Genomic DNA, 121,896 nt, shown 5'->3' on the forward strand with positions numbered 1-121,896 from the left:
GTTATTTCTTCCCCACTCCTCTCACTCTTGTTGGCTAATGGAATTGTAGAACTTCAGAGTTGGAAGGGACCCCAAGGGACATCTAGCCCAACCCTCTGCAATGCGAAAATTGCAGCAAAAGAATCCCTGGCAGCTCTCCTACTCTACTTATAAGCCTCCAATGAAGGGAGCCCATCATCTTCTGAGGCAGTTCATTCCACTCTTGCCCTCAGGAAGTTCTTCCTAATATTTAGTTGGAATCTACTTTCTTCTCATTTGATCCACTGCCTTCCCCAAAGCCAAATTTAAAAGTCACTCTCCACCGCCTGTGATAGTGGGGATCCCCCTGCAACCCTCCCCCCAAAATGAGATGCAAAATAGACAAGACTGGGCTAGGTGGATTAAGACCAGGGATATGACCGTGACTCATAGCTCTGCAGAAGCCAACTCTGTATGTGTCAGCCCAGAACAGCAGCTCAGGCAGGCAGCCTCCTCTGAAGGAGGCTATTTCTGGTCTGTCCGTACGAGTCAGGAGTGATTGAACGATCCTAATGCCATCCGGTCAAGAGTCCGAGGCAGAAGGAGATCAGAAGAGCCCCCCTTGTCAGGAGGGGAGCACAGTGAGATGGGGGGCTTTGGGCCGACAGAGATGTTTGGATGGTTAAATTCATTTATTTCTAAACATGCAGAGTTGGGAGCTTACTGGTTTAGGAGTTCTAATAAATCTCTGAGCTCCTGAGCCTGATCAGATCCTGGCCTGAGCACACCACAGTGGTTGGTGGGTAAATTCCTGAGATTTGAGGTTTGCAATGGAAACTGTTACACAGACCGAAGAGCGCAGACTCAGGCATGCAGCCCTTGCTGATCCAGCTCAAGGTTTACTTCACCAGCTGTTGGATCTGTCAGTAGATCTAGACAGATGTTTAAATGCTGCTGTTTCTGTTCTGACTCTCCAGTGACACACACCCAGTTTTTAATGTGGAAAACAAAGAGGGCTTCCTCCCCCCCACTTTGCCTTCTTTGGAGCTCTGCCTTCTGCCCTCGGTGCTGCACCCCAAATCCCAAGTGCCAGCCTGGCAGTCAGGAGGTGCCACTCTGCACATGTTTGGAACTAACATGCTCCTCCAGAATTTGCTTCTCCTCTGCTCCTTTTTCTAAGCAACATATTCAGAGTCCAGATGTTCCTGATGAAAGGGGCTGTGCCTGATGCAAGCAGTTTCCCCTTGACTCAAATGCAACGTGCCCAGAACCTTTGCCAAGTTTGGAGACATTAACTTCCTGCAAAACTGCTAACTGAAACCCAGGGTGCAGCCTCAGCATCTGGAACAGCCAGAGGTCCCTGGATGAATCATCTGGTAATGTGTAGCCTCAAAAGAGCCCTGCAGCTGATCTGCCCAGAGCTCATCTAGTCCAATGGAGACCAGCCCAGATGTGTCCGAGAAGCTCACCAGCAGGGCATGAAGGTGGCAGGCACCCGCTGTTGTGTGTCCTCAGAATCTGGCCTTCCAAGCTGCCTTGCCTCTGAACAAGGAGTTTCCATCTGGCTCACAGCTGATGACCATTCTCTCCAAGGATGTTTCATCCAATGCAAATTACAAAGACTTTTGAAATCCGTATATGGAGATGTTTCCTTTGCAACATATATCTAGGCTTCTCACTTCCGCTGGAAAGGAACATTCCACCCAGATGATACTTCAAGAAAAGAACTTCTCCTTTATCATCTCTCCCTGACCCCTTCATCGGCTCTTCTCTCCTTAGGAGCAATTTAGCCCCGGATCCACAAAATCCAGGCAGGGCCCTGACACAAGGGCCCTCCTCGGCATTCAGAGGTAGACTGCCTTTGGGCATGGAAGCTCTGTGGATCTATCGAGGCTAAGCTGTCAATATCCTCCCCACCATGAAACCCAATTTGAGCTCCATCCTTGCAACACTTCAGCAGGAATCCAGAACTTTTGTTCTTGCCAGAAATACGGGGGAAAGGGGGTCCTCTAGCCCAATCCCCTGCAATGCAGGGGTCTCAGCAAAAGCATCCATGACAGATGACCATCCAACCTCTGCTTGGAAACCTCCACGGAAGGAGAGTTCTTGCACCCTCCCTTGAGAACCAGGGTCAGCAGGATCCCATCAAATGGATCAGCCATATCTGTGCAAGGCCTGCAGCCGCTCTCCAGATCCCAGTGACAGGCCAAATTCCATACCCTCCAACATTTCTGTGATGGAAATAGGAACGTCCCATTCCCCCATGGTTTCTTTACTATTTATACCCCACATATCAGACTGGGTTGCCCCAGCCACTCTGGAAAGCTTCCAACATACATAAAAACATAATAAAACATTAACGGAAAAACCCTTCCCTATACAGGATTGGCTTCAGACGGCTCAGGGGTTGGATAACTCCATACCCTCCAACATTTCTCCAATGAAAATAGGAATGTCCTAAGGAAAAGCGTGACATTCCGGGATGAAATCAGAAATGGGAATGGCTTCTGTAAATCTGGGGCCTTCCCTGGAAAACAGGGACATTTGGAGGGTCTGAAATTCTTCAAACTCTAAATGCACACAGTCTCCCCCATCCCTCTGCCTCCTTTCTTCCTCCTCCTCCCTGGATGCGTAAAATATCCCCTAAATCCCCTCTAGTTTTAAAAGCTGTGTAATCCGAGAACTGCCCCATCTCTTCTGAGCTGGAGCAAATCAACTGGCAATTAAATCAGCAGACAAGACTCTGGACGCTGAGCACAAACCTTCTCAGATAGCCAGCTGCATAATGCAAGCTTTTAATTCAATTTTGTTTTCATCAGGTTGTTATTCTTCAAAGGCATCCCACAATCTTAAAGCAGCTGATCTACCAAATAATAGTGTTGATTTGATTGCACCAAAGTCTGTGCTACTCCTTTAACAATTCAAACATATAAATTTAATAATAATAACAATAATAATAATTTAAAAGGCAGTAACATTAAAAAAGCAAACCACCCCACATTAACATCAATAGAATATATACTGCCTATGATTCTGAAATATTTATATACTGCCTTTGATTCAGAAATATTAAGATGGTGCAGAGTAAGTAATGCACAAGTTAATTAAAATGACACATTAAATAGCAATGAATAGCTAATTAACTGCTTTATTTGCTTCTGTTTTGTAGTTTCAGATTCTTCTGCTTTATATTTGTCTGTGGTGTGGTGGTTTTTTTCACCTTTATGTTCCTATTTGAAGCCACTGTGGATGGTGCCTTGTAGGCCTCCTTCTGGCAGCTCCTTTGGCCAAGCTGGTGCCAAATGTATTGCTCTGCTTTCCTTTGGACCCCATCAGCAAGTCCAAGAGGGGGGTCTTGACACGCTGCCCAGGCCTGCACCCTGGGGAAGTCACTTTGGTGCTGCTAACACAGCAAAAACAAGGACTACAGGTTGCTTCCAACGATGGGAGAGATCACTGTCTCTCACTGGTCAGCTGGGCCTGCCTTAAGCTGGGTCGCCCCAGTCAATAAGTGCTGACCCACCACGGTCTGCCTGCTTCAATGGGTGCTGGGCTCAGAGAGAGAAAACGCCCTGGTGCATCTGCAGCAGCACAACCGGATGCCTTCCTCTGCCCCAGCTGCAACGAAACATATCTCTCCCATATTGATCTCTACAGGCCACAGCAGGTGCTGCAGCCTTCCAGCGGTTTGACATCACCCCCAAAGGTGCCCTCCTCCCTTATCTTCTGAGACAGATGGATGCCAACAACAATGTGGTCTTTGTACAGATATCAAAACCTCTAAAGAAGCAAAACAAACCACCACAGGAGAAATCTGAGGTCACACGCTGCTCCATTGGCACCACTAACACTCCCGGGTTGCAATGGTGGCTGGGCCTGTCCTTCACCTGACTACAAATGAGACCAGTGCTAGATGACCCATAGGGTCCCTTCCAACTCTGTGATTCTATGAAATCAACATTATGTGAACGCTACAATCAGCACTCGCACGACACGGCTGGTGTTCCATGGCAAGCCCAAGGCTGTCGGTGGCCGGGGGTGGCAGTAGAAGGCCGCTTCCTGTGCTCCTGTCTCTCTCTAGATCTGCATTATGCCACACACCCCATGGCAGGCCACCTGGGACTGGGGCCCTCAGCACCCTCCCGATAGTCGGTTGGTAACAAAATGGTACCTAGAAGGTCAGGTGGATTTGGAGTGAGGCTTACGTGCAAAGCCTGTCTGATGACGCCCATGTTCTGATTTTGCCACAGACTCTGCAGGGCGGGGAAGGATTGGCAGAGCCATGCTGCACACATCTGAGCCTGAATGTAGCTTGCTGGCAACAGGGCAGGGGACCATGGCAGGAGCAGCTGTGGTTTTCCTCCATTCTTGTTGCATGGATGTTTTTGGTGTGGAGGCCAAAGAGGTAGCTAAGGAAGGTGGGCTTCAGCTCAGCCCCCCTCCCCCATTTTCAGTGCTGAGAGCAGACCCCAGGACATATGCAGAGACAGTGTGGCGTAGTGGTTAGAGGGCTGGATTACTAGGACCTGGGAGACTAGGGTTCAAATCCCCCACTCGGCCATGAAGCGCCCTGGGTGACCTTGGGTGCCAGCCACTGCCCCTCAACCCCGCCTACCTTAAAGGTAAAGGTACCCCTGCCCGTCTTGACAGACTCTGGGGTTTGTGCGCCCATCTCACTCAAGAGGCCGGGGGCCAGCGCTGTCCGGAGACACTTCCGGGTCACGTGGCCAGCGTGACAAAGCTGCATCTGGCGAGCCAGCGCAGCACACGAAACGCCGTTTACCTTCCCGCTGGTAAGCGGTACCTATTTATCTACTTGCACCCAGGGGTGCTTTTGAACTGCTAGGTTGGCAGGCGCTGGGACCGAGCAGCAGGAGCGCACCCCGCCGCGGGGATTCGAACTGCCGACCTTTCGATCGGCAAGCCCTAGGCGCTGAGGCTTTTACCCACAGCGCCACCCGCGTCCCCCCGCCTACCTTACAGGGGGATTAAACAAGGAGAGGGAGAACTATATATGCTACCTTGAGCTTCTTGGAGGAAAATGTGGGTTATAAATACAAGAAATAATAATAATGATTAACACCTCTGAGCATGTGCAGAATGCTCTGCGTGTTTCTTTCCCCTGCAGCCCCGCCACTGCATGACCACAAAGCCCCATGTGTGCCACAAATCCCATGACATGGCTCCAAGGGAAGCACAAACCCCGGATTGGGTTGAGGAATCTCTGCTTCATAGCCGGGGTCTTGGGGCACAGACCTCTGGGAAGTTCTCCTGCATAGGCACACACACAAAGTTCATTTCAACAGTGCAGGAGAATTTCCCAGGGAGCTGCCCCTAAAGTTTGAGCTTTCCTAGGGAATAGCAGCCTCATCGTCTTCAGTGCGCAAGGCAGAAGCAAACGGGTTCATCTAGGACAGAACTGATTACCGGGTCCTTCTGCCTCTTGGCAGGAACATCCGAAGAGCCCTGCTGCTGGATCAGGCCAAGTGGGGCCCATCTAGCCCAGCAACCAGATGCCTGACTGGGAAACCTGCAAGCAGGATCCAAGCCCAAGAGCCCCGTCTCCCCTTCTGGCATTCAGGAGCATTGCTGCTCCAATTGCGCAGGCAGAGCAGAGTTCTGTGGCCAGCAGCCAGCGTTGGCCTCTCCTCCCCGTGAACTTCTTCGGTCCTCTTTTAAAGACATCCCGGTTGGCGGACGCCCTGCCTCCTGTGGCAGCCAGTTCCATGGCTTAACTCTCAGCTGCACAGATTCCTTTTATCTGTCCTGAAGCTTCAGCTTCCTGGGCTCTCCCCAAATTCTGGTGTTCTGAGAGAGGGGGGAATTTTCCCGCTGTCTGCTTTGTCCAGGCCACATGTACTTCTATGAACTTCTATTGCATCTTCTTCGCCTTTTCTCCAAACTAAAAGCCCCCAAGACGGCACCCTTTTCTCACGGGGGGGGGGGTTGCTCCGTCCCCCTTGAGCCCCCCGTTCCCAAGCCGGCGAGGCTTTTGCGGGGCCCCATCCTGCCCGCCCCAAAACGCTGAGCAGCAATTGCAAGCCTGCCAGAAGTCAGCGGGAGTTGAGAAAAGGTGGGGTGGCGATGGGCCCCCAAGGTTTAGGGCGAGGGTGGGGAGATGCGGGCATTTACTCACGGGAGAGGAAACTTTGCCGTCTTCTGCTGGCCCCTGGCTGCCTGCTCTGCTGCCGAGCGCAGCCCCTTCCTTCTCCGAGCTTGGCCGCTTCTGTGCCTGGCCAGCTTTTTTGCATTAAGTCTGGTTTCATGTGGGGACAGGGAGGGAAGGAAGGAAGGAAGGGGAGGGCAGCCCCCCACATGCGGCTCTACTTTCCCTCCCCCTTTCTCCTGCAGGCAGCCGCCCTCCAAGCTGGGAGGGAAGGAGAGGAAAGGAGGCTGGATAAAGTTTTGCTCCCTCTGTGCATCCCTCCAAGGGGAAAGTTCCCAGCAAAGCCAGGGCCGGGGGGGGGTGTTTATCAAGGCAAGCAGCTGAGGAGTTAGGAAGGGGTGGTGGTTGGTGGGATTAGAATCATCTCCCCAGAGAACATTCTTCCCAGAGGTGACATGATAAAGTGATGCGTGCATGGAAAAAGACGGCAGAGAAAAGTCTTTCTTCCTCTCTCAGAACCCGGGGACATCCCATAAAGCTTGAATGCTGTCAGATTCAGGACAGAGAAGAGGAAGGGCTTTTTCGTGTAGCACATAGTTACACTGTGGAACTCACTGCCACAGGAGACAGTGATGGCCATCAACTGGGATGGCTCTTTTAGAGGGCGGGGCGGGGGGGGAATCACAGAGGATAAGGCTACTAGTCCAAATGGCTGTGCTCTCCTTCTACAGTCGAGGCAGCAAGGCTGCTGAGTCCCACTTGCTGGAGAGAGTTGCTCTCGTGCTCGGCTCCTGCGGGAGAGGGTCCCAGAGGACATCTGGCGCCCCCAGTGAGAAGATGGGGCTGGCCTGGATCTGCTGGCGCTTCTCATGTTCTTAACAGCTTCCTTTTCCAATCCTCCTTTCATTGGTCACACTTCTATAACAGGGATCAGATGCAATGTTAGGAACTGAGAAAGATGAATTACAATATATCCAGGGATTCAGTTCTATCACTTGTGGAATGAACAAAAACAAAGGATTTTAGCACATTTTGTATGCTACTTGACTTACCGATGCTGCGGATGTCCCTGTTATCAACAACTGTTTTGTGGGTTGCCTCTGTTAATTAGGTACTTAACATAACTGTGTCTGCACTTTCCCACATTAAATTTCCTTCTGACCTCACGTGTCTGATGAAGTGAGAGGGACTCCACAAAACTTTATGCTATAATAAATTTGTTAGACTTTAAGGTGCCATAAGACTCTTTGTTTATCCTGCAATGAACAGCTCCACTCGTGATGATTGCAATAAACTATTAAGGGTTCCTGAAAAAAGCATCACTTCATTTCCCCCCCCCCAAAAAAAATAATAATAATAATCCAGGAACCTGAAGTTTTTTTCTGAGTTCCTTAGAGAGAGGCAGAGATTGTGTGGAAGGAGCCAAGCAAGGATTAAGGGCTTCTTCTTTTTCTTCTTTTTTAAAAGGTCCAAAATTCCTTATCAGCCTCATAAATATATTGCTGTGTCATGTCACTTAAGATTCCCCAAATAATGCATTTCCCGTGAGAAACAGAAAGAAAATGAGGATGGGAAGAGGGAGGCAGAGGCGGAGCAGAGATGTTTAGTCATTTTGTTCTTCAGAAGGAAAATGGAGTGTGACCTTCCAGGGAAGCACAGGAGTGTGGGGACCAAGATGACTGGGGGGCCAGTTTGGGCTTAACTGGGGGAAAAGGAGGGCAGAAGCCAGGGAGGTGGGAGGGGAAACCTAAACCTAAATAGCCCCCTGCATATGGGAGGAGGGGGGAGATGGCAGCAGCTGGCTTTGGAGAATCCCAGACTTTGGAGAACTTCAAAAAACACTGTACTCTGGAGGGCCACATCTGGAGGGCATAAATGTGGGTCATTTGGAAATTCACAGATCAATTTCTAGAGAATCACGGAGCTGCAGAGCGGAAGGGGCCCTCCAAGGGTCCTCGAGTCCGTCCTCCTGCGATGCAGGCGTGACGGCTGAGGAATCCCTGACAGGTGGCTGCCTGGCCTCTGCTTCTCAAAACCCTCCAGGGAAGGAGGGTCTGCCACCTTCTGAGGGACCCCCCCACACCGAAAACCCCTGTTCTGCTGGGTCCTCCCCCCTCGCCCGCGTTTCTCCTGCGACCCTCAAAGCCCCCCTTGAGTGAGCCAGCCCCCCCCGTCCCCTACTTCTCCATCTTGTCTGCTGGGGAAGGACAGCAACACGGGAGGATGTTGCTATCAAGTGTGCCCTCTGTTCCTCCCCCTGAATGTGTCCAGCAGCAGAGGGAGACTGTGCCAGGTCCTCTGGTCCAACCCCCTGTTCCATGCAGGATTTGCAAGGCACTCCCTAGGCCTCATGGGGCCACCACACATCAGTCCCTGCGTCTCCGTCTTCCCATATGTTTGCTTCCATGAAGCTGAAAGCCTGGCAGGTTTGGGCCAGAAATCTCTGCTCCCCTCCTTGCATTACAGTGGCCTCAGCTCAAGGATCATGTGCAGTTGGAGAAGGTTTAGAAAAGGACAGCCAAAATGATAAAGGTGGTAGAGCAACTCCCCTGTCTCCCTGGGACTTTTTCATTTAGTCCACGCTTGCCTTTTTGCTCAGCGCTTTCCAGGCACACGTCTGTGCTTTAAAGCTCTGTGTCTGAGCGTTCTTTCCACCCCAGAGCTTTCCCTGAGAAAACTCACTCTTTAAAGCTGAAGTGCAACAAACAGCAATTCGAGTCTTCTGCAAATTGCTGTCTGTTCCAATTCAGCATTAAAGAGCAGGTTTTCCCAGGGAAAAAGGGGGGAAAGCCACTAAGAACCTTTAAGTTTTATGTTTCATTATGATCATTACTATGCCCCCCACATATTCTTTTTCTCTTTCCTTTCCTTTCTTTTCTTGTCTTCTGTCTCTCCTCTTTCTTGTCTTTTTGATTTTATTTGCTCTAGATACTATTTTATTGTATTGTGAAAACTTTAATAGAAATCTTTGGAGGAAAGAAAAAGAAAGCACGGTGCAAAAGGAAGTTTGAATGGGCCTTAAGAAGTGGCACAACTCCATAGCTGAGCATCTGCACTGGCTGCTGAGCCAGGTTCAAGGCCCTTGCACTACTTCACAAACCCTCAAACAACTCACCGTAGGTCCAGGATACATCAGGGAGTGCCTGAACCCTGACACCCCAGCGGGATCACTGGGATCATCTGCAGGAGCATCACCAGTCGTTCCCCAAGTTGGCGAGGCTCATTTGACAACAATAAGAAACTGAGCCTTTGGTGTCATTGGCACTGTCCTGGGGAACACTCTGCCACTAGAGATTCACAGGCAACATTGGTGCCAACATTTACACAACTCCTGAAAACTTTTCTATTCTGCCAGGCTTACGTAGGCCATATCTTTTCACAATAGTAAGCTGATTTCTGCTTTTAATTTTTTTATATTGTTTTTATTGCATGGTTTTACGTACTACTGCAATGTTTTTATATAGTGGTATATAAATATTTTTATCCTTAATTAATTTTTATAATCAATTACCTTTTTTAAAAAAATCAAAAATAGCCCAGTAGGCATAGTTGCGACTTGGAAGTTGGTGCACACTTCTCCACTGGAGATTTCTAAGCCCCAGCTGGGCAGCCGCCTTGTCAGGGCATCTTCAGCTGTGATTCCTGCAATGCAGGGGGTTGGATTAGATGACCCCAAGGGGTCCTTTGCAATGCTACAATTCCATGTATCTGCCAGGAGCTAGAATAAGGGCTGGTCTGTAAACAGAAGCTGGCAAGCCCCTTCTCTATCACACTTTCAGAGCTGTGCCTTATTTCCACTCCTCTAGCCTGAAAACAGCCGGCAGAGGTCCTGCCTTCCTTGGCCACGTTCCGCCGCTGCCCCCTAACCTTGCCCCCAGGTCTTCTTGCACAGCCTCCTTGGCCTGGCTGCCACTCTGTAATTTAGCTCTTGTGGGGTGTGCTGCAGCTTTGTGGGAACACTTCAAACCAACTTGCAATTTGACCAAAAAAAAAGCCCAGTCAAAACCTCTCGGCCGGGCGCTGCTTCTAATTTGGTTGGCCAAGGAGGTTTTTCGCTGGGTCAGCAAGTCTGCATCCAGACTCCTCGGCCAATTCCTGACTTGCTGCAGAGATTTATGGAGACTGTCTTTGCCTGCATGCAGGGGAAGGGACCTCTCAGGCCAAGCACTCTGATGCTCCCATGACATATAAGCCAGAAGCTTTACAGTGCTTAAAAGAAAAAGTGGATTTAGGAATCTATGTCCTTTCTCTCCTCCCAGTCCACCTTGACTCCACAGCATGTGCTTCAGCACACCCAACACAGCGTTAAAGCCAAGGGGGCTGCAAATGGTGGCCCTGCAGAGACGGCAGCGCCCAGCCTGGGGGGAGCCATGTGTGCTGGATGTGCTTTCAGCGCATAGTGCAGCTCTGCCCTTTGCCCTTTTAAACAACCCACAAGGAGAGGCCAATGGTTATGCCAGACTTTGCCAAGCTGGTGTGTTGGCAGGGGCCGATGAGAGCTGGAGGTCCCCAGGCTGGTGAAGGATGGGTTGGACATGGCACACACCCTCACCTAGACATTTTCAGACTTCTGGATCACCCAACCGGGAGGCTAAGGGCATTCTTAGAGCACCAGCAAAGCAGGGGCACACAACAAACACAAATATTTTTAACAATAATTTAACATTTCAAAAAAGGCACTGAAGTCATCATTCTGAGAAAAATCAGAACTGTGTTAGACTTCCTTGCACTGTGCCCACCACACTTTTTCCTAATTTTTCTGTTCTCTTTTTATTATCTCCCACTAAACCGGGGAGAGTGGAGCATCCCACTAACATAGATCGGAATAATGCAAAGGAATCAAATCCTGTCATGTGTTGCACATGGTATAAGTTTTGTGTCAGCTAAAAAAATATAATGTTACTTTGATTTGAACTGCATATAGGAGGAGCATCATCATCATCATCTTTCCTGGTGCCTGGAGTCTCTAAAGGTCTTCCTTGCTCCTGCCCTGCATGCACTCATTTCAAGCCTGGTCTTTTTTAACCATGAGGACCAGAAGCTTGCTCCTTAAAAACAAGCAAACTAAAATGCAAGTTTTGCAAGAAGCTGTGCTGAATGCACTGCACAGATCTCAGTAGGGAAACCTCATTCAAGGCCTGTGGTCAAAAGGAGGATAAGTGGAGATGCCAACAGGATTTCCTGGGGTGTAGCTGTACATGGATTGAGCACCTGCCTCCTGCCCTCACTCCTTGCAATCTGTTGGTGAGTTCTGGCTTATGTACCTCCACTAACTTAATATAGCGTACCTCACAGAGCCGTTATAAATATAAGAGAGTGGGGAGGAAGAGATACATAAGCTTGACCTCCTGAATGGGAAAGCAAGGTCCACATTTTGTTCCCTGTTGCCCCAGCCTCTGAGCCGTGCAAGATTCCAGGGGTTCCCAGGCACTGACTCAGGGCTCGTCCTTTTGGGAAGGAGGCACAGCGGAGACTGGGGTGTCTTTAGGATATATGGCTTATTTACATATATACAACCCGAGCCTACAATGGAGTTCATGGCATTAACACCTCAGAAAGGTCTTGTTTCTCCAAGAGCTACAGTCTCTCCTCAAAGAGGAAAAGAGCGAGAGAAGATGGGAAAAGAAGCCATGAGAAAACATCCCACCAGGCCACCCAGAGATGCGCACGCTACAATTAAATTACATCCAATGCACATTTAAAACACATGACACACACCCCCGCCCACAAAATCCTGGGTACAGAGCTACAATTCCTAGCCCCGTTAGCCCCCCCCCACTTTGGGGAAATCTTGTGCTTGCAATGTGCATTGAATGAACTTCAAACGTATGGATGCAAGTGACAGAGGCAGCATGTTGTGGACAGGAGTAGATGAGCCTTGGGTCGCTTCAAACTCTGCAATTCTGTGATAGGGAGCAAATGCTGGCAGGGGACTGGGAGCAGCCACACAGCTGTTGACAGTGGCTTTGAACTAGCAACCAGGCACAAGATGCCGGTCCACTTGTCAACCCTCTCAACCCTTTGACTCTTGAAAGTTGGGAAGTAAGGCTGATTTGTGCGGGTTCAAAAGTCTGGTCCCTGTCCCCCCCCCCCATATCCAAATTCAAGATTAGTATTTCGACAACAAATCTGTATAACTAATACCTAAGCCTGGGTCTAAATTTCACTAATATAATATACAATGTGTGGTTCCTCTGTCCCCCTCAAACAGGCATACCTGAAATTGCAGCACAGTTTAACAAATAACGGTCAGTTTAGGAAAGCCACACTTTGGCAGTCCAGTTTCTGACTTTGCACCACTTGCCTGAGCATTGTTTCTCCTGGGGGAGGGGGAATCTGGCGCGCAGCCCCTGGCCCCCACCCAAGTGCCAGAGAGAAACCTCTCTGTAATGCGCCAGAACTTCCCTAGGGAGCTGAGAAACCTCAGCCCCAGAAATTAAAGTAAGACACACACAACTCTTCAGGTGAGCCCCACCAAAATGTCTGAGATGCAAGATATGGGGCAGAGGCCAGAGATTATTGTGGGGCTGCAGACTTTGGTTCTTTTCTTTTAAAGTTACCTGGCAGAACTCTGTGTTGAGCTTTTGTGCAAATACACAACTGCGAAGTGGCAACCCATCCCATCCCCACTGGAAACCTCCCCAACCCCCAAAGACTGTTTCTGCAGGAAAGCTCCCCTGAACTCTAAGGGAAACAGCTGCTGCAGCTGCACAACATTGTTTATAGGAGGCCAAACCACAGATTTTTCTCCTCTGATTTTTAAACAACTGGGGGCCAGCAGGACAGACGGGGGGCTTGTAGGGTGAGAGAGGAAGGGGGAAAGGGGGAGGTTCATGTACAGAGGGTCTGCGTGGATGGGAGGGGCCACATTCCCCTCAGACACCCCCCCAGCAAGGGATGCAAGAAGAAGTCCTTTGTCTGCCAGCGTGTATTTAAAACAACGAAGTTCCCGGCCACAGGCCTGTTAAAACATGGCCATTTAAATCACAATGTGATAAAAAGGGTTTCTAAAACCGTGATATGACAATTGCAATTAAAATGAGACTGTGGAGCAGAGAAGAGGAACTTGGTCAGTAACTCTGTTATTAATAATAGAATCCTCGTTTTGCAGAGTTGGAAGGTACCCAAAGGGTCCTCTAGTCCACCCCCCCCCCACCCCCCCCGTGCCAGCCAAGAAGCATTTCCAAGTACTGTTCCAGTGTGCTTCCTCCTAATTGCACAAAGTAGTCTGTTACCAGGGGCGGAGGAAGGGGGTGCAGTGGGGGTGGGCCGCCCCGGGTGTCACCATTGAGGGGGGTGACAAATGCTGGGCAGCACTCACCGCTGGGAGAGACAGGGTGGCTTGGGCGCGCACAGGCTCCACGCTGCCCAAATGGTCCACCTGCTGCCTCCCCCCAGCTGTAGGGCGGCTGAGTGGGAGGAGGCAGGCAGACTCCAGAGGCCCCGCGGTGCGCCCCACCCTCGCCCTGTCCCAGGCGCCCAAGCGGCTTCCTCCGCCACTGCCTGTTACATCCCTTTCTGTGAAGACTACATTCAACAAAGAGGTGACACTCCGTTTTAGCTATTTCATCTCCACAGGGACACAGGTGATACCCCTTATGGGGTATTCTGGAGCCCAGATAGAGTCCTTAAGTGGGTTCCCTATCGGTAGGAGAAAATAACAGGCCAACCAGAGAATATTGAGGAGCAAAGCCTGATCTTTGTTAAAGCTGTTGCAACAGGGACCTCACTCACAACACGCAGGAGGCAGGAGGAACCCAGAACAATGGTGCCCAAGCCTTTATATAGACTTTTGAAATTGCCCACCCTGTAGCTCAAGACCCCCCCCCCAAAAAAAACCATACATACATCACAGAAGGAGGTGGTCTACACTAGAAATACATCACAGGAGGCGGTTTACAGCAGAAATCCTGTTTGCCAGGATACCTGACAATGGATACCTGACTACATTACCTGGACAGCCCGGCCTTTCTTTTGTGATGCTAAATACTTTAATTCCTGAATCCTGGTCACAGGCTCACCCTGTTCATACACTAATACGCCCTTAAGACAGGTAATCAAAAGACAATGGCGGGGCTTTCCCATTTCCTTCCTCCTTGCAGAGAAATATTTGAGGTCAATTTGGGAGAGTCAAAATGGCTTCAGGGTTGCTCTCCTGTACTATTTCAGACACGTGGTTTATATACTAATGTATGTGTTTGCCTTGTACATTTATGAACATTTATTTTATATTTGGGACCTTAGAATTCTCATAACACAGGGATCCTCATTCAGGATACTTCCAGTAAGTGGCCTGGTGATACTTGGGGATAGTCAAACTATTCAGGCATCTAGCATATCTAGGAAATTCAAAAGTTAACCTAAGATATAAACAAGACTGTTAGGTTGTAATAGGGGTTATGGCCACTAGTTTAAAAAGCTTTATAAAGCTTTAAAAAAATAATAATAGACAAATCAATTAAGATGCCTACTAGTGTAAGGTTACCAGATTTTTTTCAATGAACACTTTTCAACTTCCTACTAAATAGATGGATTTCTTCAGGGGGACTGATTTGTAAATCCAGGGACTGTCCCCAGGAAACGAGGTAACCTTATACTGGTAACCTTATACTAGTGATTTCTCTGGCACAGCCCCTAAATGGACTGTTTGGGGCCATAGTTCATCAGGTGTTGGGCCTGGCGGGGTGGCAGTGATGCCCACCCGTGCCCCTACTGTGGGTTTCCCAGAGGCCCCACAGCCACCGCTGTGAGCAGATGCACACCACAGATTTAAACACACATATCCAACACCCACTTGACTCCCCCCAAAGAATCCTGGCAAGTGTAGTTTGTTAAGGGTGCTGGGAAGTGGAGCCAGAGTCCCCAGAGTTCCTTGGGGAAAGGGATTGATGTTTAAACCACTGGAGAATTGAAGCTCTGTGCGGGGAACAGGGTCTCCCTTATCAAACTACATTTCCCAGGATTCTTGGGTTCAGTTTAAGTGGTAAGATCCTGCTCTAAATGCAGCCAGGCCCTCTTGCTCTTAATCGCTGTTGTACAAAAGGGACGAGGCATTTTAAAAACCCCACTTGCCCACACGAAGAGGACAAGCATGAGCTCCGCTCTTTCCGAAAGCCTTTCCAAGGCATTGCTGCCTGCCTGGTGGATCACATCTGCTCTCTTCATGTGTGACCAAGAGGCCACTGCTTTGAAAATTCAGACTGGCTGTTGGCGTTATTATGGGCACTGGGGAGGGATGAAAATATGGAGGCAGGCGAGGTGGGGTGGGGGATAGAGTGGCCAAGCCAAGTAGCAGAAAACTTTATGCAGCTATTTCCCCCAATACATGTTATCCTTTTAGAAAGCCTCGGGCAGGATGACATGCAGCGGGTGTTTGGGTGTGAATTCCATTTTATCCTCTTCACACGACACATTTAAAGCACTGAGATACCACTTGAAATTGCCATGGCTTCCTTCAAAGAATTATGGGAACTGTAGTTTGTTAAGGGTGCTAAGCAAAGACCCCCTTCCTCTCCAAGAGCTACATTTCCAAGGGTTCTCGGTGATGAGGATTGATTGTTAAACCACTCTGGGAATTCGACCCTTTATTAGTAATTTTATTATCTGTACCCGGCCCATCTGACTGCTGCTCCCAGAATCCTTTGGGGGAAGCCATGACTGTTCAGAGTAGTAGCATGGCCCTTTAAATGTATGGTATGAATGTGACCTTGGTGGGGGGCACATAGGAAAGCCTTCCAATCTCAAGGCCCAGGCAGGAACATATCAGAGGAGGCAGTCCATTCATCACTAGTCATTTCATCAAAACAATCGCCTGCAGGATCAGGCCAAGGGCCCATCTGGTCCACCATCCTGTTCTCACGGGAACCCCACACATTCCCCAAGCAGGATTCGAGCACGAGAGCAGCTCTCCTGTGGCTTCCAGCAACTGGGATTCAGAAGTGTCTGCTTCCTCCTCCTCCTCCTGTGTAGGCAGAGCCCGGCCATCCTGGCCAGGAGCCATCAAGGGTCCTCTCCTCCTCCATTCATTTGTCCCATCCTCTTTTAAAGACATCCAAGTCGGTAGCCATCACTGCCTCCTGTGGCAGGGAGTTCCAGAGTTAAACTGCAGAAAAGCTTTGGTCAAATATGCAGAATTTATACAGGCAACAGAATTTGAGCTGACGCTTTAAAATGAAAAAGTCAGTATGCCCAACCAGGGGATGAGAAAAGGTCGTTGTTTGGCTGTTCTGCCTTGTAAGCAGAGCACTACTCCAGCCAAGCACCCCACCCTCCACATTCACATGAAAAAAGAACCACAGTCTGTAAAAAGAAACTTTGTGGACATTTTTTTAAAAAAATCCAGTTTCCACAAAGCCACTTTCTGCTCCCTCCCTCTGCGTCTATCTATGGAAACAGAGTTTTTGCATCTTGTTGGATGGTGGAAAACTTAGAGCATCTGCTATTTCAGTTGGGAGTCTAAAAAGAGACGCAGAGAGCTAGAGACACAACCCTCTGGCTCCAAAGCAGCAAGAATGCCTGTGATGTGTGCGTTTTGGCGCTGGATGTTTTAATTGTGGAAACACGTAGGCCTTCAAAAAAAGCCTGGTTGGCGCTTGAGGGTGTATTTCTGTCCCCCAGAACAGCCGTCGCCAGCACGGGTGGTCATTATAGAGCCACAAACCTCTCATGTTTGCAGAAAGGGGAATGCAGATGCAAGAGCCTAAAGCCAGGCACTCCTTAAATAATGCATAATCTCAGCGGCAATATCTATACGTTAGATGGATCTAAGCAATCGATCAAGTGGGCAGAACGACTTTCCTATGACGAAAAGGAGTGTTTGAGATTTTTCAGTTTAGAGAAAAGGTAACTAAGAATCTTATACCAAAGGGAAATTGGCACAGAAAGAACAGTATATGAAGTTCAGAGGCTCCCCCCCCCCCCCGCAGATGCACCCAAACTCAAGGCTGGATTGCTCCCTTGCACTCTCTGTGGGGCTCCCCTTGGCTTGGGAGCTCCAGCTGCAGAATGCAGCAGGCACACTGCTGAAGGGGGCAGCTGGCCGACAATATTTGATACCATTATCCAAACATCTGCACTGGCTGCCCATCTGCTATTGAGCCAGGTTAAAGGTCCTTGTCTCAGTTTTCAAAGCCCCAAACAACTTTGGGCACTTCAGGGACCGCCTGATTCCTTACATCCCAACTCGACCACAGAAGTCATCTGCAGGAGCATTGCTGGTTGGGAGTTGGCGAGGCTTGTTTGACAACTACAAGAAACTGAGCCTGTAATGTTATCACCCCAGCAGTCCTGTGGAACTCTCTGGCAATAGAGATTCAGCAGGCACCTTCTGTTTTAACTTGTACATGCCTGCAAAAAACTTCTATTCTGCCAGGCTTATGCAGGCAATTAAGAATCCAAATTTCCACAATAGTTTGCTGATTCCTGATTTTTAAAATATTTTTACAGGTTTTTTGTTGTGTTGTGTTGTTGTGTTTCGTTTATAATTGTTGTAAACTGCTCTGATTTTTTTAAATGAATCGCAATAAAATATTCCCTCTGAGCATGTGCAAAGTGCTTTCACCATGGACCAAGCAGCTTGCTGCACCTCTGAGATCAAATAGTACTTTCTACATTGTGGCAGGTTTAAGTCTCTCTGCTGTTGCAACTGAGCACAAAAACAAATGGAGAGAAGTGGAGTGGCCTGCCACCCACAAACTATCAAGCCCACATGTGTGGACCAGGCCTCTTGGCTTTGAAGCTCCCACCCCCACCAGCTACCAGGAGGCAAAGCCACCACAGCTAACGTCTGAAGTTTCTCCACTTTGATTCTCAATTTGCAAAAAAAAAAAAAAAAAAAAAATGAGGCAAAGATGGGCAGATCCTGCAATCAGCAGAGTCGCTGTGCCCCAGAGCTCCCCACCTAATGAGCAGAATGCTTCTGGCCGCAGAAGCTGAGCAGATGCTGATTCATTTCTTTGCTTGACGTTTACATTCACCAGGGGGATGGCGAGAGAGAGCATGAACCTCAGGCGGAAAATATTCAAAACACAGGAAGAATGCACAAACACAGAACGGCTCCAAAGGCCACAGCAAAACCGAAGACCCTCTTCTCGCCCAGCCCCCTGCTCTGCCCACCTGCGATTTTCAGCAGCTGCCCTTCAGAAGCCCTCCTGCCTCCAGCAATGGCTCTGCTCTGCTCTGCTCTGGGGTCCAGAGTCTTACAGCCCCTGGATGAAAGCCAGCTAATATGAGTGCCTGATTTAAACCTTCCTCTCTCAAAAGCAAGGGGAGAGTCAACTATGTGCAAGATCAGAAGAGCCGGCAGGATCAGGCCAAGGGCCCCTCCCACCCTGCATCCTATTCTCCTACCGGCCAAGCAGATTCCTGTGCAAAACCAGCAAGCAGGATTCCAGCACCAGAGCCCTCTCTTCTGCGTGGCTTCCAGCAAGTGGGATTCAGAAGCATCTCCTGCCTCTGAGGGTGGAGGCAGGAGCCCCTGGTAGACTTCTCCACTAATCTGTCCAGTTGTCTTTTGCAGCCATCCCTGCTCCTCTGGGAGGCTATTTGGCTTCTGAGGGGCAATTGCTCTGGGGGCTAAAGCCACACCCCAAGACATATTTCAGAGGAACTCCTCCAGAGCCAACAGCACCTTCAAACTCTAAAACGGCAAGGCAACATTTAACACTGGCAGGAACTGGTTGACATGGCAACCTCTCTGCCCACCTAGGTTTGCAAAGTTTGGGGTGGGGATCTGGTGGGAGAGAGGGCGGCAGTCAGAAGCTGCAAAGGTCAGGGCAGGTTTCATGAAGCAGTAACTTTCACACAGCCAACTCAATAGGTCCAATCAAATGTTGGAATCCTGACTGGGGCTTATAAAATACAATGGGGCATCTCTCAACACAAGTAAAAGAGAACTGGTTTTGGAGGGGTCTTTTGCTAAGCGCGTGCAGAGTGCCTGCTTCACACACAGGTCTGAGGTTCAATTACTGGCCTCAAAGAGTGGCTGCCTGTCAGGGGAGACAATACCAGGTGAGATGGTCCGCTCCCTGTAAAGCAGGTTCCTAAATTGTTTTTATCACGCTCTTTAGCCCCAAACTGCTCCCAGAGTAGCTTACAAATGTCAATGATAAGGCAGTTCCTGACTTCCACCTTGCCATGTGAAAGACGTGACGCCAAAGGAAAGGGGCCTGGAGGGGGAAGCAAGCTCAGGTATTGCTGACGACAGAGTTATTGCAATGAGCCACAGGTACAGAAATATTCTGAGGCAAGGAGGAGCCAGACGTAGCTGGCCTTTCAGCAAGACAGATGCAGCAAGGCAAATGGGAGCCAGGCTGGGGGGTGGGAACACTCCCTTTGCAGGCAGAAGTCCTCCTGGTTCAGTCCCCACAGGCTTCTCTTTTCAAAGCGTCTTTGGCAGCAGAGGATGGGAACTGCCGGTCTCTGCCTGCCAGAGCCCTTGGAGACTCTCTCAGTCTCAGTCTCAGTCAACACTGAGGACCAGATGCACCAATGGCCTTGCCATGAGGTGTGCATTTGAACCTACAGGTGTGCTGAGCACTCCCACATATCTCTACACACATTCCCAAGCAGTCTAGGATCTGTTGTTGGAGTCAAACATGCTCCCGTTATGAAGACATTTTTACCCATAATCATGTCCCATACAGTAGTTACACACACCAGGAAAGAAAGAAAGCGGCTTATTACATGAAATCATAGAATCGTAGAGTTGGAAGGGACCCCCGAGGGTCATCTAGTCCAACCCCCTGCAATACAGGAATCTCAGCTAAAGTTTTTCTGAATGTTTAGTCGGAAACTCCTTTCTTGTAACTTGAAACCATTAGTTTAAGTCCTATTCTCGGGAGCAGGAGGAAAAAAAAACTTGTTCTATCTTCCATATAGCCCTTCAGACTTTTGAAGATGGCTGTCATATTCCTCTTAGTTTCATCTTTTCTAGGATAAACATCCCCAGCTCCTTCAACCGTTCCTCATAAGGCTTGGTTTCCAGATCCTTGATCATCTTAGTTGCCCTCTTCTGCACACTTTCTTAAACTGTGGTGCCCAGAATCAGACACCGTATTCCAAGTGTGGTCTGACAAAGGCAGAAGAGAGTGGGACTTTTACTTCCCTTGATCTGGGCACTAGACTTCTGTGGATGCCACTCCCCAAGATGGAAGAACAGAAGCCTCATACCTTCTTCTGGTGCTTTTTCAAAATCTTCACTCCATGTCTGCCCTGTTAATGGAAGCTTAGTTTGGTCTCCTCCTTAAACAGAGAACATCTGGTTTGAATTGCAGCACTTGGAATAAATCAACAACTGAAAGTGTAAAGAGATATCAGCTCCCAAAGCTAGGGCCAAGTGAATGTACAGAATATGCAGCTGGAGGAGATCTCTTGATAAGAGGCAGAGTCCGAGTCCTGAACTAAAATCTTAGTGCTGAAATCCACATCCCTCTCCGGGAAAAGGTCCTCAGAGCTTTCTCTTTCTCGCCAGGCAGCTGTAGGGAGAGGCTGCAGGGGCTGTGCTCCCCCAAGCACAGGCTCCATCTTTGAGCTAAACCACCTGTTTTGTAATCTAGAAGTATATTTGGCCTGAATATTTCACTGCTATTTTGTGCTTGAATCGATCCTGCAGCTTTATGTAAATAAACAATATATTTATTTTCTTGCATCACAGACTTCTGTGTTCTTACTTTGTTTAAAGGGTTAGATCCTGCGTTTTGAGTTTTTGGCCACCAGGCGGTGGTGTTGCACCACCTGGCAAGCACATGATGACGTCTCCAATTGTAAAGGGATCCCCACCCCCCACGCCACATCAATCCCACAGCAGAACAGTGGTTGGGCAGTGAAGATTTTCATTCTGAAGTTTAAGTTTGAAGTACATTTGAATTTGGCAGATTTTTCTCAATTTCCCAATTTTGAGAATTTTTCCAGCTTTGGATTTTTTGAGCTGGCTAGTGAGAATTTCATTTCTGAGGCAAACCTTAAACTGTCCATTCTTACAGAGGACGACAGGGTCCAGTGGAGAAGATTAGAAGCAAGATTATTTCAAATAAACACATTTTCCCATACATAAGAGGAAGGAGGTGAGAAGCCACAGCAGGAAAAGAGAAATGGAATGGACAGAATGATATGGCAGTATCAGTTGTCTTGGACAATATTTCAGATTTCAAATGATTCAAACAAAGAAAGGTGAAACTGCTGTTCATATTCTTAATAATCTGGAGACTGCAAGAGATTTCATAGATCATGGATGAAAAATCTATTCCCTCTCATTCTTTTTTTCTCTTCCTACTTCCTGGAACAAGGAAAGAAGGAGCCATGCAGTCATGGCTCCCTGCAAGTGAACAGAACCTTCTAGAATGAGGTTTTACAGCTTGCATCTTTGCTAACTTAAAGACAGCATGATCTTTTTTACAAGGAAACCAAGTTATTTCCTTGGGGTTTTTTATTGTTTTATTGCCAAGCATGGAGACTTGTTTCCTGAACTTCAGACACTCTGTGAGTAAAATTTAGACATTTGCAGAGCTACATGTCTGTGATTTATTCTAGCCTAAGCATTTCATGGGGAGCATTTGTTTAAAATTGGAGGAGGGCAGATGTAGATCTAAGTTTTAATGTGCTTGGTCGCGATTGCCATTGTGCTTAACTCTGCTACTGGAGAGTAGGCATCTGTCTTCCAAACCTAAAACCTCTCTCTCCAAAAAGAATGTGAAGTACTAGCTGAGAATTGCAAATTCACTGGTGTTATGATTCATTCAGATTGCAGAATGTATTCAGCACTGAGGTCTTGGGTGTGTGCATGCAAACCCTGTGTACCTTGGAGATGAAAGACGTTGCTTTTAAAAAAACATACTCTGAAAGTCCCTCTCCTAATGCAAGCATTGCCAGGGGGCAGGGGTGATATTGCTGATTGCTGAAGGGTTGGGGCTTTGGTAAATGCAGGATCAGGGCTGTGGTGGCTACTTAGCCACAAGCCTCTGAGGCTTTCCTGTGTCATTCTGAGAAACCTTTTCCCCCTCTCCAACGTCACATCAGATACAAGGGAGTCTTGGCTATGACTCATCTCACTTCTCTTGCAAACTACCAGGAAAAGACGCAAGACCCTCTTCGGCTGTTGCAGCCAAGATCCTCTTCTACAGAAAAGGAAGCAACCATGATAAAAATGTGCGCACACCTATCAGCAAGGATCTGTTTGAATAAAACCTGCCAATCCCAAGAAGCCAATGAGAGTTTTTAGCATCTTACTGAATGACTGCTTTGAAAGCCATTGATGCACACTAAGCCCTCCTTCATTTTCAGAGAGGATTATCAACACTGTTAATAATCACCATTGCTGAGTGAAACCTCCAGCTCCAGAGGAAGTCTACCTGTGAGTACCATTTGTGGGAGAGCAGCAGCAACAGAAGCCTTGGTGGCTTTCCTGTTCTGCTTGAGGGTTTAGCAGAGGTACCTGGCTAGCTGCAACAGGAAGTCAGGGGCCAAACCTATGTTCTGATCTGGAAGGGCTCTTTCCCCAAAAAACATTTCAAATCTTTGTTTTATATTCAGCAAGCACAGCAACATCAGAAATATGTCCCAAATACATGTATTGTTTGAATACACAAACTGAAAAAACTAAAGAATTATTACATTTAATGACATATGATTAAAGATGATTGAGTCTGCTTTAAATCAGTCATCGCCAGCCTAGTGCCCTCCCAGGAGCTGCAGCCAGCCTTCGGGGGGGGGGGACTGGAAGCTGGAGCCCAGCAAAATATGGCCTGGCAGACCCTCCCGGGCGATGTGTGCCAATGGGCCAGCTCAGGACACTTTCAATAGCCATGGCTTTTGGTAAAAGAAATCAAAGTCCCATAAAATAAATGCACATACATCAGTGCACTGATACACATCCACAAAAACACAAACCCATACATGAATTTGCAAACCCTCACCATCCCTTCAACAGTGGCGCTCTGAATTGGCACATTCTCCTGTGTAACTAACCAGGGGTGCCCACTTGAATAAAATATTGGGGAGGGGGCTTGTAAGCCCCCCTGCATAATTGATCACATGACATGGCCACACCATTTGAACGGCAATGCCCGTCAACTTTGGGGGTGACCCCCTCAATTGTTTTATTGGAGGGCTGAAGGGACCTTGGCCCCTAGGAGTTGGCTCCTAGACTCAGTACAAAGGACAGCTCCCAGAATCATTTGGGGGAGCCATGACTCTTCAGAGGAGTATCAGAGAGGGGGTGAGAGAGAGACCTGACCCCACCGTGACGCAGAAACAGCCTTGCTCCCACTTTGACGCCACCAACACACTTTCATTTCTGCTACACAGCTCCTGGTTCCCCTTCTGCTCTGTCTCCACTCTAGAAGGAAGAACAGAAAGCCCAGGCCTGGAAGAGATGTCTGTCGTCTCACTTGGCCCCAGACTAGCTTTGCTTTGTTTGGCCACCCTGAGCCATCCCTCCCCACAGGCCTCACAACTGATTGCCTTGGGACTTTGCCGCTGTCCCCAACAACCCCGTGACTTTTGATCTTGGCAGGAAGAGCCCAGAATCGATATGTGGGAGAGGGAGGAGGAGCTGATGGGTCTCAAACCCTCAGGGAGTTAGGGACTTCCCTGCATGTGAAGACGGGCTCTGGCGGATTGAGCAGAGGAGACCAAGAGTGGGTCCAATGGTCGAGAAAGCGGTTTCTGCCCATGCCATAGAGGGAAGTGAGGGGCAGATGGGGCTTGTCCGCCTGGGAAAGGAGCCCATCTAGCAGAAGGAAAACTCTTAAACCTTCACCGCCTGGCAGGATATCTTCAGGAGAAGAAAGGCTCAGGAGGAAACCCTCCACAAATCCAGGGTGGAGACTCTAAGGCAGAGGGTGCCTGGTTTGCCTCCTACTGGCAACTCGTGTGGCCAAGCTGGTGCCAAACGTCTGGCTCTGCTTTCCTTTGGTGAGGCCGGGGGGGGGGCGTATTGTAGTCTGGGCAGCCCCCCCCCAACACACTGCCCAGGTTTGCACCCAGGGATGTCACTTGGTTGTTCCTCACACAGACGAATGCAAACAACATTGCAGTAATATATAAAATATAAAGCTTTGTATAAAGTAGTATAAAGCTTTTGTGTCAGGATCAAGTAAACAGGTACCTTATTTTTGTTGGTTCATTGCCCCCCCCCCCTTCTCCTAAGGGTTCACAATGTAAAATTACAATATAAAAATACAAAACACATAAAAACCAAAACAACCCAATAATCCCCCCTTCCACACCACCTTTAAAAGTGCATCGGATGTCAATCACCCAAAGGTCTGGTTAAAGAGGAATGTTTTTGCTGGCTGCCTAAAGATGTATAATGAAGGCACCAGGTGAGCACCTCTGGGGCAAGCGTTCCAAATGGGGAGCCACCACAGAAAAGGCCCACTCTCGTGTTGCTGCCCTCCTGACCTCACAGGGAGTGAGCACAGATTATGATCTCATATGGAAACAGGCAGTCCTTGAGGTATTGTGGTCCTGAGCCGTTTAAGGCTTTATAGGTCAAAACCACCACTTTGAATTGGCCCGGAAACTAATTGGTAGCCAGTGCAGTTGGACCAGGATCGGTGTAAGGTGCTCAAACCGTCTTCCTCTGGTGAGCAACCTGACCACTGAATTCTGCACCAGCTGAAGTTTCCGAGCCGTCTTCAGAGGCAGCCCTACTTCAGTAATCTAACCTTGAGGACACCAGAGCATAGACAACAGGAGTTAGGCTATCCCTGTCCAGATAGGGGCGTAGCTGGGCCACCAGCCGAAGCCAAAGGAAGATATTCCGGGCCACTGAGGCCACCTGAGCCTCGAGGATCCAGGGGGACCCCCAGGAGATTTGTTAGGGAATCAGTCAAGAGAGCTGATTAAGTAGGGATGAACTCCCTGTGGGGGTTTTATTTTAAAAAGGAAACTAGCTTTTGACTGGCTTTATACTGAACTGAAAGCTGAAACTTGGACTGAAGCCTGTTGACTGTAATGCACAAACCACACTTAACAATGTTAAATGACGCCTACACCACCCTTGATCTGGGTTTTTTCCGTTACCTTCCATCTTAAATTGTAAGGTATACTCTAGTTTTTAAATACTAAAGTCCTCTTTCACTGGTTTTAAACAGAACTGAAAGTTGCTTTTTTCCATTGAGTCCTACCCTTAGGCTTTAAGCTTTCATGCCACTCCTTTCCACCTAAAATACCCAAACTTTTAAAACTGAAGAACCTGAACTGGGTTCAACCAGATAGCTAAGTCTACTTTTTCTAATTCTAAGCTGAATACCCCACTAGTTTTGTCTCTTCTGTGTGGAACTATATATTAATCTTTTTTTTCTTTTCTTTTTCTTCTTTTTTATTCCCTCCCCAAAATTGGGATTTAATCAAGGCTTCTGTGTTCCTGTGGCCCTTAAAAAGTCCCCTGCTAAGGTAGAGTGAAATCCCACTGTGGTGGAGCTAAAAACTAGGATTCTCTAGATTTGTATCTTTAACTCCTAAGCGATAGGGGGGGGGTCGTTTTTGGTTTTTTAAACAGGTTTTAGTTTCTAGCACAGAGGTCAGCAACCTTTTTCAGCCGTGGGCCGGTCCACCGTCCCTCAGACCATGTGGTGGGCTGGACTATATTTTTTGGGGGGAAATGAATGAATTCCTGTGCCCCACAAATAACCCAGAGATGCATTTTAAATAAAAGCACACATTCTACTCATGTAAAAACACGCTGATTCCCGGACCATCCGCGGGCTGGATTGAGAAGGGGATTGGGCTGGATCCGGCCCCCGGGCCTTAGGTTGCCTACCCCATTCTAGCACACTGCGGTCTTTGACACCCATGAACTCCAGAATAGGGTCCAGATTGTATATATATGTGGTATAGTTTTTTTTTGGGGGGGGGTACGCCAAACCCTAGAAATTAATGAATTCTAGGATTGTGATAATTAGGGATGGGAAGGGAGAAATATAAATTGCAGCAGAATTCCTGGGTAGCCTGCCCAAGCCAGGGCCATTAAGGGAACCATTAAGGGCCATTCCGTGCAAGAGAACATCTTTCTTCCTGCCCTGGGGTAGGGACAGAGGGCAAGGGGTTTCTTGGAAGAAGAAGGAGAGAGAAGAGCTGAGATCCATCTTTGGAGGGTGCTAGTTGCAGTTTGCCTACGTTGCTGCCTCTTGCAACGACCATGTCGTAAGATCTGGACTCTCTCCATGCAGACTGAAGGTGTAATCATATTTCTTATTAATCATATTTCATATGATTTAAGAAAATCATATTTCTTAAAGCCAGATAGTCACCGCCTTTTCTATTTTCCAAAGGGACACAGACCCTGTGGCGGTGCCTGGGACCCCTGGATTCTTGACACCGCTTGGCAGAGAGAGAGGCAAGCACCTGAGTTTTGTAACAATATATTTGGCCAGACAGACAGTGCATCCTGACTGCATTTTATTAAAGGATATATTTTCTAATTTTGGATCTCTCATCTGCAGGCATTTCTAAAGCATGCCTCAGGAAATGTGAACTTAGAAAGGAAAGGAACCCCCAATACTGTATTGAGAATGCCAAAAAACCAAGATGCCTTATGCATGAACTTAGAGCCACTTCTGTATTTCAATATATTTCATCATTTGAAATACACATTATCTTTAGGACCCACATCCAGACCCCAAACACATTCAAAATTCATTCAAGAAGTCCAAAGAAATACTAGGTTGTAAACACACCAAAAACACCACAGGAAATAAACTGACTTAGCTTTCTCTAGATTTCATTAATGTGACACTATCTTTGCCTTCCTGTATGTTTCACTCCCAGATTTACAGCTGAAACTTCACAAGATCAAAGTAGTCCATCTGTGGGGAGCCAAGGGGGCCGTGGCTCCTTCTCTCCAGTAAGGGCAAGAGGGAGAGCAAAATCCATAGTCTGGCATGGCTGGCAAATTCTCTCTGCTCGATCCCCTCTCTGCAAAATAGTGCTTCTTAGCACAATCCTTTGGCATGCCGCTGTTTATCGGCAGAGATAGAGCTCACTCACATTTCAGCCTGCGATGGGTGAATAACATGGAGGGAGCAGCCCTCCCCAGGGGGATAAACATCTGATTTCAGCTGTGCGTAATGGGTGCTTAGCTTGGGTGCCCCAGGATTAGACTGTCCCTAAGAATGCCATACAGCAGTCAGAGAGGTTTGCAGAAGACACACTTTTGTTAAATGAAAACTTACAGGATTGCTCCTGCGGGACATGCGCTGATTGGAAACTGATTCAGATCTTTTCCAAGTGCAAACAGTATTTGCACTGTTTATTTCCTTGTCTGCAATCCCACATTATTTGTGCTTGTTGATAATCCTAACATTTTTGGTTCAGTAAAAAACAAATTGTGTGTTTGTAGCAATATGGTTTAAAAAATGTGGACATGAAAGTTGGGGGTGGGGTAAATGTCTGCAGAAATCTTCCTAGATCAGATGGGTGACTGAATCAAATGGTCAGCCGTTGCAGTGGGAACCCAGCATCCTTTACCCCCCCCCCCGCCCTATGACTAGCAAACCTGAAACAAAAGAAAATAGTACTTGCTCATCAAAGTGCAGGACTTAGACAGGTGGCGGGTCAGAAGCCTTATCCTGCCTGGCACATCCTTTTCTTAGGTAAACTGCAAGTGATAGGTTGCCAGGGGAAGTCAATAATTCGTTCATGGCTTCTTTGGGCCAGGTGAAGCAGCAGCCTCAGGCAGTGAGAGATGTTGGTGGGGACACAGTGTGCCCCACAGCTTGCCCTCCTGCCCCAACTAGCTCCTTTCAGGTGTGGCAGAGGATGTGGCCTCCTTGCCCAGGTGAGACTAAGATTAAATTCTCTGCTCCCCTTACTGCTGTTTGGGGAATAAGGAGGTTGGCAGCGGCTCCTTTCTCTCAGGCAAGATAATGTCTGGGGCTGGCCCTGTTGTTTCTGGATATAGAATCATCTTCTGAAGAGAAAAATGTAACTTAGAGAAGGGGGACAGAACTTTCCTCGCCTGTTTAAATGTAGCTGGCAGTTTTGAGTCAGAGAAATAAAAAGTCACGTTTTGGGCTCTGCTAGGCGACTGGCAGTCTGCCTGGAGATCTGCTGTGAGGGGTCTTGGTTTTCTGTGTGAGTGCAAAATCCGTGCCACCACATCGTTGTAAATTAGGGCTGCCATGTTACAAAAGGTGAAAATGAGCATCTTCTTTTTATTGCCAACCCCACTTCCCAGTTGGGTTGCCAACCAATTTTTTAAAAATTCTGCTACTTTCTACGGACGAATCCCTGATGTGTCAGGGAAATTCCGGACAGTGGTCTCCTTCCAAGGAAACTAGACTTTGCTAAGTGCTTCGCCTGTTGAACTGCTCACCACTCAGAGATGTGTCATGAGTGTAGCAGAACATATATTTTAAAGATAGCTCTGGATGGAGTAGATCTGGCATGAAAGTGCTTCACATTGTAAAACACAACTCTGGTGAACGTGAGGAGTTTCTAGAAAGAACCAGAGAACCATATTAATGCTCCGGCAAGAAGCTGTTCAGAGTCAAGTTGTCCATATCCGCCTCTGATCCATTCTCCCCAAGCATCTTTACCCTTTTCACCCTGGGGTGCCTCCCTCCGGCCTCCTCTGCTTCTTCAGCAGCTAGCAGGGATGAGATGCACACCATCTCTGTGTGGTTGCGATCATTCATTTTGTAGGCCCGTTTCTGGCGCCAGAGCATGGTCGCGAGGACACCAGTGGCCACTATGAAAATGCCAGCAATGAGGGCCAGGATGAAGATCCACAGTAAACACTTCCCTACCAAGATGGTGGTGCCACTGAGAGGTGTCACTGAGCGGGGCTTCTCCTTGGTGGTGGTGATGGTGGCTGAGATAGTAACCTTTGCTATGAAGGAAGGCCTGGTTGTGCCAACGGCTTGCCTCAACTTCGCTGTAGAAACATCTGAACTGCCCACCATGGACTGAGAACTTTTCACATCATCCAACAATGGCCAATCGGTGGTGGGGCTTGGCTTCTCAGTCGAGTGAGGAAATTTCACCTTTCCCTTTGCTATGAAGGAAGGCCTGGTTGTGCCAACGGCTTGCCTCAACTTCGCTGTGGAAACATCTGAACTGGCCACCATGGACTGAGAACTTGTCACATCATCCAACAATGGCCAATCGGTGGTGGGGCTTGGCTTCTCAGTCGAGTGAGGAAATTTCACCTTTCCCTTTGCTATGAAGGAAGGCCTGGTTGTGCCAACGGCTTGCCTCAACTTCGCTGTGGAAACATCTGAACTGCCCACCATGGACTGAGAACTTGTCACATCATCCAACAATGGCCAATCGGTGGTGGGGCTCGGCTTCTCAGTCGAGTGAGGAAATTTCACCTTTCCCTTTGCTATGAAGGAAGGTCTGGTTGTGCCAACGGCTTGCCTCAACTTCGCTGTGGAAACATCTGAACTGACCACCATGGACTGAGAGCTTGTTCCTCCAACCAACAGTTTCTGAGGGACCCCTAAAACCATCATTGTTTCTTGGAGGGCAGTAACAACCTTTTCTGTCTCAGTAGGCATAGATTGTGATACAGTTTTGCCCACTGTGGGAGCAAGACGGCGGACACGGGGCACTGGAGCACGAGAGCTCTTTGTGGTACTTAAATGGATTACTTCTTTGGTGGTGCCAACTTCTGTGGATACTTTCCCAAAGGTATCTAGAGTTGTTGTGGCATTAGTAGGCACTTCAGCAGTGGCACCACTGTAATTTCCCCCAAGAGATGTATGACTCTCTGCTGCAGCCTCTGCGACTGTGAGACTTTTCCTGGCTTGTTCTGCAGTGGCCGCAGGAGGGTTCTTACAGCTACCATCCTTCTTTCCGCAAGGTAACTGAGGGGATTCCTGGCCATCATCTCCTGCTCTCTTCCACACCCCCTGTCCTGGGGAAGCGAACTGAGAGCCTGCATTGGCAGGGAGGTTGTATGACTCCACATCCTCAACAGCAGCGCCATCTTGCATAAGGAGTCTTAAGGTTGGGAGCCTGAAACTGCCAGCTGTGATGAGACTCCAGAGAACCATCCAGAGGGAGAGCCAGAAGGGAGCCATTTTACCTGGGGTGGGTGGAGAAAGGGAGCCAAATGCACATATTAATATTTGTCCACAAGTCTCAAACCCCCCACCTCCCTCCACCTTACACCTCAAAATGGCTGCCACAAGAGACTCTTGGTTAAGTATTGGGGGCAACAGGGGTGCCATTGGGGGCTGTTATTGAGGGGTCTTCGCCCCTCTTCTAAAGGCTCAGGCAGAGCATTGTCTGTCTTGGCTATTTTTTAATTTGTTTGTAACATTTAATAACCCACCCTTCTGCCCTATCCTGGGAGAAAGTAGAGGTGTGTGTGGGAAAGATCTGATATCAATGCATGGCAGCCGACTCACAAGAGCTGAGGGGAAGAGCAAGCATCAATCCTAACATTATTAAAGGACTGGAAGGGTTAAAATTAAGGAAAGGAAATGCCCCCTGGTGCCCAGTGCCAACCAGCAGTAGATTCAGGGTCAGGCAAGTCTCTTTGCAGAGAACAGCATAAGTGGGGGGCATTTTTCAATTCTCTTAATCATTTCGCTTCAGACAATTAAGATGTTTCCATCATGTCACCCGTGCAAACACTTCAGCATGCGTTCATCACGCGTTGCAGGCCAGGTGCCCCCACCTGCAGTCTGGCCACTGCAATCTGCACCCGCTGGGCCTTCTGCACCGGCCCCAAGGGCAGCACCACATAGAGCACATTGTAGCAATCCAGCCTCGAGTTTGCCAGCGCATGCACTGCAGCCACTCTGCAACACAAGCTTAAATGCAAGCACATCATGAGTTGCTGCCACTACAAATCTGTTAGGCTTTGAGATGCCATGAGGCTTTGTAGCACCTGAATTAGATGAGATGCCCAAAGCAGGAATGAAAGTTTGTGCATGCCTAGAAGCAGAGCGGTCTCTTGCCCATTTCCTGTGTCAATTAATACACACTAAAGCGCTTTCAGGAAGGGCAGCAAGCAAACCACAAATGCTTACGTATTTTTCTCTTGCAACTGAGCCCAGCCCTAAAGCGAAATGGTTGCTGGGTGGTGGTTGTTTATGGTTTTTTAAGGTTAAGGGAGGCCAGATTGGGAAATAAATTACTTATGTCCAATGTACAGTGAATGTCTGATGTAGATTTTTTCAATTTTGTTCTGTATGGGACAATGACAATAAAGATTATCGTATCGTACTCCTCCTGCATGAAGAAGATGCGTGAGGAGCCTTCCTGCCTGCCCTCAGGGACCCCCTGCAATCTTAAATCGACAAGGATGGCGGAGGAGGGGAAGAAGCAGACAGACAAGTATGAATGTGAATAAATTCTGCTCCATGCATTTAAATTGGGTTTACTTAGAAATCCCCTACCATGAACTCAAGTGCCCCCGCAATGACACGGGAGAGGTCAAACTGGCGACTTGTGTCCTCTTGTACGGCTCTTTTTACTGAAATCTATACATAATCTTCATTGAACCCATTTTATCAAATATGTCAGGAGAATCAGATGCTTTTGATGTCATTTCATTGCTTTCAAGTCAAAATGCATCTATAACCTTCAGTGTGGCCAAGTTGTTGCAGCAAGCAAAACTCGCCAGCAACTGACCTCAGAGACATTCTGTAATTCTCCTCTTTGGAGTTTATGACAAGTCGATAAGTTTGAAGATGTTGCTGCCCATTTTATTTTATTCTATGCTACTTTTATTTCATTTCACCCTATTATACACATCTAGATAAAGTGTTTCAAGTGCTTAATTTTACTTTCTGTCAGTCTACTGTTGAAATGCACTCAAACTCTGCCAGTGGGATTTTGTTCTGTTTTGTTAATCTTTAAGAGCAAGCATTGTCCAGGGGAAAGTCAAAGAGTAGACCATATGAGTTACTGTCAGCCCTGAGGCTGAATCTCTGAGTGAGGCACTCACTGGTCCCTCTGGGTTTGGACATCTCCTCAAAACGAGCTGCTCCGCAGTTCAGCTTTGGGCCACCCTCTTTCTTCTGACCCCCAAATGCAACTTCATCACCCCACCCCAAAATGTACATACCCTGAACGCAGAACAGCCCAGTGAAGAGAGGGAGGCAGCTTCCTTTGTCCACAGAGCCAGGGGAGACGGCAGTTGCACAGACAGGACATGCACCATTTGTCTTACCTGCTGCGGGGCAAAACAGGAAACCTTCTGTGAGGCAGTACGAGAAAGAGGTGAAATCGGAAGAGTTGTGGTGGTTTTGGAGAACACACATGATGCCGCTTCCTCTTCTTTGGCGGGGGGGGGGGGCAGTGTGCAACAGCGGGAGGTGGGGCTATGGGGACCTGAAGAAGACCAGGCCTCCGGATGCTGGGCTTTTCTTTAAGGACCTTCTGCGCTTGCCTCCTCGAGAGAAAGGGGACAATTCAGGACTCATTTACATTTACTTATTTGTTTTAATATAAAAATTGGCCTGTGATTGTTCCACCACCAAGTGATGTCCCTTCCGCTCATTTCCAACTTCAAAGGGAAATCTACTAGGGACTGTTAGGATACAGTTCCCTTCCACCTTAAAAGGGTCAGGCATGACTGTTGTGTATCACATGCCTGTTTACGTCCAGCACAGTCTGCTGGGAACATCCCTTGTATGTTGCTTTTGTGTTACTGCTGCTTTGCTGGACACAGAGGCAAGTAGACATGTTTTCTTATGTTCCTGAGCTATGCTGAATAAAATGCTGTACGTTTTGCTTGCACATCTCTCTCTGCGCCTTTTCTACTGTGAGGTGTTTTACACACTCTGATGACAGAGCGTGCACGGGTCTTGGAACGGGTATCTGAGGCTCGTGTCGCTGACTGACTGGTGCTGTTCCACGGGAGACCGAGATCGTCCCAGCAGTATCCCAACAGGGACGAGGCAGCCCAATCAGAGTTTACTTTGTGGCAACCCAAGGCAGGTCTTCCCACGGGGGCTGGTGTCATGTGCAGTCAGGTGAAATTGATCCAGCTGACATATATCTGCTCCAAAAAGACAGTTTATCTCCTGCAATCTGGAAAAGTTGGAAACTCTGGTGGAAGACCATTAGTCAGTCTCACTTGGCCTGTGACATTTATATATATATATATTGGAGGGTGTTTCCAACTAACTTTTCTTCAGAGTAGGCCCACTCAAATGAACAGACAGAAGTTATTTATGCCCTTTTGTTTCAACAGGTCTGTTCAGAGGAGGCTTAACATTGGATACAGCCCTCTGTCTTCAAGCATGAGGGCTTTCTGTAGTGTTGCATGAAATGCTCTCATGAAACTCCCTACACTTGTGCAACAAGTCTCACCCAAGGAGCTCCCTATACGTCGTCTTTTGCTCGACTGGCCAGGGTGCTGCAGTGGTTCGTGGCAGACCAGGGTTATGTCCACATGAGGGCTTGAAGCGGAAGGCCCAGTCCTCTTATGAGAATACCAGAATGTAAGCGCCTGCTGGATCAGGCCAGTGGACCATCCACTCCAGCATCCTGTTCTCACAGTGACCAACCTGATGCCCGATTCCCTGTGGGAAAGTCGCAAGCAGCACAAAGGTCTCCTGCTGCTGCTGCTTCAGCAACTGGGATTCAGAAGCCTGGCTGCGTCAACTGCGGAGGCAGAGTAAAGCCATCCTGGCTAGTGGCCATCGATAGCCCTCTCCTCCACCATGAATTCGTCAAACCTTTCTTTAAAGACATTGGTGGTCATCTCTGCCTCCTGGGGGAGCTCCATAGTTTCCCTTTGTGCCGCGTGAAGGAGGACTTCATTTTATGTGTCCCAAATCTTTCAACGTTCAGCTCCATCGGATGCTCCAGAGAGTTCTAGTGCGTGAGAGGGAGAAAAATTCTTCTCTCTCTGCTTCCTCTGTGCCAGGCAGCATTTTATAAACTTTTCCCACATCAACTCTTACTTGCCTCTTCTCTAAACTAAAATGCCTGAAGGGAGGCAGCTTGGTAAAGGCATTTAATCGGGCACCGCAGGGGCTGAAGCCCCACCTCTGGGCAGAGAGGGCTTCTGCTGGACCAGGGAGAGCATCTCTTGGCCGGGTTTCACAGGCAACCGTTAAGTTGCAGGATTGCTGCTGCAAACTTGATGTTAATTGACTCCCGCAGATCTCACTGTGCAGGAGGACATAGCTTTCCACCTTAATAAAAGCAACTTCCACACGTGGATTGTTGCTTGTGTCTGCTTTTTGTTGTTGTTTTAAATTGTTTTTATTAAAGATTTTCTTGGGTAGCAAAAGTACATACAGTGTCTCTGCTTTCAATGCATAGAGTCCTTTCTACAGATCACTTATATTTGATGTGAGACACTAATGTTATGGACGAGATGGGAGAAGAGAGATGGGGAGAGAGAAGGGGGGATATTGAACTTTCGATCTTTTATACGGAGTTCATGAAAGGTTTTTATGTCAGTATCATGTGGGTAGGTTCTTTGCTATTCATTTATTACTTTTGACTGGCTACTTGCTTCCATTGTCTTCATGAGTATATTTCAATATTACTTTGGTATACCTAAATTTTTAGCACATCGAGTGGTGCCCAACGTTAGCCTGTCTCACAGAAACCTGCTGAAATTAATGGACATAATGACTAATGGACAATTCTAATGGAGGTACTCTTTGGGTATACTTTATCTTAGGTAGACTTCTTCCAGCGGCACTGCTACCAGAGGGACTCAGGAGCAGTGGCGGTTTCACAAACGATATATTGCCCAGTGAAACCGCCATCCCACTCGCAGAGGGCGGAAAAAGTTGCACTGGCAAGGTGCCCATACACCTTGTTCCTTCCTCTGCATCTTTAAGCCACTCGGCTGAGGAGTATGTGGTTGCCACTCCACTCAGCCAAGCAGCCAAGGCAGTGGTGGCAAACCACATGCCAGGGTGAGCACTCGGCGCCCTCTCTGTGGGCACTTTCACAACCGCCCCAGCAGGGCCATTGCTGGGGGTTGGCAAAGTGGGCAGCCACTCCCACCCCCACCCCCCACCGCGGTCCCCAGGACGAAGGCCTGTTAGATACTCTGGGCTTTACGAGGCATCTGACCCTCCCCTGAGACTACTCCAGCTGACGCATCACACACCTACTTCCCAAGCTAAAGCCCCACCTGGGCGATTTCACTATTCAGGTCAACTTTACAAGGTTTCTCCTCCAAGGTTTGTTCATCAAAACTCACCATTTCACAGCACCCCACAAAATGTCCCCTCAGTTCCCTAACCTGCGGGGTCAAGATTTTGCTGTAAATTCCATGTTAATTTGCTGTGTTGGCACTTTGCAATAAATAAGTGGGTTTTGTGTTGTGGTCTTGGCACTTGATCTCTAAAAGGTTCGCCACCACTGAGCTAAGGGATCCCCGGCCCTGGCTCCTGCGCAAGCGGGGAGAGCACCAGGGATGGCTCTGCAGGGAATGGGGAGCCCTCCCGCGCCCCAGCTGAGCTGTATAAACAAGCTGCCTTGTCCCAGCTCGCTTGGCATGGGGCGAAACCGTATCAGCTCCTGAAGTGAGAGGTGCAGCAATTTCACCCAGCGCATGGCAGGCTGAGGCCCATGCAGCTTGTTTTTTCAACATTGCGGTGTATCACCAGACCGTGATGTTTGGCTGGTGATATACCACAACATTGAAAAGCTGATATCACCCAGCCCTAGTACATGTTATGATTGGTAAACTCACCAGGCCTGATTAATAGACAAGGAGGAAGACATTGTTCCCCAGTAACGATGTGTCATCCCCCTCCACTCTTGCATTTCCACAGCCACTGTTTTTCAGGGAGGCAGCTTCTGTAGGACTTACAGGAATTTATTTCACAAGCTCTTCAGATGCCACTTCCTGTCTTATTTATGCAAATAGATGATGCAACAGATGTGGGGGGTGGGAGGGATCTCACTCCTGGGCCAGCCCCCATATCTCTTGCTCTCAGGGCAGTGCCGCACTGGTGGCTTACTCTGAAATGGTCAGCAGTTTGCCTGTTGACAGAATGTGACTTTTGTGTGTGATTCACAAGCTGCTGTGTGAAACTTTTTCTGCTGGAAGATAGAGATGAACGTTCTTTAAACAAATCAATAGCCAAATCATGCTGTGTTCTGCTCTGTAGTGCTTGTTTTCTAGAGAAGAGGCAACAGGTTTTTATGGGTTCAATGATGTTTGGCCCAGTTGAGACCCCAATTGCCACACTTCTGTAATTCCAAGATTGATTGCCTGAGTTACGGACCTTGACAACCAGGGCTATGCCACCCGTGGCCTTCCAAATGCTCTCAGGCTCCCCACGTGAGCCACAGGCAGAGATGGCGGGAGATGTGGCCTGTCCACACACAGCGGGTCTCAGGCTCCACAACCCAGTTCTAAACCAAGCACCACCTTTCCCAATGCCCAGTGACTGGTTCTGTGAATTTGGGGCCAAATGCTGAGGGTTATGGAGCGCACACGACTGCAAACTGAAAGCAACCACCTCCCTTTACCTCTGGTAACTTCCAAGTACAAAATGTGGACTTTTTATTTCCAAGTTTCTACACCCCCACAGAAGCTCGGGACCGGAATGTGAAGGCTGCACACAGTACAATGGCTTAGTCCAATGTTGCTGGAAGAGGCAGCATGAGGGAGCTTGTCTTAGGCTAGACAAATTCATGGAGAATATCTAAGGCCTGGTAGAAAGATGGAACCTCCAGGTTCAGAGGAAGTCTATCCCTTCATGCTAGTTGCTGTGGGTTGTGAGTGAGAGAAGGCTGCTCCCCTCATGTTCTGCTTGTGAGCTTCCTAGAGGCTTCTGGCGAACAGAATGACGGATGTGGTCTGATCCAGTGGGGCTCTTCTGGTGTTCTGTGTTAGCCCTGCAGGAGCCATAAGGTCTACTTCCAGCATGACATGTGGGGTGAAGCCCACGCTTGGGCTCTTTCGGAGGAAAATAAAAGACAACCACAGAACGCAACACGGTTTGGGTTTTTGTAATCAATGGTTTTTTTTAATCTCTGAAATTGGAAGCAATTATTTGGACAGAACACTTTGGGCACTCTATAAGAGCGCATCTCTTGAATACCTTTTGCTGGGTCTCGTGGGGGGGGGGATGTCACAGCTCGCAAGAAGCTGCAGGCACTGACTCCTTCTGAGCCTGGTTAGGCATCACCAGATTCTTTAAATAAAGACAAGCTACACATCCAAGGAGGCCCTTCTCACGCCCCTCCCTTCAGAAATAAAAGGAGAGAAAAGCGCACCCAGGAAAGCCAGCGCTGCTGTGGGCAGAGGGAAGCAGGAAACTGGGAGGGGACGACACCTGGCGTTTGGAAAGAAAAAGCTCATCTCTCCTCCTCACCAATTTAAAAACAAAAAGGTCTCCGGGACATAAGACTGAAGCAACATTTACAGACGGACAAGGTAATAACCCTTGGGCCGGGGAGCGAGTTCCCTTATTCCTTCTGAAAATTCACACCTCCTCACCAGCCACCGAGCGCAAAACACCCCAAACATCCACTTACCTCAGAACTACCTCAACTACAGACTCCCACCGACACAGTATTTGCCACAATTGCCCTGGTGCTTCTTTCACACACATCCGACCACCTGATCCTGTTCAACAACGCACATCCATCGCCCCAACAGCACATTTGCAGCGAGAGTTAACTCCGCTGTCCCCCGTGACATAATTTCCCACCACAGGCGTGAAATATCTTCCCCAGACCACAACATTCTTGTTCTGAGAGGTTTGAACATGCAATTGGGGGGGGGGGGTCCCACCTTAAGACATTCTATCTTCAACTACTGACGGACAAGACACATTTTGATCCCAGGTGAAGCTGTGCAGGACCGCCATGCCTAAAGGCAGTTTCTTTAGACCAGGTGGGTAGAGAGAGTGGTGTGTGTTTTAAATAAAGAAAAAGAAAAGTATGCAGTACTCAAAAGCTTTTAAAAGAAAGAGGCTTCCAAACGGATCCATTGGCCCACACCACTTTTGCAAGATGCTGGTTTTCCCAGGTGCCAGCTGATCTCAGCACACCTGCAAAACTCGGAAGCCATGGGGGCGAGGGGACAGCGTTAATAATCCTGACTAGCCAAAGCAAATCCAGCACAGCCAACTGCAGACTTTCCTGCAGAGAGTCCCCTCTTGAAGTGGTGCTTTAAAGTGCTGCAGCACAAAGCATCAAGGTGACACAGCCATGGATGCAGACTGGCTCTGGGCGTGTTTGGCAGCAGCACCCAGCTTTGCCCCTAGTATGTGACCATGCCTGTTTGGTATGAAAAAGCCTCACGTTCCCTGTGGGGTGGCAGGAGGAGAGAGAAGAAAGGGCAGAAGACCTCATCCATCCAAGCCAGAAAGACCCACTTCGGATTCTCACAACCAAAAACAGCTAAGGAACTCATACGGAGAGAGACGTGGCCTCTTCTGCTGTGGTTCATGCCCTTGGTGAGCAGCCTGAGGCCACCCTGGAGCAAGTAAGCCAGGGGCTATTTATGTGCCAATGCTCAGAAACGCCTCTGAGGGGTGGGGGATAATCCTGCAGCTCTTGTTTACTAGCGATGGAACTTGGCTGCAGCTGATGTTGCAAGAGATTATGGCAGATTCTTAGTGGGGCGAATGTCTTGGAACTTGCTCACTGGAGCAGCTTGTGGGCTTCATCTTCGCTAAAGGCAGCCTGGAGGTGGCAAGTGCAGCTTCCAACCTAACAAAGATCAATCAGGTGACCCAGGAGCCAAAAGGATCCCTACCTGGACTGGTTCCTCCAGTCCAATGCTCTTCCCAGGCATTGACTGAGCTGCTCAGACTGACTCCCTGTCTGCCTCCAAGGCCCTGTGACAATCAAGGAGTGGTTGCCCTCCACCACCGAGATCAAGGGGGTGTCCTGGGACAATCAAATTTGGACTGAAAATCCTCAAGGGACAGGATAGATACTGTACTTAAAAGCACACACACAATTCATTTCAGAAGACCTTAGTGGCAAGAACGAGGAAACCCTGGCCGGACCCATCTATGAAAGTTCTAGACACAGGATGGAAGGAAGAGCAGAGAATATTCCCAGAGGGCAACTCAACTGCTTGCACAACTTAATGGTTGGTTGTCTGTCATTCTTAAAACTTTATATATAGATGATAAATAGAACAAATATTGGAAGGGAAACATGGACCCAAAATTAGCAACCACCACGACATGCCAGGTTTTGACACTATTAAGATTAAACCAGAAACACAATATAAGTTTGAATAATGGCAACACAGACTTCAATACTCAGCCCTGGAAAAAGCATTCAGTCCCTGTGATGGTATGGAGGGGAGGGGAGAAGAATGGATATCAGGAGTTTGGGATGCATTTGTAAGAGGTCAGAGAGCTGAAATTATTTTCAAGGTTGGATCTTTCAGACATGGCAGTGGACCCACCACTTCAACTGTTCAAAGATTAAAAGGCTTACACAAAATTCCTTTGTTCTCTGAATGGCACATATACACACAAAGCAATGTTCCTTTAGATTAAAAATGCAAAAATACTGCAAAATAATAAAAAGGGGGGAAATCATGACTTTAAAGTTTTTTTTAAAAATGGAATTTCTAAAAGGATTTTTTTAAAAAAACGACGTAGTTTTGGTCCTGAATCCTAGGAAGTCTGACAGATTGGCTCCTCACTGGAGAGGTGGAATGGTTGGCTTTCAGATCAATGAGAGGAAACAGGTCACAACAGCAGCAGTTTTGAAATGGCCACACAGTCACCAAGAACATCAGGAAATTTTAAAAAAAAATCACTAAAAAGGTTTGGCTTCAAATTGGCTTCAGCTGGCGCTTGTGCATTTGGGAGGAGAAAGTCTTGACTGGGAAGTGCCCAAGGTGGTCGTGCTGGGGCAGCTTTGGAAAATGAACGCCCTCCCCAATGGCAGTGACTCCCCCCAGCCCCCATCCTGCAGTCGGCTCACAGCTTGAGTTCTGCTTCCTTCCTTCCCCGGTCCCCCAGCCGCTGGGCTCTCAGACTGCAATCTTTGCCATCTGCTGTTCTAACTTGGAAATGCGCTCGTCTTGGTGGGCGATGGTGCCTTTTAGAGATTTGAGCTCTTTCAAAATTTCATCCAATTTGGCTTCGTTTTGCTACAACAGTGAGAAAGAGAGACAGAAATGGAAAACAGTGAATACTAGAATAATAATGGGAGGAAGAAATCCCACGTAGAAATAGAGTGGAAGACTACCAACACATGCAATTTGTTCACACGGCAAGAAGGCTGGATTGCAAGAACACTGATCTAACCCCACGAGAAGAAGCCGAGGTTTCAGCACAGAACAAAGGAAGCTGCCATATTCCAGGCTGGACCATTACACTATCTAGCCTTAGACTGCCTGCTCTGACTGGCAGTGGCTGCCCAATGTCTCAGGCAGAGGTCTTTCCCATCCTCTGCCACTAACTGAACCTGGAATCTGGTCCGTGCCCAGAATGGGCTCTCCGCTGAACGAGGGAAGGGGCAGGGAGCCCCAAAGGCCGCTTCTGCTTTTAAGTGCCCATCCCAATAGAAGAAGCCTGCTCATGTAAGCCTGCATCCCACAGGAAGACCAGGCCAGCCGGGCAAGCTGAGCGAGCCTGGAGAGGCAATTCCTGCTCCAAATTTCTCAATAATCTAATGCAAGTGGGGAAATGAGCCTATTTCAGACTCCATACACTGAAAGCTAAGAAGTTATTTTTTTACTCACGGTGTTTGAGGTGTCCGCTGCTTTTTTGGGGGCACTGATGAGATCGCTTTTCTTATTTGCTGCCAGCTTGTTGTCTAGTATGTTTTTCTTGACCACCTTGAGATCCCTGTTTTTGCCAGGAATGTATCCATGCTTCAATGAGATAAGGATGGGGTCGGCATTCTTCCCATCAAACCACTCCTCAGCTTCCAGGGAAGCCTCTGGACCAGCCGTGTCAGGATAGAGATCATCCTGGAAAAGGTCAGACTGCAAAAGGGAGGTGGGGGAAGATACAACGGCCACATCAGTCACTGTGCTGTGAAAAGTCCTACAAGACGCTCACATATCTGAAACAACGCAAACACTCACCTTCCGAGGGACAGTCATGATAATGGGCTCGCACTTTCGCTCATGCAGTTTGAAGAACCTTTGAAAGAAAAGAAGCACACGAGGTAGAGGTAGAGGTCAAGGTAAAGGACCCCTGCAGGGTTAAGTCCCATCAAAGGTGATTATGGGGTTGCGGCGCTCATCTGGCTTTGAGTCTGGCCCCTCTAAGATCAACATCCTGTCTGACCAACCAGACAGATGCCTGTGGGAAGCCACAAGCACTCTTCCCTTTAGCCTTCAGAGGCACACTGCCTCCCACGCTGGAAGGAACATATAGCCAGTGTGACCGGCAGCCACAGATTCCTTGTCCTTTTAAAAAGTCAACTCAACTCAAAGCTAAGGCGTGGCCCAATTTTCTTCCTCTCTAGGCCTCAAAAGGACCTCAAAAGAGCAGCTGAAACCAAAAGGACTTTCCATTGTTTAGAAAACCCTGAGGTTGGGTAGATTTTTCTTCCCAAATATGGAAGCCACAACATGCATTTCAGGAAAGTATTTTGCTGCTGACGGATGAGATCCTAGAAGTGTCAGTATTTGGGGCTATGACAAGGGGAATGCCACCTGGCTTGCTTTATTTGTCAATTTCTTCTTTTAAACAGATTATTCTTCTGATGTAGACAAGTTACCCTGACATCCAGCATGCCTTGACACATCACTTCCTTTACAAAATCTTCCATCCCTACATCCTTTGAAACAGTTCAGATTGTATAGCGCCAAGTGGTGGACTTGTGACCCAGAATGTTAGGGTGCCAAGCTAGAGATCCCAGGGCTGCAGTCGGGGTCACTGGCACTCTTCCCGGCCTCTCGTTACCTTGCTATCTCGCACTTGTTCACATCCAAGCCCCTCTTCGGCATGAAGCCCATCCCTCTCTGCGGCTCTTTGCTGCTGAAGGTGTTGAGGTAGTGCACATAGGGCGACTCATCTGTGATCTCAAAGTAGCGAATGCTGCTGTCACCCTGGAATAAATTGGGGAGGGCAAGCAAGTGACTACGGGCCCGGAATCCTGCTCGCGGGGGTGAGGAGGTGTGTCCTCCCAGACCATTCCTTGTACAACACGCCCACCCTTCGGGTACCTGGTGTCTCTGGCACATTCATGAAGCCTCCAGTGTGAATCATGTCTACTGACATGTGAAGCAGCCTGCAGGACCAAGGCACAGGCCTGCGCATCCACCCTGCTGCTGCCCGCAGTGGTAGCCAGAAGCCTACAAGCAATGAGCCTTTCCTCACCGCGGCCCCCTCCCCACCAACGGGGATACAAAGGGGCACAATGCCTTTGAACAAAGCGTTAGCGTGGCTTGACTGTATCTAAAAATTCCATAATTTAGTTGGGTGTTTTGCAAAGCAGGTCTTTCTTCTGCCTCTCCCAAACCTGCTAACTAGAGGGCTGGCATTAGGAAAGGAGGAGAAAAGCTTCACTCCCCCCTGCAGCCTCACCATCAGCCACAGTCCTTGGGCTTCTTCATATAGCCCCAAAGCAGTTTTTAAACAAGAGGGCAGGTAGTGGTTTTTTTCCTACTGCATGTTCAAGATTTCATAAAGCCTCACATATAAGGCTGCAGAATCAAGAATCACCCCACACAAACAGACACACAATGGACGACAGCACATTGTTCAGTTAATTCTGCCTGACAAAATTCTCAACTTATCAGTCTAACAGGTGTCTGTCCAGGACAGCTCAAACCTGCAGCCTGGGCAGACTGTTCTGATTATCCTTTCAGGACTCCACCAAAATAACATGGGATGCAATGCAGTACCAGTCTCGCTTCACCCCCCAAAATCCAAGGTGGGAAAAAGAATGATTCTCAAACCACATGTGAAACTTAACAGTGACCCTGTGGTTTTTTAAAATGCCTAAGCCATAGATTGAGAGGGGGCCACGAAACCATTGTGAACCCCTGGGGGGTGCACATCATATCTTGAGGGCATCCTAAATTCCATAACATCAGCAGCTAAAAAAATTGGGCTGGGGAAGCCACCACTGACACGTGAGGAGTGACCAGAGATGGAGCACCATCAAAGAGGTCTAATATTTGGAATTTATTCCACAGAGAGGAGTCGTCTTCCCAGGGTCAAGAAGACCTCTTCTTGCTCGGGCTATTTAGATGCTCTGATTTATCTTAGCAGTATGGGAATTGAGTGGTTTCAATGTTTCATGTTATGTTTTGCTGTTTTAAATGTGATCATTACTGTTTTCTGTTGCTTAATTGTTAGTCACTCTGGGATTTATATTTATAAATATTTGTAAATATAAGGTATAAATATTTGTAAATAACTAAACAAATATGTACAGTATCTAAATTCCTATGACAGACTAGTGGTCCTGAGGGACTTGCAAACAAATGATTTGAAAACTGTTAAGAAGAAGTGGAGCTGGTTTGTTCTCTCCTTTGGTATCTATCATGTGTCGCATTCTCTTTATACACATTCTGCACTCTCTTTATACACATACACACATGAATCCACACACTCTAGAGCGGGGGGCGGGGGGGGGAGCAAGAATAAATAATTCCCCCAAGAAGAAGGAGATGGAGTAGCAGCCAGGGCAACCTTTGCAGGCAGCACTGAAATGCCACAAACAGGCTGCTTTTCTCAGACAACCGTTCTCTTCAGCACAGCAGCCATGACCTACCTTTCCACATAAGTAAATGATGTTGGTGTCTGGGTCATAGAAGGGTAGCAACACACCATTGCTGGTGTCCATTTCATGGAGGGCAATGGGCTCTTCCATGCTTTTCTGCAGAGAGAAGAATGGCATCTTACATTTGGAAGACATGGACTCTGGTGACCCTGCTAGTCAGAATGACATGGATGCTGCTGGATGCCCAGAGAGCAAACACCAAAATAAAATTTAATGCACAATATCTGAGAGCTACAATTTGCTGGAGTTGTCACATGTGACAGATCTCATCTTCCATAGCATTTTGGTGTTTGATATAGTTTGTTGCAATGAGTTTCAGATTAAGCCATATACTAATAATAATAATATAATAGTAGTAATTTATTAATAATAATTAATAATTAATAATAATATAATATATAATAGTAGTAGTAGTAGTAATAATATAATAGTAGTAATTTATTATTTATACCCCGCCCATCTGGCTGAGTTTCCCCAGCCACTCTCGGCGGTTCCCAATCGCAATACAGCATTAAATATTAAAAACTTCCCTAAACAGGGCTGCCTTCAGATGTCTTTTAAAAATAAGATAGTTGCTTATTTCCTTGACATCTGATGGGAGGGCGTTCCACAGGGCGGGCGCCACCACCGAGAAGGCCCTCTGTCTGGTTCCCTGTAACCTCACTTCTCGCAGTAAGGGAACCGTCAGAAGGCCCTCGGAGCTGGACCTCAGTGTCCAGGTAGAACAATGGGGGTGGAGATGCTCCTTCAGGTATACTGGGCCGAGGCTGTTTAGGGCTTTAAAGGTCAGCACCAACACTTTGAATCGTGCTCGGAAACATACTGGGAGCCAATGCAGATCTCTCAGAACCGGTGTTATGTGGTCCCAGTGGCCACTCCCAGTCACCAGTCTAGCTGCCACATTCTGGATTAATTGCAGTTTCCGAGCCACCTTCAAAGGTAGCCCCACATAGAGTGCATTGCAGTAGTCCAAGCGGGAGATAACTGTTGGTTTCTATTTCCCTCACTGAGCAGCAACTGCAGTCACAAGACATTGTTTTGCATTCCACAGAGTTACTGTTGGATTCCCACGGGAATGGGAGACTGGATGTGACGTTCACTGGTTTCCTGTTTTTCACTGTTCTCTCGGTTTCTTTGTTAGTGAGACGGTTGCTACTCTGCTCTCACAGAGGCAAGAGGCATGTTTGTATTCTCTCAGCATAGAGAGGAAGTAAAGTTAAGAATGTGGCACATACTGCTTATCCTTCTGCTGTGTGGACTACTCTGCTTGGGCTCAAGACAAGACGAGCCTGTATCAGCTTCAGATGGGCCGAAGCTGGTCAAAATCTCACATTTTTGGTTCCGGGCCCAGGAAAACGGAATCAGACTGAACTACTGGCTGCTGGCAGGGGAACAAAGAAACAGAGGATCAGAATGCTGGCAGAGGCAGAGGGACGGATCGGACGATATCTGCTCTGCACGTCAAGAAGATTGATGAGAGGTATGTGCTCATGCTCCGGGCAGCCTGCCGACTCCTAATTAATGGCTTTATGGCTGGACTTTGAACTTTTAAAGCCGTTTGCCGTGGCACAGGCTCAAAGGCTTGAAAACTGAAAGTACTTTTACAAGTGCTTTTGGAAGCAGCAGAGATGGCTAATGCAAGACTGGCTGATGCTTTTGGAATTCCAAAGCTCAATAAGAAGAATTATGCGGAGTGGGTACTCTACGCAGAGGCTCTTCTGCGTAAAGAATGTCTGTTTAATGTTATTACAGACACACACACCCAGCTCCAATAACAGATGAATGGGCAGTTAAGGATTCCAAAGCAAGGGGAACACTTACATTGATAGTCTCCCCAGAAGAGCTCTGTCTGTTGCATGATAAGACCTCAGCCAGAGAAATTTGGGACACTTTGAGAGAGGCTCACTTGAGGACAGAAGCTGGTGCTCCTTTGTTCTGCTGTGCCAAGCTGCATGATATGGCACTTGCTGAAGGTGCAGATGTCCGTACACATCTGATGGAGATGTAGAATCTGAGACATGAGCTGCAACAGAGAGGACTCACCTTTCCAGAGGCTGTGTATTCCTTCATGATACTACATTCTTTGGGTTCAAGTTGGGAGTCTGCTGCCACTCAGATTGCTGTTCAGCCAACTGCTCAGATCACGGTAGCCCATGTTACTGCCGTGATTCTGAATGAAGCGGACCGGCGAGGTGCTAGCTGCATGGGTAAGGGGGAGTCTTCACAGACGTCATCCCAGAATGCAGTGGAACCACCAGATGGCGCCAAAGCTTTGAAGGCAGTGAAATGCTACTCGTGTGGACGTCTAGGCCATATGAAGAGGGAATGCAGATTTCCCAGGGCCAAGACAGAGCAGCGCAGCGAAAGCTCATCACGTGGAAAAGGCAAAGGCAAAGGTCTGGTGTCCAGGACAACGCAGCACAAGGCAATGGTCTCACGCTTCACTCCAAAGGTTGCAAAGGTCCAGAAGACGTCTAGATCTTTCTTCGTGGTGGATTTGGGCGCAATGCACCACTTATGCAACAACAAGCGACTGTTCGTGTCTTTTACACCGCAGGAAAGTGTGATTCACCAGGCGGATGACCACACAATCCCCAGTCAAGGCTATGGAACTGTTGTTCTTCACAGTTTGGGCTTATTGAATCATAGAATCATAGAATCATAGAATCGTAGAGTTGGAAGAGACCACAAGGGCCATCGAGTCCAACCCCCTGCCAAGCAGGAAACACCATCAGAGCACTCCTGACATATGGTTGTCAAGCCTCTGCTTAAAGACCTCCAAAGTAGGAGACTCCACCACACTCCTTGGCAGCAAATTCCACTGTCGAACAGCTCTTACTGTCAGGAAGTTCTTCCTAATGTTTAGGTGGAATCTTCTTTCTTGTAGTTTGGATCCATTGCTCCGTGTCCGCTTCTCTGGAGCAGTAGAAAACAACCTTTCTCCCTCCTCTATGTGACATCCTTTTATATATTTGAACATGGCTATCATATCACCCCTTAACCTCCTCTTCTCCAGGCTAAACATGCCCAGCTCCCTTAGCCGTTCCTCATAAGGCATCGTTTCCAGGCCTTTGACCATTTTGGTTGCCCTCTTCTGGACACGTTCCAGTTTGTCAGTGTCCTTCTTGAATTGTGGTGCCCAGAACTGGACACAGTACTCCAGGTGTGGTCTGACCAGAGCAGAATACAGTGGCACTATTACTTCCCTTGATCTAGATGCTATACTCCTATTGATGCAGCCCAGAATTGCATTGGCTTTTTTAGCTGCCGCGTCACACTGTTGGCTCATGTCAAGTTTGTGGTCAACCAAGACTCCTAGATCCTTTTCACATGTACTGCTCTCAAGCCAGGTGTCACCCATCTTGTATTTGTGCCTCTCATTTTTTTTGCCCAAGTGCAATACTTTACATTTCTCCCTGTTAAAATTCATCTTGTTTATTTTTGCCCAGTTCTCTAATCTGTCAAGGTCGTTTTGAAGTGTGATCCTGTCCTCTGGGGTGTTAGCCACCCCTCCCAGTTTGGTGTCATCTGCAAATTTGATCAGGATGCCCTTGAGTCCATCATCCAAGTCGTTGATAAAGATGTTGAATAAGACCGGGCCCAAGACAGAACCCTGTGGCACCCCACTAGTCACTCTTCTCCAGGATGAAGAGGAACCATTGATGAGCACCCTTTGGGTTCGGTCAGTCAGCCAGTTACAAATCCACTGAGTGGTAGCATAGTCAAGACCGCATTTTACCAGCTTCTTTACAAGAATATCATGGGGCACCTTGTCAAATGCTTTGCTGAAATCAAGGTAGGCTACATCCACTGCGTTCCCTTCATCTACCAGGCTTGTAATTCTGTCAAAAAACGAGATCAGGTTAGTCTGACATGACTTATTTTTCAGAAATCCATGCTGACTATTGGTGATCACAGCATTCCTTTCTAGGTGCTCACAGACTGTTTGCTTAATGATCTGCTCCAGAATCTTCCCTGCTATTGATGTCAGACTGACTGGGCGGTAATTATTTGGGTCCTCTCTTTTCCCCTTTTTGAAAATAGGAACAACATTTGCCCTCCTCCAGTCTGCCGGGACTTCGCCTGTTCTCCAGGAATTCTCAAAGATGACTGCCAGTGGTTCTGAGATCACATCTGCCAGTTCTTTTAATACTCTTGGATGCAGTTCATCTGGCCCTGGAGACTTGAATACATCTAATCTAGCCAAATATTCTTGTACTATCTCCTTAGTTATTCTGGGCTGTGTTTCCTTTGCTGAATCATTTGCTTCAAATTCTTCAGGTCGGGCATTGTCTTCTTTATCGGAGAAGACTGAGGCAAAGAAGGCATTGAGGAGTTCAGCCCTTTCTGTGTCCCCTGTTTGCATTTCACCATCTTCTCCTCTGAGTGACCCCACTGTTTCTTTGTTCTTCCTTTTGCTACGAACATACCCATAAAAGCCTTTTTTGTTGCTTTTAACCTCTCTAGCAAGCCTGAGTTCATTCTGTGCTTTAGCTTTTCTGACTTTGATACAAGATGTTCTCTACGTTCCAGATGCTTCACACAATCTACTCAGTGTTGCGCAGCTGAATGAACGGAAAATTGACGTTTCCTTCAAGAACAAGAAGTGCACCATCACAAAGAAAAACAATTATGTATTGCATGCTGAATATGTTGATCGTTTGTATTGCATTTTGATGATGATGTGCAGGATGAAACTTGTTGCATTGCAGGTTCTAACAAAAGTTTACATGCAGGATGTATTCATGATTTTCACAGGAAATTTGGTCATTTGCATTTTGAGGCAGTATCCAAAATGCCTGCCTAGGTTGAAGGTATGACTATTAAACCTTGCAGGTACCACATGAAGTGTAAGGCATGCGCAGCAAACAAAGTGAAAATGGCTGCGAAAGGTAAGGTGTCTAGTAGGCAAGCTACAGAACCATAGCAGGTTGTTCATGCTGATTTGGTTGGTCCACTGTCACCCTCTTTGGGTGGAAACAGGTACTTCATGGTTCTCATTGATGCATTTTCCAGGTATATTTATGTGTACAATCTCGAGCAGAAATCAGAGGCTTTTCCAAGGTTCAAGGAATTCTGTGCTTGGCTGGAAAATGTGCATGGTAAGAAGATAAAGACTCTTTTCACTGATCGCAGGGGGGAATTCACTTCTCAGCAGTTTGAAGCTTTTCTGACTGAGAAAGGAATTCAGCACGATTTGTCTAGTCCTCGCACGCCATGGCAGAATGGACTTTGCGAGAGGGCAAATCAGACATTGCTTCAAGGTTTAAAAACCTTGCTGCATGATGCAAATCTTCCAGAGAGTTATTGGGCCGAATCTCTCTCCTGTTTTGTTTACAGTTATAATCGCAGGTTATCTTCAGCGATTGGTTGTACCCCCCTATGAGAAGATGTTTGGCAAGAAACCTTACATCAAACACATGAGAATTTTTGGTTCTGACATGTGGGTTCACACACCACAAAGCTCCAAGTTAGGCAAGCGTGGATTGCATGGTATCTTTCTAGGTTATCAGAAAGGTTCTTACAGAATAATGATTACTGACTCTAAGATAATTAGGCTCACAAGAAGTGTTGAGTACAATGCCAAGTGGGGGGAGAATGTGGGAATTTTCCAATGTTATCCTGATGACAGTGATGAGACTGAGGATAGGCAACAGCAGCAGCAACAGCCACAGCTGCCGCAACAACCCACTGATGAAGGTCCTGATTCTGAGTCTGAATCGGGTGATTCAGAGGATTTCAAGAGTGCGAAAGCCTCTATGAGACCCTCTGTTGAAACTGGATTCTATCCAAACGCGATTCCTTAGAGCCATCCTTAGGATTCCCCCCTCGGTAGCGGGTGCGGTTATGAGATTAGAGGTCGGCTGGCAAGCTCTACGGTATGTGGCCTTGAAGACGAAGCTCTGGCTATGGCTCAAGCTTTGTTTTAAACCAGTGGGTATTGCCCCCTTGATATTGAGGGACGATTTCCAATCATCGTGGGAAAGGGAGGTCACTATCGAGGTTCAATCCTGCGGATTGTCTCATCTTTACTTTGAGCCTATGACATACAATCAAGCTAGAGCTGTGATCTCCCGGAGACTGAGTGACATTGCCAGACAAGAGGACATAGCCCAGGTAAAACCAGGGATGTTCCTAGGGGACCAGATCTATCGGACCATACCAGCCCCCTACCTTGCAGAAATCCACTATGTGGAATACCGCAGACTTCTTACAGCGGCTAGATTAAATGTCCTTGACTCTGCGATATTGTGGGGAAGGTACAGGGGAGTACCATACGCCCAGAGAACCTGTCATTGTGCCATGGGTGTGGTTGAGTCCACTGAACACATTCTCTTGACTTGCCCTTCTTATGCAGAGCTTAGACAAAATTTTATAGACCCACTCCTATGTCAGTTTAGCTCCCTACCAGGAGAAAACCAGGTTTTACACTTGCTGAATAATGTCGCTAGAGCTATACCTTCCTTGGTGGCCAAATTTCTTTTTTTAGCTTTTAAGCGCCGCAAGACTATAACTGACTGTATTGATATGGGGCTATCTGTTTAGACCATTTTAGTGTTGGCCAAGCTCTAAAATCTTCTTGGATGTTTTAACTGTGTATTGACAAATGTACTTTTTTCTGACTGACGGTCGAATAAAAGGATGATGGATGATGAGACCCTCTGAAGGCTCTGATCAAGAATTGGAGGAACCATTGTTCACAACAGGTCACTTTTTCTCCTAAGAAGGAAGAGGAGAGTGTTGAAGACTTACGACTAATTCGCAGGTCTCAGAGAGCCACAAAGGGTAGACCTCCAAAGAGATTTGCTGATGAATTTGCTAAGACAGCAGTTGCTCCAAGAAGGTATTTGAACCTTCAAGTTTCCAAGAGATCCAGGCTTTGGATTCAAAGGATGCTGAGCCATGGTTAACTGCCATGAAGGCTGAGCTTGATTCCTTAGAGAGGAACAAAACATGGGAGCTAGTTCCAACAGTTCCAGGGATGAAACTGCTTGGAAGCAAATGGGTCTTCAAAGCGAAGACTGATCAAAATGGCAAGATAGACACAAAGCCAGATTGGTAGCCAGAGGTTTTTCACAGGTACCAGGAGAAGACTATCACGAGACCTACTCACCCACCGTGAGGTATGAGAGCATTAGGCTTATGCTCAAGCTTGCTGCAGAAGAGAATCTTCACGTTAGTCACCACGATGTGAATACAGCATTTTTGTACGGATCTCTAGGTGAATCTCTTTATATGCTTCCACCTGATGGCGTACAAGTAAAACAGGGATTTGTTTGTGCTCTGAATAAGTCCCTTTATGGTTTCAAACAAAGTGCACGGTGTTGGCACACAAAACTCACTGAAGTATTGTTTTCTCTAGGTTTTAAGCAAGGGAAAGCTGATCCATGTGTATTTGTCAAAGAGGAGGGGCAAAAGAAGCTGTATTGCTTGTTTTATGTTGATGATATTTTATTCTTTTGGAAAGATGTCACAATGTACAATAACGCCCTAGCTCAACTGAAAGAGCACTTTGACATGAAAGATCTTGGTGAGGTAAACAACTACCTATCTCTGGAAATAGAGAGAGATCAAGATGGTAACATTCTAGTACACCAGTCACGGAAAATTGCTGATGTGTTAAGCAAACTAAACCTGATGGATGCTAACCCTGTAGACACACCGATGACAACAGGTTATCAGGTAGATGACACTGAAGAAGCATTTTCTGACACTACACTGTACAGAAGTGTGCTAGGCAAACTAAACTTCATTGCCAGATGTTCAAGACCTGACATTGCTGTTAGCTGTAATTTGCTAAGCAGACAAGTCAACAATCCTACTGTTAAGGATTGGAAAGCTCTGAAATGCATAGCTCGCTATTTGAAAGGAACTATGCATGACAGACTGAGATTTAACAATCAGAAGTCTGGTGGTCTTGAAATATTTGCAGATGCAAGTTTTGGAAGTGACACTACAGACAGGAAAAGTACGTCTGGAGTTTGCTACATGTACAATCAGGGTCTTTTTGATTGGTCATGCAAGAAGCAAACAACAGTTAGCTTAAGTACTTGTGAAGCTGAACTGAATGCACTGTCTTATTCCCTTTAAGATTGTGAATGGTTGTTACAATTGTGCAAAGACATGAAAATTTCTGTCAAATGTCCAATCCAGGTTTACCAGGACAACAAAGCATGTTTGGCTTTGCTGAATTCTGAAGGTTGTAAGCTCTTGGTACAGCAAACTAAATATGACATAATAGGCATCACTGAAACCTGGTGGGATAAGTCCCACGATTGGAATGTAATAATGGGGGGATACAATCTATTTCAGAGAAACAGACCAGACAAGAAAGGAGGAGGAGTGGCGTTATATGTCAGGGATGTGTATACCTGTGAAGAGATCCAAGATTTAGATCCTCAAAGCCAAAGTGAGAGCATTTGGGTCAAAATTAAGGGAGAGAAGAATAACAGAGACCTCATTGTGGGAGTTTACTATAGATCCCCAAGCCAAACGGAGGACATAGATGATGCCTTCCTGGAACAGATGGCCAAGCATGCAAAAGGAAGGGAGATAGTAGTAATGGGGGACTTCAATTACCCGGACATTTGTTGGACGTCAAACTCAGCCAAGAGCATAAGGTCAAACAGATTCCTCACTGGCCTTGCAGACAACTTCATTGTCCAGAAAGTGGGAGAAGCAACAAGAGGAACAGCCATTTTAGATCTGGTCCTAACCAATGTTGATGACCTGGTTAGTGGGGTAGAAGTGGAAGGATCATTAGGCGCGAGTGATCATGCTCTTCTGAAGTTTACTATACAGCGGAAAGGAGCAGCCAAGCATACTAGGACTCAATTTCTTGACTTTAAGAAAGCCGACTTCATAAAACTTAGGGAAGTGCTGGGTGAGATCCTATGGACAACAATACTAAAAGGAAAGGGAGTTCATGATGGCTGGGAGTTTGTTAAGAGGGAGATACTAAAAGCACAACGTCAGGCAATACCAATGAGACGGAAACATGGAAGGTGCCTAAAGAAGCCAGGGTGGCTATCTAAAGAACTTTTAACTGAATTAAGATTAAAAAAGGATGTGTACAAAAAATGGAAAAGGGGGGAAACCACCAAAGAGGAATTCAAACAAATAGCCAGCACGTGTAGACACAAAGTCAGAAAAGCTAAAGCACAGAATGAACTCAGGCTTGCTAGAGAGGTTAAAAGCAACAAAAAAGGCTTTTATGGGTATGTTCGTAGCAAAAGGAAGAACAAAGAAACTGTGGGGTCACTCAGAGGAGAAGATGGTGAAATGCAAACAGGGGACACAGAAAGGGCTGAACTACTCAATGCCTTCTTTGCCTCAGTCTTCTCCGATAAAGAAAACAATGCCCGACCTGAAGAATTTGGAGCAAATGATTCAGCAAAGGAAACACAGCCCAGAATAACTAAGGAGATAGTACAAGAATATTTGGCTAGTTTAGATGTATTCAAGTCTCCAGGGCCAGATGAAGTGCATCCAAGAGTATTAAAAGAACTGGCAGATGTGATCTCAGAACCACTGGCAGTCATCTTTGAGAATTCCTGGAGAACAGGCGAAGTCCCGGCAGACTGGAGGAGGGCAAATGTTGTCCCTATTTTCAAAAAGGGGAAAAGAGAGGACCCAAATAATTACCGCCCAGTCAGTCTGACATCAATAGCAGGGAAGATTCTGGAGCAGATCATTAAGCAAACAGTCTGTGAGCACCTAGAAAGGAATGCTGTGATCACCAATAGTCAGCATGGATTTCTGAAAAATAAGTCATGTCAGACTAACCTGATCTCGTTTTTTGACAGAATTACAAGCCTGGTAGATGAAGGGAACGCAGTGGATGTAGCCTACCTTGATTTCAGCAAGGCATTTGACAAGGTGCCCCATGATATTCTTGTAAAGAAGCTGGTAAAATGCGGTCTTGACTATGCTACCACTCAGTGGATTTGTAACTGGCTGACTGACCGAACCCAAAGGGTGCTCATCAATGGTTCCTCTTCATCCTGGAGAAGAGTGACTAGTGGGGTGCCACAGGGTTCTGTCTTGGGCCCGGTCTTATTCAACATCTTTATCAACGACTTGGATGATGGACTCAAGGGCATCCTGATCAAATTTGCAGATGACACCAAACTGGGAGGGGTGGCTAACACCCCAGAGGACAGGATCACACTTCAAAACGACCTTGACAGATTAGAGAACTGGGCAAAAATAAACAAGATGAATTTTAACAGGGAGAAATGTAAAGTATTGCACTTGGGCAAAAAAAATGAGAGGCACAAATACAAGATGGGTGACACCTGGCTTGAGAGCAGTACATGTGAAAAGGATCTAGGAGTCTTGGTTGACCACAAACTTGACATGAGCCAACAGTGTGACGCGGCAGCTAAAAAAGCCAATGCAATTCTGGGCTGCATCAATAGGAGTATAGCATCTAGATCAAGGGAAGTAATAGTGCCACTGTATTCTGCTCTGGTCAGACCACACCTGGAGTACTGTGCCCAGTTCTGGGCACCACAATTCAAGAAGGACACTGACAAACTGGAACGTGTCCAGAGGAGGGCAACCAAAATGGTCAAAGGCCTGGAAACGATGCCTTATGAGGAACGGCTAAGGGAGCTGGGCATGTTTAGCCTGGAGAAGAGGAGGTTAAGGGGTGATATGATAGCCATGTTCAAATATATAAAAGGATGTCACATAGAGGAGGGAGAAAGGTTGTTTTCTGCTGCTCCGGAGAAGCGGACACGGAGCAATGGATCCAAACTACAAGAAAGAAGATTCCACCTAAACATTAGGAAGAACTTCCTGACAGTAAGAGCTGTTCGACAGTGGAATTTGCTGCCAAGGAGTGTGGTGGAGTCTCCTACTTTGGAGGTCTTTAAGCAGAGGCTTGACAACCATATGTCAGGAGTGCTCTGATGGTGTTTCCTGCTTGGCAGGGGGTTGGACTCGATGGCCCTTGTGGTCTCTTCCAACTCTATGATTCTATGATTCTATGATTCTATGATTCTATGATTCTATGATTCAAAGCACGAAGCATTTGCAATTGAAGCTGCAACATGCTAGGGAATGTGTTCAGAAAGGACTCGTAATGGTGTCCTATATGCCAGGTAATGAAATTCCTGCTGACGTATTGTCCAAGATTGTATCAAGGGATCAACACTGTACCTATGTGCAGAAGGTGGGTTTGTACTGACATTGTACGAACATGCTGCCCAGTGATGTTCACAGAAAGAGGGAGGATGTTGGTTTCTATTTCCCTCACTGAGCAGCAACTGCAGTCACAAGACATTGTTTTGCATTCCAGTCAGAGTTACTGTTGGATTCCCACGGGAATGGGAGACTGGATGTGACATACACTGGTTTCCTGTTTTTCACTGTTCTCTCGGTTTCTTTGTTAGAGAGACGGTTGCTTCTCTGCTCTCACAGAGGCAAGATGCATGTTTGTATTCTCTCAGCATAGAGAGGAAATAAAGTTAAGAATGTGGCACATACTGCTTATCCTTCTGCTGTGTGGACTACTCTGCTTGGGCTCAAGATAAGACGAGCCTGTATCAGCTTCAGATGGGCCGAAGCTGGTCAAAATCTCAAAATAACTAGAGCATGCACCACTCTGGTGAGACAGTCCATGGGCAGGGAGGGTCCCAGCCTGCGTACCAGGTGGAGCTGGTAGACAGCCGCCCCGACCAAATTATCTAAAAAGACCCTATCACCTGCCTCTGTCCTGAGGTGCGAAGGGCCTGGGCTGTAGAAGGCAGTTGCAGAATTAAATAAAAGTAAGTAAATTAACCCTTTAGGTCCCTTCCAACTCTACAATGCTAGGATTCTAACTTAAAAGTTTGTTTCCTAAGGGAACATCTGAAGCATCAAGACAGAGTTGCAGAGTGAACACGTTTGTTGGCAGGATGGGCTGCAGGGGTCAGCAACCTTTTTCAGCCGTGGGCCGGTCCACCGTCCATCAGACCATGTTGTGGGCCGGACTATATTTTGGGAGAAAAAATGAACAAATTCCTATGCCCCACAAATAACCCAGAGATGCATTTTAAATAAAAGCACACATTCATGTAAAAACATGCTGATTCCCGGACCGTCCGCAGGCCGGATTGAGAAGGCGATTGGGCCGCATCCAGCCCACGGTCCTTAGGTTGCCTACCCCTGGAATAGGGTGTTGCTGTTGTTGTTGTTTGCTGAGCTCTATGGCAATGTTTGATGGCAGCTAAAGCACCTACCGGGTTCCAGAGTGCAAGCTGCCTTTCACTCATCCGGCTGAAGCCCGTGGTGAAGACGTTCCCATCCGAGAGGAAGATGGCTCTCATGGGTCGGGCTCCCTCATGAGCTTTCTCTTTCTCCTGGTTTGGGGGAGGAGAAGCAAGAGAGGAAAGAGATGGAAATGGTAGCAACAGTCACTGATATTATCTCCTAACGTCCCCAATGAGACTTGCAAAGCAAGCTGTGAGGGCATCTGAAACCAAAAAAAAAAGATGAATGTACTTACAAATGGAAGGATTCACCCTCCACTCATGATGTCTAGCCTTCAACCCCCAATCTGCATGAGCAGACAAAGCACGAATGCATAAGCATTATGTACACAACAGAACATAAAACTCAATCCCCAAATGCTGATGAACCCACAAGTGGCACAACGGTGCCTTGGTTTCGGGAAGAAAAGGGCCTAAAGTACAATGGTGCCTCGCAAGACGAAATTAATCCGTTCCGCAAGTCTCTTTGTCTTGTGGTTTTTTCGTCTTGCGAAGCACGGCTATTAGCGGCTTAGCGGCTTAAAGAAAAAGGAAACAAACTCGCAAGACGTTTGCGAAGCAAGCCCATAGGGAAATTCGTCTTGCGGAACGACTCGAAAAACGGAAAACTCTTTCGTCTTGCACGTTTTTCGTCTTGCGAGGCATTCGTCTTGGGAGGTACCACTGTGTAGAAATATGAATAGCTTCCCGGTGCACAATGAACTTGGCTTTAAGTGAGGGAAGGCGCCGGGGGCACGGGGGAGGATAAGCAGCACAGCTTCCTTGACAAACCACCACTTGCCAATTTATTATTATTATTATTATTATTATTATTATTATTATTATTATTATTTCCCCAGCCACCCTGGGTGGCTCCCAACTGAGTATTTAAAAAGTGATAAAATATCAAGCATTAAAATCTTCCCTAAACAGGGCTGCCTTCAGGTGTCTTCTAAAAGTCAGACAGTAGTTTATTTTCTTGACATCTGCTGGGAGGGTGTTCCACAGGGCGGGGTGCCACCACAAAGAAGGCCCTCTGCCTGGTTCCCTGTAACCTCACTTCTTGCAGGGACGGAACCGCCAGAAGGCCCTTGGAGCTGGACCTCAATGTCCAGGCTGGACAATGGGGGTGGACACACTCCTTCAAGTATACTGGGCTACATACAGCACATACTCACTGCAACAATTTCTTGTTTCCTGGGGTCAATCACTCGGATCTTCTTGTCCTTGGATGCTGTGCAGATGAGGCTCCCATTCCGATTCCAGCTGACGTTGTAAATCATGTCTTGATGCATGTCGTCCAGATTTATGAGGGGCTCACCTGTCCCCACGTTCCAGATGATGATAACATTATCGCAGCCTGAAGAAAGGAAATTAAGAAATAAAAGCCCGTTACTTGTGCGTGTTTTAAGGGTTACCTGTTAATATTTTCCGCTTCCCTGAGGTATGAAAACCCTTACAGCCAGCACTCTCTAAAAGGAGCCTCAAGGTCGCTCCAGCTTTGCCACCCAGGAAAAAAAAGGAAGGAGAACACGATGGAGCTTTCTACCCCAAGAAGGTCCTCTGACCCCTCTCTGCTCAAGCACCAGAGAAAAACTGATATTATTCTGCTTTTAATATTTCAGCTGTGCTGTATTTCTTTGTGACAATTTCACTGCTTTTTTATTTCACCTCTTGGGTGTTAGTTGCCTTGTGCGGTCGCATTTGTGGGCAGAGATACATTTTAATTCAAACAAGAAAGTCAGTAGTTTAAGTCTCTATTTAACACACAGACAGGAAACCTTAACTTTGCCAACATAAGAGAATGCAGGCTTTCAGGACTCAAAGAATTCTTCATCAAGCAAACCAATTACTAGCTTGCAAAGGGCCAAGTCAACCCAGATTGGTTCAATAAAGAGCATCATTAAAACAACACTATCAGCACTTAGGATATGGAGAACCATTTTCCAATAAATTAGCACATCAATGGGTTTTCTATCCTCCCCCCCCCCAATATCACTGACCCTGCACACTGAGTTCAGTGATGCATCTAAAAATAACACCCCAAACTCCATATCTGAAAGTAAAGGTTTGGCACAGAATTGGGGGGAAAGCACTGTGCCTTTTCATAGGTGCTCATTTAGAGTCAAAAGAAAAGGGGAGGGGGGAAACAGGAATACTTACTCCAAAAGAATAAGCAGCTTTAAGAAAACTTAATGCAGATTAGAAATTTACTAGGAAATAGAGCAGAGTGAGCAAACCACCTGGTGAAGAGCAAGAAAACTAGAAAGGTAATGTAGGTTTTCAAAAGAAGTAGCTGTGACACATGACACAGGGGAAAAAGGAAGGCCAAACCCTCCAGGAAGCGGATCTTGCCCAACTGGTCATGTGAGCAGAGTATGGCTTTGCCTCCTTTCTTAACCACAGGAACACTTCCATTCGTGGCTTTGGGAGAGGTTTCTCTGGCTCTGCAAGAGCTAAAGGCCAGGCAGCTGGGAGAAGCCAATTCCTTTTGTTCCTCAGGGATCCAGAGCCTACCTGCACTTAGCAGCACATTGTGCGCAGTGGGGTGCCAGGCCACAATGCCCACCCTTTTGGAATGGCCTTCCAAGATGACCACAGGCTCTGTCAGGGGCAGCGTAAGCCCATTCTCTGGGATCTGCCAGACCTGCAAAAATGAAAAAAGAAGAAGGGTGGGGTGGGGTGGGGTGGGAGGAACCGTGGTTACTGGAATATTGTCACTTTCCAAAAGGTGGACAAAAGCATAGCTAGCTGGAGATTTGCCAAGCTGGCATTCAGATGAAGTGCCAGGTCCATTTCAGAAGCCACGATGCCTCTGCTGGCTGCTTGACTAGCCAGAGCCTCCCAGCTGGCAAGCAAACAGCTCAGGATTTCTTTCTGTAGTTTGAGTCATTCTTCCAGAGATGTGTTCCCTGCAAATCACCTGAAGGGCATGGCAAAAAGTCAGCGAACTTCTTCCAAAGGGAGCCATTCTGACTGAACCATTTGCCAAGGTGCTACTGGGGTAGGTATCAAATTTCACACACAGGTGACCAAGAAACATTATCCTGTAATGTACATGATTAGAGCTGGGCGATTTCTTGTCCACCCTCAACCTACACAGGGCCTACACAAGATCTGTGACCCACCAAACTGACTCTCCCATGCACTGAACACTCTGCTTTACCACCTGCCCCATCCACACTCACAGGGAGGATGCATTCATCTTACTTGGGGGCTTCTGAAAGTGAGGAGGACGATCCCATGTGCTGAGCAACCACATTACTGTATTAGCCCAATTATAAGCCGCACTTTCCCCCCCAAATTTGAACCGTGAAAAGTTAAAGTGCAGCTTGTATTTGCAACCTTATGCCGCCAGCAAAGCGGTGTGGCTCCCCCGCCCCCAGGAAGCAGCCCGGGAGCGCAGGGCAATGGCACACTGTCCGCCTGCCACTCCCAAGCCTCCCCCAAGCCGCCAGAAAGAAGGGGGGAGGCCCCTGGCAAAGCAGTGCTGCCCCCCCCCCAAGGAAGCAGCCTGGGTATTGTCTTTTTTTCTTTTCCCTCCTTCAATTTTAAAGGTGCAGCTGATTTGTGAGTGCGTATTATATTCGGGCCAATATGGTAAATGCTTTTCTTTCTTAGCCTAAGACAGCACAAAAGGCAAAGGGGAGTACTTAATTTTTATGTCCAAACTCAATTTCTTATTTGTTTTATTATCACAAATGGCATTCAGTGCTCCAGGAGGCATCAGCAACCAAGGGAGGATGGCAAGTTCTCAAGAAGGTCTAAAGAGAGCCCCAACCCTCCCTGCATCTGCCAAATATATTATCATCATCATCATCATCATCATTATTATTATTACATCACCATCCCGAAGATCACAGGGTGATTCACGATGTAAGCATACAAAACGAGAACACAAAATATGTAATAAACCAAAAACAAAAGCAAACCAATTACCCCACCCCTTTAAAGGCCATAGAATGTTTAATTAGCCAAAGGTCTGGCTAGAGAGAAACATTTTGCCTGGTGCCTAAAGATGCTTGCATGTATTCCTACAGGCCTGAAGGACAAAGTCTGAGCCAACAGCCACCGGCACACCCACCCACAGCAGCCTTTGAACCCCAGGGTCCTCCTTACAGGGCTTTCAGGGACGGCAAGGCTAATAAGGAAGTGTCCCCTGGGCATCTTCTGCATGAGTCACCACTGGGCAATCATGGCTTCTGAACCAGAGCTGACCTACATACAAAAGCGGGAAGAACTGCTGAGGAAGCAGAATTAACCACCAGCAGATGGCAGCAAAGTAACAATCTGCTCTATAGTCTCTTACTGCCTGCTTCTGATGAGAATACAGTGGTACCTCGGGTTACATACGCTTCAGGTTACAGACTCCGCTAACCCAGAAATAGTGCTTCAGGTTAAGAACAGAAATCGTGCTCCGGCGGTGTGGCAGCAGTGGGAGGCCCTGTTAGCTAAAGTGGTGCTTCAGGTTAAGAACAGTTTCAGGTTAAGAACGGACCTCCGGAATGAATTAAGTACTTAACCCGAGGTACCACTGTATATTATTACAGGCTCCAGCAGAATTCACATCCAAGACTCTAAAGCAAGCAAAGCCAAGTGGCTATTACCCTCCCAAGGTCAGAAGAGGCAACACTCACCTCAGAGTTTCTTATGATGGCCCACTGAAAAGTTTGAGCCAACATTCAAAGCAAAGCAGGTAATTCAAAAAGAACCCCAAGCCGTTCCAATTTAATGGGCGGAATTTGCCTAGTCAAAACAGCAAAGCAATAGTCTGATCATGAAGCTTAGAGTGCTGGAGAAAGCCACAGACAGCTAAAACAGATGATAGTTCTTGAAAATTTGAAATGGATTTAAAACTCTGCAACACTAAGAACCAGATTAAGGGAAAAAAACTATTTGTACTCTCAGTTTCTTGCAGTAAGCCAACTGTGTTTTGGTGTGTCCAAATCAGTTTCCTGAATTTATTGGGGCTTTTTCTGAAAAGCATGAGAAATATGTGGAGAGCTGAGATTTAGAGAAGTGCAGAAATGCCACTGTTCACGTGGGGAGAACACAGAGAGTATTCCACAAATGGGGAGCCACTGCAGAGAAGGCCCGTTCTCGTGTTGCCACCCTCCGGACCTCTTGAGGAGGAGGCACATGAAGAAGGGCCTCAGAAGATGATCTCAGGGTTCGGGTAGGTTCCTATGGAAACAGGCGGTCCTTGAGGTATTGTGGTCCTGAGCCGTTTAAGGCTTTATAGGTCAAAACCAGCACTTTGAATTGGCCCAGAAACTAATTGGTAGCCAGCGCAGTTGGACCAGGATCGGTGTAAGATGCTCAAACCGTCTTGCTCTGGTGAGCAACCTGGCCACCAAATTTATGCACCATCTGAAGTTTCCGAACCGTCTTCAGAGGCATAACACACTCGTAACACATTTCATAATCTAACCTTGAGGTTACCAGAGCATAGACAACAGTAGTTAGGCTGTCCCTGTCCAGATAGGGGCGTAGCTGGGCCACCAGCCGAAGCTGATGGAAGGCACTCTGGGCCACTGAGGCCACCTGAGCCTCAAGGATTCAGGAGGACCCTCAAGCTACGAACCTGCTCCTTCAGAGGGGGGGGGGGTAATCCCATCAAGAGCAAGCGATCTCCTTGGACCAAAAATCGAAGCAAGAAGAATTACCGACGATTGAAGAATGGAGGATGAAGTTAATGGACTATGCAGAACTAGATAAACTAACAGGAAGGATTCGAAACTGGCGGGACCAGAAATTCACGGAAGACTGGAGTTAATTTATGGACTATTTGAAAAGTATTTGTGAAGATCAGACGATGTTTGTAGGTTTGCAAGAAGTTTTGTGAGAAGTATTATTGGAAGTATTGCAAAAATGGAGAATGGGAAGGATGATTTGTTAAGAGATGAAAAGGCAATATAAAGTTAAGAAATGCATAAGAAGTGGTTAAAACGGTGGATCATCAGAGATGCTGATGGAAATCTAAAAAGATTGTATAAGTGGGACTTCCGGGGTGGCGCCATCGGCAATGGCGGACTCCCTCTGATCCGGAGGGACTAGCTCCGCATGAAACGGGTCTTTCCGCTACGACGAAGCGGGGACCCTTTGAAAAATCACAGGCGGATGAAGCCTGTGACCATGGGACTCGGCGGGCACTCTTAGCGCCCCCCCCAACCCGCAAAGGAACCCATTAACGGGCTCCGAAGCGAAGAGGGGGAAGTGGCGCGGCGCTGAGAGTCAACTGCTTTTTCTGTGGAGCGAAGCCGCATAAGAATAAGAATATCTTTATTGTCATTGCCCCCTTCGGGGACAACAAAATTACTTGACTGCTCCATAAAAACACTCATTAAACAATACAATACAGCAAGGGAGATTAGATGACTTTCAAAGTCCGGGCTTCCCATTCAGGGCCGAGATCGCTCTGGAGAAGAAGCTGTTCTTAAGACGACTCGTTCTTGTCTTCATCGACCTGTATCTCCGTCCCGACGGCAAGAGCTCGAAGAGACAGTGACCAGGATGCGATGGATCTTTTACTATGTCCAATGCCTTCCTATGGCACCTTGTGGCATAAATCTCCTCTAAGGTGGAGAGTGGGCAGCCAACAATGCTCTCTGCTGCCTTAACAACCCTGTACAACCCCATCCTGTCCTGGGTAGTACAGCTTCCATACCACACACATAAGCCATAAGTGAGCACGCTCTCAATGGCACAGTGATAGAAGGCAAGCAGCAGTTTCTGCGGAAGATGGTTTTTCCTTAGTATTCTCAAAAAGTACAGTCTCTGCTGCGCCTTCTTCACAAGCCCCCTTGTGTTGACACTCCAGGACAGATCCTCTTGTAATTCAATGCCCAGAAATCTGAATGTTGTTACACTCTCCACACATGAAAACAGTCTTGTAGTTGTTGGGATGCTTCAGCTGGCCATATTGTAATATCCCTCTTTATAACTGGAGTCCGTTTCCTCAATGGAATATATTCAGGAGTCAGGAGCAGGGACACATGATCAAATTGACCTAGATGTGCCAATGGTTCGGCCTTATAGGCCTGTTTGACATTTGTATACAGCCTGTCCAGAGTCTTTTCTCCCCTGGTTGCACACTTTATGTGTTGATAGAATTTAGGTAGGACCATTTTCAAATCTGCCTGGTTGAAATCCCCGCATACAAGAAATGCAGCCTCGGGATACTTGCCTTGTTGCCTGCTAATGGCATCATACAGAAGACCCATTGATGTTCGCATCAGGTGCAATGTATACTATAGTTATCAGCACTGCTGTAAATTCTCGGGGGATATATATAGGTCTGCATTTAAGCGTCATAAATTCCACACTTGGGGAGCAATAGCTAGCTATCACAGCGTGGTTTGTGCACCAGCTGTTATTCACGTATGCACACAAACCTCCCCCCCCTTTTTACCGGAGTCCTCTGTTCCATCATGGCGGAACACTGTATAGCCTGTTAGTTCTATGGCTGAATCAGAAATAATTGGTGTCAGCCAAGTTTCTGTAAGCAGCAGAAGACAGCATTCACTCACAGTTTTCTCCGTTGCTATCCACAATTTCCACTCCTCCAGCTTATTCACCAAAGATCTCACATTCACATAGAAAATGCTGGGAAGCGGTAAGTTATAATGTTGTGTCTTCAACCTTAATTGCCTTAATCGCCTTCCTCCTCTACAGCCTCTCTTCTGTTTACGGTCTCTCCTATGTCTCTTTACTCCTCAGTTCTTTGAAGTCAAAAAATCTTCCTTGCAGACGCGGAGGCACCCACCGTTGCCAAAGAGCGCTGCCTTTTTCCTGGGACAATTTGGCTTCTAAAATAATCACCCGTGAGTACTTAAATTTCGGACAATTGGACTTTAAATAAGGATCTGCAAGCAGAAAGGAATTGTACTTAAAAATTTACTTCAATTTGGCATTGAAACGGGAAGGTCTAAACAGGAAGTCAGCCTTCCGTTTCTTTGTAGACAGAATAAAGCAAAGACAACGTAAACTAGAGCTCAGAAAATCGCTTCTAAAAGATTAACTTTCATCATTTAAAATTGTTGAACCCCCCCTTCGGAAGCAGAAGAAGAAAGGGGATCTTTTTTTGGACTGTTTAAACCTGCAGAAGTGAGTTTAAAGTAAAGTAACTTTCCACCGTCCTGATGCTGGAGCGGGGTGTCAGTACTGACGTTTGAAGATCATTGACCAGAGACAAACGCTTTTGACAGACAGTTAAGAAGAGAAACATAGTGATTCCACTGTTCCCTTTCACATTTTAAAGGAACAAATATTGACATAATATCTCAAAAAGGAAACTTTGTTGCTAGATTTGTCCTTAAAAGAAATAACAAATAGAAGTTTTCCCCCTAGAGGGAGACTGTGAAACTGTAACTAATTTCAGGGAGCTTGCAGCTGTTACAGATTACAATCTTGGGAATAGACTTGTGACCTTGTAGGACAATGTATTCAGAGGCTCTGTTGGGTGCTCTCTGTAAAATAAATGCCCTACTGGAACAGTTAAATGAGAATACGGATTTGATGACTAATGCGGTCAGAATTTTTGAACAGGCAGTGGGGAACTATGTGGAGCCCATCCAGGAATTGGATCAGGAGTGTGCCCTGACAGAACAGATGAGAGAAGAGGATGTTGCTGAATCTTGGGCACCAGAGATGGAGGGAGCTGTGGCCCTGCAGGAACATGAACTTTTGGATTTGACAAATGAACTTGGAAAAAGCCAGATTTGGAAAGATAAAAGTTTGGACTGGTTTTGAAATGGGGGGTTGGATAGACCCCCCTATGCAGGGATGTTTGGACTTTCCAAGTCTGGCAATGGGCCGTGAGATGTTCGGGGCTGTGGAGGCTCTTAATCTTGGAGGGATTCTGAAACATGTTTTTAAATACTACATGGAGTTTAGTCTGGACTTTGGAAAAGGGGCTGATTTGTTGAAAAGGGTCAAAAACATTACTAAGCTGGAGTTCCCACGAGTGAAGAATTTGGAGCAAATGATTCAGCAAAGGAAACACAGCCCAGAATAACTAAGGAGATAGTACAAGAATACTTGGCAAGTTTAGATGTATTCAAGTCTCCAGGGCCAGATGAACTGCATCCAAGAGTATTAAAAGAACTGGCAGATGTGATCTCAGAACCACTGGCAGTCATCTTTTGAGAATTCCTGGAGAACAGGCGGAGTCCCGGCAGACTGGAGGAGGGCAAATGTTGTCCCTATTTTCAAAAAGGGGAAAAGAGAGGACCCAAATAATTACCGCCCAGTCAGTCTGACATCAATACCAGGGAAGATTCTGGAGCAGATCATTAAGCAAACAGTCTGTGAGCACCTAGAAAGGAATGCTGTGATCACCAATAGTCAGCATCGATTTCTGAAAAATATGTCAGACTAACCTGATCTCGTTTTTTGACAGAATTACAAGCCTGGTAGATGAAGGGAGCGCAGTGGATGTAGCCTACCTTGATTTCAGGAAGGCATTTGACAAGGTGCCCCATAATATTCTTGTAAAGAAGCTGGTAAAATGCGGTCTTGACTATGCTACCACTCAGTGGATTTGTAACTGGCTGACTGACCGAACCCAAAGGGTGCTCATCAATGGTTCCTCTTCATCCTGGAGAAGAGTGATTAGTGGGGTGCCACAGGGTTCTGTCTTGGGCCCGGTCTTATTCAACATCTTTATCAACGACTTGGATGATGGACTCAAGGGCATCCTGATCAAATTTGCAGATGACACCAAACTGGGAGGGGTGGCTAACACCCCAGAGGACAGGATCACACTTCAAAACGACCTTGACAGATTAGAGAACTGGGCCAAAACAAACAAGATGAATTTTAACAGGGAGAAATGTAAAGTATTGCACTTGGGCAAAAAAAATGAGAGGCACAAATACAAGATGGGGGACACCTGGCTTGAGAGCAGTACATGTGAAAAGGATCTAGGAGTCTTGGTTGACCACAAACTTGACATGAGCCAACAGTGTGACGCGGCAGCTAAAAAAGCCAATGCAATTCTGGGCTGCATCAATAGGAGTATAGCATCTAGATCAAGGGAAGTAATAGTGCCACTGTATTCTGCTCTGGTCAGACCTCACCTGGAGTACTGTGTCCAGTTCTGGGCACCACAGTTCAAGAAGGACACTGACAAACTAGAACGTGTCCAGAGGAGGGCAACCAAAATGGTCAAAGGCCTGGAAACGATGCCTTATGAGGAACGGCTAAGGGAGCTGGGCATGTTTAGCCTGGAGAAGAGGAGGTTAAGGGGTGATATGATAGCCATGTTCAAATATATAAAAGGATGTCACATAGAGGAGGAAGAAAGGTTGTTTTCTGCTGCTCCAGAGAAGCGGACACGGAGCAATGGATCCAAACTACAAGAAAGAAGATTCCACCTAAACAGTAGGAAGAACTTCCTGACAGTAAGAGCTGTTCGACCGTGGAATTTGCTGCCAAGGAGTGTGGTGGAGTCTCCTACTTTGGAGGTCTTTAAGCAGAGGCTTGACAACCATATGTCAGGAGTGCTCTGATGGTGTTTCCTGCTTGGCAGGGGGTTGGACTCAATGGCCCTTGTGGTCTCTTCCAACTCTATGATTCTATGATTCTTCTATGAGTGAAAGGAGAATATGAAGAAGAGCCGCGGAAGGGACATGGAACAGACTTAAGGGCCTCGGATATAAGGTTACCCGGTTAATGCGCTAGATCAATGGATAAAAAGGACTGACAAAACCCGGGACCAGGAGGAAGGGACGCTGGATGAAGATTGGATTGTTTTTATCTCTTTCTTTTTACTAGGATTGTTTTATAAAATTGATGAATGTTAGAAAAATGTTGGAACGTAATTACTTGGCTCTAGCAAAAATGTCTAATGAATTAGGCAAGAATATTATGGTTATGAGAAGTTGGTAAAAATAAGATTTAAGTTTTAAGGTTTTCTATAAGATAAGATGAAAACAGATTAAGGCAATGTAATGATAGAATATTAAATGTTTAATGAATTAGGCAAGAATATTATGGTTATGAGAAGTTGGTAAAAATAAGATTTAAGTTTTAAGTTTTAAGGTTTTCTATAAGATAAGATGAAAATAGATTAAGGTAATGTAATGATAGAATATTATGAAATATGGAAAGGATTTGCTGCAATAATTAATAACTAGGATACAAAAAAAGGGAGGAGGAGGTCAAAGAATGAAGGTAATGAAAGTTGAAGATTTAAGAATGATGGATTTGTTTTTATCTGTTTGTGGTGTATTTTTGTTTTTTTTTTTGAACCTACATTGTGTGATGTGGTTTGTTTTCCTTTGTTCTCTTTTTTTCTCTTTTTCTGCTGTTTTTCCCCCTGTAATTTTAAATTGTTTTCAATAAATATCATTTAAAAATAAATAAATAAAAAGATTGTATAAGTGATACGTTTTCAGGTACATTTTATAATTTATATGTTAAAATCAATAAAAATTATTTTTTTAAAAAAGAACAAGTGATCTCCCACCCATCTGGTCTAGGGAACCACCCACTAACAGTGCCTCCATCTTATCTGGATTAAGCTTCACTTTGTTGGCTCTCATTCAGTCCAGCACTTCCACTGCAGATGTAAAGGAGAAATAGAGCTGAGTGTCATCAGCATATTGCTGACAACGTACTCCAGTCCTCCGGATAACCCCACCCAGCAGTTTCATGTAGAAGATAAGATGGGGGATAGGATTGAGCCCTGCAAGACCCCTCATTGAAGGTTCCACGGGGCTGAAAAGCATTCCCCAAGTCACACCCTCTGGCAACAACCACCCAAGTAGGACTGGAACCACCCCAAAGCGGTGCCAGCCACCCCTAGTTTGGAGAGTCACTCCAGAAGGATGCCATGGTTGATGGTATCAAAAGCTGCTGAGAGGTTGAGAAGAATTAACAGAGACGTGTTTCCCTTGTCTCTCTCTCGACAGAGGTCATCATACAGGGCAACCATAGCACTTTCTGTGCCAAAACCAGGCCTAAACCCTGTTTGAAATGAATCCTGAAAATCAGTTTCTTCCAAAAGCGCCTGGATCTGGTCTGCAACCACTTACTCCAGAACCTTGCTCAAGAAAGGGAGATTAGCAATTAGTAGTTAGATTTTTCGAATCCAGGGAATGTTTCTTAAGGAGTGGTTTTACCACTGCCTCCTTCAAACAGGCAGGGACCTTCCCCTCTTGTAAAGAGACCTTGATCACCTCCCTGGCCCAGCCAGCTGTTCTCTCCCTGATGGTTTTTATCAGCCAAGGGGGGCAAGGGTCTGGAGCGCAAGTGGTCACTCTGACTGATCCAAGCACCTCGTCCACCCCCTCGAGCCTTACCAACTGAAACTCATCCAGCACAACAGGACTAGACTGTGCTCTGGACACCCCATGAGATTCATCTGCTAGAACAGCAGAGTCACGGTCTTGGTGGATGCAAGTGATTTTATCCTCAAAATGCTTTGCAAACAAGTCACAGTGAGCTACCATTGGTCCTATCACTTCCTTTGGGCCAGCCTGTAAAAGGCCCCATACAACCCGGAAAAGCTCTGCTGGACAACATAATGAGGATGCAATGAAGGCAGCAAAGTATGCCTTCTTTGCTGCCTTCACTGCCACTAGGTAGGCTCAGTAATGAGCCCTTACCAGTGTTTGGTTGCATTCATTCAGATCTTTCCTCCACTTGCCTTGATGATATCAAGGCAGCCATATGGCCTGCAACATAATAATAATAATAATAATAATAATAATAATAATAATAATAATAAATTTTATTTATACCCCACCCTCCCCAGCCGAAGCTGGGCTCAAGGTGGCTAACAACAATCAAAATAATCCAACATTCTAAAAACCTTTCATTATAAAAATTAATTAAAATCAAATTGATGGCAACCATTAAGCAAAATTCTGTGCAGATTGCCAGAGGAGGGGGTCAGGCTGCGCCCTGACCCAAGGCCTGGTGGAACAGCTCTGTCTTACAGGCCCTGCGGAAAGATGTCAGGTCCCGCAGGGCCCTAGTCTCTTGTGACATAGCGTGCCACCAGATTGGAGCCGCGGCCGAGAAAGCCCTGGCTCTAGTTGAGGCCCGCCTAACCTCTCTGTGGCCTGGGATCTTCATGATGTTTTTATTTGCAGACCGTAAGTTCTTCTGTGGGACATACCAGGAGAGGCAGTCCCGTAGGTACGAGGGTCCTAGGCCGTATAGGGCTTTAAGGAGAGACGCCAACCCTTTAACATGAACGGAGCTGTTTAACTGGATTGAAGTGTGAGAGAGTACACTACTGGAAGATTTCCACAGGTAATTGGGGAAGCAGGAGGACTAACAGACAGATCAGATAACAGCACAGCAGCAGAAGCCAAGACAGGCCTGAGTCAGGTCTATGAAGCATGGGAGAAAGACAAACAGGCCCAAATCCTTTTCTGCAGGAGTGCTCAAAGTATGGTCTGGGGTAAATATGGTGTACACAGGCCACAGCCTCTCTTTCTTTGCTTGCAAGGGTTGGCCTACAGACCTATCAGTTGCAGCTCTCTTGAAATGCTGCACTCTGGTAAATTCACAACCAGTCGGGCACTGCTGACTGCAGAGAGACTACACTCAGGAAGCCAAACATTACATAATGGGAAATGCCCAAGCAACTACCAGCTTTGCTCCAGGTGCACAAACTGAGAACCTAATACATGTGCCAACTTGAATGCTTACAAGAAAAGACATACTTGACCAGGAAGACCCAAACACACATGTGGTCAGCTAAGCCCTCAATGTCATGCAAAATAAGGTAACTAAAGCAATACCAAGATTGGGTCAAACATACCTAGTTTTACACTGGCCCCATTTTTCCATAATTCATAAACATTCTGACCACAAAAGCATTCCTAGATTTGGCTGCCACTAGAAGTCTAGGTGCCAAGAATTTACATGATGTCAGATGCATTCATTCCAACAAGTGACACCTCTGACAACCATTTTCGTTGACAGCTGCCCTCAAAAAACAGCAGAGCTTCACGGGATTCCTTCAGACAATCGGTTTCTGGAATATTCATCCCAATTTGCTTGCAGAAAGTCTATGCAGAGGTTATTGAGCAAGTTGTTATGATTTGTCTATAGGGAGGTTGGGTAGTCTTCAGTGATGTCTCTAATTGCTAAGTTGTTGGTTGTTTATCTATAGAAGAATAAAATACTACTGTTCAGCTTCAAGAGGCCTCAAGGCAGTGTGCAACATTTATTAATTACAAAGAGCGCTCACTAATGGTTCCTCATCACCCAGGAAAAAAGTGACAAGTGGGGTTCTGCAGGGCTCCGTCCTGGGCCCCTTGTTGTTCAACGTCTTTATAAATGACTTGGACGAAAGTATTCAGGGGACGCTCATCAAATTTGTAGATGACACCAAACTGGGAGACATAGCCAACATCACAGATAGACTCAGAATTCAAGATGACTGTAACAAATTGGAGAACTGGGCCCAAACTAACAAAATGAATTTCAATAGGGACAAATGTCTACACTAAGGCAGGAAGAAGTAGCTGCACAAATATAATATGGGGGACACCTGGCTTGCCAGTAGTACATGTGAAAAGGTTCTGGGGTCTTAGTAGACCACAGGCTGAACATGAGTCAACAGTGTGATGCAGCAGCAAAAAAAGCTAATATTATTCTAGGCTATATCAAGAAAAGTACATTGTTCCAATCAAGGGAAGTCGTAGTACCACTCTATTCTGCCATGCTCAGACCACACCTGTTCTGGGCACACAATTTAAGAAGGATATTGACAAGCTGCAATGTGTGCAGGTGAGGGCAACCAAGATGCTAGGGGTCTGGAAACCAAGCCTTATGAAGAATGGTTGAGAGAACTGGCTATGTTTCACGTGGAGAAGAAGAGACTGAGAGGAGATATGATGGCCACCTTCAAATATCTGATGGGCTGTCACATGGAGGATGGAGGGTAGGACCAATAGCTTCAAGTTACAAGAAAAGTGATTCCGACTAAACACCAGGACGAACTTTGTGACTGTAAGAGCTGTTCCATAGTGGAATGGACTCCCTTAGAAGGTGGTGGATTTTTAAGCAGAAGTCGGGTGGCTATCTGTCATGGATGCTTAGTTTAGATTACAGAAGGTTGGAATAGATGACCCTTGGGGATCCCTTCCAACTCTAGAATTCTATGCCAAGATAGAATTCTAGAATAGAATCGCTCCAATGTTTTTGTATTCTTCCTTTCCCAAACCAATTTGCCACATGAATGTCCACAAGGAACAAACTAAAGCAGCCACATGTGGCAAAACAGCCCCTAAACATGACAAAGGCAGCCACTTGGGAAGGGGGGCAGTTTCAGCTGTTCATTTCTACAAAGATGAATTTCTAGGGCTGAAGAGAAGCCACACCCTCTGATCTGGGAGGCTGGTCCCCAATTCCAACTGTGTAGAAAGAACCTGTAGTTAATTTGGTGGCAAAGGAAATGTTCTCTGCACATGTACAAAGAAGCGCTGCACCAAAGTGAGCCTGGCCTCAAACTCAACCCTGGTTAGAAATTCCTCACCCCCTCAGCTCTGCTTTCTCCATTTCCCTCCTGGATTTTACACTGCCTCAAGAGAGTGCTTTGTCTCAGAGTCCATAATGAGTTTACCAGTTCAGTTTTGAGATCCCTCCATGGCAGGATCTAGTTATAATTATTTCTCGTTTCACTGGGGTTCTGTCTTATATCACACCCATCTACCACCCATGACATCCAGGTGCTTCAAGGGAACTATAGGCCACCAGTGACTTACTGAGAAAACCCACAGCTATCAGCATAATGCATTTGTCTGGAACTTCAAGCCAATGGTCATGATTGGCATCACTGTAAACTCAAACCTTTTGCTTTTTTGAAGATCCTGGATGTCCAGCAAAGCAGCAGAACAGACTGAATGACTCAGGCTGAAATTAATTCCTCCCATTTGAGAAGAGCCATTTGGCATCCTCCACAAAACCCTAATATAATCCAACATTCTCCAGCTGAGGAAGACAAAACCTGCAGTACATTACCAACATTCAAAAGGTTCTGAAGAATCCACATTTAAGCAGTTCCTTATTTCCTAGCATGAGAAAAATCATTCTTCAAAGTGAGCATTCAGACTAGGCGGCCTCATGGCAGCATTTTACAGCAAACCCCTCTAGAAGTTAAGCAAGAAAGAAGCCAAAAGGGCTGGACTGCTCACCTCTCCGCATTGTGAAAAAACACGTATTATTTAAAAAAAAAAACATGCAAGTCTTCTCTCTCTGCTGAAGCTAAGCAGACATGGGTCTGAATGGACCTGGATGGGAGTCTGTGGGGGTCCCCATGTAAGAAGAGGGTAAAAGGGAAACTCAATCAGAGACTGACTGCCATCAGTGTGTTTAGGAAGACCTTTTAAAAACGTAAAAATATTTTGCTCTGGTGGCAAAATGAGCAAAGCGAAGCTGCTTGGAGAATCTCTGAGGAATTATGGGACTTCAAAAGTGATCGCCTCTGAGGACATGGAGCAGGCCTCAGCCACGTGATTGTGTAAATTTCTTAGTTTGGACCTGTTACCTTAAAAACTGAAAAGCAGCCTAGAAAGGTACTATTAAAAGCAGAAAAGCTATTAATCTTCGCTCTTGGTGCTGCACGTCAGCCCAAGATCACTATCCCCACGCACATTTACCATACTTTCCTTTGGTTCCCCATATCCCCCTCCATAAGGTGAAAAAACATCTGGGAGAGGATGATTTTGAGCAAATAGCTCAGTAACCTATTTTTCCTCCACCCCCCTTAATTGCAGTCCCCAAGGCTGCTTTTCAGTTTAAAATAAAACAGGGAAAGAAATTCCCAACTGCATGTAATGTAAGGATGGGGAATGGACGGCCAGTAGGCCCATTTCAACCTGGAATTAGCGGCACAACCATCACAATAAATATAGTGGTGCCTCGCAAGACGAAATTAATTCGTTCTGCGAGTTTTTTCGTCTTGCGAATTTTTCATCTTGCGAAGCACGGTTTCCCATAGGAAACGGTTTTAAGAAAAAGGAAACAAACTTGCAGGACATTTTCGTCTTGTGAAGCAAGCCCATAGGGAAATTCGTCTTGCGAAGCAACTCAAAAAACGAAAAACTCTTTTGTCTTGCGAGTTTTTCGTCTTGCGAGGTACCACTGTATGTCTATTGCTTCTTTTGTTTCTAATGATTTGTATTAATTGTATTACAGTTTGAATTCCATAAGATTGCAAGGCACAGGTAGAAAAACCATTAAGTAATCCACCCAGATGCTCAGCAGTTTTCAAGTGAACTGTGGGTGGGAAGTTTGAAAACCACTTCTCTGGATCATTCTCCCTAGTTCCCCTTCCATCTCCCACATAAAATTCTAATAATCTTAAGCTCTGTGAAATTCCTCCCAATGTTTAATTTCTCCTTGTAGCTCTTTCAGAACTTCCAGGGTATGACTGTTGTTACTTTTTTGCCATGGGAACTGAAAGTGACTTACAATATTTTAATCCAAAAACAAAACAGATACCTTAAAATCAGTATAAAAAATCATTTTTTAAAAGTTTGTTTCCCCACACTGCATCTTAATACAGCTTTCTTGTCTCAGGGCTCTACCTGGAATCAACAAGTTGGGCCAAATCACATGACACTGTTCCAAGCCAGAGACAGGCGTGGACATTAAGCTTACGGCCAAAAGGGTATGAAATTTATCCCGCCCCCTCCAACTTGACCAAAGAGAAAAGGCAATTATAATATTAATATAACTATCTATTGTTTATCATTTATCCCAGCCATGCACTTGAGACGAGAGAGAAACACAAGAACAAAACAGGAGGAGGACAATGAATAGGTGGAAATAGAACGAGAGGCAGGTATGAGCGCCAGGCAGGGCAGTTAAGCCGCTTGCTCCTGCCGCTCCTGCCGCTGTTCCCTTAGCAGGAGACAGACTGGACTTCTGCTTTGCTGCTACTGCTACTGCTCTCTCTCTCTCTCTCTCTCTCTCTCTCTCCTCTCGGCAATGACGGCAGGCTGTAGTAGCTGAAGGCTGCACCCCAGCATGTGCACACTGCCCAATTTCTCTCCTCCTCCTCTCCTCTCCGGGATTCTTCTGCAGCACGTAGATGCTGCCTCTTCCTCTCCCCACCAAAGCCCCTGAATGGAGCCGCATGCTCCTTCCTCTCCAACCAACTTGCACGGTGTCAGCCGGATCGTGAAGATGCCAGTCACCAAACCTGGCAACAAGACAACTTCACTTGGTCACAAGTGGAGCATGGCAGCCAGAGGATTTCAAACACTGCCTGGAAGGGGTCCCAAATCGGCCTGTGAGGTTAATCCCCTCAAACCATGCCCAACTGCTCCACACCCCATGCCATATGTGGGGAACTCAATTGCCCTGCCCTGCCCTGCCCTGCCCTGCCGAAAGCTTTGCAAGCCCTAAGTTCAGGGCTGCTAAGCACTGGGCTGGCAACCCCCCTGGTGCTGTGGTGCTCGACAACTAGCTGGCTGTCAGGAGTGTGGGAAGCACTGTGCAAGGGACGTGGATAGGCTGGCTTTCCTGCCACCTGTCAAAGTTAGGGGTCGGGGGGAGGGAGGGAACAGATGAAGATGGCAGGATCTTCCACCTGTCCAAGGCTCCTCACCCTGGAGTACCATGTCACCAGGTGCTGAAGCTGTGCTAAGTGGTAGGTTTGAAATGTGGACTTAATCCTGATTAGGAGGGAGGGATCCAGCCTCAAGAAACTTAAAAATAAAAAACCACCTTCTTAAGGCATTCAATTGAACATACATTTTGTTAGAAACCATATCAACTCTTAACATTTTTAAAAAAACAAAACAAAAGAGTCCTGAGAAGGGAAAGGCAAGTAGTGACATCACTAGAGTCAACTTGAGCTATCCAACAGGAAGAACCGGTTTTCCCTGGGGTCAGTCCTGAAGATAAGGCTATACCTAAATACAAAATAGGATAGAGATGGCATTTTCTAGCTCATTGCTCAAGTTATGTATCTACACAGCCCCAGATACTTTAGGTCCCTAATGAACAAATGGCTTTACCATTCTGAGGCAGCGGTAGATGACAGCAAACAAGGGTCTTCACAGTTCTCCCCAGTAAGCAGACAGCAAATGGCCACAGACACTCAAACTTCCCATGATTCCTCTTGTCTCTCAACTGGTAAAATGAAGGTGGGGGGAGAAGATCCCTGCTTTGGACATTTTCCCCCTATACTCATTAGAAAATCAGTTGTCACCAAACTCCAAACTGTTCTGTTAAAAAAAAAACCACTCTCCTCCAATGCCAAACAAGTTTCTCCAAGCAACTTGGGTTAGAGGCAAATATCTCTCTCTGTCAAGAAGCTCAAATTAACTTCTATCGAACCTCCAGACGGCATTCATTACATTTCATGTGCCTTCTGAATCATGTTTCTTACAGTACGTTCCAACATCCTTTAGCACACAATCCTGTTTAGTGGTGAACTCTGCAAACCCAAATTGCTTCTTTTTAAATGTCAACGTCTTCCAAAGTGAGATCACAGGAGATGGTGCAGGATAAGCCACCATGAGATAGAAAACAAATCCAGACGTCAGATGGATTAAGAGGTGCAACACACAGGTATGAACTTAGTGCTATATAAAATTAAATCCACCTATCTTGATATTGTGGCTTTTTAATTCAATTTTTAGACAAACAAGAATTCAACACAGAACCATTTCAAGTGCAGTGAAGGCCAATTTTCCTTTCAGTGTTATTCACTCCAGTTCTGCATGCTGTGACAATGCAAGTAATATTTTCTGCCTTTCAGTGTACCATCTATGAGCCCACAGCAGTTGTATTTTAAAGCTGGAACAAGGATGACTGGCTGCCAGTTTAAAATGACTACCATACGGCTAACTTAATGAAGGGCTACAAAACTACTTCCAAGTGAAAGCAAGAAACAACTTTTTGAGATGCTTAATGCAGCGACTCACCATGACAGTGCAGTCTTCTGAGCCGCTGGCGATGACTTGATCATTGTGAGGACACCACTCTATGTCAAGCACAGGTCCCGTATGGCCACAAACTGTGGGGTAGGATTTGTCAATTCTACCTGTCTGAAGAGAGTGAAAAAAGTGCTGTAATGTACAGAACAAGGAACAAAATACAAAAAAGCCAGGGATAGATGACCTGCCTCTCTCCAAATGCTGCTGAACAACAACTCCCATCCGTCCCAGCCAGAAGGCCAATGGTCAGGAATGATGGGAACTGCAGTCAAACCTCTGGAGGTCACAACTTCCACACCCCCAAAGTCAGCACTTCATGTTCAGTAAATTATCTCTTACACACAAAATATAGAAATGTATGGTGCTAAGGTTTTTTAACAGTCACACCTTGACTGTAATAGGTTAACTGAAGGCAAAGTTAATTGCTCAAATTCACATAGACAAACATTGGCGGCAGCTCTCCTGGGGTTCCATCAGACTGTTTGGCCATCTATTCCAGTGTTGCCTACTCTGACTGACAGCTCTCTAGGATGGGATGAGGGAGGCCTTTCCCATTAACTGATGCTACCAGAGATCCTCTGAATGGAAATGGCAAGGAGTGAAGCTGAGGCCTTCTGTATGCAAGCAGGGGTGCTTTCCCCTGGAGCTAGGGCAGCTTTCCAAACTTACAGTGGTGCCTCGCAAGACGAAATTAATTCGTTCCGCAAGTCTCTTCGTCTTGCGGTTTTTTCGTCTTGCGATGCACGGTTTCCCATAGGAATGCATTGAAAATCAATTAATGCGTTCCTAGGGAAACCGCCTTCAGACCAGGTCCGGGGACAGTCTGTCCCCCAACCTCTTCTGAAGGCTGGGGGGGGGGGGAAACAAGGGCTTTTCTTCCCACTGCCAGCATTTTAAAAAAACCCGGACCTGGGGCTGCAGGGAGAAGATCGCTTCTTCCCCGCTGTCCCCGGACTTCTTTTGATGCAAGGGGCGGCGTGGAGAAGCGATCTCCCCACAGCCCCTTGCTTCAAAAGAAGTCCGGGGACAGCGGGGGGAGAAGATCGCTTCTTCCCCGCTGTCCCTGGACCTCTTTTGAAGCAAGGGGCGGCGTGGAGAAGCGATCTGCCCGCAGCCCCTTGCTTCAAAAGAAGTCCGGGGACAGCGGGGGGAGAAGATCACTTCTTCCCCGCTGTCCCCGGACCTCTTTTGAAGCAAGGGGCGGCGTGGAGATCGCTTCTCCACGCCGCCCCTTGCTTCAAAAGAGGTCCGGGGACAGCGGGAAGACCCGCTGTCCCCGGAGCTTGCAGGGCAAGCTTCGTTTTGCGAAGCAAGCCCATAGGGAAATTCGTCTTGCGAGGCAACTCGAAAACGAAAAAACCTTTCGTTTTGCGGGTTTTTCGTCTCGCGAGGCGTTCGTCTTGCAAGGTACCACTGTATTTCAAAGTTTGCATGGCTGTAATGTCAGAAAAACCTTTAAGCTGTATTTCTCCAAAGATTTGCACTTGTTTAAGTGTTTAAAACTCACCCCATTTATTGAACTGTAGGCAGATCCATGACAGCTGCCTTTTTCAGACACAAACACCTATGACTGGGTTTCCTAAGCTACTCCTTGCTCCTTATGCTGCTTGAACCCTGGATCATGCATCCACTTACTGCACTGCTAATTCCAGGGAAGTGAGTTTCCCCCCCAATTCAGAGTTGACTGTGCATAAGGTTTCAGAAGCAGCGATAGCCATTAGCTCTTGCAGACTGACATAAACCTGCTTGTCAAAATCAGGAGAGAGGGGCAAGTCCTAAAGGACTATGAGACACAGCAACAAAAAGCAATCCTTACAGAGTTCCACTGAAACTGAATAGAGAGGTATCTCTTCTTCACAGCTAGGAACATGTCATGGGCATGGCCACTTAAATGCCTATCTTGTGCCTGTCACCAGATGGAGAGGTGAATATACACAGCCTCTGATCAAAGAGCAAATTGCTACTGCAACCTTTAAGGAACCACCAAACTGCTTGCTGGCCAATGGTGTGTCAGACCAAGCCAGCACACTATCACCTGCAAGCCCCTGGGCAGCAGCTTCTATCTGCATGTACACACTATCTTAAAGAAGGGGTGGTGATCCTCCAGCCCACCAATGTTGAGGGCTGAGGGGAGTTGGGAGTTCAACACCATCCATCCTGTCGACAGGAAACATCATGGACATGACTGTGATGATGGCTGGGAGTTTGCTAAGAGGGAGATAGTAAAAGCACACCGTCAGGCAATACCAATGAGACGGAAACATGGAAGGTGCCTAAAGAAGCCAGGGTGGCTATCTAAAGAACTTTTAACTGAGTTAAGATTAAAAAAGGATGTGTACAAAAAATGGAAAAGGGGGGAAACCACCAAAGAGGAATTCAAACAAATAGCCAGCACATGTAGACACAAAGTCAGAAAAGCTAAAGCACAGAATGAACTCAGGCTTGCTAGAGAGGTTAAAAGCAACAAAAAAGGCTTTTATGGGTATGTTTGTGAGCAAAAGGAAGAACAAAGAAACAGTGGGGTCACTCAGAGGAAAAGATGGTGAAATGCAAACAGGGGACACAGAAAGGGCTGAACTCCTCAATGCCTTCTTTGCCTCAGTCTTCTCCGATAAAGAAAACAATGCCCGACCTGAAGAATTTGGAGCAAATGATTCAGCAGAGGAAACACAGCCCAGAGTAACTAAGGAGATAGTACAAGAATACTTGGCTAGTTTAGATGTATTCAAGTCTCCAGGGCCAGATGAACTGCATCCAAGAGTATTAAAAGAACTGGCAGATGTGATCTCAGAACCACTGGCAGTCATCTTTGAGAATTCCTGGAGAACAGGCGAAGTCCCGGCAGACTGGAGGAGGGCAAATGTTGTCCCTATTTTCAAAAAGGGGAAAAGAGAGGACCCAAATAATTATCGCCCAGTCAGTCTGACATCAATACCAGGGAAGATTCTGGAGCAGATCATTAAGCAAACAGTCTGTGAGCACCTAGAAAGGAATGCTGTGATCACCAATAGTCAGCATGGATTTCTGAAAAATAAGTCATGTCAGACTAACCTGATCTCGTTTTTTGACAGAATTACAAGCCTGGTAGATGAAGGGAACGCAGTGGATGTAGCCTACCTTGATTTCAGCAAGGCATTTGACAAGGTGCCCCATGATATTCTTGTAAAGAAGCTGGTAAAATGCGGTCTTGACTATGCTACCACTCAGTGGATTTGTAACTGGCTGGCTGACTGAACCCAAAGGGTGCTCATCAATGGTTCCTCTTCATCCTGGAGAAGAGTGACTAGTGGGGTGCCACAGGGTTCTGTCTTGGGCCCGGTCTTATTCAACATCTTTATCAATGACTTGGATGATGGACTCAAGGGCATCCTGATCAAATTTGCAGATGACACCAAACTGGGAGGGGTGGCTAACACCCCAGAGGACAGGATCACACTTCAAAATGACCTTGACAGATTAGAGAACTGGGCCAAAACAAACAAGATGAACTTTAACAGGGAGAAATGTAAAGTATTGCACTTGGGCAAAAAAAATGAGAGGCACAAATACAAGATGGGGGACACCTGGCTTGAGAGCAGTACATGTGAAAAGGATCTAGGAGTCTTGGTTGACCACAAACTTGACATGAGCCAATAGTGTGACGCGGCAGCTAAAAAAGCCAATGCAATTCTGGGCTGCATCAATAGGAGTATAGCATCTAGATCAAGGGAAGTAATAGTGCCACTGTATTCTGCTCTGGTCAGACCTCACCTGGAGTACTGTGTCCAGTTCTGGGCACCACAGTTCAAGAAGGACACTGACAAACTGGAACGTGTCCAGAGGAGGGCAACCAAAATGGTCAAAGGCCTGGAAACGATGCCTTATGAGGAACGGCTAAGGGAGCTGGGCATGTTTAGCCTGGAGAAGAGGAGGTTAAGGGGTGATATGATAGGAGAACCTATTTCCTCTATGCCAAAATCTAAATGGAGTGGTAGATGGATGGTCTGGGCGGGGGGAGATGAGTACTACATCTAAGGAATACAAAATCAACAGGTTGAGGGGCTTGTGAAAAATTTAACTCTCTAACATGGCAACACCTGAACATTTTAAAGAGAAAAATACAGAACTATCTTAATAGAGAACCAACATTGTGTGATCCAGACATGTATTAATGTCTCAATCAGGATTTTGACTGAGGGGGGAAAATTAGCTGGTGCATACATATTAAACTTGCAAATGCCTCCCCGTCTGTATGAAGAAGATTAAAACCAAACACCAAACATTCAGACAAACAGCTGAGTGTTCAGTCTCACTCAGCAGCTTGTGTGAAATGAATGGAACGTATGATTTTTTTAGTTATCTAAAATGGCAATTCATTTGCTAAGACGCAGACCTACAATTATCACTCTCTTCGTGTCATTATCTTACTGCCCTTTTATACACTTAAGAGAAAAACAAATATAATTGCATGGGCCCCTACACCAAGTGTGTCACAGTTTGGGATGTAACCAGGAGTCTTTTATTCACATATAATGACTGCTTACTAAAAACTTGGTAAACAATCTCAGAATCAAAATGGGGTTTTTCTTGTTTGATGAGCTTCACCAATCAGACTGGCAGGGTCTCCCAGTGGTCACAGACCAGATTAAGACCTACAGAGGTTTATCAGAATGGAAAAGATGGGCTTTCAGCTATGAAAATTAACTACTAAATTCCTCACCACAAAGGCTTCCAATAATGAGTCAGTTGTACTCAAATGGGACTTTGGTCTGCAAAAGAGCACCCACAAGCACAATTCACTGCAACTCACATTTTAGCTTACTTTTAGGATCATGTGAATCACCCTCTGATTTGCCCAGTTTATGTGTCATCTCACCAACCACCAAACCATTCTTGAACCCTGCTGATTCATAGGCTTCTTACTCTATCCATGGAAAAATAATAACAACAACAACAACAACAACAACAACAACAACAACAACAACAATAATAAATTTTATTTATATCCCACCCTCCCCAGCCGAAGCCAGGCTCAGGGCGGCTAACAACAATGAAACAGTACAAAAGCACAGCATAAACAACACTCTAAAATCATTCATTATAAAATTAATTAATTCAAGCCACTGGCAATTCTGGGCTGCATCAATAGGAGTATAGCATCTAGATCAAGGGAAGTAATAGTGCCACTGTATTCTGCTCTGGTCAGACCACACCTGGAGTACTGTGTCCAGTTCTGGGCACCACAATTCAAGAAGGACACTGACAAACTGGAACGTGTCCAGAAGAGGGCAACCAAAATGGTCAAAGGCCTGGAAACGATGCCTTATGAGGAACGGCTAAGGGAGCTGGGCATGTTTAGCCTGGAGAAGAGGAGGTTAAGGGGTGATATGATAGCCATGTTCAAATATATAAAAGGATGTCACATAGAGGAGGGAGAAAGGTTGTTTTCTACTGCTCCAGAGAAGCGGACACGGAGCAATGGATCCAAACTACAAGAAAGAAGATTCCACCTAAACATTAGGAAGAACTTCCTGACAGTAAGAGCTGTTTGACAGTGGAATTTGCTGCCAAGGAGTGTGGTGGAGTCTCCTACTTTGGAGGTCTTTAAGCAGAGGCTTGACAACCATATGTCAGGAGTGCTCTGATGGTGTTTCCTGCTTGGCAGGGGGTTGGACTCGATGGCCCTTGTGGTCTCTTCCAACTCTACGATTCTATGATTCTATGATTCTATGATTCTATGATTCTAACCATTGGGCCAGAGCTCCGCGAAGATTGCCAAGGGAGGGAGTCAGACTGTGCCCTGGCCAAAGGCCTGGTGGAACAGCTCTGTCTTGCAGGCCCTGCGGAAAGATGTCAAGTCCCGCAGGGCCCTGGTCTCTTGGGACCAGGGATCGGAGCCACAGCCGAAAAGCCCTGGCTCTAGTTGAGGCCAGCCTAACTTCTCTGTGGCCTGGGACCTTCAAGATTATTATTTTTTTAAAATGATATTTATTAAGGGTTTTAGAATTACAGAAAAAGAACAAAAAAGAAAAGAAAAGAAAGAAAACAAAATAAAAAACCACAATCAAACAATACAAATTGATCAAAATCAAAAAATAACACAACTCAATCAAAAGACAAAAATAAGCCACAAACATTTAAAAACAAATCCAATATTCTCAAATCCTTAACTGTCATTACCTTCTTTCTTTGACCTCCTCACTCCTCCCCTGTTTTGTATCCTAGTTGTTAATTATCACAGCAAATCCTTTCCATTTTTCATAATATTCTGTCATTACGTTACCTTAGTCTATTTTAACCTTATCTTACTATAAAAGACCCTAAAACTTGAAACTTAGATCTTATTTATACCAATTTCTCATAACCATAATATTCTTACATAATTCTTTTAACATTTTTGCTAAAGCCAAATGATTTCTTTCCAACATTTTTCTAAGATTCATCAATTTTATAAAACAATCCTAATAAAAAAAAATTTCTTCCAATCTTCTCCAGCGTCTCTTCCTCCTGGTCCCGGGTTTTGTCAGTCCTTTCTATCCCATCAATCTAGCGCATTAACCTGGTAATCTTATATCGGAGGCCCTTAAGTCTCTTCCATGTCCCTTCCGCGGCTCTTCTTCATATTTATACCTGTACTTTACTTTATCTCCTGCTCCTTTCATTCGTGGGAACTCCAACTTGACAGTGTTTTTGACCCTTCTCGACAAATCAGTCCCTTTTCCATATTCCACACTAAACTCCATGTGGTATTTAAAAACATGTTTCAGAGTCCCTCCAGAATTAAGAGCCCCCACAACCCCAAACATCTCACGGCCCATTGCCAGACTTGAAAAGTCCAAACATCCCTGCATAGGGGGGTCTATACAACCCCCCATTTCCAAACCAAACCAACTTTATCTTTCCAAATCTGGCTTTTTCGAAGTTCATTTGTCAGATCCAAAAACTCATGTTCCTGCTGGGCCACAGCTCCCTCCATCTCTGGCGCCCGGGGTTCAGCAACATCCTCTTCCCCCATCTGATCTGTCAGGGCACACTCCTGATTTGATTCCTGGGTGGGCTCTATATAGTTTCCCACTACCTGTCCAAAATTTCTAACCTTCAAGATGTTTTTATTTGAAGACCGTAAGTTTCTCTGTGGGGCATACCAGGAGAGGCGGTCCCGTAGGTACGAGGGTCCTAGGCCGTATAGGGCTTTAAAGGTTAAAACCAGCACCTTAAACCTGATCCTGTACTCCACCGGGAGCCAGTGCAGCTGGTATAGCACCAGGTGAATGTGATCTCGCAGCGAAGACCTTGTAAGGAGTCTCGCTGCAGCATTCTGCACCCGCTGAAGTTTCTGGGTCAGTCTCAAGGGCAGCCCCATGTAGAGCGAGTTACAATAATCCAGTCTGGAGGTGACCGTCGCGTGGATCACAGTGGCTAGGTCAGGGCGAGAGAGGTAAGGAGCCAACTGCTTAGCTTGGCGGAGATGGAAAAATGCCGCCTTTGTTATAGTTGCAATCTGCGCCTCCATGGAAAGGGAGGTGTCAAAGATTACACCCAAACTCTTAATGGACGGTGCTGGCACTAATTGAGCCCCCGCAAGAGATGGGAGTTTCCCCCCAATCCCATATCGCCCCGTCCCAGCCACAGGACCTCTGTCTTCGAAGGATTTAGCTTCAACTGGCTCCCATGTAACCATCCAGCCACAGCTTCCAAACATCTGGTCAGTGTGTCTGGGGCCGAGTCAGGATGGCCATCCATCAACAGATAGAGTTGGGTGTCATCGGCATACTGATGACAACCCAGCCCAAAACTCCGAACAAGCTGGGCGAGGGGGCGCATAAAGATGTTGAAAAGCATCGGGGAGAGTATCGCACCCTGAGGCACTCCACACACCAAGGAGTGGCGCGATGACAATTCCCCCCCAAGCGCCACCCTCTGTCCCCGACCATAATAATACTTTCTCCTGATTTAGAGTAACTATGGTTAACTATGTTGTCCAAAACAAAGTTACTGCTAGCTACAAATTGCTCTCATATCAGAGATTGAGAAATCCGGATTAGAACCTGGTTTTGAATGGCTTGAGAGCAAACTATGGTCACTAACCATGGCTTAGTGTTATGTGCAAACCTGCTCATTGGGTGGGAGAGATCCCAAAATACAATCCTGGTTCCTCACTAGGGCGAAAATGTACAGTATGTTAGTACTACTTTCTGCAATATGCATCATGACAGTGTTTTGTGTTGTTTTTAATGTTAAACGCCACAAAATAATTAAGTGCCTAAAAGTAGGCTGGTCACTTTAGAGCAATCATTATGGATGTTGATAAAACTAAGATAAAAACAAATGAGCAGCTGTAGCACAGAACAATTCCTAGCAATTACAGTGATACCTCGGGTTAAGTACTTAATTTGTTCCAGAGGTCTGTTCTTAACCTGAGACTGTTAACCTGAAGCACCACTTTAGCTAATGGGGCCTCTTGCTGCCGCCGCGCCGCTGGAACATGATTTCTGTTCTCATCCTGAAGCAAAGTTCTTAACCCGAGGTACTATTTCTGGGTTAGTGGAGTCTGTAACCTGAAGCGCATGTAACCTGAAGTGTATGTAACCCAAGGTACCACTGTAGATATATGGGATATTATGCTTAAAACAACCCTTAACTGACTTGTTTTGCAAAGCATTTTGACTACAAAATCACTTGCATCTGCTGGGATCTTGAATCCACTGTTAAAGCAGATGAATCTCGAGGGGTGTCCAGAGCACAGTCTAGTCCTGTTGTGTTGGATGAGTTTCAGCTGTAAGGCCTGAGGATGCAGAAAAGGTGCCTGGATCAGCTGGAGTGGCCACGTGATCTGGACCTTCGCCCCGCATGAGTGATAAAAACTAGCAGGAAAGGGACATCTGGCTGGGCCAGGAAGGTAGGTGGTCACTGCCTCCTTACGCAAGGGAGTGGTCCTTGCCTGTTTGAAGGAGGCAGTGGCAAAACCACTCCTCAAGAAACCTTCCCTAGATTCTGAAAATCTAACTAACTACCAGCCAGTTGCTATTCTCCCTTTCTGGGGAAAGGTTCTTGAGTGGGTGGTCATGGAACAGATCCAGATGCTCTTGGAGGAAACTGATATTCTAGATCCATTTCAATTGGGCTTTACGCTGAGTTTTGGCACAGAAACTGCTTTGGTCATCCTGTACGATTACCTTTGCTGTTTCTTTTCTCTCAGGCCTTTGGCTATTTACACAATCTATGGGCTGTTTTTTTTTGGGGGGGGGTATTTGTTTGTTACTATGTTATATACTTTTGTCTTTTTATATTTGTAAACCACCCTGTGATCCTTGGATGAAGAGCAGTATGGAAATTTAGCAGATAAATAAAATAAATAAGCTAGCTTTTCACACAAACCCTTCCAGAGGCCTTAAAGTTTGCCAAATAAGACCATTTAATGAAGTCACACAGGCCAAAATAGATTTCTGTGTAAAAGTCCTGATAGGATGGGCAGGAAAACTGGTGCAGTCTTCCACCATGACTAACCCCGTCTTTCTCATAGAAAGAGGCAGCTAATCGCAGAAATATACTTCTCAGATAACTGAATGTAGAAAGTCACTTCCTCAGGAATGTCTGTTATCGCCCCAGCTGGAAATAAGGAAGTGGCACCAACTTGCACATGCCGCTTTGTGTATGCTGAAGAATGGAGCAGAGGGGGGAAGAAAACTGGATCACAAAGAATGGGTTTGAAACGCAAACGAAGCTCTCTCCTTCATAGAGAAACAGTTTCTCCTATGGCCTGGCAGCAACTCACTCCCACCTCAAGGTTCAAAACCTCAGCCCCACCTCTCATCATTTAACAAGACCTGCTGCATCTATAGAGCAGCCACATCTACCAACACCAAATGGGTTATACCCAGGTGCTAGACTTAAATGAAGACCATAGAGTTGATGCAGACCATGACAAATGGCCATCAGTCATCCAGCAAGCCGGCCAAGCTCTCCATGACTAACCCTTGTTAAGATAAGGAAACAGGGAATATAGTAACACCACCATCACCAAAAGACTGCTACAGAGCCATTTAAGTTGCTCTGGGGACACAAAGCTTGTACCTTCCATCAAAACTCACAGAATACATTCAAGTAACATCAGTTAGCAACTGAAAGTTCTAGCAAAGCAACTGGTTGAAACATGAACAGCTATCAGATGATGAGCAAAACTCATTCAAAGTCCCCTAAGCCTGTTACACAGCACCAGTAGCAGACTGAAGATGTTCATGAGCTAACATGGGGTGGGGGGGGGGTAAGAAGCAAGATGTGTATATAAATTGTGTCTTTATAGTCCTATGGGACTGTAAGAGTGGGGAAACAAGGTGGAAAATTTAATGACTGAAACGTGAATATGGGGTTTTGGAATCGAAAAGATCTTGCCCAGAGCAGAACCACCCTGGACACATAACGTAGCACTGTTTGGAGTTGAGCTGATAGTAATCAGGGGCGGTTCTGACAGATAGTTCCATTTGAAAGAATTACTTTGGAAGTCTTGAAGAGCAACGGACTGGCTGTGAAAAGCACCTTTTACACCTTTAATAAATAATAATTTAATAAATAATAATATCCAGTTTGGAGTTCTACATTTCGCAGAGCACCATCACACTTAGAAAGTGGGGCCCCGCTTTGCAGGATCCAAATCTTGAAATGGTAGAAACAAAAATGGTGTGTAAAACAACGGGTTGCCATATTCTTCTCAGGAAACTAACTTATTCTGATCCATGGACCACAGGCTGCAATTCAACAGGAACTCCTCCAGCACACAGGCCCTACTGGAGTAAACGGAAGTAACACAAGGCTCTCCGTGGGCTCCCCCTCCCTGCTCCCATTCCATTCAGCTCAAAGCAGGTTGTGCAGGAGAAACTCTTGCTGGAGACCGCCATGGTCAGCAAGAGACAAGCTTTAAAGCTACGTGATTTGTTATCAGGACTCAAATGATTTATGGCTCAAGGATTTTTTTAGAAAGCATGAGGAGCCTCATCAGGCCTGTGCGACTCAATTAGTTTTTCAAATATCCAAATAGCTAACAGGTAGTAATAGGGCTGGTATCTCAACCCACTGGGAAGACTACGAACCAAGCAGCCAAATGACTTCATTGCTCAGTGCCATGTGCTTACAACGGAACACAGAGAAGTGCTAGCTCCAAAAACAAAGGTCCCTCAAAATGCAGTTGTTTCTATGGAATATCTGCCCTGGAAAGATCTATGGCAATGCGCAGAAATTCACCACAAAATTAGCTGTCTCAGATGCAGGCAGAACAAAACTGCCAACTTGCTTGCCAGAGGAAGAAACTGAGTACTTGGCACAGCTACTGCATTTCAAGTACTGAACAGCAGTTTGTTGCTCCTACTGTATTGGGAGGGGAGGAGAATGGCAAAATCTAGAAGAGTACAGTGGTACCTCGGTTTAAGAACAGTCCTGTTTATGAACAATTCAGTTTACGAACTCCACTAAACTGGAAGTAGTGTCCTGGTTTGTGAACTTGACCTTGGTCTAAGAATGGAATCCGAATGGTGGAAGGGCACTGGTGGCGGGAGGCCTCATCAGGGAAAGCACGCCTTGGTTTAAGAATGGTTTCGGTTTAAGAACGGACTTCCAGAATGGATTAAGTTCGTAAACTGAGGTACCACTGTATCTAGCTTGCATTCCTTAGAAACCAGAAGAAGCAGAATACCTTTCTGTGTCACTACTTCTGAACCACTGTGACTGCCTCAGGAATGCCCTCCTCTCTGTCATCCGTGAAGCCCTGACTTACAAGACTGGCCTCTATGGCTGAAATCCTGTTTTTATAGTAATGTTGTACAATTTCTTTTTGTGTTGTATGTAAGCTGGGAAAGTACTAACAAGGTTTTGGGAAGGAGGAAGGAGGACTCTAGGACCCTGTCAGAATCCTCATGCCTCCTTCCCAAAGCCAGAACCGCACTTAACAGGCTTTGGGAAGGCAACATTGGGGGGGCAGGCAAATGAGGCTGAGGGCCACACAAAAAATCATCGAGGGCCGCATGTGGCCCTCGGGCCGTGTGTTGGACCACCCTGCTCTGTTAGTTACACTGCCTCTGTAGTTACACTACACAGGCCCTCAGTCAAATATATATTTAGTATATATTAACTTGAGGAGGAGGAGCTGAATTTAGAGAAATCACAAAAGAATGGGATGCTACTCATTTCTGATAAATTAACTTGTGCCACAAAACTGTCTACTTAGTAGATGCTGGGGCTGAATTTGGAAGGCTTCACTTCCACATCAAATTCCTTGTGAGCATAAAAGAGAAGGCAAAGAACAAGAAACGTGATAATCCTAGGTTGGTGGCTTGCCCGTTTACTGGCTGGTGGCCTGCCCTATTAGTCACAGCCTCACTCCATGCCACATAGTCCACAGACCTTAACTTCTACAGTAACCCAACACTTGCAGTTTCTTCCTCACTGCTCTCAGGACAGGAATGACATATTTAGCTGGCAGAGGTTCAGCTGTGTGGAGCAAGCAAGAGATGCTGTTTCTTAATTCTGGTCTTTCCCCAGAAAAACAAATAGTGCAGCTTCCAAAAATGAGGAGGGATTTTGATCCTAAGCTTCAGATTTGCACGCCAAGTTTCAAACTAAAACCAACATTTTCATAGGCAAGTTTTATGAGTGAAAGTGCTGATAGTCCCTCAACAGAAGAAAACAGTAGTAATGTACTTGTTAGCACTCCCCACCCCCCACCCCAGCCACTGGAAGACCTCAAGGGATGCCTGCGAAGGCTTCTGGTGTCAGCACATGCAAGTAAGTTCAAAAAGGGGTCTTCCCGGAGGAATTAGGAACAGGAAAGGTTGAGGGGAAGGGCCCAATGTTTCATACAGATTATACAGGTGCAAACTATAGGCATATTCCCCAGCAACTGCAGGTTTCTTGATTTTTCAGTTGTGCAGTAAGATGAAACACCATATCCCTCAGAGATGACACAACTGAATGCCCAGGAGGAACACTGAAGGGCAGGAAAGACCAACTATGGATACAGCATATGGTGGGGGCTTTTATCCTGCACATGCAATGGTTTGCACACTGTTCCTGTGAAAATGCTAGCTTTTGAGATGAGGCAACAGACACCACAACAGGAGAGAAGCAAGATTAAGTTTCATGCAAAGAGGAGAGAACATCCCATATTCTCACAAAAAGACAAAAAAGCCAGAAATAAAGGGTGTAAGTGCATCATTAGGTTTTTTAGTTGCCATTTCCCCCCTTAAAAGAACATGTTTTGCAGTCAGTGGTAAGGATTGCATGAAATTCCTTGCAGCAGGGGGTGGAGAACCCACCAGACCATTCTGGCCAAGTCTCGCCCACCTGCCCTAGATTATACAGGCAACTTCCCCACTTTCCAAGCCCCCATATGCATAAGCGAAATGCACATGTGGGGAGCACCCTCTAAACAGCTGTTTTACCTATTCAGAAGCATAGATCACAAGGGTAATCTAAGGGGCAGCGTAGACCCCCTTCCTCCTCCCCTCAATCTCGCCAGAAAGGGCAGGGAAGCTGCACAGATGAGCCCACGGCCAGGAACGCCTTTCTGTCCATCAGCTGTTGAGTGGAGCAGCACAGCAGCCGACAGAGCTCCCACAGGCCATTCTGAGGGGCAGGGCCACAGCTTGTAAGCTTTTTATAATGGAAAACCTTTTTGCTATCAGCTTCAGAAGCAGAAGGGGCTTTCCTCCAGAAGAGCATCCACAAGCTTCATGACCCCAAAGAGGCTGAATTCTCTGAATATTAGTTGCTGGGGGCAACAATGGGATGGCTGCTGCCTTCATGTGCTGGTTGTGGACTTCCCAGAGCCACCTGGGTGGTCAGTTTCAGAATTTCTGGTCCTCTGGGGCTCTTTTTCATTGTTCTTAGTCAAGAAATATGTTTAGCTCCTTCGAGAATTAGGCCTTAAACATAAGAAAAGCCCTGCTGGATCAAACCAAAAGGCCCAACTAGTCCAGGACACTGCTTCTGTCACTGGCCATCCTGGTGCTTCTGCGAAGCCCTCAAAAAAATATGTGAAGGCAACAGCCAACTTGTTGCTCCCCAGCAACTGATTTCAGCCATTGATGTTCAGCAGAAGCCACAGAACCCCAGTTGCTGGGGAACTCTCTACTCTCGCTTGCTGTTCTAACAGCGGCCATGCACATCCTGCCTGCAAGCAGGACACACCATGTCAGCATGCAGATAACAGCTCATACAGGGCTGAACGCTTTCCTATGCAAACTAGCTCCCCCAACACAGAAATTTAAACACTCTTCTGACATCCTTAGTGAAAGAAATTATCTTCTTTAAACAATCTGAAGTGATGCGGTCCAAAACTTCAGCTGCTATTTGTCTGAACTAGAACTCCAGACATAAAGTACCGTATTTTTTGCACCATAACACTCACTTTTTTCCTCCTAGAAAGTAAGGGGAAATGTCTGTGCGTGTTATGGAGGAAATGCCTATGGGTGGCATGCCTACAGATTTTCCTCCTCTAAAAACTATGTGCGTGTTATGGTCGGGTGCGTGTTATAGAGCGAAAAATACGGTACTTCTGCTTTTCAATCTGCCTCTGATACCTTTTCCAGCATCACTGCCGAAGGAGAGCTCCAAATGATTGCCTTTACACACACTCACTAAAATAAGTTGGTCCCTTAAAGAAAAGACTGCGTGGCTGAAAGGAAAAACACAAGGAACTTCCCAGTTTTATTCACAACATCTGGCTTAACAGGAAAATTAGTTAAAGCCTTTAATTCAAGCTGCCAAATATTCCCAAGGAATTACACAGCACCACCCCCTCCCAAAGTTTCATCTTGTTCGTAAAAGATCATGGCCAAAATGAAGAAGGTTCATCTGCTGAAGAGCCCCTACTCTGCTGAAAGCCCAGCTCGCCCTGCCACATGTCTGCTCTCAGCAGGGCCACCCACTGCCCTCTGCCAAGGAGAAAGCAGGAAGTAGGAGAACAGGGCTGCTCTCAGGCACGCACAATCCCATTTCACGTTGCAGTCTGGCTTTTGCTGGTGCCTAGATACAGTAGCCACTGGCTTCAAGTCTCCACAAATATCATGCGGGTGGTGCTGTGGTCTAAACCACTGAACCTCTTGGGCTTGCTAGAAGGTTGGAGGTTCGAATCCACACAATGGGGTGAGCTCCTGTTGCTCGGTCCCTGCTCCTGCCAACCTAGCAGTTCAAAAGCACGTCAGAGTGCAAGTAGTTAAATAGGTACCGCTGCAGTGGGAAGGGAAATGGCGTTTCCGTATGCTCTGGCTTCCGTCACGGTGTTCCACTGCGCCAGAAGCGGTTTAGTCATGCTGCCGACATGACTCGGAAAGCTGTCTGTGGACAAACGCTGGCTCCCTAGGCCTAAAAGCGAGGTGAGCGCCACAACCCCATAGTCACCTTTGTCTGAACTTAACCATCCAGGGGTCCTTTACCTCCTACACCTGAATTCTGATTCCCTGCGGGAAAGAGTGGGCTCTGAGCAATGCTTGAAGATCTACTTCCTCATATTCACTTTTTAATCTAAGGTTGCTTTTTAAAAATAAAAGTGCAGACTTCTCAAGTACTCTGCAATAAAAAAAGCAATTTATTGATCATGTGAAGCCAAACTGCTGCACTTTCTGCCATCCCAGGCATTTGACACATCCTTCCCCTTCCTTGCTGTAAAGGGTTCCTATCAGGAAGAGGTGCTTTAACAGCACTGGTTTCTCCCCTGCTTTTTAATTCCATGCACAGCACATTACAGCCAGGGCTGTCAAGAGCTGCACATGGTATGTCTCCCCAGATAACCGTATGAGAATTATTTAAACCTCCCACTCACTTGCACACTCAGAAACCAAGAGAGAGAGGAGCTGCCAGGTAGAATTCCGCTGGCACATGCACAAAAACCCGGCAGCAAAGAGTTAAGCCGCCCTTTCCACTTGACTCAAAGCTGCTTCTCCCTTTTTTGCAGAAGAGCTCCTATCCCATCCTTCTTCCAGGCTCACAGTGGCCAATCAAAGCAAAGGGTGGAAATTATTCAGCCTGCCTCCCAACCCAAAGAGCTGTAATGGCCATATATGGTAAAAACCACTGTCAGAACCCTGCACTGACAGCTGTGGAAATGCTGCTGCTGCTGCTGCTGCAGCCATGGTGGAAGCAGGGCTGCAGAGGGAGAGAGAGAGAGAGAAATGCAAAGAACAGGCAGCTCGGCTTCCTCCATCTCTCTCTCTCTCTCTCTCTCCCCCCCCCCTTAAATGAGAGTGGGAAATAGGCACTTCTCTGCCCTGCCAGCATCAGGGCCACAAAGCACATAGGAAAACACCCACTCAGTATATTGTGGGGGCTTCTACACCAGGACTCTGGTCATAGTTATTATTCCTCCTATGAGAATATGGGAAAAGCTTTCATAGGAAGAAAAAGATTTGTTTGTTGCTACAGAATGCGGATGGAAGAACAGGACTGTTGCTCTCCCCAGCCCAGTTCATGCAAGAAATGTTACAGGGAGGCCTGTGCCCTCCCTGCTGGGAGGCAACAGCCTGTTGGGAGATAGGTTCTCCACAGAGCAGCTCCCCAAAATCTTACATGGCCTTAACAGACCCTCTGAATGCCACTGAAATGTACCATATCTGCTTCAGATAGCAACAGCCACCTAAAGACCAGCACGGCTTCAACATTAAAACACACGTGGTTTTAAGAGTATCCACACAGAGGAAGGAAGGAAGCCTGTCCGGCTGAGACTGGAACAGATAAATTCAAGAAGACTAGGGGTGCTTGAAATTCTATTGTCTACTCTGAGGCGCAGTGCAAGCAAGCCCTTGATGCAAGAAAGGCATATTAAGTGCTGTTTGACAGCTTCACTTATCACAGGTAAGGAAATCTAACAGAACTGCATAGGAATGGGATTTCACAATATTCATACAGGTTCTGGGCTGGTTTTTTATTATACTGAAAACCCTCTGGTACTTAGCTTATCTAACAGATACCCTGAATTATCAACTATTCCTTCTGTTTTAAATTTTCAGACTGCAAGGGTCTGCAACCAAAGCAACAATGTCCATGCATAACAGAGATACATCAACATGCTTTGGAGAACCCTCAAGGTTTGTGAAAGTACCCCCCCCCCAAAAAAAAAAAAACCCTACAGGAAAAACCCTAAGGAAAGAGACCCAAAAACAATCCAATGAGGACTGAGTATGTTCAGTGGGAACAAAATGTTGAATGTTGCTGAGAAACAGAAAGAGTGACCAAATAGTACTTCATGCTGCAACATTTTATTGCAGTCCTTGACTTACCCAGAGACTGCAGAACTGAAGGGAAGCAAACACACATACTGGGTTCAGAGGAACAAGGGCCATAGGAGGTTGTGCTCCCTGCCTCCCAGGAAGATCATCCTGTCAAGGGACAGATCAGTCTCGTCCCACTGGTCAGAGAATGAGCAGCTGTGGGGAGACTGTTTTCCTGCCAAAAAAGGCCACATTGATCCAACTATCAGCTGTGCTGGGACAGGGCTTTTTTGAATTCTGTGGTAAGTTGCCCTGAAAATAAGTCAACCAGAAGGTAGAATACAAATATTCAAAATAAACCATCAGGGCCTTTTGCCTCCTAGTCCCCTACAAAAATACTAACTCATTTTAGCCCAGGTTCTGAATTCTGAGTCTACATACAAGTATAAGAAGCAAGATCCCTGACTGCAAAATTAAGGCTATGTATGGACATTCCAAATGACTGCAGCTCAGTGGCGGATGATGTGTTCAATCCCCAGGAGCTCCACATACGGTGGGAGAAGCCCTGCCTGAAACCCTGGACAACACACTCTCAATGTAAACAAAAGAAAGTTAGATAAACCAATGGTCCAGCTCAATATAAGGAAGCTCCTGATGTTTCTATTATGTTCACACAACCACCTGAACTTGCAGTAAGTCAGTAGGTGGAGCCTGCTAGCAGGGTCCCACTCCTACACACACGTTCGCTTTATAATTGTGGCAGCATGAATAGGGCTGTTCTTCCATTTTGTGTGTCTTCACATTTCTATTAAAAAGAAAGAAAGCAATTTCAAATACAATGTGCCACGGATGGGAGCTGTTAGTTTGGAGAGAGAGAGGCCTCTACGCTAGCAAGCAAGAAGAAGAAGAAGAAGAGTTTGGATTTGATATCCCGCCTTTCACTCCCTTTAAGGAGTCTCAAAGCGGCTAACATTCTCCTTTCCCTTCCTCCCCCACAACAAACACTCTGTGAGGTGAGTGGGGCTGAGAGACTTCAAAGAAGTGTGACTGGCCCAAGGTCACCCAGCAGCTGCAGGTGGAGGAGCGGAGACGCGAACCCGGTTCCCCAGATTACGAGACTACCGCTCTTAACCACTACACCACACTTGTTCTTCTCCTGAATTAGACTGGCACTTGTTAAGATACAAAATGACTACAGTGGTGCCCCGCAAGACGAATGCCTCGCAAGACGGAAAACTCGCTAGACGAAAGGGTTTTCCGTTTTTGAGCTGCTTCACAAGACGATTTTCCCTATGGGCTTGCTTTGCAAGACGAAAACGTCTTGCGAGTGTTCCGATTTTTTTCCGCTCCCCCCCCTTTTTCTAAGCTGCTAATAGCCTTTTAGCCGCTAATCTGCTAAGCCTTTAATAGCCGCTAAGCCTTTAATAGCCGCTAAGCCTTTAATAGCCGCTAAGCCTTTAATAGCCGCTAAACCGCTAATAGCGCTAATCCACTAATAGGGTTGCTTCGCAAGACAAAAAAACCACTAGACGAAGAGACTCAAGGAACTGATTAATTTCGTCTTGCGAGGCACCACTGTATAATGAATGTGTTGCCCAACAACACCAAATTCTAGCAGTCACATGACCTATGTTTCTGTCTGCTGGACTTTTCATATTCTGAAGGGAAAATAAAATATTGTAATAATTGGGCAGAGGAAGCTACAGGACCATGTTTAAACTATTGTTTAAAATACCACTTACCTTGTGTAGAGGCAGAACCAGGAAGGCACCACCACCGCTAGCCTCTATTATTATTGCAACGAAGTTGGGATTTACTGCACAAAAAGAACTGTCCCACGTCACCCGAGAAACTCTAATGTCATCGTAACACTGGTCGTTTTTCACTGCTTGACCAAACACGTGCCGAAACTTGCTCTGTCGTACCACTCGTCTCATTGTTTCTGCAGAAGAAGAAAATTCAGCATGGGTTACTGTTTCTCTGATTCCTCCAGTTAGGGTGTTTCCAGATGGAGGTTTAATATTGCAAATGGGTTGTTGGCAACATTATTTTAAAAAATAAAAATACATCAGATTATCCCTTTCTGGATTAAGTAGGGAAAATATACATACTGAAATTTTGACATTGTGTGGACAGAGGGGAAAAAATGCCTTGCACACATGAGGAGCACCAATAAACACCCATCTGGAAGGACCCTGGAACAGCCGAGGTAACTCCTTTGCTCCACTGACAAGATAATTTGCAAAGCTAAGCAGGGTTTGGTATGGTTTCCAATTGGATGGAGGGCTGTGTGTTGAGATTCCTGCATCACAGAGGGTTGGACAGATGACCCTTGGGATCCCTTCCAACTCCACAATTCTGTGCTTCCAAATACCTAATTTTGAGCTCTGGAACAGTGCCAGCTAACCCATAATCCAGATCAACTATTTTGTTTAAATACTGTTGTTTGGTTCTCTGAGTTCACTGTAGTTTATTGAATGGTTTGTTGTAATTGGGAGCCTATTATTCAGCTATTCAAGCAGAATATAAATTTATTGAGTACACACCCAAGCTTAACAGGGCTACTGTGGAGTAAGCACATTGATGCTTGCACCCTTCCTTTGTCTTCATTATGTTTCAGAATAGGAACCTTTCCCAAAAACATTGCAGTAACACTAGAAATATGCCAAAACTCAGAAGAAGGAAGGAACAAGTATCCATGATTGCATGTGGGGGAGGATGTCCAATTTAGTCAACATGACTGGCAACAATCTCATGAGAATCAAGAACACTGCCAAAAACGATACTCTCCAAAGTCACCACCTAAGACTACGTTTGGACATTTGACCAGACCAACAAACAAACCAACTCCATGCAAAACAAACCATGATCGGTTGTCTGATCAAATATTGTCCAGTGTTGGTTGAGTACATAAAAAGCTTTATCTTTATCAGAACAATAAAAATAGAATTATCAGCAAGTATGATACTTATGCTAATTACAATTATAAATTAGCTAACTTATTGTGATGCAATAGAAGCAAAACATTTAACTGAATTATTTTAACTCACTGTTAGGTAAGGTTCTCTGATTAGCCATGGCATTGTGGCTGCATAGAATATCTGACCACCGTCAAACAACCGGTCATACTATTTGACATGTCAAATGACCTCAGCACCAGCCCTGCTGAAAATTACTGGGAACATCTTTCCCCTGATTAGGATTTCACAAAATTCCAAGCAAGATCTAAAAAAGTGCTTAAGCGCAAGGCCCTTGACAGAAACCTCTGGTTACCAAACCATCAAATCAAATGCTGCCTCCTCCCACCCAAGTAAGGTGTGGGCCATTACACACAAATCTGCCTGAAAATAAGGATTAGGGAAGTGTTCCTTGACACACACAGATCCCCTTTTTAAAAACAAAACAAAAAAACAACAACCCTTAACTGCTTGTGTGATTGAACCTAAACAAAGATAATCTGTTTTTGGTAAGTTTGTGAGTGGAGAAGTTAATGGCCAGTACATCTACAGTTAAGAAAGTGAATCAACTAAGCAAAACATGGAAATACTAAATTGCAAAAGCTCATCTACAGTGCACGCTGCATTATAAACAAGAGAAAATGCTTTAGAGTTCTATCAGCTTCCAGCAAAATCTCAACATTTTTGGTAGCGTTCTAAAAATGCAGCCCCGATTTCTGAAGCACCCAGGGTTCTGAGAGGTGCTCTGCCTTATAGCTAGCTTTGTTCCAAGTCAGACATCTTTATACGCAGTGTGTTGATACTACACACAGAGATTGTAACATTAACCCTGAAACAATAAAACTTGTTAAAGCTACCAGGCCAACTACAACAGAGGCAATTCTCCAAAGCACCTGAAACTTACTAAAGCCCTCTCCTATGGCTAGGCGGAGGACTGCCCAACCCTTTCTGCAGAGACTGGTAACAAGGAGCCAATCATGGAGTGTGTCTCAGGTACAGTTGGTCCACCTGGGAATAGGCTACCAGCTGATTCCACACGGACCAAACAGCTGCCAAATTGTAAGGACAAACGTTTAGTAGTGACCTGAATAGAGTTCAAGACAGTGATCCAAAGGTGAAAGATTCCATCTATCTTAATCCAAGAGTCTTAGGCAACTCCGTGGTGACATGTTTTTTAAAAAATTACATTAGTGGGAATTTTATACTTTTACAAACAGCAGAGCAGATGGCTCATTATCACATACACAAAAAACCTTTTATCAACAGCAAAACTACTTGTGGAGGGGAACAATGGCAAACCAGGAACGGACTACTGCATTCAATATCTGTGTATTTGTGCCTGACATTTTCTTCGTCAGGCATCACCTTGTTATGGTTTAAATAAGAGTAATGAAACACCGAGTCTTCGGAATTGCTTTCCTTGGAGGTTTTCAGAAAGACAGACTGGCCATCACAATAAACCAGGGTAATAGCCTGCCTTCAGTGTGCAGATGGCTCCTCCCTCGCTCCTCCGCTAATGGGAGCAACAAATCACAAACCATGACTGATAAGCCAAAAGCAAACTTTGGGTTGCTATCTGGAGCAAAACAAACCCTTGTTCTTGGTTTGAATGTAAGGCTAGGCCAGGGACCCTGGCTTGTTGTTCCTATGAAAGGAGCAGCAAAGTGGGAACCATCTGCATGTTCACTGCAAACCATCATCTATGTAAATATGTAAATTCAGTCACTGTCAAGTATTTCTTAACAGTGTTAGAAACTCAGATACATAACCTAATCGCCAAAAGGCACCTGAAACCAAGGTTAGGTAGCCACAATTGAATGTCTAGGCGCCATTCTCGCCCCCCACCCAATGAAATGTGTTATTTTTGTTATTAATTTCATTTCTATACCACTTTATATTTTAAAGAAAAAAATCTTAAAGTGGTTTACAACACATGAAAACATCAAATAAAACAATTCAGAACAAAACAAATTCAATCTTCAAGGAAAGTATTTCAGATCCTTCTCCAAGTAACATTTTGCTTTCCCCATACTTATTTACCCGCTTAATTTAGCTCATACTACAGCAGAAATACTCTAGGAAGCCAATGGGGTGTAGTGGTTAGTGGGTCAGATTATGACCTGGAAGATGAGGGATAAATCCCCACTCAAGTCATGAAGCTCCCTGGGTGAGCTTGGGCCAGCCACAGCCTCTTAACCTACCTCAATGGGTTGCTGGAGGGATTAATTGAGAAGGGGAGTGAACCATGGACAAAAAGTGGAACATACATGCAATAAACAAACACTTCTGCTCACCTGCTTAGGAAGGCTGGAGGAGTCAGCGAGATAGAGATGTCAGTTGCTAACCTGGCATACAGAGATCTCCATGTGGTGGCAATTGGGCCTGCAAAACGCCGGTTGCAAAACGCGCCTGGCGAATTTCAAACACTGCTTAGGGATGCATGTCTGAAGTTCAGACCATCCTGTCATAAGGCAAAGAATCAATGGGCACATTAACAGCACAGACCGCTCCTCTTCATGCACTGAGCTTTGCAAGGTGTGAAGAGTTAGATGTCCCTGCTTTAAGCAACCAATACTGTAAAGGAGGCAAGAAAGTGAAGAGAGGGAGGCAGGGACAAACTGGGGGAGAACAGGCATTTATTTCAGTTGCACCTACTTATGCTTGGTTGCTGTGGGATATGAGGTGTCACTGCACTCTGCAAGTGAGGGTCTCCTTGCAGACACCACCTTAGCAGGAGGTTCCACTCAATGCCCTTTTGGAATTCCCTTCCCTTGAAAGACCTTCCTCTTTCAACAAACCTTTAAACTGAAATCTTTCTGTATCTGAACTGGAATTGCTTTTTTTAGAAAATTGTTTTATCACTTGTTTGTCACACTAGGTGCCTTTGGGAGGGTGAGATATAAATTTGATTAGTAAGCCAATAAAAGAAGGGGTTCTGTCGAAGTCTCTTTGGAAAAGGTGGGTTTTGAAGAGGCATTTTAGAGGAATAACAGTTATTCCCACTACCAATTGAATGTTCGTATGTTGTGTGGGAGGGGGCCAGGCATCACAAGCAGAATTCTCAGCACGGTGACTCAACACTCACAATTCCCACAACTCTCTGGAGAAGGAACAAAGGGAGCCATGCTAGTTAAACCAGTTTAAAACCAATAGAACTTTGCACTGTAGATATATGCTCAGATTAGATCCTTTCTATGGTCTTGGGCTGATGATTACTAACATCTATAATTCACTCAGAATCATTTACTTGGGACTCTCTCATTTAAAGGTATGGGGGAGGCTAATAGTAGAATCCCACACATGTCTAGTAGTCAGAAGCATAGACACTGCTGAAAACAATCAGATTTGCTGCTGACTAACAGACAAGTCTTTAGTTCATTTCTCCCACGGCTCAATGTTGAAAAATTCAACTTGGGACGCAACTTGCCTCCAGTGTTCAAAATCTGTCAGGCACATTTTGCACCTGGATATCGGCCCCTTGCTACCAAGTGAAGGTGCCTGGGTGCCGGGGTGGCGTCTGACACCTCTACCATCTGGAGGTGAATGCCTGGAGATCTTTGGATCTTGACTGTTTTCACACACTAGCAACACATCCTGTAGAATTCTATCCATTATATTTTATCTGAACAATCAGAATGAATTTCAGGAACCAAAAAGTCATATTGCAAAGACAGACTTTTGAGCCATCTCTCCCAAATTAAAATCTAGGAAGAATCCCAGCCTATGCTCTCCAAGCTACTCAACCAGTGGAATAAAGGATGGGAAATGGAAACAGCGCTATCCAGCCCTGTGGTGTTGCAATGGCAAAGCACAATGGCTCTCCTACTTCCCACTCAGCTACACACTCACTTGACAGATACTGCGCCCTTGCAGCAACACCCTTCTTGCTCTGGCTGCCTGGTTTGTGGTGACTCATTTATGTATGCATTTTGTCATCATGATAAGATAGGCAAGGCAAGACCTGTACTTGGGCCAGTACATTTTCATAACAGTTTTGCAAGAACATCCACTGGTTAGATTTCCTCCCACAAGGCTTGCCAAAAGCTATATAAATCTGATGTTTTACAACAAGCAAGTCAGAAATGAAGCTGTCTCACGCAAGCAACACTAAACCTGCACACCAAAACTATATTTACAGTCACTGCACAAGGAGGAAATGAGCGAAAGTTGGCCAGAATCTCTAATACCTCAGTAAATAGGAAAACCAAGGTGTACTGATGCCCTGTGTAAGAAGGCTATATCATCTTACCTCAAAAAGGACCTTTCAAAAATCACACATTCATACATGACCTTTTTAGTTGTAGGTACAAACTTCTTATATGTGAATATGTAAGACTACAATTTTTCAATTGATTAAATGCCACCTGTCCATGTTTCCACCCGCCCCTCCCAAAAAAACCCTAATAATCTTAAAATGGCTGAGGAAGTGTCATTTCTAATAATGGGGAGAAAATTTACAAAATGACTATTTTCCTTTACACACACACACACACACACACACCTACACACCCCTCTCTTCCTTGGTTTTCCTGTTATGAAGCCACAGCACTCTCAACAGAAACTGTGCAAGATGAACACACACATGCTCAACAGCCTCTCCAAGCCTCCATTTCCATAGCCAAGGGAGTGATTCTTGGCTCTGAATCACAGTCATGTTGATTTGGCTCCCTTTCAAAACAAAGGAGGTGTATGAGAAGTACAGAGCAGCAGACAGAAGAAACATGCAGATTCCAGTTATGAGAAGAACGAATGATGGATCTCCTGAAACGCATCCAATAAAGTTCAGATGAAAAATTAAACAAAGGTTACCTAGTGTCTGAAAGCAAGAGGGGTTTTGCTGCCTCCATTTTAAGCCCTGAAGACAATTTTTCTAACCTAATTAGGTTTTTCATGTTGCGAAACATATGCCCTCCCCCATTATGACAGAGGGAGGGGTGCGTGAAGAGCCAGCTGACTTCCCAAGTGCCACTGGCACCAAGGTTGGTTCATCGTTATCAAGATGAAATGGTTCCATGTGCTACAGAGAATGGGGCATCTGAGAGAAAAGGGAGAGGAGGAAGCAGATGGGAGAAATTGCAAAGGCCCTTCCTACTTGGAACAAGGAGCTTGGTCCCTGGCAAATAACACCACTAGTCCACAAGCTTGCTAATGTTTCCTTAACTATATTCAGTGAGAAGATGAAAGGAATTCCAAGTGCTTTTGTTCATAAGTACTGCATTTTATATAGCATACACTAAAAAGAGATACAAAGCAAACACTTTTCATTTCACCATTTGCTGGGGCAATAAGACAAAAAATTCTTTATCAGGGAGCATCCACACAAGTTGTGATCCCCTTTCACAACAGTAGGCACCGAATGATCCTAAATCCTTATTCTCCATTCTGCCTTAGCTGAGAAATCAATTCCCTCGCTGAATCCACATCTGGTTGCAAGTTAACACTGTGATAGACATCTCCTCAACTTCCAAAGGATGTCAAACTTTGACCTGATGAACTGACCCACAGCTTGTGATTGTCAGGAAACAGTCAACTGTCAATCAAGTCCCACCTGGGTCCCCAAAACACTTAGGAGATCAGAAGACTCTTTGTAAGTAGAACTATTAGAATAGCTAAAGATAAAGGTACCCCTGACCGTTAGATCCAGTCGCAGACAACTCTGGGGTTGTGGCCTCATCTCGCTTTATAGGCCGAGGGAGCCGGTGTTTGTCCGCAGACAGCTTCTGGGTCATGTGGCCAGCATGACTAAACCGCTTCTGGTGAACCAGAGCAGCACACGGAAACACCGTTTACCTTCCGCTGGAGCGGTACCTATTTATCTACTTGCACTTTGACGTGCTTTCGAACTGCTAGGTGGGCAGGAGCTGGAACCAAACAATGGGAGCTCACCCCGTTGCGGGGATTCGAACCGCCGACCTTCTGATCAACAAGCTCTAGGCTCTGTGGTTTAGACCACAGCACCACCCGCATTTGAACTAAAAGGTTTTGTTATTGTTGTTTTCCTGATGCAACGTTCTGCCTCTTACCTTTTAAAATTCTTTTTAAAAATTGGCTATCCCCAGAGTGGGGCAGGTAGGCTAGGTGCTCTCCCTGTCTCCCCTACTGGATACCTGCCTTGAACCACTAATAATCTCTCCTGTCAGGGGGTAGAAGGTGCTAAGGTGGTGTGGTGGAAACCTACCAGCCTACCTTGAGAGGTAATTGTGGGAGGAAAGGGGTAAAAAGGTTCTTTACCTCTCCTTGTGTTCCCCTTCAACTCCCATCATTCTTAACCATTCCTAGCTTGACAATCAGCTTTCCAACCAAAGCAGGTTTTACATTCACATGAAACTCACTTTAATTCTCTTTTATCTTTTGCTGGCAGGAGGCCCAGAGTTCAGGTATTCCACCATGGTTTGGAGGATCAGGAATGTGCCATGGAAACCACTCCTTTTGGATTGTACTAACCAAACCCTTCTTTCAAATAGCCTCCATACCATTATTTAAAGTGGGTTTGAAAACCATGATTTGGAGATTAAAGCTAATCACAGTTTGCCCAATTCAGACATCGCGACAACCTGGAAATGGAGGAAGGCGGCCGTGCATGAGAGCGGAGGGGAGCGCATGCAGCATTCTCTTGGTCCTCCAAATTATGGCTTGGAGGACTGTCTAATCTGAACATATAGGTTGTAGTGTTGTTCTCATTTGTCAGAAAAATGGATTGAAAGTTGGCACATTTTCCTGTTTTTAAGAACTGTCTAAAGAGGAAAGCAGATGTACTTCTGAAGCTTGGAGGAGTTTCAACCTGTTTGTGCAAGAGGAAATACATCCTGCTAGGGAACACTTACAGGAAAAGCCACTACAGGAGCAAAAATCCTGCTTTGCCTCTGAAAAGGGAGATGTTTACACAGGGCCAGAGATAAACGAAAAACTCAAAATCTGTATTTGAATGATGATTTGGACAATCCAAATTACAGATCAGCTTGGCAAAGGAAAGCACTCCTTTGCCACCCACATCATCCCAGTGCCTGCAGGCCTTTCCCTTCTTGCCTTCCATGGTCCTGCATTGCGCTTTGGCTATCCGGGTATTTATTCCTGATTCCCTGGGGATGTGCACTGAACTCCCAGGAAGTACCTTGCTCCCTTAATACCATATTATGGGTTATCTGTCCATTCAGTGTGTCAACAGGAGCACCTGGATTTTTTGTCAGGCTAAAATGTTAGGAGGAGGATGTGATATTAGAAAAATCAAACTCACCCAAAAGGAAGTCTGGTATGTTCTGCTGCAGCAGCATCCACACACCACTTCCAAATATAAAAATAAGGACACAGTTTCTAGGTTCATCTGTTACATCAATTCTTGCTATTAGGATAAAACAAGCTAACATAACGACATAGGAAACTGCCTTATACGGAGTCAGATTCCTTGGCCTATCACAATCAGCACTGTCTACACCAGGGGTCAGCAAAGTTTTTCATTGGTCCACTGTCCCTCAGACCTTTTGGGGGGCTGGACTATTTTTGAATAATATAGATGCCCTGCAAGCTGGTCCTGCAGCTGCCTCCGGACCTGGAGGAGGAACGCGCTCAGGAGCGCGTCTTGGCAGTGCCCGCTCACCGGCGTTGTTGACAAGCAGCAGCCGCTCCATCGGCCCGTCCCCGCGGAGCTTCCAGGTGGCTTGCACCACACACTACAGCCCGCCGTCGGAGGCCAGGTCAGCGGGCAGGCTGTGAACGTGAAGTGCCAGCCAGACGGCGCACAGCTCTCGCTCCAGCTGCTCCAGCGCAGCCGAGTGCGCCACCAGCAGCAGCACCGAGCCGGGCGCCAGGCATGGGGCCAGCAGGCGCGCCAGGCTCCGGCTGAAGCCCCACGACATGCCCATCACGATGCCCATGGCATGGCCCAGACCCGCCAGCCGCCCACCAGCCTCTTCGTCCATGGCTGCGCTGGGTTTACCTCAGCATGCGGTGAGGCTTCAGACTGGTTGCAGGAACTTCCTGCAGCCAATCCAAAGCCGCAGCAGGGTCGTCGCCCACCCAGAAGCCGTGCCAGCGTCGCGGAAGTCAGTCCCTGCGCGGTGAGGCATCCACAGTGTGCAGGGACTGACCGAGCAGGCGGCAGGGTCCACGGGCCAGATTTACGAGCCTGGGGGGCCGCACCCGGCCCCTGGGCCATAGTTTGCTGACTCCTGGTCTACACAGAGCAAGGGAACAGGATTCTGAGACAGGTTTCTCTCCCAGTCTACCTAGATGCCAGAGATTGGACCTGGGAGCTTCCTCACACAAAGTACATCCTTGACATTACTCTTTACATTACTTTTCTTTTTCTGTTGAGTGTCTTTAAATGTGGATGGGTTAAGCTAGTCATTTCCATGCTGCATTCCAGGGAACCCTGGGTGCCTCACAGATTAAGATTAAGATCAGCAGTGCTCAATAAATTTTCCTGAAGGACCCTTTGCCTGCAACTACCAATCTTAGAATCATAGAATCATAGAGTTGGAAGAGACCACAAGGGCCATCGTGTCCAACCCCCTGCCAAGCAGGAAACACCATCAGAGCACTCCTGACATATGGTTGTCAAGCTTCTGCTTAAAGACCTCCAAAGAAGGAGACTCCACCACACTCCTTCACACAATCTTACCATGCTGCAAACAATCATATCTCAATACATGCAGAAGAGCGGCAAGGCGTAAGAGACCTGAAACAAGCCACTCCAGAACTGAGTTGTGTGCCACAGAATTGTCTGCAATGCGCAAGGGTTCCTGGGTGAACAAGTTTATGTGGAAAGGGTTCTCTTAGGGGCTTGGAAGTATCAAAATCACTGGGGCTAAAGCCATGCTCCAACTCACCAGCACTTATTGACTGGGGGGCTGCCTAGCTTAAGACAGGCACAGCTGACCCATGAGACACAATGATCTCTCCCACCAATGGAGGCAACCTATAGTACTTGTACCTTATGCCAATCAGGTGGAGCTTATCCCTCGTAGCTGCTGCCTCCTGTGTTGTTTTTGCTGTCTTAGCAGCACCAAAGTGACTTCCCCAGGGTGCAGGCCTGGGCAGCGTGTCTGGAGGGTGGTCGGGGCTGCCCTGAGATTCAGAAGCAGAGATTACTTAAGAAATAGAAAGCGCTACTTAAAAGCCCAAAGGACACAATGACTTGTCACTTTTTCTAAACAGCAGCTGGCAGTGTAGGAAGCAGAAAGCTTCAGGATTAGAATTCTGATCCCATTTTCTGCAGCAGGAACTCAACAGAAGAATCAGGTCAGAACCCAGCCCAACCATCCCACACATGGCCCAATCACAATCCTGCCGGGGGGGGGGGAATATCCCCATAATTCAAGGCAGGAGATAGGTATGCAAATGATAAGCCTTTTCTGCATGTTTTCCTTTTGAGGTAACCTAATTTTCTTTACCAGTGCAACAAGATTAATAAAGCAGAAACATCCATTTCAGTTTCTCACTGGCTTTTCTTAGCTATTTCAATGCCATTTCACAGGCCATTATTATTATTATTATTATTATTATTATTATTATTCACAAGCCAAATTTATTTTTAAACCACCACAACACAGTATTTTATTGCCTCCCAGCCTTCCCCAACCTCATGCCCTCCAGGTGTTCTGGAATGCCATTGCCACCGGTCCCGGCTGGAGTCCAAACACCTGGAGGGCACCAGGTTGGGGAAGGCTTGACTGCCCTCTTTGTTCATGAGATTCATTAGAAACATTTCAGAAGACAGCAGGCATGGAAGACTATTTTCTACCCTTGCAAATCCAGTCTGTTAAGGCAAAGTGTTAACATCTCATCATTTCCACTTTAGTCATTAGCAGATGTAAGTTGGTAAATAGCCTTTCTTCAAAAGCAACACATTTCAGTAAACGTATTGCCCCACCCCCATATATGGATACCAAAACTTAATCAACATCAGTTCCTACTGCTACTGAATGAGAACAACAAGGAGAGGTGAGCAGCTAGCTGCGTATTCTGATGCCAGAGTGGAACATGGAAAGAGAAGCACACTCTGGATACAAACAAGCATTTCTAAGTGTGAGGGAGTCTTTCCTTAAGTGCCTGAATTTTTCCAGGCCTTGTAAAGTGAGGTTTACTAAGAGCAAAATGATAACAGAGCAACTGGAGGCCACCTTAAAGCAGCGCAGCGGTTCTTAACTGCTAAACATGGCTCAGAGAAAATTCAGCTCCATAAACTCTCACCCAGTCCACTGAAGACTCGGCTCAAAAGAAGGGTGTTCCTTAAAATTCAGAGACTATGAAATGCAAAGGGCAGAGAAAGCCCACCACTCCCACACTGCTCTGGGCAGGCTGGAGAGAGGAGGGTCTGCTGCCCCACAGGGCCCCAATGCACTCGCCAACTGCACAAGCGATTGACAGGCAGTGTTTCTCCCAAGAGTAGACGGTGTAAGGCCCAGAAATGGGGCAGAAGCAGAGAGCGGAGCCTAAGCCAATTCAACAGACAGATAGGGGCCTGATCCAGGTGTCTCTGCTGAACTAGCCCAAAGCTGGTTCACCAATTTTTTTAAAAAAATACCCCCCACACACACACTTTTTATTCTGGTCAAGCATTGGGGTTTGGGGTACAGTGGTAGCTCTGTGCTCTGTTCAGCCCCACTGCTCCCCAGCAAGGAAACTGCAATGATCCCTTCCTGAGCAGTTGCAATGGGAGTAAGGCACCTTTGGCCATTAAGATGTTGCTCGACTACTACTTCCATCATCCCTGCTCACGCTGGATGGGGCTGGTGGGAGTTGGACTCCAATATCTGGATGACCGCAGGTTCCACACCCTGATGTAAGACATTAGGAACATGGGAACCTTCCTTATTCCAGATCTGACTATTGGTCCATCGATCCCAGTAGCTCTGCTGATTACTGAAGTTCTGGAAGGCCGTCATCTGCTGCCTTAAGGGAGGATCCAAGGGACAGAAGCTGGGGCATTTGCACATGCTCTATGATAGTTATCCCCCACCCCTGTGGCAGCAATTCAATGAAAAGAGAATGCATTGAATTGTTGCACAAAGTCAGTAAATCGCTTCAAATTGTTAACTGTGCAAACCCCCACAATATTAACTTCTCCAATATTGCCACTGCAAATTGGAACACAACTTCTAACTACAGGATCGCTCTTCTGCCCTGCAGTGCAACCTGTAGTGGGGAACCAAGAACGGACTTCTAGATATTTCAATCTTATAATTTTACTTCAAATCCCTCACTTGTGGTACCAATTATAGCCTCTCTAACATCTGTTTTAACAAATGCTTTCAAGATCAACACTTCCTCTCTCTTGTACAGATGTTCTTTATCTTCAAGCTTAATCCCTTTTCATCCCAGAGGCACTGTTTTGAGCTACTGAAGAGCACTATCCTAATCTAGAAGTATCTGTTGTCCACACAACTCAATATTAGTGTAAGAATAAGACCATTTACAAGATGCAAAGTCAGAGGGAGGAACATGACTCAAAGGACATTTGCTGTAATTACAGATGCTCAGCAACATGTTATTTCAAGACAGTAGTTGAGGTGGTTCTGCACATAAGAAAAAGATTCCCAATATAAGATGACAACTTGTCACGTGACTTTTTATGCAGGGAACCGCTTTCTATCAAGATCATTAAGCACAGTCATACCTCGGGTTACAGCTGCTTCAGGATGCATTTTTTCGGGTTGCAGACCTCCAAAACCCAGAAGTAACGGAATGGGTTACTTCCTGGTTTCAGCGGTCGCGCATGCGCAGATGAGCCAAATCGCAACCCGCATGTGCACAGACGCGAACGTGCATCCCGCATGGATCACGTTTGTAACCCGAGCATCCACTGTACACTGTGTTGTTCTATACAAACTGAGGGCAAAACTACCTCACATACTCCTGCAATGAAGCTGGAATCATCTGGAGGAATTTAGGACTCAATTCTTGCATCAGTTAATGATGATGGATTTGTCAAGAACCAAGATTCATGTTTCAATAAGCAAAATGTGACATTCCCAGCCAGGTAAAAAATCCCAACATGCACAGATAACATAAAGATATTATAGTATTGAATATTCAGAAAGTTTCTCAACCAGGCTTCAAAGAAATCAACCCCCGTTTCTTGCTGAAACCCCCACAAAGCGAGAGAATTGTTTGAGAGACTGAAGTCAGAACACTTGCAACATCCTACACCTTTCAAAGGCCAATTTCAAATGACAAGTTTGCACAATTTTACAATTGCTCATCTAGATTGTGTTCCAAAGTCTATGAAGAGATACATCTTTAAATGGCACTGAAAACCAAAGAATGAAGCCACTAGTAATACGTCTGAGGGAAGGGATTTCCATTAAATGGGGTCCACCACAAAGACAGTCCTATCTTGCTCTCATTGCACTGGACAAAAAGGAGGGCCTCCCCTGCAAATCTCAGTGAACACTCTTGGGACAGAGCACTCTCTGTGCTGTGAACCACTTATCTCTGGATAATTTCCAGCTTTAATTACATCTACTATGTATGTGCAACTGATCAATGTTAGAGACATGTACATGATTCATGTTCAGTTTTTTGCACGTTCGGGACATTACCTGCCAATTAATGGTGCTGGTACATGAATGGTGGGATTAGGAGATCTGCAGGGGTGGGAGTCATCTCATGCTCATTACAGCCTTTTATTTTAAAAAATCATATCAGACTGGTTGCTATTACTCAGGATCAATAATAGATAGAAGAACCTGTTTGTTTCTTCCAAAATATTAGTCCTGGTGTTCACAAGTGCTGTCTGCATGGCATGATGTTTTTTGGAAGAGAATTTCCATGCAACTTAACTCTTCTCAAATGCTAGAAGATTCCATCCAAGGGCTCATAATCCCTCCTTTAGACACCTGATTATACTCCATTTTAATCGGTTTAGGGTTTGTGCTAGCATTATTTTAATTTCATTGCTCCTGCTTTTTAAATGGAATTATTGCAGGGGAGGAAGGTTTGCATCAGTGAAGAAAGGGAAAACTAATTACATTAGTAGAGATTAAGCTCACTGTCAAATCAAATACCCATGGCTCCTTAATCAAAGGACACCAAGGGCCAGCTGGAAGGTGCTCTTGCCACACTCTGACCAGATGCATTCTCTGCCCCCACCAGAATGAAGGTTTCCTAAAAATTCACTGCAATAACTCCCCGCAAATACAGTGCACACTCCCAGTGTATGTTATCACATATATGAGACACGCAGGCTTTGTAGTTCGTTAAACATAGGTAGGAAGCTGCAAATATCAGAACACCGTTGCAAGTCTTAATGCCAACAAATTTTCCATCCTCCGTAAGATTTACTACTTTTAAAATCTGTTGCAATGCAAAGAATAATGAAGATCTTCTTAGTCCTCTTTTGCAGCCCGTCATCCTGACAAAAATATTGATCTCATAGAGCTCAAGCTTAGCACTTTTTGAAGCAGTCCTCAAGTACAGGAGTATTCTTCCCACCTAACAATCCCACAATGTTGTTTATCCAGCACACAAAGAACTGCATTTCCCTCCTCACACTTCGACATTTTCTCTGTATGCTACCTTGCTTTCACTCTGAATCAGACATACCTTGTTACGCAGGATTTTTACCTTGACTCAATAATGGCTTCTTCTGAAAGCCACAGGTAAAAGAGAAGTGTACTGAACAAGAGATCTCACACTAAACTCAGATACTTGTTGCAGGACAACCCCACCATCTATTGCCCACCTATGGAAACAACACAGGTCTCAAAACCATTGTTACACTATGCAGGTAAGCATATCACAAACGCAAACTACTGAATTGTCATGGTTCTCAAAGAACCACAAGAACTGCAGTTCTGCAAAGGAGCCTAGTCAAAAAATTATCCCACCTTCTTTACAACTATAGGTCCCAGCCCAGGATTATCTGCTGGTATACGTTTCTGTTGTGCGCTAAGGGAGCCCCCTAGAATGGTGCTTGGAATACTGGGTAAGACCTCCCTAGATGGCAGCATCTGCAACATGGCAACCCAGCCTTTGCCAATGAGTGTTCTCCAGATGCCTCAGACTACAATTCCCATCACCCCCAGCTGGTGCGGGATTGGGACTGATGGGAGCTGTAGTCCAAAATGTCTGGACACTATGTTGGCAAAAGCCACAGCAATGCAATGTAGCTTCTGTTAGAAAAAGTGCACAGCTCAGTTTTCAAAGCAAATCAAAAGTTAAACTGGTCCTTTTTTTAAGTCAATAGAAATGCAAGATAATTTTTAAAATGTGTTTTAAAACAAAGCTCCAGGCACTTTTAGTGAGCCAAATTGTCGTGTAATGCTCAAATGATTCCTTCAATTATGCGATTATTAAAAATGTCCAATTTTAACATGCATGCAATAAATATGCCGTTATTAAGCACCATTAGTTTCTCCCTCGCTTCTAGCCTATATCACTATGATGCAATATTAATTTCCCTGGCCTGACATTTCATTGCAGCTACTCCCTGCCTCGTGCTTGGATGCAGCCCAACTGTGACAGATGCAAGAAGCATGAAGATTTAACTGGAAAAATCCAATGATGTTTGAAAAGGCAGTTCATCAGAAGACAGAGCAATCCCAACACAGTATGTATGGGGAAGCACCAATGTGGATTGCAGTTCTCCCACTCAAAGTCTACAGCCATCCATTAAAAATTTACGATTATGTAGCAAGACACAAAAACACATGCAGTCAGGTGTGTATTTGGGGATTTTTGCACTTTGATCTTTTACCTCTGCAAACACAGCCTTTGAAAAACATGAAGTAACAAAATAACATCAGCAAGCTATATATAGCAACCTTTTTTACATAAAAAGATAAGCTATATTGCCCCAATTTGTTTTGTTCCCCACCTCCAGCATACCTAGACCACCACCCTGCTTTCCTCCATGGGTCTATCAGTCAATTTATCATTACAGTTCCCTTAAGCCAGAGACTCAGGGGTCCCATGTGCCACACTCAATCTCACCTCAGCTTTTGACCACCTTTGCACTCTGCTTACAAGTTCTTTCTTAACCAATTTATTGTACACCCAGAGGGAGCAGACTGCTCATGAATTTGCATCCAGGCCAAGTGGACACAGCAGCCCAGGAGAAATGGGAGGGGGCGGCATTGCATGGGTATTACCACATCCCAAAGTGAGCCTGCAATACCCCCCCCACACACACACACAACTCCTCTTTGGAGTTCGAGGGCTTGCACTTTAATTAACTCACTGAGCGTTGTAAAATGTGTTTAGCCTATGTTTTTAAGCTGTGGTTTTATAAACGTTTCAGTTGTTTTAGGTTTTAATATATTTTAGATCCTGATTGTAAATTACCTTGTTTTATACACAAAAAGAAATGTTTTCAAAAAAGGGAGTAAGCAAAGCATGAAAGTCTGGCATCTACCACATGGGTGGAGAGGGAAACACGCATGGGTTGTGTGAAGGGATCATGGGGGGTCACAGATGAAGAGCACCCTCCGCGTGGGAAGGCCCTTGCAAGCAGATGAGCATATGGTTACCATACCATCTCTGAACCAATCAGAGAAAAAATAGGCACACAGAGCAAAAATGCTCTATTGTACATGCAGAGCAGCTCAACTTTATGATGACCTACTAGGCTGCTCAGTTTTATTTCTATGTCTAGTCAGCTTGCAGCTGATTTCTTCATCATTTTCTTATACATTAGTACAACGATGCATATGCTTGAGAAAGGTAATTAGTTTACATTTTGTGAGTTAGAAAATCCATATAGCATTTCACAAATGGTAAGAAAAGCTTCTAAGAATTAAGAATTACTCCACTTTCAATGAAAGTCACATCTTACAGAGGCCCATTTTCCATGCCAAGACAAACCATAGCTAACGGCTTACTGTGTATGCACAGACCTGACCACTTTGTTTTGCCCACTTCCCGCACAGAAGAAACAAGCTAGGATCCCAGCTGTAGTGTTACACCTGAGTCAGAGTGGTATATAGTGGTATATAGTGGTATAGAGTGTTGGATTAGGGCCAGATAAAAAAGGAGAGGGAGAACCATGTATGCATGCCGCCCCCTTTGAGGACAATTCAGAAATTACAGCTGGTGCAAACCTGGGTGGACAGATTGCTGACCAGTACAAGATGGTCTGAGCATATAAAACCAATTCTGGCATGACTGCAATGGCTACCAATTTGCTTCAGGGGTCAATTTAAAGTGCTAGTTCTGACCTCTAAAGCCTAATGCAGTTTAGGACCGCAATAACTTGAGAACCACCTCTCCCTGCACTCACCATCTGAGGTCTTTCTCTGTGCGCCCTCTCAGAGGGAGGTGCAGATGGTGGCAACATGAGAATGGGCCTTTTCAGTGGTGGCTCCCCACTTTTGGAATGCTCTCCCCAGGAAGGCTTGCCTGGTGCCATCATTGGCTACGTTTAGGTGCCCGGCAAAAATGATTCTTTTTAAATGGACTTTTGACCTTTAGCTCAGGAGAGTTTTAGATATTGTGGCCTCCGTTAGTGGGTGGGATGTATTTGACTGTTATATATATCTATATATGTGTAAGTTTTTGTTTTTATTTGGTTTTAATTTTTGTATTACATTGTAAGTCGTTCTGAGCTTATTTCTCATTAAAAGTATGACTTACAAGTGCAATAAATAAGTATTAAAAAATGTAATAAAAAATAGCAATCAGTAAGCAATGAACAAACCTTAGCTACAGATTGAGATTTCATTGGAGCAAAACAATCCACAATCCCTGCTTCAGATATAACTCTGAGGTAGAAACTGACTCTCCTGTATGCCAGCGAGGAAAAGTAAAGAAGCCGAAGTTGTCCTTCATGGTAGGCCATTATCTATGGCTTACCATTAACATGTGAATAAGGTAAGAACAACATAAAAGCAGGTCCCGACCCTGAGGATCCTACAAGTGACATTTTGACAGAAGGAAACAGGGCATGGAGAGAAAGGCAGAACCAAAATATGCAAATAATTAAGAGTTATGTAAATTTACAGTACAATCCCATGATTACTTTGTGTGAAGACAAAGAAATGCTTCTGTGTGACAGAGGCAGAACTGCTCAACATCTACCTTACCTCTGTCTTCACCCAAAAGGAGAGCAATGCCCAACCTGGTGATAGCATGATAAAGAAGGCAAGGAGAGTGCTGCATTTCAATAGGGACAACTGTAAGGTTCTACACTTAAGCAGGAAGAACCTGCTGCACAAATATAAAATGGGGAACATCTGGCTTACTAGCAGTACATGTGAAAAAGATCTAGGGGTCTTAGCAGACCACAAGTTGAACATGAGTCAACAGCGTTATGCGGCAGCAAAAACAGCTAATGCTATTCTAGGCTACATCAACAGAATGTTCCCATCAAGAGATATCATAGTACCATTCTATGGTTAGAACACACCCAGAATATTGTGCCCCGTTCTGGGTGCCACAATTTAAGAAGGATATTGACAAGCTGAAACTTGTGCAGAGGAGGGTGACCAAGATGATCAAGGGTCTGGAAACCAAGCCTTAGGCACGGCTGAGGGAGTTGGGAATGTTTAGCCTGAAGAAGAAGAGACTGAGAACAGATATGATAGACATCTTCAAATACTGAAAGGGCTGCCATATGCAGCAAGCTTGTTTTCTCCTGCTCCAGAGGGTAGGACCCAAACCAATTGATTCAAGTTACATGAAAGGCTATTTTGACTAAACATCAGAAAGAACTTTAGGACAGTAAGAGCTGTTCAGTAGTGGAAAAGACTCCCACGAGAGGTGGTGGACTTTCCTTCCTTGGAGGTTTACAAGCAGAGGTAGATGGCCACCTGTCATGTATGATCTAGTTGAGGTTCCTTGGTGTCCCTTCCAACTCTGCAATTCTCTGGTTCTATGAATTATGACCTGCTGGACTCCACTGGACTTACAGCCCCAGCATACATGGCAGGCACAGTCATCTGCCCTTCCCCCTTCTTCTTAGACATCATGTTCCACTGCATGCCACACACATTGTATGCAACTGACTAATATTTTCCCCTCCTCAAAAATAGTCAACAATCTAAAGAACAAAAGAACTGTATTCCATCCCACACAGAAGTGCTCACATTATTCTTAGTCATAAAATGTGCAATACTGAGGAAGAATTACAGTTTGCACCTCGACAGACTTCTTCTGCGCAAAAGATGCCCATTCTTTGAGCAGCAGACTCAGCTGCCTAGTCCAGCCCTGCAACTGAGGTATCCCATGCCAACTGAAGGCATTTATTGCTATCTTCTAAAAACACTTCCCCCACATACAGAATATACTGCTGTATTCTTCCGTGAGGTATTTGAAGGAGACTTTTATCCGACTGCAAGCCTCTCTTCAGGATTGCCGAGCACTATGTGACAGCTTCCTCCTTTAGAAGGAATCCTATCTACAGAAGACAGCCATTATGAAACCCTCTTCAGAGTTCCTAAAATTTCTCTTTACACTTCATTTAACCCGTGATTTCCCAGTATTCAGCTGTAAAAATTGCACACGCACAATTTCCCCAGACAAAAAAGCAGATTTCCTTGAGAATTCCTTTTTAACCACTGCTGCTGCGCTGCTCTCCCCCAACCATCACAGGGAGACATACCCCACCCCAAACACCTGCAGCCCCCCATAAATGGACATCCTTCTTGTTCCCCTGACCTCTCCACAGTTTGCAACAGAGCACCAAACACCTGCCTGCAGCTTGGGGAGCACCCTGCCCGAACCAGCAACTGGCTCTCCCCATGACCTAGCCCTCTCCTCCCTCCTCAATTAACTGCTGCCATGAAGCAACACACCCAGGTCCCTCCTCCGTCACCAGCACCCAAGTCTCAACTACACCCTGCTGACAACCCGCCCCCCCCAAACACAGAAACACTATCGCCTGCACCTGAATGATACACCTCCCTCCCCAAACTGGGAAGCTTCCCACCACCGTTTATCGGCTTCCTGGGCTGCCTGGACTTGGCACCTTGAGTTGTCTCTCACATGAAGAAACCTTTATGTCCTCCTCAGTTCATCCCTTGCAGCTGTCCCTCCCCAGTCCCCCCACATGCCTTCCCTTCTCGCCCATCCACGCTCACCCAACCCCCAGGCCTCTCATCCTAACCCCACATCTGCAGCCCCCACAACCCACCAAACCCGACACCCTCAAGGCAGCCCAGGCTCTTTCCCTCCCCAGCTCTTTGAAATGGCATCTCACTGCGGCTTACATAAGCTGCTTCAAGAGCCCTTTCTCCCCCCCCCGCCCCCACTTTTGAGTCAAAAGATGGAAATTATTGGAACATGACCACTCGGACCACCTGACAATTACGAACCTCCACTTCCCTTCTCCAATTTCAAACCTGGCATGCTCTCACCTGCAGCTACAGATTTATAAATGTATATTTTGTGTATCAGACACGCAGCATTTCTTTCAATGAGGAAGATGCAAATGTCTTTTTTTTTTTAGCCTCCCCCCATGAGACCCCCATATGCCACACCAATCATCTGTTCTTGTTCCTTAAGCGCAAACATAAATGCATTGTTTTGTTGAATCCCGACAGGCACTTGAATCTGCAGGAAGAGAGAGAGCCAGGCACGTTTCCTTGGGAGGCAGGAGGGCAACCTGTGGGGCGGGAGGGGCCGGGGCGGGGGGGGAAGGGGAGCCAGCCGTCCTTCCGGCCTGGGTCCCCCCCCCCCGGACCTCTCGGAAGGGGCGCGACGCGCGTCGCTGGGCACCCCCCCCGCCCCACCCCCGAGGGACACGCGAGCGCGCCTGCACACGGACACGCGTCCGCCTCCCCTTACCTCGCCCGCCGCCGCCGCCGCCGCCGCCCGCGCGCCTCCTTCCTCCTCGCCCGACTCCGACTGACTGACGGACACGCGCGAAGACCGGCCGCCAGGGGGCAGGACCGGCCCACGCCCCGCCCCCGACCACGCCCCGCCGCGCCCTGCGCCGCCCCGCCCTCTCGCGTCGCCTCAGCCAACCTCATGTCCCGCCCTCGCGGAGGGGAGAGGCGAGGCAGCCAATCGCCGCCCAGCGCGGGACGGAAGGCGTCCAACCAGCGTCTCTCGCTGGGAGGGAGAAGGGCGGGGCTGGCGCGGCGCGAGAGGAAGCGAGGAGAGGCGCGGCGGGGGGGGGGGGGAGCCAGCGCCGGGCGCGGGCACGCGCCTCCCTTGTCCGAGGCCCCGCCTCCCCGCTCGCTCCCCCCCCCGCGCTCGCACACGCAACTCCCCATTCTCACGTGTCCGAGTCAGACTCGTGTATGGTCCCCGGACGTGGCCTAGATCTCTTTCTTCCCTGAGACCTTGGAGCGAAGGGCTGGCTTAGGAATATGGTTCATAAATGAATATTTCTAAGCAGTAGATACGTTTTAATCTATTTCAAATATTGTGGGGTTGTTTTTTTTGTAAAGACCTTTAGCGCTCTAGTCCTGCACAGTCTGTGTAGTTATTCAGGAAAGAGCAGTGCTTTTGGAAAGATGGGTTGGGGTAAAATTAAAAGAGACTCTGAGATTATTATTTAAAAAAAACATTTGGTAAAGGGGCTGGCCTCGTGTACATTGCCACTCCCAAATCCCCGAGTCTTCTTCCTGAGCTGCCTTTGGCCGGAGAGCTGCTCCATCCCGGGGCTTGCCCTTTCTGCAGCCGGGCCCCAGGCCCCAAGAGGCTGGCGGGGCAGGGCTTGCCTCCTTCTGAGCCGCGAGAGGAGGAGGACCCCGTGCAGGGGTTCAAGGAGACCAGCAGTTCATGGGCACCCTGTATGCTGCCGCTGATCTGATTGCAAAGCGAAAACCTCTTCCGCCCTTGTTCAAAGCTCTCTGGTTTGGGGTTGTGAAGAACCCCGCAGCACTTCCATTTGGGGGCCTGTCATCTGCATGGCAACTATCTTTAATTGTGTTAATGGTGGGAGCCGCTTACGAGGTCTTGGACTGCAGTAGTGCCTATAGAACGTTTCGAAATTAGATTTAAAATAAGCAAAATGCCCCCCAAAATCGGCATTTTCGTTGTCTCTTTCAGGTGGACACTGACCCTGGCCTTCAGTACCTTCCTCTCCTATGTCTATGGAGATTGGGTTAGGAAAATCGATAGCAAGAATCATATTTACAGTAGTGTGACTTGCTGTTGCATTCAGCTTTTGACCATTAAGGGGAGCTATAGAACTGGAGTACTATCAGGGCTGATATCTAGCTTCTAAAAAGAGGTGGTGGTGTAGGAAAATCACATGTGACTCATGAATATTAGCCATTTATGTACCAATGAAATGCCTGTCATTGCAAGAGGACAGCAACAGAGGATTACAAAGGATGAAAGAGGACTCTGCCCCCTCCCAGGCACCCCAGCTCACCCCACCGCCAACACGGAGGAGAGCCTGCAGCCAGGTCAATGGCTACAGCTCAGTGGCAGGGGTTGAAAGTCCCGGCCTCAATCTCTGGTGTTGTCTGGTAGATTTGGGGAAAGACTCATGGGCATAGTGGGGGGGGGGAGCTATCCCTATCAATAAAAATAAGAATAAATACATAGCCAACTGAGGTTCTCCTCCCCCCAACAAAAGGCCTGCCCCCACTAACAAAAATCCTGGCTACACCCAGGGAAAGACTCCTGTCTCAAACTGCAGAGGAGCTGCTGGTCCGTGTAGACAGGGGCTGTGGGTCATTAGACCTGAAGAAGAGCCCTAGCATTCCCAGCTCCCATCTGCCCCAGCCAGTGTGGCCAATGGGCAGGGCTGACAGAGCTGTAGTCCAAAGCCTCTGGAGGGCACAAAATTGGGGAAGGCTGATTTAAGGTGTGGGCACAGGACATTGGTTGTCAGCAGTTACACGGGTGCAGGCACATCCTGACACTGGGAGGAGGTTCCCTTAAGGCCATTCCTCTGACCTGAGCCCAGCAGGGTCAGACCAGTTTCTCCTGGCAGCAGGGGCATACCTAGGGGGTTGGCTATGTTGCCCCCTGCCAGGGGCGCAGGCCCAGGAGGGCACAAAAACCGTGCATCCGCCCCCTAGCTTGGAGTGTCTAGGGCCCGCCCACCCACCTGCGCACTCCCTGGGGGGCTGCCCTGCTGCTCTGGGTGCCTCAGCAGAGAGGGAGGGGCTCTAAGACAGCTCCTTTCCAGGGGCACAAGGGAGCCTAGGTATGTCTCTGCACGGCAGCAAATTCCTTTGCTAATTTTGCCCAAGACCGCTATGTGCAGTCTTCTCTCATCACCAAGGCAACTGAAAGGGGGGGGGGGACCCAGTTCTGCATATGAGAACCCAAGTATCAAATGCTCAGAATAATAGAACATCTGTAGCATCCCAGCTACAAACTGTGTGATGCTAAATAAATACCACATTGGGGAAATTCTAGTTGAAAGCAGGCAGTCCATCCCTTCACAGGGGCTTAGTATTGCAAACAGGCTGTCAGATTTTTAAACAGATTTTCTGTGGAAAGGGTAAATGCAGAAGGCAGGGACATGGGCTGGCATTTTATAGAAATACAGAAAGCTGCCTTCTGCTGAGTCCGGACACTGGTCCATTGAGCTCAGAACTGTCTGCACTGACTGGCAGGGGCTCTTGGGGAACAGGGATCTCTCCCACCCTCCCCGGAGGTGCCATGGGGGGGGGGGAGCCAGGGACCTTCTGCAGGAAAGCAGGTGCTCTGCCACTGAGCTCTGCTAAGTTACATGGATGCTGCAAAAATGTGCTGGCCTGAGGAGGAGCGTCCATCCCACAACATGCTTATATGGAAGCTGCACTCAAGAGTCACGCCATGGGACTAAAAGGACGTGAGGCAGCTTTGCAGTCAGCTGCTCAGCTGAAACAAATAAAAATGCCTCACTTGCTGAGTCCACCAGACATAGTAGAAAAGTGGGCCAGAGGTTTTGTCCGCCTGCAGGGCTGGTGTCATCAGGCCAGAGTTTTACGACTAAAGTCTTGGGCTCAGTTCAGCAGAGTGAGCAAGAAACCCCCCCCCCTTGCAGTTAGCCAAGAAATACATACTCCGATCTAATATGGGGGAGGGCAAAAGGCCATCGAGTCCAGGTGCTAAAATTTCACAGCCCTGTGAAATTCCCAGTCCTTTTTTTAAAAAATAATTTTTATTAACTGGCCAATCACATCAAATTAAATCATATCACATAAATTCCAAATTACAAAGCCGAATTTTAAATTTTGTTGGGGGGACCCATATTTCAAGACCGAAGGGGAATTCTGATCATCTTCTTGCTGCTGCGTTAATGTCCTGAAATTCCCAGTCCTTTGCAGGTTTAAGCAGTACTCTGGTATTGCAGGTTTATTTGATTTATTTTCTCCCTTCCTTGATATTTAACTCACATCAGTGATTTAACTCACATCAGTGATCCCAGCTTTCTTTCCTGGTCAACTTCACAGGCAAAGCACACAAACAACCTCTCTCTCTCCCGACCCAACACACTAATTTATTCCTTCCTGCTGCTGGACATCCATTCTGAAGCAGAACTCTGTGCCACTTCAGCAATCTTTGAACACCTGCCGATCTGAATACAAGATGCTCTCTTACCTGTTTCGTGTTCTTGTGCTCTGAGACCAAGATGGCGGTCAAGAGTTTTTTAAAATGCTCCTCCTTAGCCACTGCAAACATAGGCAATCCTGCCCCAGTCACAGTACCCCTGTCTCACCTTTCCGAGCAGGTGGGGCAGCCTTCTCCCCTGCCGGCTTCCGCTTCTCAAACGTCTTCTTCATGTCTGCCACTCTGAGGGCTTTTTCATCTTCTTGTTTAGTCTTCCTTTGTTCCTGCAGCCGACAACATTCCCCATTTTCTGGGGGCTTTCCTCCAGTGGTTTTGCTTCTGCCACTTTCGCAGGTCCTGTGAGAGGGGTTTTGCAGGGTCACCACCATGACTGCCGTGGTTGCCGTGGGCTTGAGGTTCTCTGCTGCTTCTGCCTCTTCCCCAGGGCTTGGCAAGCCACCTGCTTGGCTGTTTGACTCAAAGCCCAGTTCATTGCAGGCCCCAAGGTCTTCCCCACTCTTGCGGGGCTGGCTCCTCTCCCTGGGATGTCTTTCAGCCTCCCCCGAAACCAAAGCAAGGTTTGAAGCTGCCAGCAACTTTATCTCAAGGCCCTTGGCTCCCTTGTCGCTCCCACGAACCTCCCTTGCTGCCTCTTCTACACCAGTCAGGGTAACATGACTGCAGCCGATTGCTGCTCTCTCAGGCCAAGAGGCGCAGCTCGCCATCTGCATGTGGTCTCCACTTTGCCCATTGGGAAGAGCAATCAGTGGGCCTCCGGTTCCCCCATGGTTTTGTAGCGGAGGGCCTCCCATCTCTCCATTTCTTGGCTCCTCTGGAGAATCCAGGGAACTCAGGAAGCCAGCCTTGGTTTCCTCGCCAGGGGAGTTCAGCATCAGCTTATTCACTTGCCGGTTCTCAGCGCTGCTCTCTGAATCTGAGCGTGTCAGCTGCCTCCTCAATACCCCCTGGAAAGTGCTAGTCATATCTGCCCTTACAGCCTCCCTTCCTAAACTTTCTTGACTGCCAAAGTTATTTATTTGAGCCAGTGGCCAACTGCACGCTGTCATTTCCCTTTTCCTTTCAGATTCTGGAAAGTCAAATGGGTGGGTTTTGCCCTCTTGGGTCATGATGCTGTGCTTGCTTTCCTCTAGCCTATACCAGAGAGCCGTGGTCTTCCTGCCTTCTGCGTCTTCTGAGCGCTGCCTTTGGAGCACCTGCATAGAGGCTGGACTTTCCAGGCCCTTCCCGTGCGCCTGCAAGGCCATGTGTGGCGCAGAGAGGAGGGGCTCCCCTGCCAGCTGCCCCGTGGAAGCTGCCTCACCTGCGGCTCTCTTCATCTGCAGGTGTCTTGTGGAGACATGAACTCCACAGACTCCATCCCTGGACCTGGTCCCCTCACACACCATTTGCTCATCCGCTGCCAAAGCAAAGCCATCACATTTCACCTTTGACGTTTTCCTGGTGTGGGGAGCCTCTTTCCTTTGTGTGATGCTCTTGCTGTCGAGTGAATACCCCGAGTGCTGCCACGCCGGGGCTTCCATGGCAAGCAGCACACCACCTGGATTGCCTGGGGCAATGCCTGTGCTGACAAGACCCCAAATGTCATTCAGTTCAGAATCCTCCGCATCAGCTTCCCCTTGTATTTTTGGTGGGGGGGAGGGGGACAGATGATGCACCCACAAGCCCACCAGTAGCTTGGAAACCTCTCTCTGTGGATCATCAGAAGCTCTATTATCAACATTAACAACATCCAGGGCGGGTCACCCCTTGGAGAGTCACAGCATGCGTTTCTCTACCAAAACGGGACACACAAATATACTAAAAGAAAATGCACAACATGGATTTTCCCCCCACCTGAGCAAAAGACACATCCAAAAGTCCAGTGGATTCCAAGCTGCAAACTTCTTTCTTGAAAGGCTGCATTACATTCTAGCAAATGCCTTTCTCCTTCCCAAGAGCAGGTTGCAAGAAGCTTTTCCAGCGATTCCCAGTGATTTGTCTTTTGGGACCAACCTCACGATGATGATTCACAGCCCTCCCTTTGCAGTCATTTATGGTAAGATGTTTAGATCTCTACACATCTGAAACTGGCCCTCTGCCCGTGGCTTTTTGGAAAGACTGAAAAGCAGAGGAGACCACACATGGGTGCCCTTCCGGCTAGGTAGTTCTGGTTCGTTTGATTTTTAAAGATGACCTCCCTTGTCCCAATCCCCTTTTACGCAGACACTCCTTCCGTAGATGGTGTGTCATGCAGGCAGTGTAAGACTGGACCTTGCTCTGGCTTTCAGTGATCAGAAGGAGGGGGGAGAAGGCATTTTTCAGGCAAGGAGGGAGATTGAGCCTGGAACTGTGTTGCAGAGATGTGTTACTGCTAAGCAAATGGCTGTGCCATCAAAAGTGTACAGGAGATAATCAAAGAGCCTGGCAGCAGCCTTGGAAATAAGATTCCTCATGGATGCCACACTTACGAGGAAAAATGCTGAGCATTTGCAAAGCCTTTCCTGCAGTGTCATCCCTTTGGAGCAAGGCTCTGCTGATAATAAAGTCCTTTAAATCTCCCCCAAAGGA

At 46.5% G+C, this 121,896-nt stretch overlaps 3 protein-coding genes and 1 long non-coding RNA gene across 5 annotated transcripts in view; 1 reads left to right on the top strand and 3 right to left on the bottom strand.

The window, feature by feature from the left end:
- The window catches only part of TMEM119 (transmembrane protein 119), a 10,648-nt gene extending 4,397 nt beyond the window's left edge, over window positions 1–6,251 (bottom strand). Inside the window, exons 1-2 of one of the 2 annotated variants that reach the window (XM_082196140.1) lie at window positions 6,095–6,237; window positions 1,428–1,642 (exon numbers count right to left, since the gene is read on the bottom strand). The gene's annotated coding sequence lies outside the window, so the exon portion shown is untranslated. Of the gene's footprint in view, window positions 1–1,427; window positions 1,643–6,094 lie in introns of both variants that reach the window. The other variant, XM_082196139.1, reaches the window with a different exon arrangement.
- A 15,037-nt stretch (window positions 6,252–21,288) lies between these two features.
- Window positions 21,289–39,724, top strand: LOC309517102. The gene is made up of 2 exons (XR_014213153.1): window positions 21,289–21,541; window positions 33,219–39,724. It is a non-coding gene; the product is annotated as an uncharacterized lncRNA (long non-coding RNA).
- SELPLG (selectin P ligand) lies at window positions 26,606–33,069 on the bottom strand. Its single transcript, XM_082196097.1, has 2 exons — window positions 32,193–33,069; window positions 26,606–30,095 (listed from the first exon to the last, which is right to left on the bottom strand). Exons 1-2 carry the CDS (start codon window positions 32,281–32,283, stop codon window positions 28,525–28,527), a joined length of 1,662 nt encoding a protein of 553 aa, XP_082052223.1. The 5' UTR covers window positions 32,284–33,069; the 3' UTR covers window positions 26,606–28,524.
- Window positions 36,948–121,204, bottom strand: CORO1C (coronin 1C). Its single transcript, XM_082196116.1, has 11 exons — window positions 121,183–121,204; window positions 94,738–94,937; window positions 75,810–75,932; window positions 58,426–58,555; window positions 57,087–57,268; window positions 55,900–56,019; window positions 43,664–43,768; window positions 41,845–41,990; window positions 41,019–41,076; window positions 40,671–40,916; window positions 36,948–40,076 (listed from the first exon to the last, which is right to left on the bottom strand). Exons 2-11 carry the CDS (start codon window positions 94,930–94,932, stop codon window positions 39,957–39,959), a joined length of 1,425 nt encoding a protein of 474 aa, XP_082052242.1. The 5' UTR covers window positions 94,933–94,937; window positions 121,183–121,204; the 3' UTR covers window positions 36,948–39,956.
- Window positions 121,205–121,896: the final 692 nt, after the last annotated feature.

The sequence above is a fragment of the Podarcis vaucheri genome (assembly GCF_965113315.1).
Source record: "Podarcis vaucheri genome assembly, chromosome: 13".
Classification (NCBI taxonomy): domain Eukaryota; kingdom Metazoa; phylum Chordata; class Lepidosauria; order Squamata; family Lacertidae; genus Podarcis; species Podarcis vaucheri.

Bases quoted from the DNA above. Each gene is read 5' to 3' on its own strand.
- SELPLG (XM_082196097.1), bottom strand. From the start codon at position 32,283: ATGTGTGTTCTCCAAAACCACCACAACTCTTCCGATTTCACCTCTTTC. The intron at 30,096-32,192 runs GTAAGACAAATG...CACCCACCCCAG, and splicing joins CCTGTTTTGCCCCGCAGCAG to GTAAAATGGCTCCCTTCTGG.
- CORO1C (XM_082196116.1), bottom strand. From the start codon at position 94,932: ATGAGACGAGTGGTACGACAGAGCAAGTTTCGGCACGTGTTTGGTCAA. The intron at 43,769-55,899 runs GTAGGTGCTTTA...TTCTCTCTGCAG, and splicing joins AGCTTGCACTCTGGAACCCG to AAAAGCATGGAAGAGCCCAT. The intron at 41,991-43,663 runs GTAGGTCATGGC...AATTTATTCCAG, and splicing joins TCATTTACTTATGTGGAAAG to GGTGACAGCAGCATTCGCTA.